At 36.2% G+C, this 119,573-nt stretch overlaps 1 protein-coding gene across 1 annotated transcript; it reads left to right on the plus strand.

Annotated features, from left to right (window-relative positions):
• The first annotated feature begins 2,621 nt into the window (after window positions 1-2,621).
• Window positions 2,622-114,074, plus strand: TTC27 (tetratricopeptide repeat domain 27). The gene is made up of 20 exons (XM_036381100.1): window positions 2,622-2,830; window positions 5,598-5,775; window positions 11,171-11,300; window positions 17,519-17,659; window positions 20,348-20,450; window positions 22,729-22,893; window positions 26,866-27,002; window positions 29,698-29,810; window positions 33,992-34,058; window positions 59,329-59,442; window positions 81,213-81,308; window positions 83,328-83,450; window positions 89,650-89,877; window positions 94,473-94,571; window positions 96,214-96,266; window positions 100,214-100,379; window positions 106,373-106,570; window positions 110,045-110,156; window positions 110,737-110,837; window positions 113,830-114,074. Exons 1-20 carry the CDS (start codon window positions 2,743-2,745, stop codon window positions 113,950-113,952), a joined length of 2,535 nt encoding a protein of 844 aa, XP_036236993.1. The 5' UTR covers window positions 2,622-2,742; the 3' UTR covers window positions 113,953-114,074.
• Window positions 114,075-119,573: the final 5,499 nt, after the last annotated feature.

Here is a 119,573-nt window from a genome sequence, read left to right on the forward strand (position 1 = left end):
GAAGAGCTGTCCAGGGTTATTTGCCATCGGCCATGCTCTTTATTTTACATTCCCAGAGTGGTTTGAATCACTCTTTCTTTTCCTGTGGTGCAGTGGCCTACACTAACTGATACTGCTTTATAAAGTTGTGAGGAAGAGAAGAATTCCCTAGCCTCTATTATTTTAGCACCTTTGAAATGTAGCTTTTTTTTACCTCCACTTCACTGACTGCCCAGTGATTTTGTTCTTTGGGGTTTGGTGAAGCAAGAGCATAAGTTGGCCAAGTGGTAGGAGAGACCTGAGGGATGCAGAGCTGCTGGTGAGAGCAGTGAAGCAACCACAGTGCACACCAGGCATCACGTCCATGCCTGTGCCCAGATACCTGCCAGGAGCATGTAATCATTGCTGTTCTTTTGCCCTTCTCACCTGGAGACTGCAAGTCTGTTTTTAAATTGTAAACTGGGAAAGCTGTAAATATGCTGGGAGCCTTCTGAGGGACACCCCTCCTGACAGTGAGGGTCTGTGCATTAACTCAGCAAAATCCAAGAACAGAGTTTGAACATTTAGCTGACATCTACTGGGGCCCCCCAAGCTTCCAAGGAGCTTGAAGTTTCTGATACTGTAACTAAGGTGATGTATCTCTAAATATGATGGATCACAGAGACCAGCTGGTTAGTGGGATATAACTTGGCTGAACTGACAGAGCCAAAGCAAGAAAAGCTGATAGAATTCACCAATATGAGCCTTGCATCTCCCCTCCTCTCACCAGGTGCATCAGATGTGCTCATTAGAATTGCAGAAGTTTGGTTGCACAGTCCTGCAAATTTTCATCCTGGTATACCAATGAGCTGGTTTGTCCTTGACAATTCCTCCCTTTTCCCCACTCCTCAAATAGCCAATCTACTCCTGCTCAAAAATGGCACACAACACAACTGCTTCTCTCCCCAGCAGTACCAGAGACCTGGCACACAGAATTCAAGATCAGTTTGTAATTCATGTAACAGCAGCTTTTACAAACAGCAGCTCATTGTTAAAAATGTCATTATAATAAATCTATGTTAAAATTAGTTGCTTGAAGCTTACAAAATCTTTTTTTTTTACAGTAAGCAGGTTTTTTTTGGTAGTCCACAAGATTATCTGTTTCAAAAGGCTTTAGGAAAAAAACCCCCGCAGCAGAAGATAAATACTGCATCAATACAGCAGCACAGGTATCTTGTAAGGTAATATTAAATGTGCTAGTTCAGATACCACAGTAGCACATTTCATATGGATACTTTTCTTACACTCTCTAACTTAACAAAAAGTTAAAGATGAAAGTTATTCTCTGAAAACTCTTGTATCAGAAACTTTGTTTATCTACTTCCTGCTTAGAAACAATAAGCAGCACTATGCTAAAATCTTGAATCTGCACTACACAGACCTGCAAAGACTTCTTGAGCCATATGGCAGAAGCTATCCTTAGATGCAAAGAAAGCGTATTGATTGTTCTTTGAGAAATAAATGTGTATTCTTCAAATAGTTTAGGGAAGCAAACTTAAGTGGCAGATTTCAGTCAACTGACAAACATCCCAAACCATCTTTTACATGAGCAGTAACAATCAGCCCAGTGCCAGGGAGGAGTGCCCTCATTTCTGCCGGGGTACTCCTGCCCACATACCTGCTGCAGCTTCCAGATGTTTCCAGATGCTCCCAGAACTGAACTGTAAGGGTGAAACCCCACACATGGGGGCAACTGGCAGAGGTGAGGAAGACAGCAAAATATTCCTTCTTTTTACTAAGGAATTATACTTAGCAACTATTTATTCGCAGAAAATGTTACTTTAGTGGTTTTTCCTGAAAATAAAAAGCAAAAATCTCACAATAGATTTTAATTTTAATATTAATATTATCAAGCTTGTGTTTGGACAGGTGTTGAAATTAACATGGGCATAGAACAAAGCGCGATCCTGACCTGCCTGCCCTGAGTGTAGTCCCGGGCACCTCAGGCTGCACCTGATTGTCATTTGGTTGTCATTTGGTGAGAGAAAGTCTCTCCAACGCACAGATTGGAGTAAAGTCTCTTGTTATTTCCATTCTCTGTGAGGGCGTGATGCCAGCACCACGCTGAAGGGAGGATGTCAAGAGAATGGAGCCAGGCTCTGCTCAGTGGGGTCAAGCAATGGGACAGGACGCAGAGGGCAGAAACACAGGAAGTTCCAGCGGAATGCGAGGAAGAACTTCTCTACTGTGTGACTGAGCACTGAAACAGATTGCCCAGAGAAGCTGTGATTTCTCCCCCACTGGAGATACTCCAGAACCGTCTGGATGCAATCCCGTGCCCTGTGCCCTGGGATGACCCTGCTTGAGCAGGGAGCTTGGACGATGGAGGCTGGACAAGCTGACCCACCGTGCTCCCTTCTAACCTGACCCCTTCGGTGATTCTCCTCGGGGAATCGCCCAGGCAGTCTCCATATGAATACGTATGCCTGGCCGCGCCCAGCCCCGCTCCCTCACAAGCTGCGCTCAGCGCCGGCCCCGAGGGCCGCAGGGCGCTCCCCGGCCATGGCGGTGCCCGCGCTCCCCTCACGCCGCCGGCTCGCGGCGGGGCGGGGCCAGCGCGCCCTCCCGGCGTGCCCCGCGCCGCTGTCATGGCGGCTCCCTGTGGCCGCTGCCCGCACATGGGCTGAGGGCTCGCACGGGCAGCGTGCGCCTCTGTGGGTGCCGGGGGTCGCGGCCCCGAGCGCAGCGGTGCCGGGGAGAAGGGCAGGCCTGGGCGGCGGGACCATGCTGGCCCTGGAGCGCGCCCTGCTGAGGGGCTTCCTCAGCGCCGAGGAGTCCCTGGAGTGGAAGCAGGGCGAAGTCGCGGCCGCAGGTGAGGGGAGGTCCCGGCCTGGTGTGGGGAAGGTGCCCGCTGCTTGTGCGTGTCCGGAGCCACCGGACTGAGCCGGGGCCGCGGCTGGCGGGTCCCTCCCGCGGGCGTTTTCATCTGCAGCGCCTGTCAGAGCCTCGCCGAGCTCCCGGGACTCCTGCCCGTGTTATAGGGTGGGGGAGGCCGTGGGCTTGTCAGGCTGGAGGAGCTCCGGGCACTGCGGACAGGGCGGAGGCGGCAGCAGCGGCCGGCCCTCCGCAGGCTTCCTTGGCCGCTCTCGGTGCCGCAGCAGTGCCGGTCCGGCAGACGCCTCGGCAGCCGCCTGATGCCGGCGCTCGGGAGGCTTGTAAGCACGGAGGGGCTCCCTCCGGTCGCCTCCCGAGGGAAAGGCTGCCCTGCCTGCCTGTTGGAGCTTGGCAGCGAGGTGGAACACGCTCTTGGAGCAAAACGTGGGAAGGAAGAGTCTGGCACGAGCTGCCTTTTCTATATTTATTAGTTATTCGGTCACAGTTGCTTGAGGGATCAATGGAAAATAGTCTCTTGAGGGGACTTGGTTTGACGCAGCTTTCCTGCAGGGGAGCGCAGCAGGTCTTAAAATGTAACCTTTGTTACGTAAAGGTGCTTCCATGTTTCAGGCAGAGTGAAGTACTCAAGTCATGTGCCATGTTGTAGCATATTGAAAATCTCATTTATCCTTACCTAAGTGTTTACTGATTTTTGGAAAAGAGCCATACAGAACTAATTTCCTTATGTGACTTTTCAATTGACCTTAATTATTGTGCTGTCCAGGAATGGTAGCTGATGTGACGGACATCTCTCACATCTATCTTTTCAACAATGTGGTTTGTGGTACGGAGTTTTTCTGATTACTTTTTTTTTTTGGTCGGTTTCTTTGTTAGCTTTGGTTTGTTTTGAGGAGCTTTAAGTAGTGTGCTGCTATAAGATATGGGGAAAACTTGTTGAAGAAAGTCATCTTGCAGTAGAGATAGAAAATGATGGGGTTTGTGATGATTCTTAGTCATCATTTACATGGACCTTTCCTATTGATGGTCCTGAAAATGAATTTAAAAGCTGTGACCTTGAGTTTGTATAGTGTCCTCTAAAAAGTTACACACAGAATCAAAAGCAGGTTTTACATGCTACAGTTATGTTGCTGGAAAGAGAAGAACTTCAGTATTCCTCAACACGTGTCCTCACAGCCCATAGTTATTCTACAAACTACAGCATTGCCTGTCTGGGCAACTATAATCCAATATAGAAAAGGTGTCATTTGGTGAGTCTCTCCAAAGCACAGATTGGAGAAAAGCCTCTTGTTATTTCCATTCTCTGTGAGGGCATGATGTCAGCAGCATCGTGGTACCACTGCTATTCTTTGTATATGTCCTTCCAGGTACAGCTTAAAGTGTTTTTTAAATAATACACAGCACACATTATCTCTTACATCATTCACTAGCTCATTGTGAAGAACTGAAGTAAACTTCAGTCAGCAGTGTGGTGCAGAGAATTTAGAATGAATGAGTCTCTGTCACCCATTCCTATAGAGTCATCCATTGCTGTTATTGAAGGTGGTTCTGCCCTCTGTGTTCCTGTATTTGTAAAATTTAAGGTACTTGTTTAGCTGGATGAGCTTGGGGTTGGTATTCAATTCAGTTCTTTGCACAGCTGCTGTGTTGTGTGGATCCACAGCTGTGCTAGTGTTAAATTGGTTACCTGGCTGCTGATGTTAGTGCAGCTCAGGGAGCTGCAATCCCCAGCTGGAATCAGATTGATAGTGAGGCACTTATCCTGTGCAGACCTCTGCATTTCCTCAGCTGAACCATCACCAGCACCTACATCATCTGGTCAGGAACCAGTTAGTGCATCTGCATGAGCTGTGGCCACAGCTGCAGGGTAGGCAGATAATGGTTTTGCTCAAGAATAGCAGGTTTTAACATGGCCAGGTTGTTCCAACAACTGCTGTATTGATTACACTGTAGCATATCTGAAGATAGCTTCTGTAAATAAAGTTGTAGCCTGGGTCAAGAACTTGATGGGTCTGAAGCTTCTTAGAAATATATAAGTTTCTTGACTTCTCTTTGTCTTGAAATCAGGCTTAAGAGACAGTCATGGGTCTAAATCCACCTTAGTAGTTACCCCTAAGGATCTGCTCCATGTGCAGGCTTTTCATTGAGGTGGTAGAGTTACCATAGGAGATAATTCTTTTGTAAAGATAAAATCTCATTGCCCATTGCTTGTCAGTATTCCAAGCTTGTAAATGAAGGACTGAGCAGTTTCTGTGGTTTTGCATAAGGCTTTATTCACTGAACTCTGCAAATATTGAATCATTTTTATTTGTTGCATTTCCCCTAAGTAGATTCTCTGGTCTGTGAAATTACTGTCTTATCTATAGCAGTTTACTGTTCATTTTAAATGTTTTGAAGGAAGAACATCCTGCTGTTATAATTGAAGTATTTTAAAAGGCCATCCATTTTTTTTTCCTGAAATTTCAGTGCAAGTTTTTGTTTTGCATTCATCTGGTCGTTTGTGTCTCACTGTAACTTTAATACAAATTATTTTGAATGAAGTGACACCTACTAGTGCTGCTCTTGAGTTTCTAGTGCTGCTCTTGAGTTTCAGTGCAACTGCACTTTCCCTGCAATGTAAATGAAGATACATTCTTTAGAAGGGGAGTGGTAGATATTTTCATTTGAATATGTTCAATAGGTCTTGAAAGACAAAATTGTTTGAACGTTTACACTGATTTCTGTGTTGTTTTTTGTTCCTCTTCCAGAAAGTGGATCATTATTGCAGTTGATGTTTGATGGGAAATATGAGGCAATATTTTCAAATTCAGCCGTTCAGAATGTTTTCAGTGCGTCTTCTGTGACAGAGGAGAACATTGACACTTACTTGGAGAAACAGATTCTGGCATACCTGGATTGTTCTGCAGAGGCTGATAACGTGGAAAGGTGGAAATTATTATTTATTGTATGGAAGTCTAATAGAGGCTATGTTTGATTTTTACAAAATGCATTTTAAAAATGTAGCATTTGTATAGGGCCTTCAAAATCCTTGTACTGACAAGAAAGCAGAAAACAAATTTCTTGTGTTATTCCCCCCTGCTCCCTTGGGCATCTCTTAATTTCTGTCAGTGAAAGAAACAATGATGTTGTGATACAGGGGTTTGTTGAAGACATTAGCTTTATTTACAGTGATTACCTCAGAAGGTTCTCGTATAAAGAAGTCACACATGTAAATTCATTTTGCCATATATCATCAAACAATTAACAATTTTCTCTCTGAAATGTTGTATTACATTTATTTGGCTGCTTGAAGTACTGTGTAATGTTACTGTGCAAGCAATGCCTGTATTTCTAAGTCTGACTTATATTGACGTTGTTCTACTCTTCTTAATGTAAAAACAAGTAAGGTGTTACTCATGGATGCTGTTCATCAATTAATTATTTTCTTCCCAAGACTTTCTCTGATACAGTCTCTCTTAATTGTACTCTATGTGCTAATTGTTGCTGTTAAAGACTTTGCATTTACTGTTCACATTTTGCTGTGTAAATAATGAACAGACTGAAATCTGACATGCTAGGGATAGTAGAAGCAGAGAGCTATACATGTGTTGTGTGTATATATATTATATACATATATACATATATATATACACATATATATATATATAATATTTTAAAAGGTAAAAAATCTCACCAAAAGATAAGAGAAGATAAAGATTAAAAAATAAAAGTAAGAGGAAGGTAATTGTAACCAGTTAGTGTTGGCAGAATCCAAATGTGTGTGTTTTGGTATGACACACATAAGCCTAAGAATTTTTGCTAAAATATCAGAGAAAAAAAAAAGAGCTGGCATGTTTGAGAAACTGAGCTGAGATTTGTTCGTGATCATAGTGTGTCAAAAACTCATCTTCTGGTGTGGTGCACAATACAATGCACTCCTGCTTTCTGAGTTAGTGTTCAGAGGTTTTTCCTGTGCATGGTTTTTGTTGAGTGTTTCTTTTTTTTACCTTACTTTGTTGTGCTGTTACTATTAAATATTAGCTGGATAAATTTTTTGATAATTCTAGATTCTGTTACCTTGTGGTAATTTGAATAATGTGATAAGGAGAGAAAAATCAGTGAGGACTTGAAGCAGACTCAATCCTGATCTTAATTATTGCTTCAAATACGTGTTGCTGCCTTTTTAAGCCATTCAGCTTCTTGAAGGTAATCACAATCTGTATCAGTGGAACTTTATATTTTTGCTGTTATAGTGCACTCCTACTGCAGACAGCAAAGGAATTTGTTGCTGCTTGCACTCCAGCTCTGTGGTCTTTGTGGTTTTTCTTTTTTGCTCTACAGCTCTGGGCTATATTAGAAGCCCCCTTGCCAGAATATATGGAGGCAGACCTGCAATATTTAGCATTTCAGAAGCAGACAGAGGGTTTTTTGCCCAAAATGATAGCCTGAAGTTTTATTCAAAATGAAAGCAAAACCTGTCAGTGTCTGCCAGAAACACTACAAACTTGTTTGTAGCACCCAAGTGATTCTTTCTAGCTCCATTAGTAGTAATTTAAGAAGTTTTGGGGGCTGAAGGAACTAAGTTGTGGCTTTCTCTTATAGAAAAACTTCTACTGAAGTTGCTTGTCTGAAAGACAGGTAATTTCTTAGTGTACTATCTTGGTCTCGGACGACTTTCCTGGAGTGTTTTACATAGTTATTTTTCCTACCTGCAGATCCAGTGTCCTGTGAAGGCCTTATAGGAACCAATGTAACCTTTGCATCCAGACTTTGCATTGCTTATGATGAAAATGGGGGGGGGGGGGGGTTCTATATTTTTTAATGCCTAAAATGTAATTTTCTTTTCTCCACCGAGTGATTCAAAGGAAGTGCAGCAAACCTCTTAAGTTCTAGCCCAGAAAATTCAGTAAAACACTGATTTTCTTGTGACTTTCTGTAGATGGGATAAGAAAAATTTTTTTTTTCTTGAATTGAAAGTTATAATTCTGTAGATTTAAAAACACAGTAGGAGTTGAATTCAATCAGAAAGAGAAAGTTGGATAATGTGAATCTTACCCTTTTTTGCACAATATAAACAGTGCAAAGTACAGTTTTGTAATAGTGTTAAAAGAACTCTTAAGGAGTTCTTTTCTGAAGTTAAAACTGAGCAGCTTGAGGGCAAAACAGCTCTAAATTTGTATCTAGATGGTAATCTCTTTGGACAAGTTCTCTGTAACTTTTTCCACTTTCAAAGCCATGGTTCTGTAACAAAAATTACTTAGCAGCATTTTAAAAATTGGTGCAACTTTTCTACCCTTTTAACTGATTGCCTTCTTTTCCCTGCCCCAGACACATTTTCACTATGGCACTTTAATCCTTTATGTCCTAAAAAATAAGCATTCCTTGTAATAAATGTGTTGAATAGGATATTTTTTGTTTTACTTTTTTCCTGCTATTGCTACTCACTTCACTGCTTAAAAGCTATTTTCTACAGAAAATGTAGCTTCATGGCTGTGTTTTAATCAGCAAAATTTGGAGGATGAAGCAATAGGATATGTGTTAACCATGCAGAGGGGGAATGCCTTTTTTGTTTTTTTCCTGAGCTCCATAGGAGGAAGGTGAATTCTTGCCTGGTGTACAGTTTGATTCAAAAGTCTGGAAGGAAATAGTGTGCAGGTTCCAAGATCTAAAGGAACAAGGAAATGAGCTCTAACACTGTTTTTTGTTGAGCCTGTATTTACTACTTCTACATATTCAACGTATAAATGAATACTTGGAAAAGAAGTCCATATGGTTTAATATGGTTTCCCAAATTGAACACTGAATGGTATTTCCGGTATTTCTCATCTGATGGTTGGTTAACTGGTGTGCTGTATAGAATGAAGACTGAAAATGAAGACATCCTTGCTGTTTTTGCAGCTTGCTTTGATGTTCATGAATTTAAAAAATAGCAAAGTTAGACACTGAGTAGTTTTGGCTACTGTTCTGCAATTTATGGCATCGCTAAAAAGAGCAGAAACCGGTAACTTCTTAAGCAGAACCTGGCTATTGAATATTTTTTTATTTTATTTTGTTTGTAAATTCTAGCATTATATGCACATCCATTTTTTTGGAAATACAAATGCACTATTGTTTTTATCTTTGAGCAGCATTTGATACAGCAATATGAATATTAAGCATGTGATTCTGTATCATGAAGAATGATTTGACTCAGTGTAAACAGTGTTAAAAAAACCCCATTCACACAGAAAAAGGAAAAATGAGATGGATACATATATCTAAGGATAAATGCAAAATAAATTATGTAGCTCACCCTAGCAAGAGGGACATTGGCAGCAGTCTCTGTGTTGCTTTTCAGGCAGCCTTTGGGAGGTGAGCATCTGCAGGTCTGCCTTGTGAGTGTGAAGGGCAGTCAGGGAGACAGAATGAATTTTCTTGGAAAAAAACCCAGGGGATAGGCAAGGGAGTTCAGCATTTGCAGGGATTACAGAAAACGATTGAAATTCGTTTTCTGATACAGGGTGACTGATAAGGAGACTGGGAGTTGGTCATGAATCTGAAATGGGGAAAAAAAAATTTGGTGATGACAAATTCAACAGTGGAAAAACAGTATCCCAGCCAAAGTAATGGATTTGGTTATCAGTTGTTCCAGAGACATTCTCCATGGATAAAACTCTGTCTCTTCAAGAAGTTTGTTTTCCAGATAGATATCAGTAATGTTTAAATGAATAAATAAATAAATTGTTACTAGTAGAAACAGTGTAAAAGATAAAATAATGAAAATGATCTTCAAAAGACTGGAGTATCAAATCACAGTGCGGGGATGGTTGATTGTTCTTTGTTACCTTTCAGAGGCTTTGAAGTATAATTTATCATGGGAGAAAAATGAGGAAATTTATACCAATGTTGATATTTCATGTGTAGTGGTAATAATTTAGTATACAATAATTGTTAGTGCTTTGTGTTCTTGAGTTATTTGGAAATTTAATGGTGATCTTGGTTATGTATTCCTATATTCATATTTCCTAGCAGATAGTTACTGGCTGAGTAACGACAGCCAGGAGATGTTACCTTGTCTTGTTCAACAAGAACTCTTTATGCTAGTCCTTGTTCTCTAACTCCCATGAGAGATGGTTTTATTTTGTTTTTTGTTTTGTTTTTTTTTAATTTTCAATTTAATGTTCTCCGCCCCTGCTTTCCTATTGTTCTGCATCTTTTGTTGCATTCTTGCCCACAAGCTGCTTGTTTGTGTGTGGCTTTTCTATATTACTTTAGTTTTTAAGGGGTTGTATAACACTTTATTTTTTTGTTTTGATTGGAGCGCTCTTACATCTCTAAGTTTCTGTTTTTACAAAAAGAAAGGACTTGGTTTTTCTGTTTCAGTTATGCTCCTTAACGTACCAGTGTTTATATCAAACCTGCACAATTAAAATGTAACTTTTTGTAGTTAGGAGACCCATTTTCTATGTGTTAGTTAATATAAGTCAATAAGGCTCTGAGTTATTAAGGTATCATAAAACAAACAAGAAGTTTGTGTATAAATCTCAAAAGTCTACACCTGTTAAATTAACCATTAAATTCTGAGAGATTGTGCCCTGCCTTCTGCAGACCACATAGATTATTTGCTGAAGAAATCATAGTAATGTAAAATGAGCTTAGTCTTGTAGATAAAGAAAATTCTGCAAAACCTAGTTTCAGAAATGAAACAGTCTCTTAATTTCATCTTTCAATAAATTACTCTTAATTAAAATAAAGGCCATGATGAATTAGATATTATTTACTGCCAAAGTGTCTGAACCAACTTGGAGGGAGTATTCTGAATTTTTGATTTAATAATTTTTTTATTAGAGCGAGTGAAAATAAACAGTTATGACAAACAAAAATAAACTTGCTCTTTTGGAACATATGCTAATGCAGTATTTTCTCTGTGAAAATGCTGAGAGTTAGATGTATAGTAAGAAACTATAACAACCATGCAATATGCAAATACTGCATGGTATTTGCAGATTATCTGCATCCTTTGCTAGTCTTCTGATCTCTGATAGTTATGTACAGCCTTAAATTGTGAAATATATAAACTCCACCTCCAAGATGTTTGGCATTAGTTACAACCTTTATAAACAAACATGTTTCAAGGACTTTTAGTTTCCTATGTGCATTCTTGAATATTCCATTCATTGAACCCTCCTCATAGGAGAGTGATTTTTATGGGGGGGGGGTTGTTTGTTTGTTTGGGGTTTTTTGTTTGTTTTGTTTTTTCGTAAAGCTGAGGGTTTTGAGCTAGCACAAGATTTAATTAGCTCTTGTAGCTTTAAGTGAAAATGTAATATGTTTCTAATTGCTGTTCTCTTCTATATTGCAGGCAGAGGCTGATGTTTCTGCTTGGTGTGGGGAGTTTGCAGCTCTTTGTTCAAAGCAATTGGACTGGGCCTCCTGTTCAGTTAAAGCTTCAGGATTTTTTGCCACCTGCATTGTTACAGAAATTCTGTGAGGTAGGTTTGGATTTTAATAAACTGTCCTTTTATTGTCTCTGCTTTTCACAAGTAACCATAGCACTGTGTCAGAGAAGGCACATCTGCAAGGTGGGGTGCTAGATGAATCGCCATAATCATCAATCCTACCGGCCAGTCTGGCCTTGAACACTTCCAGGGAAGGGGCATCCACAGCTTCTCTGGGCACTCTGTTCCAGTGCCACAGCACCCTCACAGCAAAGAATTTCCTTGCCTAAACCTACTCCCTGTCAGTTTTGAGCCACTCCCCCTTGTCCTGTCACTACATGCCCTTGTAAATAGTCTCACTCCCTCTTGTAGGTCCCCTTCGTCTTGTAGGTACTGGAAGGCCACAATTAGGTCACCCCAAATCCTTTTTTTTCCAGGCAATTTCATTTAATGTCTGGAAGAATGATATAGTAATTCCCTGTTGAGTAAGGAAATACATGATCTCCTGTTTGGTTTCTTTTATGTTTCTGCAGTGGCTGGGAGTGTGATGCTTTGAAATGCGTTTGCTTATGCAGGAGTGGTATTGCAGAAACTAAACTGGCAAGAGATTATAAGGGAAAACAGACTTTATTTCTAATGGGGGCTCCATCAGACTTCCATATTGCTTCAAGGTTTGGCTACTTATGCATTCAGGCAGAAGTTTACCTTTATTTCTATTACTGTTATCTGTATTGTCTTCTGACGTGTTGGTGTTGTTTTTTTTCCAAGAGCACTACGCACTTAAGTGCTAAAATATATTATCCAGTTCTCTTCTTTATTAAAGGTCTTAAGTCAAAAGGTTTTGAATTATGTTTTGAATTCTCTTCATGTACTTTTCATTCCAAGGATTCTTAGTATATGAGAACTCTGTAAAAATGAACATCTCAATAGTGCCTTTTTTGTGTTTCCTTTAATCCAGCCTTCCTCTCATGCATACACAGATATTCAGAAAATGTGGGTTAAAAATGGAACTCTTAATTTTCTCCGTCTGTTGTAACCTTCCATATTCTGTCACAAGGCTGATTACAGTCCTTTTTTAAACCGATCATCCGTTTTTTAGGTTTTCAGACTAAAATGATTCTTCCCACATCAAGGTTAAAGAATTACGTCTTCGTGTTTCTTTTAGCCTGCTCTAAGTAATGTCACTAAATTTCAGCTTTACAATGTTTCATTTATTTAATAAATAGTTTAAAAACTCTTAGTTTCAGAACACTTTATTGGATTAGTCCTTGTTTCCAGGGTATGTAACTGCTGCCGTTTCTATCCTTGGGAATTTTCACCTCTGGATCAGTGACCTAGCTTCATTTTTGCTCCCAGCTAACTTCTTTTCTTACAAGTGCAATAAGGCTGTGTGAGACTGTAATTATTTTAGTGAAGAATGAAATAAAATAGCCTCTTTAAGATGAGTTGCTAGTGGGGCCTCTTGGATGTCTTCAATGAGCAATATTCATAAGTATGTGTCAATTATTTCCCTTTCCTCCTTCAGTCTAGCCTTCTCTCTATACTATGGTTGCAGTCATATATTCTATTAAGATTTGCTTTTATGTCCTGCAGAACTCACTTGTGATTTTCAGAGTCCACACAAAAGTAGCATTTTATTTATTAGATGTATTTCAGTTTTCTAAAATAACTGTGAGACTTTATCACACCTCTTAATAGTCTGACTGATACCACGCTGCATTTTTAAATGAGTGAATGTGGTAAAAGAAGATTAAAAAATACTGAATTCTAGTGAAGGTGGATTAGCAGTTCTTGTTTTGATCTTGTTGGGGTTAGACTACACCATTATTAATGAGCTCAGTGCTTAAAATAAGTGGCTTATAGTAATGGGCTGCTTTTGTCTTAAAAGAGTTGTTGATGTCTCTGTGTGTAAGGGAATAAAAGATACAAAACGGTTGAAATTGAAGCATATTTATTCTGCCTTAGGTTTCAGAGTTTCTGTGTATTACCTCATACAGCTGAGCTCAGTATTTTTAGTGGATGAACTGGAAAATTATGTACAGTAGTACTAATGATGACCACTGATGATAAAGAATGTTGAGGGGACAAGCTGCTTGCTGCTTTATTTATTGTCTGATTTCATATTCACAAATAGAATATATCTGGTAACAGTGAGAAGCTCCATCTGGAAGATCTCAATCTGTTAATTGATAATACCTGTAAGCAACTGGTAGGAGTCCTCCAAATACGTCTATCAACAGTTCCTGTTCTTTTTTTTGTAGCTTCCAGGCTGATCCAAGGGATAAGTTTTGGAATACAGTTGAATAATTTTTTTTTTGTATGTTTTTATTATTCCTTTTTATGCATTATTTGATCCTTTTGCTGGAAGAGACTGAAATATTGCCATGCTTCTGTTGGAATCTATAGCCATGGTCATAATTAATGTGAAAAACACTAATGTACTATATGGCACTACTGTCTCAAATCCAGTATGATTCCTTGGTCTTGTTAATTCAGTCTGTTGTGAATTCCTTTTTCAGGCCCAGATGCTTGCCTTCTATTAGCATGCATTAGCTAGGAAGAAAAAACATCTGTGCTTGGCCAGCAAGATATAGGCTTTGAAAGTTATGCAGATTTCTCCCTCTTGTGGGGAATGTAAGGATGGATGATCAAGGCTAAATCCAGAGGCAGAGTCTTGTAAGCAAAGATAGTCTGCTAAAGTTGCCTACAGTTTTGCCCTGCATTCTCATGGTATGGATATAGAACAGAAGGGGGAATCTTAATGCAGTCAGTTCAAAAGTTTCCCCTTAATAGTGGAGCAAAGTCACCCTCATGAACAAGAGAGGGTTTATGAACAAGAGCTTTCATAACCCAAGTACTTCTTTAACATGTAGTGCTCTCAAGCAAGATTTGCTTGAAAGAGCTCACCATGATTATCTTTAATCTGGACTCAGCTTTCCATAGGTTACCTGTTAGTGATTCGGCTTGTAAAACCAGGGACAGCCTCCTGTGTAATCTTGCCTCCTTTTCAGAAAGTTGAAGAGAAAAGCATAAGCATAACAGAAAAAAAGTTAGATACTAAAGCAATATTTCCATTGCATTCGAGTGTAAAGAGTGAATTCTGTTTTCAAGGACCAAACCTTTGGCAGGTAACCTCAGTACATCCTCTGTTAATCTGAAATGTAGATCACCTTAGCTTTGCTAAATGACAAATTGTTGTGGAGTAGTCTTTGTATTTTTAAAAATATGAGAAGCCCAGTATATATGGCTTAGTAGCCGCAGGCAGTAGCTTCCTGATCCGATAATTTGTTTGACTACACCTCACCTCTGCTTCCATTTAATCAAGTCTTCCCAAGCCTTTAGCCTGGCTTTGTCTACTTCTTTATGACTGCACTTACCTTTTGATATACAGAGGAAGGATCCCCAAGACAGAAAGAGCTGATGAAATGTTACAAAGGCCGGAGTGGTTCTCAATATAGAAGTAAAAGCATACTGAATGCTCACTTTGCTTCTAATCACTATCATTAGCAAGAAAAGAACACTAATTCCCTAAACTAAAATTCTCATACACTCTATTTTTAGAGCTATTGAATGTGAATGGCAGGAGCTTTCTTCTGATTTTTATCATTACTCAGGTGGCTCCAGTTATGCTGGGAAATACTTTTGAAATACTGTGAAACTTGAAATACACAGGAGTACTGTCCAGCTTGCAGTTGATTCAGGGCTTTAGCAGTACCAACTAAAAAGTAGCCATTAAGTTACTGTTTGTAAGTAGAATATAGAAACAAATAATCTCTGTGCTTCAGAGATTAAAAAATATTGATCTAGAATTGAGCTTAATTTGTGTGTATTTTGTGTGTTGATTTGTGGTGGTCAAACGGAACCACTTGCAGGTCCAGCAGAAGCTAGATGACTACTCCAGTGATTTCTCTGCATATGTTATGAAATAATTATCTAGTATATGTTTCTGTTTTAAGAATTGTATGTATTCTGCTTTAAGAATTACTCCTGAATAAAATAATTATTCCTTGTGATAAGTTTGAAGAATAGAAAGACTCAAAAATCTAACCCAGGTTTACTAGGTAAGGAACATTATATTAGCAAGTCTTGGGTTGGCTATTTTGAGATACATGAAATTTTGGAGCTACAAGATAGGTTCAATGCATTTTATGTTTAGGTGTTTAAACACAAGAACACAAGCTCAGAATTTCCTTTTGCTCTTAGCCAATGTTTTTGAGGTTTTGGTGGACTTCTATTCTTAACTTTGTAGTCCTTGAAGCCATAACACCTTAAGCATCTTCCTACTTGCAGCTGTTCTCTCACCTTAAAGGCTACATCAGGGCAGTGAATTCTGCATGGATAATACAGTCTTAGAGCATAGGCTGGAAAAATGAATGTTGGTTTAAACTTTCTCAGGTAAAGGATGTCTGCATTTCTGGATGGGATTTATTTCATGAAAAAGGACATGGATTAGTTAAAATAGAAGATAGCATTTCTTTGGCTCTGGGACTTGTTGGCTTATTGTCAAGGCTGTAATATGTCATCTCAACTTTCCCTTCTTCCTCCTTCATTCTTTGTTAATGTTACATTAGCAGGACTGAGTCTTGCGGTGAAAGGACTTGAAATGTGAATTTGAGATTAATTTGTTACTACAGTGCTTAAACAAGTACAGATAACTCTAGTATTGCAAGGCTGTTTCTGAAAAAGGTTTTATAACAAATCTCCTTTGCTTTCCTGTTGGATATTTTAAATGTGGTCTACTCTGATTATAGAAAGAATCAAAAACATACAGGTAGGAAAAAGTTTATGTTAAACTGAAAACTGTATTGAGTGTCCCACTATGTGTGTGTGTGTGTGTGTATTTGAAAAATTAATCTTTAAAAGTCCTGATTGATGACTTTCCCCTCTCAAAATTACAGATGTTGATAAGGTTATTCCTTTCTGAATGGCCAGAGGTGCAACAGATCCAGTACATTTCCAGTTGGCAGTTTTTTTCCTTTATTCTCAAGTGGTTTGTCTGATTGTTGTGATCATCCACAGTGGGATTGAAATGACTGCAGTGATGTCATACAGGAATTCGTCTTTGTCCCAAATCATTGTCTGCAAAGTAAAAGTATTTTCAATGCTAATGCTAACTAAAAGACCCCACAGTAAATCAGTGTAAACTTAACAGAATAAACTTAAAGATTACTCTGTTATTAAAAAGTGATATTGGATGTTCATATAGCATAACCATTTTTGTCTTTGATAGAACCTGTTGATACAGGTATTGAAAAGAGTTTCAAATAACTCAGTAATTATATTATTTGTTTAGTTTAAAAAGCTGAAATATGATTCAAGTAACTTATACCTTGGTTGTGTAGATTGATTCAGAATCTTTCTCAGGCAAGTGACTTCAATGCAAGCTGTCATTTAACCTTCTGTTCTGCTTTCTCCTTTCCATTCCCCTTTGCTGCCCCTTTTATACCAACTGAAAACTAAAACCCTATTTTTTTGTTCATTAAGGAAATCTGTCGTATGAGAGCCAGGAATAGACTGATAAATGGACATCTCCCTGAGCCTGAAGATAAACTGCTCAAATGCTTTCATTGTGTTAAAAGGCAGGGGAGAATAGGTGACTGTCAGATGACAATTACCACTGAGAGAGTCCCTGGAGAGCCACCTCAGGGCCATTAACTGAAAGTGTTACTGTAGAGAACATCATACAGGAATGCATCCAAAGCAGAGAGAGTTTTTTATTTATCAGACAAAGGAAAAACGGCTCGGATATTGCTGCTCTGATGCCATTCCAACAGGAAGCTCCCTCTGGGGAAAGAAAATGACAACATATACTGACAACACTGCAGGAATATCTAGTGTGTTTCAGTGCTGTAGGTTAATTTAATTATAAAATTGTTTTGGTTCTGTGATTGCAAATTGAATGGCATGGATTTACCAAGCTTTTCTCCTTAGATCATGGGAATGAATATATTACTGGAATGTGTTTGGGGTTAGTTGACTGGATGACATGGCATTTCAGGTGGGAGGAAATCAGTGTCCTGCAGATTGCGTTGGTGTTGTGTATCAGGACAGCAAGAAACAGTGCAGCATTTACCATGATTTGGTAAAAGGTTGAGACTCCTAGAGACAAGAATTTTAGGTTTTGTTTTGGTTTTGCTTTTTGGGGTTTTTTAATGTTTTGAGCAGACATTTTCCCTAAATACTTTAATAGCCTTTTTTTCTATTCTATACTACATTATTTTTTAGTAAACTTAAGTTTCCTGAAACTTGTCTTTTTTTTCCCCTTCTTTTAGCCAAAAGTGCTGCATGCAACTATTCTGAAGATGCTGGTTCTAGATGGTGAATCAGTCTATACCTTGACTTCTCATCCTATTTTGCTGCTTATAGCCAGGATAATCCTTGTGAATTCAAGACACAAACTCACATCTCTCCAGGTAAGAAGTATGTGACTATGACTACCAGCTACTGCTTAATTGGTTCTCTCATTCTTTTCTTTGTACCTCATTGAATCATTCTGACTTCTATTTCTTTTCCTGTAGCTCTGAGGTTCTTCCCTCTAAGAAACAGTTACAACAAAGTGATTGCAATTAATCACAAGTATCTTCTTCTTAAAGATAAGCTATTTACTCACTGTCTTCCCTAAAAAAGAGGAAAGGTGTCTTCATTAGCTGGAAAAATTAGGAAATTTAATACAACCAGCTTTATCCAGACACATACTTTGTGATATTATTTGTCAGGGAGTTACTGGGAATGCCCATTAATGCAGCTTACATGCCCTATACCCTTTTTAACAAGCTTTTGGATACTGTTAACCATTACTGTATGAATTCTAACTCTAAATCTCTGTTGTGTATGTGTGTTAAAAACAAGCAGACATGATGAAGCACTCTTAGAGGCTCTGTACCTCCCTTGTAGTTCGGCAGCAGCCTGGTTGGTGGCAGGGCTCTCTGGAAGTGGGGGACTTTTAACAGCAGCAACTTCTCTTTATTGAATTTCAGTTGAACAGAATTTGGCTGGAGATCAAAATGCCACATGGCCTCTCTTTATGCTTGGCTGACAACATCCATTCCCAGCTGGGTCTTTGTATGAGTGATGAATTAAACTGTGTGGGAGATGTTGGCTGTACTGCATTTCTGGAAGCCATCGTTTTCCCTCTTATTCACAGATGAGTGCTGTCGAATTTCAGCAACTGGGTCAGTCAGAGAAATAGAAAATGTACCTGGTATAGAGAATTCCCCTGATGCCTCCCCTAAGAATAACATAATGGGGAGCTTTATTCTACAGGGTTGAGGTTCAGTTATTTTTGTCTCCATTAAGTTTGAATAGTAGCTCAAAGGCAATAGCTGATAGGAACTACTACTTTGATCAACAGGTTGGTGTAGCAATTAAAGGTTGCCCTTCTTGTTCTTTTCAGCTTGATTCAAAGGTGGCCTCTTAATACTTTTGCTGCTTTAATAGTAGCGCACACAAATTTAAAACAAGGTAAAATGCTTCAAAATGTATTATTTAAACCATTAATAAAGCTCTGTATGATACTTCACATGTAAGAGTAAATGCTTAAAAATAATCTGTAAGTTTTCAACTTGGCTCCCAAAAAACATTGCCTATAGAATATTGTATGCAGCTCGGCTGTTTTATCTGAAACGTTAAAAATATATTCTCACTGATTCTGTAATTTCTAAGTGGCAAGCATAAGGCCTCAGGACATTGTATCTTTAAACTGGATACTCCACTGTGTGGGAAAATTAATACTTCATTGTATAAAACTAAACTCAAGTAATTTGAAACTTGTTAATTAATTTGCCTTTAGGTTTCTAAATAAATGATGAAATGTTGGGGTCTGACCTCTTTCATGAAGCCTGTTTGTGTGCTTTACTCTGTCCAGCTTGATATCAAAAGTCATCTTTCATTACTCTTGGAAAGAGATGCTATTATTCTTTTTGATAGTTCCTTTCTAGGGACATTAGAATCAGCTCCCTGTAATTAGTTTAGATGTTTGTGCTTGAATACTGCACAACCCTTAGGTCAGTCTGAAGCATACCTGCATAAAAAGTTCTGAAGATGGGTGCCTCTAAAACAATCAAACATCTTTCATAGAAAATGATTGGTGTGCTGAAAGCACCAGAATAAATAGCAATCATTAAAGCCTCTGTAGAGATGTGCTCTACATTCACAGATTATAATCTTAAGTACAATTTTGAGACTAGGGTATTGAAATTAACTTTTCCATACATTTTCTCTTGTTGCAACTAGAGAAGAGTTTAAGAGACTGTAGGGAATTTATGTTTTGTGTACACAGCTTTCTAAAATCAGATATTTCCTGGGCTGTGGCTCAGCTCTACCTGCTGTGGAGTGATTGCTTAGTTCAGTAACATTTTTGCCCTTCTGAAGTTCAACATACAGACATTAGAACTATCAATTGTGATTGTAATGTGTTCTCAAGAGCAATTCTGCTCCTATTCTGCCTCTCTCAGGCTTGTTCATGCTCCCACGTGAAGAAATAAAAAAGGCCAAACAGAACAGGAAAAAATGCATAGAAGGATGACAGTGGATTATCAGAAATACTGAATGGCTTCTGTACAAGCAGTAATGAAATAGTTTAGGACTCTTCAGGAAGATTGCTGAAGAAGGAAATCATGGCTTTCTATTAAAATAATCTATGTGACACAAAGAAGATAAGTAGGAAACAGCTGGATTTGGGGTTTTGGTTTTATTTTGGTCCTTTTCTGTTATAAGAGTTAGGAGCTATGAAATAAAAGTAGCAAGTGACTCTTCCAAAATAAGTGTATGCAAGTATTCTTTTTTCTGCTGTTCACAGCATTTCTTACCAGATGGTGGTACTAAAGATTTGCAGGGTTCAAAGAGCAGTTAGAGAAATCAATAGAGGGAAAATCCATAAAACCTTTGGAGCACTGTAGAACTGTGTGGATATGTTCATCTTTATGCTAGATTATGGCTGTTTTATATAATAAAACAGCTGTTTTAGACAGGTTTGTATTTTTTAGAAACTAGAATTGAATAGACCACAAAATCTGTATTTTAAAACTACTTTCCTTTTTTTCTTTTATTTTCTTAAAGGTCTGTACTTGTTATGAACTTGATGTATCCATATTTTTTTTCAGACTTTACCTTGGTGGACTCTAAGATGTGTAAATATTCACCAGCAGTTGTTGGAGGAGAGATCACCTGAGCTATTTACTCTTGCCCAGGCCTGTATAAAACAAGGTATATTTCTGATTACTTGTTTAATTGACTTGCAGCATCTCTTTTAAGATATCACAGGGGAGGGGATGTTGTAGTCATAACTGTTGGTAACTGCAGTTACTCTAGGTAACTGCAATGACTAGAGAGGGAACAGAAATTCACTTAAGTTGATATGGACTTGTAAGGCACATGCTATTTTTCAGCCTCTAAGATGAAAATGTGTTCGTAGACAAAGGTTTTTTTAACAGTGACTTGTTTTGAGACTCTTGGATATGGTTCTCAGAGATACATGATGTAAAATACACCTGAATATTTAGTGAGTTTCTTCCTGGTAGTTGTTGCTGCCTAGTGCCTCTTACCCGTTTATTTTCTCACTGAATCCATCTGTTATTTCAATCAAGTACCTTCATAGTCCATGAAATATATACTTTTAGACCTTTTATTGTCTTTGAGTAGTGAGTGTCTTGAATCACCCACTTGCTTGTCTATATCAAGTTCTCAAGAAAACTTTGTGTTACTAGAGAAAAAGACCTTCAAATTCAGGAGAAATTACATTTTTCTCAAGTGTTAGGTCAGTATCATTACCTGAATAGAAGACAGCTGCAAGGATTCCCTGCTGTTCTGAAACAGCCATTATGCAAAACCAAGGGGACTTGGTGCAGTTTCCCATTCCTTTGGCCATGTGCCAAACATGGTATGGGTGCCAGAAGGATGTCATAAATTTGGGACATCAGTGCTTCTGGGCCACTGCATCAGTACTAGTAAAGATGTGAAGCTTTCCTCAAAGGTCCTTCAAGTCTCAAAGTGCCTAAGCCTATCAAGCACTGTGAGTAAATGGTATTTAAGCAGTGGTAAGACTGCTTCTCAATGTGCCACTTGAGCTCATCCTATGGCTTTAGCACAAGTAATCTTGTATTCACATCATGGAAACTTGCTAGCTGTGGAAAATCTAGTTGTAATGCATGATTAAATACTATAACCTGATTTTTTTTTTCCTTTGAAATTATTTTGTGTTGCTCCATTCAAAAGTTGCGGTTTTGTGTGGGTTCCACTTGTACTTGCATGTCCAGTATTTTGTAGGCTTGGAGTAATATTTTTAAACTACTACTTCGTGGGTTTTTAAAAAAAAATTTAAACCTCATCTTTGAAAAAGTTGTTACTAGGCAGGATTTATCTATGCAAATTTTTATTTAATGAATTAAAAAAGCTGTGTAAAAACTATATTCAGACTTAGCAGCTTTCTATATTAAGTGAAAGGTTTTAAGGATTAACAAGTACTAACAAAAAAAAAGCTCAGGAGTTTTAAACAATAAAATCTCTTCATGCTAGATTTGACTGCCAATCTCTAAATTTAAAAAAAAATCAAAAAATTCAGAGAAAATGTTTAAAAAATCCTTGATAATACTGTTTTTTATAGTAAGACTTTTTAACACCATTAATAAAGCTTATTTGAAAAATTAAGCATAAGAAGCCACCTCAGTGCTATAACTGGGTAACCAGTCCTTTTTAAGTACTGTGATGCTGTAAGATTTTTTGGAATTCTTATTATCTAAATATTTTTGCAAAATGCAGAAATAAAGCATGAAGCACAAAACCCTCTTCCATTTAAGACTAATCAGATGAATAATTTTCAACTTAATGTCTGTATTTGCAGGAATATTCTCTTGTAACTTACTGTATTTTGATAAACTTAAATATATAAGAAATACAAATGCTTTTATGCTGAATGAAAAAATTCAAGTCTTCTTTCTCAAAGACTTCAGATCTGTTCACAGAGGTATTTTTTCCAGTTCAGATGGAGAACATGATCTTTATCACTCAGGAAGTCGGTAATTATTTTAAAAACAAACAAAAATTCAACACACAAAAAACCAGCCAAACAGAAAATGTCTTACAAATCCTAAGCCACCATTCAGTGCTTGATCTGCTGTTGAAGCTTTAATTAGAAGCTTTGTACTTAAGGGGTGGGTATTAGCTCAATATTTTGTTCTTATGTTCTTAGAAGATCCAATACAATTAGAGTTGTCTATTTGCTGGAGAGGTGATATTTCCCATTTCAACTTTGCTGCTAAATATAAGCAAAGATTGGACTTTTCTTTTTTCTGGTAATAATCCTTAGATGTGAAACTTGAAAAATGCTTTAAATCACATATCTTTTATCCACTGTTAGTGAATTATTAAATGTGTGAAGTGTAAAGAGCAACAGACTTTCTCTCATGGTATATTGCTAAAATGTTATTTTTAAAATACCATTCTCCTGAACTGCATTCTCATCTCTTTTCTTTTTCTTAATTTGCAGTGACAGAAGCAGAAGCTTTGTTCACAGGTGGTGAAAGCTGGCACTTAGCAGTTCAGTTCCATCTTGAGTCTGCCTATACATTTTTGTTTTACTATGAATATAAAAAAGCTAAGCACTGTTTCAATATGGCTAAAGACATAACAAAACTGCAGATTAATCTTACAGGTAAGTTTTGCTTTTAAAGTCTAAGAGGGTGATTGGTTGGCCCAAACTAACCTATGGCTTGTTGGGGCTTTTTGTGACATATCCAAGGAATAAAAAACTGTACTTTGAAAAAGCTTGATGTTGAACAGGTCGGTCTTACTTGTCTTCGAAGAAATAGTGTTGCTTGGAAGAGAAATAGGACATCAAGTTAAAAAATCATTCCTGAATGGTTATTTGAGGAGTTGGGGTATTATAAGCATTCTTCCTAATGTTTCATGTCAAATTCTATGGCTAGTTGCATCTGCTGGTGTCATGATGAATATTTTTTGGTTTGTTTGTTTGGAGATACTTACATAGGTGTCTGCATGATGATTCGATGCAGTCTTTCACCCTTTGTGCCACTAGCCTAGATCTACTCTGTGTAAATAGCTTTTAGAAGTCACTCCCAGGACTGGTATCATCGTGGAAAATAAGTAGGGAAGTTAAATTTCTGATTAATAGAATTCACAAGGATTCAGTCACTATGGAGACTTTATAATTATCCTTTCAGAACCTATTCTTTGGTGTCAGGAAGATCAGAGTGCTGCACTTAAAACCTTCCATGTATAGATATTGATCTGTGGTCTACCTGGTCCTGCTAGGCAATCAAATTGGCATAAAATCACACCTTTTCTTTGTGAGAATGTATGATTATACCTGAGTAGAAATGCAAAAAATCTTTATCTGTTTTTTTCTTGTGGGAAGTGCTAAGGAGCTGAAACTTGCAGCTTTCCTTACTTATTATATCACTATATATCACAAGGCTCATGCTCCTTCATATCTAGGTTGGAGCTGCAGCTAATCCTATTTATATCATGAATCATTTTAATAATTTAATATAAAAAACCCCAAGCCATCAGCAGCAAAAAAAAAAAATCCTAAAGCACACAAAAAACCAAATAATAACTCAAACACAAACTCTCAGAAATTATGTGGAACTCCATGCTCATTTATTCAAAGGTTTTAAAAGCTTACTTTGAAGGATGTATAATGGAAATAAAACATAATAGTTTGTATCTGAAGGAAATCGATACATTTCAATTGATCCTATCTTCTTTTCCCTGTATGCAACAAATCTGTGCATGTGGTATATTCCAAGTATTTATTGCCAGCTTGGTATTATAAAGTACTTTTCTTTAAAACGAGTCAAAAATTTTCTTGGTTTTTTTTTTTTTATTGAAAACATCACTACCTATGATGGTACTCTAGCTATAAAAATGCAATTAACTGAGAATAAGTAAAATCAAAGAGACAGTCTTCGTGTTGGATTTTTTTTTCCCTTTAAAGGAGATCTTCAGATTTTGGATTAATTATTTCCTTAAACCTAACTTAGATAAAACCTTCTTGTTTGGAGCAGGAGAAAAAAGATTGGATGCAGTGGAATTATTTATATTTTTTATTACTTTACCAAGAGGTTATGATAGTCCCAGAGAAAGATTGTGGTGATACAGTATCTTGGAAAAATGTTGTGGAACTCCTAAATGTTCTGTGGTTTATCTCCATAAATCTATTAACATAGTTATGTCTAACCTGAAGGCAAATGAACTGAACATAACATGTGGGAATTGTTGGCATTCTAGACAAATTCATTTGACATGCATGTTTGGGCTAAATGGGAGGAATGTTGCATCATCGAAAAAGACTTTGGTTTAATGTAAAAATCCAAGCTCTAGCAAAGACATTTTTAAGGCTTTTGGGAGGGATTTCCTTTTTAGGAAAGGATTTGGAGAGGTTTATATGCATTAATGGTTGTAATCCTTACTAGCTGACTATTGTATTACAGCATGGAAACATATACTGTTCTTACAACAGAGTTTTTAGGGCCAATATTTTCCAAAGTTATTTCAGTAATATGTGAATAAATCGTACTTGGTTTGTGTAAGTTTTTTTAAGTCCCATTAATCCAAGTATGTATAGTGCTCATCTTTTATTGAAAACATCATTATGCTCCTCACAATGAGTCATAACCATCAATAATGCTACAAAACAATTTCCAATATCCTTCTTGCATATAAATTTAGTGAAATGAAGAGTAGTAATCCAAAATAAATTTAAAATCAACAGATCTAGAGGATTAATAATGCTGAACTCTGAGATCTGTTTATTCTTTTCATACCCACTAACACATCTCTGGGAATATGAACACATCACTTGTAATATGAAACAGAAAGTAAAGTTTCTGTGTAGGTTCCTTTTACTTTGGGAGGATATACCATAGAATGTTAAGGGTTGAAAGGGACCTTAAAGATCAAGGACAAGGGCACTTCTCAGTACAGCAGGTTTCTCAAGGTGTTATCCAGCTGGTCTTGAACACTGCTGTGGTGGTAGTGGTATAAACCAACCAAATTTTTTCTCAGCTTTAACACATGTGATACATATTTTTCAAGTAAAAACCAGTATTTTGTCCCTGTAATAGCAAGGAATTCTTAGGTTTAAAAAATGGGTTGGGAGGTGTGAGAGCATAAATCACAGTTCCTGAGTGGTAGTAAGCAATTTTATTGGTATCCAGAATAAGTTTGCAAGTGTTTCCTTCAGCTGTTTAGGCAGTAAGACATAACAGGAAGTGAATTACAGCATAGTGATTTTCAAGCAATATTAAAATAGAGGATTGGATGCCACTGCGTAAAATTAGTAGGATTCATTAGACAGTATTTTGCTCTGTGTGTCTCTCTGCTGTGTGATTTTCAAAGTGATATTTTTAGAACCTTTTTCATTTCTTCATAATCTCTTTAATACGGGGCTTTTCCACTAAAAGGGGTAATTGGCAGAAATGGAGAAATCAGTTTAATTTCTGGCTTCCCGACTCATCTCTTTCCACTTTCAGGAAGAAAAGTGTGTGACTGCTATTTCAGTCCCTCTGCTGGATGAGGCTTATGGACTGTGACCTCATCATCAGGCCTTTGTCACATGAGCAGTCAATCGTCTTTACCTCAGAGATTTTATATACTGAATTTTTTTCAAAGTTATCACAAAAATAAGGACTTTATTTCATCTTAATTGGTTCTGCAAAAGCAGCAGATGGATTGCTAGCAGTGGATTAGCTCTCATTCCTCCATTTTACACTGTCTGAGCATCGTATTACAGTAATAATGAACAAGCAAACCATCACATTTTATAGAGTAATTTTTAGCTCCATTTTTGGCTCTGGTTAGGAGCTAAAATTTTGTTATTTTAAGTTATTTTCCTGAAATTGCTCTTTTATTTGTCTGCATTTTACAAGCAAGTTGCTAACAGAAGAGGAACAGATGTTTTTCCTTACAATTTGGTATCGATGTCAATTACCACTTTAAAAACTAATAAAAATTGTCAGTGGGTCCAATAAGGAACTGAAGAAGCAACACTGAGTGGGGTCTCATGTTGTGCATTCTGAATATTGGTTAATTCATTTATAGAGCCTTCATTGGTTTGCTGTTTCACTCACTCCCAATATTACTTTTATGGTATCTTACATGCCATCTTCTGGTAGCATCATGTCTGTGATCATTCTTCAAAGGATCTAACTCTTTGGATGAAGATTTGAAATATTTAAAATGATGGTCTGTAAGATATTATTAAGATATTATGGGATTTTCATTTGCATAAATATCTCCATGTAGTCACTAACTTCTAGCAGGTGAATTGAACAATTGTTCCTGGTTTATTGCATGGAAATAAGCAGGGAAGTGATGAAACTTGATGAGTATGAGTTTTCAGAATGCTGGGTTTTGAGGAATTTAATTAAAAGCAGCTTTGCAAGACTTATATAGCTGTGTTTGTAATGTGTATTACTTTGTATGTTTGCTGGCAATGAGGACACTGCAAAGAGATCAAGCAGAGGCTAACCACTGCTAAATTTTATAGGTTAATTCTCCATGTATTTCTCTATTTTGTCTGGGGTTTTTTTGGTAGTAACTCTCTAGTATACTATTAGATACTGGTTTTTAGTGTTCATTATTATCAACATATTTTCTGTAGGTGCTTTGGGGAAGAGAACACGATTTCAGGAAAAATATGTTGCACAGCTTATTTTGGATGTCCAAAGAACAGATGGATTCTTCCTTCCTCACAGTGAGCTAAGTCCAGCTGCAACACCTCTAGAAAGCTTGACAATAGTATGTATCTAAGAAGAATTGTTTTAATTTCTTAAAATGAAAACGTTCTGAGGCTTTTGTTGGGTGTCTACTAGGGAAAAGTGTGTTGTGCCTAGAGAAACTTAGCTGGGGTTTTTGAAAGTTCATGAAAGAACTGTGGCTCAGTAGTTTGCGTAGTATTAAAGGACATGGGGTAAAGCAACATATGCATGTCTGCAAGACAGATGTGGCTACTCAACTCAGAGCATGTTTGCAAATATGATCTTCTACAGTTCATGCATTAATTTTTAGTGACTAAGAATGATGGAGCTAGGAAAACAGGTGAGAGGCAGATTTTCCATGTAGTCTGCAGGACATCACAGGATTTCAGAGATTCCTGTGGACTGACAGACGTATTCAGTTACAGTGCAAAGATAGGAAATTGCTCTATTTATTCCTGTGGCATGAATTATGTGAGTTGGTCCTACTGATGTTAAGGGTGTGCATGATGACTTCAATTATGAATTGCTTGAGAACCACAGTATTGATTTAGGATAACATTTTTCCCCATAAGGAGATTTAAATTTATTTGAACTTCTTAAAGAAGCCAGAGATGAATTGAGTCATTATGGTCCCAAGATTATACTTCAAGTAGGAAAGCCTTTATTAAAAAATACTGTGCCTTGGTAGACTTCCAGGTCAAGCAGGGATCTTAAGCAAAAAAAATTGTCAATATTTCTCTATTTCAAAATTGAATGCATTAATATCTTAGGAGACTAATCTAGATTTTTCTTGTTTGCCCATTACCACATCCTTGGTGTTGCATTTGATTTGATGAAACAAGGTTGACTACACATGTGACAACTTAGGCTTATGGTAGAGCTGCATATGGCAACCCCTTATAGGATAGTGAGAGCTCAGGGGAGGCTGCCTGGTGAATGTCACACTTAGTTATAGACTTCAATTACAACTTACCTAGAACTAAATGATGGGATGCATTGTTCTCAGAGTTCCTAACTGGGATATTGTTTGAGTGTTTTTTCCCAGTTACTCACAAATTTCTGAAGTATTTGCTCCCAGGTCAGTTGCTGTGAAAGGAAAGCCTCAGGCTTGAGGTGATGAATAAGGACTCTTGATATGAAGTGGTATGTTAAAATAGTTTGATCAGTTTTAAACAATTCAGAGCTGTTTTTATGTTTTAAGGAAGTTCTTTTTATATCTAGGAATGGAAATCATGCTTTAAAGCTCTGGCATACAGTTACAGTTGAGTTCAGTTGATCAATATTTGTAGTGAAACTAAAGTAATTAGTACCATTTATACAAGTTAGATTTTTAAAATTTTTCAGGCCTGAGGAGGAAATTGTAATTTATGTTACACCTGATGAAGTATCATTATACTAGTTCAAAAATAATTTTCCACTGGAAGTGGTAGATAATCCTTCTATAGTTTAATACAGTAAGAGAAGAAAATGATGGTAATAAATTTGACTTTAAAACTGTGAATATCTTACTTATCCTCTTAAAATGAAAACTTATTTTCTTCACATTCTCTGTAAAATCACAATTTCCTTCATTTATGTAGTGATAAAATACTGTTGATGAATGCATATAACTCACTTCAAAGCATTCCTGTTTGCTCTTTGTTCTCCTGTGGACCTTCATTTTGATCTTGCCAACAGAAGATATGAATGAGAAACAGCTTCTACTGGGACACTGAGGGAAATTAATAGGAAATTTGAAAAACTGTTAATATAAATCCATTATCTGTTTTTAGTAGTTTGTAAAAACTACTACTGGTAACTAAAAACCAGTAGTGTGATAATTGGTTTCAGGACCAGTTTTGGTTTGGGTTTGTTTTTCAAGGGGAGAAGGAAGAAGTAGTATTACAGCTACTTCCTCTTTGCTTGCAGCCAAGGAAATCTTTCATTGTTTTCAAAAAACACAGATTCTATGAACATGTTAATTTGCACTTTTCAGACATAGATTATATTATTTTCTTCTTCATGTTAAATAAATGATAGACAGTGAACTACAGGTAGCATTTTTTATTTTTGTAAAACTAAAGACTCTTTAAATAGAAAGTGTGTTCCAGAGGAAATTTTATGGAAAATCACAGGTAGTTGTCCAGAAGTAAAGGTTTTCAGAATGTGCTGGCTCAGTGAGGTCTTTTCAGTCTCTCCGTTTTGTTTTTTTTTTTGTTTTGTTTTGGTTTTTTTTTGTTTGTTTGTTTTGTTTTTTTTTTTATTTACCTTTATTGCCAGAAGTCATGGCTTATGTAGTTGGCTTTTACTGATACTTAAACAGAAATCTTTAAATTCTCAGATGTCCAAGGTGGCTAGCCTGAAAACCCACATTAATGACCATAACATCAATCTGTTTCAGTTGTCTGTAAATATATAATAGAGGATGAAATTGTTGATAATTCTATGAGCAACAGCTTGAAAAGGGAAGCTGCCTTCAGGCTTATTTAAATAGAAAATTGATATTAGCTAACCTTAGAGTTGTTCTGAATACTGTTCCTTGTGCATGAGAAACAGTATATTTGTAGGAGAAATGTTTTGGGTGATAATTCCTTGTACTGTCTTCATTACTTAGTTTTTCTATCATAATGGTAAATTACTTTCCATCGTGTCATTCTTTAATGGTAGTATTATCCTTTTTCAAACAAGTCTATATTTTTTCATATTTTGAAGGCATAATTCTGTGTATTTTAAAATATTCTTTTTTCTTCTGGCAGAATTATGATTTAAATGATGACACGGTGCTTAATGAGATCAAATTAGCAGATGCTGATCAGTACCAGGTACCTGATTTGTGTGCAGAAGAGCTTGCTGTAATCCTTGGAATATGGTAAGCTGGTTTATGGTTACTTTAAAAAACACCAAAAGAAACAACTGCATGAATCATTATTACAATGAAATAATGAAATGGTGTGTTGAGGGGACATTTTTTCCTTATTGTATAGTCTGGCTAAAAGGCTCAAGATTTGCATTTTAGATGGATAACATTTTCAGTTCTCTCACAGTGAGCTGTAGTGTTCAGTTGAGAACTTTAGCAATATTTCATTAATAACTATATTGTTGTTTTAGCTTTAAAAAACTTTATATTCTTTGTGCTTCAGGTTAGTTGCATTTCAGATTTCAGCTGGCATTAGTTACCATACAGCAATAGCACTTCAGTGAATTTTGAAAAAATATTTCAGATTCTGCAGTTGGCACCTTCCTGTGAGGATCAACCATCAAGCAAATGCCCTACTACTCACTGAAATGGGAAAACTTGTATAAATTCAGAGTCTTTTACTAGTTAAAAACTGTAGTATGAAGTCCTTGTGATTCTGCGCCTTGGTTTTTTTCACCTTTTAGAAATTATATGCTACATGGGTTTTGTAAATAGCATAGGAGAGCAAAAGGCAGGCTTGAGGTCTGAGGATCAGAAGTTAGGGCATGTAGAAGTATAATATAGTCAGTCAGTGACTTTGGTGCAGTGTTCACCATCACTGACTCTCAAAGTGCTTTTCTGATCTATGAGTTGCAAAATGACGGAATCTGTTAGATCTGGTTTGAGGACCATGTAGTGAACAGTGGGTTGATGTAAATTCTTAGCCCACTCGCTTTTAGTCTTCCACACTCTGACTCTAGCCAAGGCAAAGCTTTTCCCTTGCTGAGGACCATGTTAACGAGCACTGTATTTTTTAACACAGGATTGTTTTATGTTCAGGTTATATAACCCTTCCTGTTCCCTCCCTTCTGAAGGAACTTTTAATTTTCCTACTGCTCTTTTTTGTTTTATTTTCTTTTTTTTAGGGGTACAATTTGAGTTTTACGTTGTCTGGCTGCACAGTAGGTTTCTTGATCACAGTGTTTGAGTTTGAAACCATCACTGTCATGTTCTGAGCAGTGGCTAGGAACCATATTGCCTGCCAGTTGTGTTTGGCAAGACAAAACTAAAGACAACCACCCAAACCAGATTCAGTGTTGCTTCCCTGAAGGATTGGTAAATGCCATTTAGTGGGTGTGGTGACGTTAAATGACTGAAGCTGTCTCAGTCAGAGATGGAGACAAGATTTGAGATCCAGCCATGTTGCAGAAAGGGTGTTGTAATAGGATGCCAGCTTTGAGAATTCTTCTTGTAACAGAGTAGAGTTTAGGCTTGGATTGCTGGCTGTACCCTTGGTGTCCATACCAGCTATTGTATGTCAGTTTTGAGGAAGCATAGACATGTTAAAGCATTTAACAGCATTGGCTTTTAAGCAAAACATTCTTCTCAAGCCTTCTTCTATAGCATGTTCTGTGCTTTAATGCATGAGGACTGCAATTCTGGAGGGTAAATGCTTCATTTAATAATTAATAAGTTAGCTTTAGAATTCCTTTAAGCTATTTCGTTTTTAATAGCTTTAGCAATGTCCCTTAATGTTTTTCATCTTTCAAAATCGGTTTTTGAAACATGTAGTCATAATCCAGAAAGTGATGCTTTGATGACTATTAATTCCACTGTTTCAAGTATGGGTCATTAAGTCCCAAAGTTTGTAACTCATTAGTTAAGCTGGATACTTTATCCATTAGGCTGTCAAGGTAGACCTGATTAATCAGATTTAAGAATTGGTTGTAAGCTGCTGACAATTAACTTTTGCTGTTTTACTAGAAAATACCTTTTTCTGCTGCACAGTGCATCTTACTCCAAGGTTCTGTTTAATCTGTCTAAAGAATGTCTGTTTCTCATTGTTTTCTTTCTCTCTTTTATTTCAATAAACTCCTTAAGACAGGACTCAAGAGCGGTGAGAAAACAGCTTACAAAACTGAGTGATGTGATGATTAGTGACTTCTCTTCATATTGTTATGAAAAGATCCCTCATCTTACATATAACATAGTAGATCCTAAGTTCCACTAAGATTTCAACTCCTGAAATTCTCTGGAGTGAACTGGTTTATCTGTCCTTGAAACCAGAACAAATACAGGTCATAGAAATTAAATTTTTATAACGCAGTCTGACAAGAACTAACAGAGTCATTAGAAATGCTTAAAAGGTACAATTCTACTCTAGATTCAGATTCAAATTATAGCTTTAAATTTGATTTGACTCAGTACAGAAAAATAATTAAAACAATTTAGTTGTTCTTCTATCTTTGAAGACTTACATTTTTGCACTTACTTGTCTTCAGGCTTTGTAAATGGATGTGGCAGAAATGGAAATCAGAGATCTATTTAAGCACTGTTTTATGTGGAAGAGCTGCATCTATAATCTTCAAAAAGCAATGACAAAAATTGATCTAGAATAAGAAGAGGATTAATCCTTCCTGCTTGAAACAATTTATTTTTAGGATGATGAAAAATAAGTTCTACTTTTGTCGCAATTTAACTGTCCCTTGGTTTCCTGTGCTTTTCAAAGGCTGTGGTCATGTCATTTAACATTCTGGTTGCCTAACTGCTGTTGAGTTGCTATAATCCTTGAACTTTTCTTGCTGCCTTTTTTTCCTCTTTTTTTGGTTGTCTCCCTCCCCCCATGCATAGAGAAACTTGCTGTTGTTTACCTGAAGTCAGTTGACTTGAGTTGACTACGTCCAGCCAACTAGAAGTCTTGTCTGCTAGCACCTGACATTAGATATGATAAAAAGGTTTAACTGAAGCAGTGAAATTCTTTATGACTTTCCTGTTTGCATGAAATTTTGCACAAGGTGAGGAAAAACCAGTGAGATAGATATCTATATATAGTTATAGGTATTTATCAAAATTTCTTTCCTAGATGTTACCTAAAAATTTCAAAACAGTGCACCAACAGCATGTGCTTCTTTTTTTAATGTGGGGAGATGAGGGAAAATATACTGAAGCAATAGTTAATAAACTTTCCTTTATGTCCTTGTGGCCACAGTCAAATAGCTTGCTGAAGCTGATGGTATTGTGAAACATCAGCATAAATGGTATTAAGTGTGTGTGGAACCTCCATCATGGGAAGTCAGGGGAATAGACTAGGTAACAATATGTCTGGAGAGGTTGCAGGAAGAAGAGCTGGAAGAGCTCTCAAGCTCTTGTAGAAATTGTTCTAAGTAGTCTGTGTGCATTTAAGCAGAAGAAATCATGCCTGAATAACCAGGCAAAGTAATCTCCAAAGTAAGTTAAGTAATGTAGAGGACGTAATTTCAGTCTGTAACCTATTATCACAATAAGTATCTTCACAATTTTAGCCTAGAATGTGATGCCTGCTGCAGAATTTAATGTGATAAATTTGGGCTTATGTTTATAGCCATTATATGGGTTTGGTGATGATCCATCATCTGTGGTACAGCTTGGGATATATTTTCACTTGGTATCTTTGGTTTTAACAGGGATCTTGAATTATAGCTTTTGTTGGTTTTTGTGCAATTTGGTAATATCTCTTGTAGTATGTTTGTAAATGTTGGGGAGCTGTTGTATAAGGAAAACATTCACCCACAGAGAGTTGTAAGCCAGATTTCTTTATCATCTCTGTAAGAGAGATTTATTCAACTCTGAATAAAATAATTTTAATTCTCACCTCTGTGTTTTCTTCTGATTTCCCCACTGTGAATAGTTCAAGGTAATGGTAATGCTGGTTAATGAGAGATGGACTCCTGTGGTCGTGTATTTTGAGTGACTAGGAGGGTGTTTGTCTGAGATAACCCTTCAGCACTACTTTAGCTTCAGTACTTTCTTGATTTGTAGAATCTGCATTCAGTTAGTTATAAGATTTTTAACTCAAAACAGATCTCTGTAAAAGCAAGCCATAGATTTTAAACTTTTTTTTAGGATTAGTGAAATTGTTATTCCCATAAGCTTAAACCAAGGAAGACATTTCACTTGACGATGGTGTTGGGAAGGTACTTATAAAGTATCTTAGTCCCCTAAATGGTTCTTTATTTCTGTGTTCTAGGTCTAGGTCATTTTCTGCAGGTACCATATTCCCATTTTTCATTTCCAGAACGTCCTTCAGATTTCTGCAAGTTTGAAAAATGTGTTCTGAATAATGTTATTCTAAAGATGAAATCAGCATTGTTTGATTTTTTCTTTTCTCTTTTCAGTATAGACTTCCAAAAGAACAATCCAATACACAAATTGACTGAAGAGGAACTTCTGGCTTTTACTTCAGTAAGTACCTTACCTGGTACTTAATAAACATTTTTTTACTTAATATTTAAGTACCGAGCAATAATCTGTCAGTCACCCTAATCAGGAAACTGTTTGGAAACCAAATTTGTGTTAGTAGTCAGATGTTTCATTAATTTTTTCTTACTTCAAGAAATTAAACTATGCTGATTTTTAACATCATTCCAGCTATCATCATGCTGGAAAAACTTGACATCTAAAAATTTAATTTCACCTCAAAACACATACAAAACATTTTCATGTGTTTAAGTTTTATTCACTATATGAATTATAGCATAATATGTGACTAAATAATTTTACAACAAACTCTTCTTGTAACATTAGCGTTAAAGGTGCTTTTCTTTAAACACTGTTCAAGAAAAGTCCTAAAGCAATTTTGGCTTTATTCTGTCAGATTTATTCAGTCTGTATCCGATGTTCTGCTTAGACATTTTCTTCCCAATTCAGTGGCTGATTTGCTGCGGAACAAATCTGTAACTTCCAGTGAAGCTTTGAAAATTCTCAGTATTTTTTATATCATCCTTTTTTATTATTTTTTTACTTAAGGCACAATTTTGCTTCTGCCTTGATCTTTTCTGCTTTTGTGAGGTTTTCAACATTAGTTTAGATGGCAGATGTAGAGGGAAAAACTTGTCATTATGTTGTCTTTTTTGCCTACTTTCCATAATGTTAGACTTAAGTTAGGAGAGCAAGTCCTCTTTCCTGCATCCAACCTAAGCCTTGTAGTAAGAGACTGTATTGCTGTAGTAGTGTCATCTGAAAAAGTAAATTATGGGATCTCAGCAAAAACCCCTTGGATTTCACTTGAGCTAGAATCTTACAACTGACAGTTGTACTTATGTGAAAAGATCAAAAAAGACAGTAATCTAAGGTTAACTATGGTAATGTTTGGCTGAGGGTTTTTGTAAAAGGAGGTTGTGTCTGTGAGAAAAGATAATCCTAATCTTACTAGATACATGTAAAATAGGTTGGTTTAGAAGTACTGTTTGTTTAGGTCCCTCTGGTAGTGCAGTATGTGTAAGAGGGGATGCATGAGGGAATTCAGTGAATTGCTGTAAAACAGTTTGGGTTTTGTAGGTTTTCTCTTTGTTGGTACAATGATTGTAGTGCTATAATTCCTCATTATATAATTTCTGAAGTATTTTGTTTTCAACTACAGTTTTGTTCTGGGTTTAGTGTGCTTTGTTTTGGTGAGTTTTTTTTGTTCGGTTTTTTTTTTTTTTTTTTGCCCAAAAGGTAGGAACAGAGAGCAGGAAAAAGTTGAAATGTAGAAAAAATGAGACTGTCTGCTCTCCTCTTGTAGTAATTGAAGTATCCAATAAGAATATTCAAGAATGATGGCCATTAAAGGGGAACAAAAGATTACAGAAATAACAAACACATATAAAGTAAGGAAATGTACACACAAAAGAAGCCTGTAGGAGTGACACCAAACTGGTTGACTGAGTACTGTAAGCTTTTTTCAAAAATGGTGAAACTATTACAATACAGCTTTCCCCCCAAAAGTAATGTTAATACAAATGTATGAAGTTTTAAGACATGCATATAATTTCATTAAGACAAACCCTGCCATTCTTGTTGTTAAAATAATGTAAAAACAGTATATAAAACTATAGAAGTAGGGTTTTCTGTGAAAACTCAGGACCTTGCTTCTCATATTTTATTTCCTAACTCTGTGCACTATTTTTGTATACCCTTTGCTTCAGTCTCCTCACTACCACTATTGTTCACATCATTATTGCATGGAAAACCAGCCATTATATACCTGAATCTTGAAATAACTTCTCCATTTATTCTATCATTTTTATATTAAATGGAGTGATATTGTGATAATAGAATATCTTTAACTAAATTGACCCTACTCCTGTAGTGGTCTACTTCCAGAATACAGCAAGTATATACTTTAAATATTTTTAAGGTTCTACAGCAGAGTAGAAAGAGTCAAGGTAGGCTTTGCACTAGGGAAGAGATAATCAGCCTTCCTGTCATCCTTTATCTGACATTGCTTGACAAATAGCCTGTTAGAGCAGATGTAAGAAATCTGTTGGGTGAATTCTTCATCATGATGGGAAAATCAAACTGCATTTTTCTGCCATCTAGTGGCTGATCCCTCAAAAATCACAGGACAGCTGATTAAGTTACTCTTTAATTATTTTATCGCAATGATTATAGGGAGCTTATGTTTTCATTTATTTACTTATATTTTTTATAGAGCTGCTAAGTCAGCTATGGCTTGCTTCACACTTGTAAGATCAGCAGCCACTATCATGTTAGGTCTCCAGAGAAACAGCTGAGAGATCTGTGTAGGCTTCCCTATAACTTTGTACTCGGAGTAGCAAAAAAGAAGGATCTATGGCAGTAGATGAATAGGAATGTAGATCATACCAGTAATGCAAAATTCAGTCAACAGCAGTGACATAAAGAAGTAGCTGGTAGTCTAAATATTAGAGTAAATAGTGATTTACTGAGGAGTAATAATTCTTGGTATCAGAATAGTGTTCTTTTAAACTCTTACTACAATCTATTAATTGGATGTAGGGACACAACTGAATCTTAGAATTATTTTCTCTTTTCATCTTGACCTATGGTCTCAAGACACAAAAAGAACAAGTGTGAATTGTAGTAACCATCCCGGATCCTTCCTGGAAGCCAAAAGCAGGAATCAGATACTAGCCTATAATGGTTCTTTTCAGTAAATGTACCTTTTGAAACTCTTGCATCTGAGCCTGTAATTGTGAATAGTCACTGCAGAATTTTGTGATGAAATCTCTGAGCTCTTCTGTGTCTCAGATCTGTCATTGAGGCAAATCCATCCCTGTGTTCCCTGGCAGTAGGGATGTTCTGTGTCCATGTTAACACAGCCTTGGTTCCTACAGTGTCTGCAAGCTGAGTAAATTAAATGGCACCGTAGCTCTTAGCACTTGTATTTAAGGTATTTCCAAGCTTTGGTACTGCCAAAACAGGCAAATGAGCACTGTATCAATGCTGCTCTAGTAATTTCTTTAGCATCAAACTGCTCTGTGTGTGTGTGAGCAGGCATCTTCTCAGCCTACATGTGGATTCCTAAATCTGCAGGCTGGTTAGATGGTTGTCATGCATTCATCTGATATCTACTGAAATTCATGTTTCCTCAGAAAAGCAAGGCATTTCAAGTTATCTTAGGAAACTTGAAAAATTACAAGGCATTTAAAATTGATCAGTATATCATCAAAAGATCCTCTTGCTTTGGGCACTGAAAAACAAGTGCGTGTGACATGAAATTTCTCTCAAGCAGAGAGAATTAAGATCTAGGTAGTACAAGAGGGAAAGAATGATCAAATGGATCTCAAGTAGATGATATTATCCTGCCTTGTACTAGGTGCAGTTTGGAAAATTGTCATTCTAGACTCCCTTTTATATGTGTAAAAGTTGAAAATTACTGGATCTGGAAGAGATATCTATATCTGTATCTATTAAACAACATAACTTGTAATGCTAAAAATATCACTTTTAATTCACTGCTTGGCAACTGCAGTCAACTACAAAAGGATTGCTGCATTTAATTTACTGGAGTCACTTGGAAATAGTTGCTATTGTCCTAAAAGCACTGTCTTTTTTACAAAAGAATTGCTTTCAGTGTTGCTCATTTTTGAAGCAACTTGTGAGGGTGTATATAGTCTCATTGACTGGGATAGCAGCTCTCAGGACAAGAATTTGGACTTGAATTTTGAGATGTTCTAGTAAAATCTCAACCCATCAGTATAATACTTCAACTTTCAAGATGTTAATCCAGAAGTGAAATTAGATGCACTAGATTTTTTTTTAACTTATAGTTGAATTGTTGATACAGTATCTTTACATAAGAAGTAATGAAGCTTGCATTCTACATTTTAGCACAAGACTAAATACAAAATTAAGCATTGATTTTTGAGGGGGATTGAATATTATTCTTTTCACACTTCGGGTAACAACTATAAATTTTTTTAATTAAGTCTATTATGTTAAGCACTTGGCCTTCTAAGAAAGCTAAGATATATTTTAGCAATCAAACATCACACAAGCCACTTCAGAGACAGTTATGTAGCTGGTGAACTTTCTGATTACCTAACTGAATATTGCATTCAAAAGCCATTTTAAGAGAGGGATGGTGGGACAGTAAAGCAGTAGTGACACTCAGTGCTTCTTGGTTCCTACAGTGTCTGCTAGCTGACACTGTAAATTAAATTACATGTAAGTAAAGTAAATTAAATGGCACCATAGCTGTTATCATTTGTATTTAAGGTATTTACCCAGCTATTTACCATTTTAAGAGGGGGATAGTGGGACAGTCAAGCAGTAGTGACACTCAATGCTTCTCTGGTAGAATTACTGGTTTCTTCCTTTTAATAAAATTTTTGCTGGAGCTTTCAGTGTAGGATGTAGGAAGTAGACTATGCAAGAAACCAAAGAACTAAATCAGTGCTGCTTACATGCTTTTACATTGAGATTTTGTAGATTAGTTTACTCCCAGGTCCCCAAAACAGTTTTCCAATGCTTAAATGTGCTTAATTACCTTCTTTAATTTTAGTGGATTATTTTTAATGGGAAAATGCAATAGTGAAGTTCTGCTGCATTTTATATTGGTCAGCAGTTTTTCCCTAGAATTACACAAGTACATCCCTGAGCTGTAAATCAGTGACCAAAATACTTTTTTAGGGAAAAAAATCCTTTTAGGAAATGAGCAAAAGTAAGCCTTAAAATATTTCTTGTTTGCATTATTTCAAATAGGTAATGCAGGTCAGACAGTATACCAAAGAGGAGATGAAATGAACAACAGTGCTATGTAAGTGTGCATGATATTAAAAAAAAAAAAATCAAGATTATATTTAAGGCTTTATAGAAATCTTTTTGATGTGAACGTAAGTTTTGCAACCAGGGACTGCGAACTATTTCTGAAATGTAAAAAAGTTCCAGGAACATATGAAAAATATATTTAAGAACTGATAAATATTCCTTTGTTATAATTTTAGTATTATGCAATTCTTGCAGAGAAATAGAGAAAATATTAAGTACTGGATGGTGTTGCATTTTTCTTCTACAAAAGAGAAAAATGTTTTCTTTAAAAAAAAGGCTAATAAGATTGTACTCAACAATACAAGTTCTTGGAGCTTTATAGAAAGCTTCCACTATAGCTTATAGTTTACATATCAGGAAAACAATGTTTTGTAGTCCAATATGACAGTCCAACAAATATCCAAGATTAAGGAGCTGCAGCTGGTCCTTAAAATTACCCATTCCATCTGTTGAAGCCCTTGAACAGTCCAGGAGAAATGGTTTTTGTGGTAAATGTGATGAGCACTTAGCCCAGTGTGGGAGAATATTACTTTTTTCCCTTATTAGTGTATTATGATCAGGGGACATTGAGTGGCAGCAGTAGTATTAACCTGTAGGGGACTGAGAAGAGAAAGTAACCAGCAACTGTGAAGGAGAAGTCTTGCTTTGTGCATCCCATGTCTTAGACTTGTGTTTGTATCCTTTGGAACCCATGAAAGATGAGAAGGAAGAGAAATGGCACCACAAAAATTTAGTTGCTTTGGTTTCTTAAAATTCTGAGCTTTCTCAGGATTTATGGAGAGCTGAACAGTCTTTTTTTAATCAAGTGGTGAAAGAGGGAAAAGGAAGCTCTGGCAGTTCTTCTCTCTGTGGACATTTTGAACAGGTGAGGATAACTTTCTAAAGAGGGAAAAAAAACAGGGTAATAACTTGTATCTTGCTTGGACTACAGAATTGAAGTTGTTTACCACCTTCTAACAAAAACAATGTATCATGCTGAAATTGTTCCTGTAGTGCTGAGAGGGATACCAAGGTCCGATGGAGGATTTGGAGAATGTTACGAGTCTGTCTGAATGTTACGAATGGAACGAGTCTGCAAAATCTAAGGAATACTATGTATTCCAAAGATAGACCGGATGGGAATGTTTTTCCTCAGTGTTGAGCTACTGATTCCATAAGAGACTGTTTTTACTAAGGAATTTTAGAATGGTTGGATATTTTTTTTTCCAGAGGTGGGCATTTATTGAGTGTAATAGAAGCTCATGTTGTATGGTACCTTTGAAAAGCACAGTGAAGGATTACAGTGCACATTTTATTGAGTGTGTGTGTATGAATATGCATATATGAATACTTCTTCTGCATTTCACTGTAGAAGGGGGCATTGGGAGGAGGGAGTGGAAGGTGGAAATGGAAATGCTTTGTTTTTCTCATCTTTTTTATGGCATTTGCGATATTAATGTGGAACTAGGGAGCAATCAAGTCACAGCATACGATACTTTTAATGTTAAGCCTTCCTATCAAAACTCTTTAAAACTAACATGCCAATTTGGTTTCTAAAGAGAAGTTGTTTATATAGCTTAAATAAAAGCAGTGCATTTTTCTCTGCTGAGAAAATGGCTGCAGTTTTTTTATGTTTTATACGCAGCAAGAGTATTGAAAAGCTCATTAAGAGTGCCATGTGTCTCTACTGCTGTAACTTTTGTGGCTTTATAAAAAGTTTCTTTCACTTCTTTTCTAAGCTGTGTTGCCCATTTTGAATAGCCTCTGTTGGTTGAAAGATTATAACACTGCAAAGGCTTTCTCTCAACAAAGCCCTGCTAGTTAGCTAGTGACTCTTTAAGTAAATGAATTCAAAGCTAGTCCATTCTATTTTTTTCTTTCTTTTTTTTTCTTCAAAAGGCTTTATTCAAAAGTCTGAATCATTTTACAGGAATGTCAGGATCTAAACACTTGCTAGTTTAGTGCATGTATGCCTTCTGGCCCATCACACAGTACTGGGAAATCAGATTGAGTGTAGCAAAAGAGAAGCTGCCTCTTTCTGCTGCATGTGCAAAGACTCTACTGGATCTCTTGGAAGCTTGTTCACAAAGCATCTGGTACTTGTGTGTGCAGTGTTTTGTGGGTAGGAGACTGGCCTGCTATTGTCAGTTATGTCTACTGCATTTAGATGTTTCAGGGTAAAGTAACTGGGTGCTCTAGTACATGTGTTGCAGGGCAGGGGTGAAGCTTGCATTCCATTCCAAAACTGGGATTAAGTAACAGTCTGTCTGAAGTTGGTTTATTTTACAAAGTATCAGATTTCAGCATAATTGACACTTTTATCCCTTTCAACTTTGTTCTCCTCTGTGGTCTGCATTCTTCCCTCAGTCCATGGGATCCACAGCTCTGCTTGAATTATGTCTTGCAAGAGATGATTCCTGATTTATTGTGTGCCTTTCTGAGCAAGAAATTTGGGATAGCCTTTCCTTTCTAGCATGATGTGCTCTTTTGTATAACCCGTACAGAATTACTCAAGCAATAGATTTTAGTGGGCTCACTGTAACTGCACTGGTAAAAGAACACAGAAATAATGTTTAAATATTAATAGATTTTTTGCCTGTCTAAGGGTTTGAGAAGTTAAGCAGACAAATTTGATGACAATTATTAACATTTTTTCCCACAGCAGCCCTTTCTTTTCCCCCTCCTCCTTTATCTATCAGCAGCTCACTTATTTTTTCTAGCAGCCTCTCTGACAGCCAGTTGACATGTCCCAGGCTTCCCTTCCCCCTCTCATGTCCTTCACCAGTTGTAACTACTATAATTTACTTCAGCAAGAAAATTTTCATTGTGGCAAGAAGGTGAAATAAAACCCCCTATTCAACAGAATGCTGTCTGAGATATCATCTGAAGGAAATAAGACATTCTCACTGTTCTGTCTGATGCTTAGTAACCCCTTTTTGGTGATGTTATGATCATCATGTGTTATCAGTACTAGCAGTCGCTTTTGTTAGTGACTTATATTCTGTGTATAATTCATTATATTTAGTGACTGTTTTGCTGGAGAGGGCACAGATGAACTAAACAAGGTATAAATCCAATCCTCCCTTTGTTCAAAGTAAATTTTTTATTGTTTTACTACTGTATGAGGAAGAATTATTCTTGAAATTTATATTGCTATCATAATATCTTGCTCTCATCTTCTCTACCTACCTAAATATCATCCCTTCATTTTTTTTCTTCCTAACCCAATACTTCAATTATTACTCTAATGTTGCTTGTTCCATAGCATCTGAAAAAATAAAGGTGATTGAATTCTTGTTGCTGGTGTCTAAGCAACTTGAGTTTAATTTTCTCTGATGATATCATGTCTGTGTTTCAACTGGAAGTAGAGTATTTTTCATATCAGTTCACCAAACAATCTTTATGGTCTATGTTAAAGATGAAATATAGAACAAGTGACATTTTTTCTGACTTAATACACTTTAGGATAGGTTTGATTACAATGTCATAGTCTTTGATTGCAGTCATGAAATACTGCAGTAATGAAATATTGCAGTCCCGCCCAAGGTGTCTGAAATGTGCAAATCTGATACTCATTGATTCATTTGTCATCAGTAAAATGTCACTGTCCTGTTGTTCTTGGCTCTATTGGATGCAGTCAGTTTGAGCTATTCTAGTTCTAGCTACTTTGAGAAAAATATAATATGAACTTGATAAGTAATAAAATTACCTTACCCTATTTCTGCATGACTTTCTTTTTCTGTTCCTCCAAAATTGGGGAAGAAAAACTGAAATGGCTCCAGATTCTTCCTTTCTTTAATTCTTTTTTTCCTTTGGTCTTTTTTCATATTGAAGTCAGGTAGCCAAACTACTGGGAAGGATTTCTAATTGGTACTTTCTTTTGTACATTTATTGACAGACAGCTCAACATTTTTGAGGAAAAAAAAAGTTTAATCAAGTTCTAAGTCTATAAACCAATGGGCTTTTGAAAGGAGATGTAATGGAGAAAGATTTGGAGTAACTATTTTTTGAAAACTTTCCAAAGAAACACTTACACCTTTTATTCATGGAAATACTGGCTTTACTTGCTTAGCTGTCCTTGTTTGAGTAAATCCTGTTCTGTTCAGCAGTGATCTTGGTTATGGTTTTGTGCATTGTCCTGCCATTGTATGAGGAGTTTGTTGGCTTCTGTATGTTGAGAAAAACACAGTGCCCTCTGGGTTACAGAAGGACAAAGATTCTCTCGAAGGAGCTCTGATTCTGGTATTTCTACAGTATTTTCTTTGTTTTATCAGAAGCAGCACATTTAAATAAAAGAATGGAATTTTGAAGTGCTGTTGGCTAGAAAGTAAGGTGTTATGGTTAAATTAATTTGTGAAACATTTAAATACATTTATATAGAGGGTGTATGCGCATTTATTTTACACGTGTTTATAGAATGCTTGAATTCAAGTACTGATCACATTTTATGTGACTAAAGAGGGAAGCTTTTATTCTTTCCAGTAGAACCCCATTGCTCAGCTGGATTTTTTTTCTTACAGAAGTAGATTTTTACTGGTATAATTTACAGACCAATAAAGCAAAGTATTATTTTTAGGACTTATTTCTAACATCAAATATGCAGGAAAGCTTCATAAGGTAATTCACATGCAGTGTTTGTGAGCCTTATGAAAAGTACTTTCCAGTTATGCAAATACATGAATAAGAAAGGTTTATATTCTATTGATGAAGGTTAGCCCATTGCATCAGGAAATAGAACCGATGCCAGCTCATTTAGTGGACTGCTCAAGCAACGTCTATCATAAATTACATAAATGATGATTACTGTGAGAAATTTCAGACTTTTTTCTGGTATAACTTCTATGCCTAGAATATAGTATATATGATAATATGGTATAACATAAATACTTTTGACATGTTTGGATTGGCTGCATTAATTATAGCAACTAGAGCTGTTAGTTATGAAGACTATTCAAATAAAGGCCAATAAAATATTTAAAAGCATCATGTTCTGCATGTTTGAATTTGCAAAAATGTTTTAAAATATTTGCACTAATGCTTTTCTATCTGGGAAGCTAAGATTTGGGGCCTTTTCTGAACAGAAATAAAAATCATGACACTAGGTACTAGTTGATATATTTTGACATATTTGAGATTTTACTGTCTTGTCTATATTATCCTCATGTATGTCTTGCATTAATTAAATTGGAGCTTGGGCTTTTTTATTCTTCTTGAAGACTTCATGTCTTGTGTCAGCTAGATTTTTCTTAAGTATATATGTCAGAATTCATTGGGCAACACATTCTCCAATGAATTCTGTCTAGTCTAGGCAAAAGATGAAAGAGAAAATATTTTTACAGATTTCTATAAATAGACTGTGAAAGATTTTTCTGTGCTGTAAGATTAGTTGTTTGATTTCATAGTTGCAACACCAGGAGAGGGAAAGCCTATGTCTTGGATATTGTACCTAATTTGGTTTTTGTTTGCTAGAATGATGTTTTCTTTGGTTTTTAGTTTAATACCAAAGCATGTCAAAGCATTACTGTTTGGGAATAAAGGAACGAAATACGTTAAGAAATCTGTTTATGTTTTTATTTTGAACAGCTTGCATGGTCTGAAGCAGTTAGTAGCTTAGTAGTAAGCAGGACATTTAGAGGCTGGGGTAATGACACAGTTCTCATCTTACAGCTTATTGTGCAAGAACTGCAGTGTGTGTATATTGTGTGTCTTTTCCTGATCTATAATAGGCAAGTGTTCATTTCTGTGTGTTGTAGCTGTAATAAAGCAGGGAAGTTGCAAACCATAGGGGTATATAACTAAAAAGATTGCCTCTTTCATTTGTCCAAGTAGAATGTCTATGTAGCTTCTTCAGACTAGACATAAGGTGGACATTTTTTATGGAGATGGTGGTGAGGCACTGGAACAAGTTGCCCAGAGATGTGGTTTATGCCCCATCCCTGGAAACATTCAAGGTCAAATTGCATGAGGCTCTGACCAACCTGTTCTAGTTCAAGATGCCCCTGATCATTGCGGAGAGATTGGACTAGATGGCCTTTAAGGGTCGCTGCCAACCCAACCCAACTCATTCTGTGATTCCTTGTCCAATTTTTGTAGTGATTTTAATAACTGCTGTCGTTTCTGTGCATAATACACTGGTCAGACACTAGACTGTGTTTGAATCTTAATCCCTTATAGCTCATGCTTGTAGCTTCTTTCCAGTCAAAGCACAACCCAGACACTGCCGTTTGTCCCTGATAAATATATTCAGATTATAGCTTCTCTCTTCACAACTCTCTCAGATTTAGGAATGCTATTCACTTTGCCCACCAAGACAGGATTTTCTTTCATGCTCTCCAGCAGTCTCTCACTCTTTCCCCCACTAGTATTAGTTGCTTGTGCTTGTGTCAGCTTCCCTTTTTGTTTACTCATCCATGCCATGTTCCCCTCAGCCCTTCTTTGTCAGTGCTTGCCTTCTGTTTATCTTTCACTCTTGCTGTCTTCTTCCCTAATTTCTTTCTTGCTAATATATTGCTGACTACTTTTACTCTATTCCTTCCTCACTTTTGGTTGCTGCTAAAGGAGTTACTCTTCGTTCAGGACTACTGTTTCTTCAGGCTCTGAACGGAAGGTGGTGGGTTTTTTTTGCTCCTGGGAACTAAACTTTTGCACGTAAGGTTAAAAGCCAGGGTGCTGGTGGCCTCCAGCAGCTTGATGCTCTTGCATGTGAGAGCAGGAGCTCTTTTTAAGAGACAAAATATTTCTGCTGGTGAAGTCAGGAAGGAACTGAATGAAATTGAAATCAAGTATCTTCTAATGGACGGTGAGACTTGCTAATGTGCTCTTTCGGGGGAAACTGTCGAGGCCATCCTAGAAATCTCACTGAAATTGTCATCTCTAGCCATCTTCTGTCCCCTCAGCCCACCAAGCAGTAAGTGAGGCATGCTTCTTGCATTAACATGTCACATTACTTGTGAACACCAGGTATTGCAGTGTGTAGACTGCTGAGCCATAGAGACCATTGTAGGCAGAATTCCTGCGGTGGATGCTGGCATTCAAAACGGGGAAAAGCCAGGTAAACACATTCCCTGTGGAGTTCTGTCTGGCATTGTGTGGTTTTTCTTTTCCTGTGTCTCACTGTTATACAGATAGCTGTTCTTACAGACTGAAGGTTCGGAGGGTGTTTTATGGAACTTCTCTAATTTGTTCTGACATAGATGAATAATAAAGTCAGTGGCAGCCTTACTATAAATCACCGGTCTAGGCATGTAATTATTTCTGAATTTTTTTGGCTGTGCCTGTTACAGAAAAAAATGTGGTAGCTGATTTTTACTAGTTAACATCATTATTGGATTGGTTCACAAATGGGACATGTGTATTTTATAATGTAAAAGTTGTATGCAACTGTTATTCTTCTTGTGCCATTGACTGATGTTAAATATAAGAAATTATGAAAACATTGAAATTAGTTGTTTTCAAGAAGATAATTTAATGCCTTCTAGTGAGTCTGTGAAGGGGATTTTTAATGATTCATTGTTCTGTGTAATTTTTATGGTTGTGCTCCAAATCTGTCTGAGAACAAGTATTTTTGCTGCCCTATATTCTCTTCTTGCAGAAGATTCTCAGTTAAGATATTTTAAGGATAGTTATTGTAAATGGATATTTGTGCTGAAGTTACCATTGTAGAATTAAGATAAAAGTTGCTGTTAGAGTACAAATCTATGCAGCATCTGATAACATCAGTATATAAAGCAGCATTCTTCCAGAGGCTGTTGATAGGCCAAATAAACAGGAAGTATCACTGGCAGTCTGTGGAAAAAAACATAGTGGTGAGCTCATAAATGTGAGTAGGCAGGCAGAACAGACTAATCCCACCACCCTGGGTCAGTTGCATAAGGATGCAGGATCTGTCAGACCTAAAGAATTTTTCCAGTGATCTGGAGTTTTGAAAGCAGTGAGTTTGCCCTGAAAAGTTCAGGCAAATAAAGCAGAAAAATAGGAATAGGAACCTTAATGTGTAGGTTTACCCAGATTTTGCTGAGTAAGAAGTACTACTTTAAAAAAAATAAAAATTAGCAACCCAATGAAAGTATTGAGAAATGATGGGTTTTGTCTGTAGCTGCAGGCAGTAGTAACAAATTGAAAGATTAACAGTCATAACTGTCTCCCTGAAGAAGAAATTTCTATCAGCAGAGGATGAGTTAACCTGTAGCACTGTCTGTTCCAAAAATGCTCTTTGTCAGAGGAGAGGCAAGGCTGAAGGGGAGTAGAGCATGAAAGGCGTAGGATTTAGGAGCCTACTGTGGTAGTTTGCAAGGGGAGTAGGGATTTACTTCTTCTCCCACATGACCAATTCTAACAAGTTAGAAAATATCCTCCATTGACGCAGGTTTTCTAAATTTTAGCCTTTTTGTCAGTCATTTGCTTTGTTTGTCTTGGTACTAAATAGATCACAAGTCCGCAGATAGCGTGTACCATTGCATGCAGTCCTGAAATTATCTATTTTTAAGGTATGATATCTAGCCATTGTCAAACCAGTTCACTATTTTACTACCTGTGCAGAGGAAAAAAAATACTCTTCTGGTTTTCAGGTTATAACCTCAAGATCACATGATGTATTGAGAATCTTGGCACAGATGGTGAAATTACAGAGGCTGAGCAGTTAAAACAAGAAATTTGCTCTTGTTAAATAATTAGGGAAATCCTTATCATTGGTACCAAAGAGTTAAATTCTAGTCTTTTGTATGCAAAATTGTGATTTATTGCTGTTGAGATTGGGCCTTAGGAAATAAATGCAGTTCTGTGATGTGGTATGGAAGTCTGTACTTATGCTGTTTCAGGAGTAAGTCCAAACCACAGACCTGAAAAAAACAATGCTACTACCATCAAGTCTGGCTGAAGTTGTTTGCAGCATAACACAGAATAAGTGATGTATTTGGCACAATGGAACAAGTGTCAGTCATATGGCTGGACTCCATTCCAAGTGAAAATAGGAGCCATATCTTATGTGGTTTACCCTTCACTAATCATTGAAAGCTGATGCCTTTAAATAAAACAGTACCTTCTTTTTTTCATTACATATCCTTTTCTTCTCTAGTTTCTTTCTTCTAAAAAAATAAAAAAGTTGAGAACCTCCAAGGAAAGCTTACATCTGAACTTAAGTTGTCTCTTAAAATGAAAATAAAAATGCAAACTGAAATAGAACACAAAAACCAGATTAGACAATAGCATACAAAAAAAAATCTTCTTTTACATCTTAAATGAGGACACAAAATGTATACCACTTAGTATCAAAAGAGAGTGTCAAGCTCTTAAAAACCTGCTAAATATCAGCCCACCGATGCCTGTTAATCTGGAAGAAAACATACCTAATTCTGGACATCCAGGAGATATCTGCAGTTTGGTCGTATAAGTAGAACTGAACACCTAATTTGATTGATAATGTCTTTGGACTATTATTAGAAAGTAGGAAATCCTAAAGGGGAAAAGCATTGAAACATTTCCTTAGCCAATCCTGATCTGAGTTGATTATTTCATTGTGTCTAAAATTACTTTGAATTGTGGTACTTGTTTCTTCCATAACTTTCTCTGCAAGTTATGTACCTGCATGCATGCAAGTGAAGTCACAGACTGCGTTATATGGAAGCAAAGAATCATGTTTATAACTCACTATAAGTCTCCATACTTTTTATTATATTTTTGTTCCATGCTGGCTAATACGAGCTTGCTTTTTTGTGTTTCTGTTACATTTGAATGCATACAAAGCTTTCTTTGAGTCTTTTGTTTCCAATGAAAATTCTCCATTGAGCATAGATCTTTGTATTCCTTTCACACAGCTCTTTTTGTGGAACATAGGAGACTTCCTCTGAAAGGGAAGATTTCTCTAGTGCTCATTTTCTCTGACCTTTTTCCCTGTGAATTGTATCATGTAAGGGACACTGTGCTGTCATTTCACTCTTATCTGCAGAGCTACATTCAGGGCTAGCTGGAAAGACATTCATCATGTGCTTGTGTTTCTTCTATTTCTGACCAGAGATCTGTTTCCAGTACCCCCATGTTCATGTCAAAGAACATGTTTTATTTAATTTTTTAAATACACGCAATATTTAGGTGTTTCTGAGTTGCAGGGTTATGGCGTGAGACAGATTTTCCAAGAGAAAACATAGGAATATCCAGCTTAAAAGCTGAGGAAATTCTTGGTGTGTAGTCAGAAGATGTGAAGAGTATAACGGGGGAAGGAACAGCTATGGCATTTCATATGTTTGGTTATGAACCTTGTGCTGAGAGTGCTTAACCATTTCCCTTTAGACTTCTGAACGGTGTGGCTGCGGAGAAGGAGAGTGAGTTTTGACTGGTGTTCTGCATGTGAGGAACTGTACATGGAATCAGAAGGAGATAAAAATAACAGAACAACATATTTAGATCTGTTAGTAAAAGCAGCAGATCTAGACCTTTTCTATGATTCTTTTTGCTCTGTGTTCTTCAAAAAAATTCACTGAAGAGGCAAATAGGACTTGAGATTATTCAGGTTTCAGATGAGATGGTGATGGAGAATGGAAAGAGAAGTTGGATGTTCTCCTGACTAATTTATTTAGAAGAACCAAGACCAGGGTAAGGCAGCCTCACTTTACTTGAATATTGCGTATGTTTCCTTTGCTAATGAAAACAAATGGAACAAAGAAGCTGTAAAGTCTGAGGGTATTTTCTTTTGGAAAGTCATCCTTTATCCCAATCAAGACTGTCAGCTTACTATGCTGAGTCTGAGTATTGACTAACAAAGCAGAAGGTTGCTCGTGAATAATGTTGATCTGTTGCTGAGAAGAGGCTGTGTTGAGTTTTTCAACCACAGTTCTTTTAAGGCGAGGTAGAAGAGATGGCAATGACGTGTCTTGCTAGTTCTAATAAGGTTGGTAACAGTATCTTTGAGCAGATAGTAGAACTAACTTCCAATATTTCTTGCCTGATTGGTTTTTTTTGGTTTTTTTTATTCCTTGAAATTCTAGGTGCTACAGAAGTGGTACACAAGCCAGCACAGTTTCCAAGCTGATCTAGCATACATAGTTGCCTAGAAGCAAGAATTGTCCCTTTGCAAGGTAGATACCAGAAGGAGTAAGAGTTACTGCTTAAAATAAGTGCCATGGAGGGGAAATATGTTTAGAATGATAAGCAGGATAGAATCTGAGGCCACTGGTGGGTGGATATTTTCAAAACCTACCCATTTGCTACAGAACACTATTTAAATAGGGTAAAAAAAGCTGTGGAAAATGCAATTGAAGCTAAATTACATTAGCCTTCATGTATTTTTATATCTTCCGAGAAGAAAATTTATTCCAGAATTGTCTTATAACTTTTTAACTGATTGAGCAAGCTACGAAATAACTCTTATATTGTATTTAATGTACCTTCAGATGTGATAAATTCCAGATACAATAAATTTCAGAGAGAGAGTCAGTCACATGTGGACTAAAATTGAATGAGGCACTTGAGAACATTAAATTGCCTTTAGGTAAGTGCGATATAATTGCTGCTCTATTGAGTCTAACATTCATTTCTAGATCAGTCTAGTATAGTGTAAGTAACTGTTTACCTAATAGGTTTCTAACATTTTGCCTTATAAAGTGTGTATGGACAAAAAGAAAACTGAAAAAAGTGATCAGTATGTATGTGTACACGTTTCATTTTAAAACACTCATAATTTGTATTTTATTCCAAATCCATTAAATTATCCAAGCTTCTGAAATTATGTATATGAAAAAAATTTCATTCATTTTGCATTGCTGTATACACTGAAGTATATAGCAATGCAAAAAAAAAATCAGATAGTGTATTCTTGTTTTAGTGGTAGGAATCAACAAAAGGTAGTCTGTATTTACAATGACGTAATGTTATAATTTGAGTGCTGAGGCTACCAGACAAGACTAGACAAAGTGAATTTTAAAAATGCCATTCTAATTAAACTAGTCCCTTGATGCCGATCACTGATGGTGTTTTGGCCTCACTCTTGACTTTTTAACACCCAAGAGGTATTTCTAATGGCTGTGGTTAAGAGCTTTAAGCCCAGCTCTGCTAATGATCAGCTAACACCTGTTGTGGTGAAAAGCTATTTTCGTTCAACAGTCCCAGGATTAGTTTTATGGACCAAAATAAACCATTGTCATACAATTGAATGAATAGCTTTAGATTTTGGGGAAAAATATGCTGAATGTGTGGTCTAAACCTACTGAAATAGATGGAATATTAAAGCAGTACTGGAAAATGGCACTGTGCAAATGCTGATGTCTCAGCCACTGCAGGAGAGTAAATCTTCTCCTCTGTGACTTTAATACTTTCAGGATTTCTGCCTCTCATTTGCCTAACATACAGTCAGAGAATTTTTTTAATCATGGTAATTCAAGAGGCCTTAAAAAAACCACAGATGATCATGATTGACTCTGTAGCATGATGTAACAACTCACTGAAACACCAAGAGACCTAATAAACAAAAAATACAGAACTTCTGCTAATGCACTTCATACAGGCTCAAGCATTGCTTTATTTTTTGTTTTGTTATTACAGTGCAAAGGTCTTGGCATAATGCTCTAAAGGTGCCATGTAGAATTTATATTAGATGCTGTTAGGCAAGAAAGTATTTAAGACCTAACCAAGTAATAACACATTTTTCTCATGCAGCATTGAAAAAGAAACACTAACACAGGACTTGGAATAATGCCTGAAGTATTACTAATTAGAAGTGTATAATGCAAGTTGTCACATTTGCAAAGAAAAAAATGTAAATTATCCTTGTCTTGCTAGTTTTTTCCTAAGACTGTTAAATCAATTAGTAATCTGTAACTCCAAAGACTTTGCATATTGTTGGTTTTTAAGTTCTAGTTGTTAATGCCATGTGGAAAAAGATGCTTTTGGTTGCTACCTGAAATTGCAGTCCATTTCACAGAAAAAGACAGTTACTCACGTGTTGATGTGACTTCTAATTTGCAGGATTAGTTGATAATATTTTGATTTTTTGTGGCCCAAAACTGTTAGAATGACTGGAAGTGTAGGACAGATTTCCATGTTTAGTGAAAGTGTGAAATTAAAGAGATGTATCAAGGCGTATACAGCACAGGGTTTGATAACTGTTAAACATACCAGCAGGGCCTTTGATCTTTGTTTGATACCTGAGCAGAGCTTTTGACCTTGAGGAGGAAAGATGTAGTAGACTACAATACACACTGGTGTGAGTATTCCTTCTGTTTCAGTATTTTTTTAATAGGAAAAAAGCAACCAAAAACCAATCTGCAAAATCTCTTGGCTAGTCCATGCTAGGAATAATTTTCTGCGTAAATTTGACTATCTTTCTTCTCTTCCTTCCTGCTAGCCACTAAACATATCCACTCTCATAGTATTTATGGAAGCCTTGCATTCTCAAGGTATAAAAATATTACTGTCCTTGTTTGTGTCCCGTATCTTGTTTGTGTTGCTCTCCAAGGACATAATTTTGCCAAATAGGTTAGAATTTGTCCGTTTGAAACAAGAATCATCTGGAGTGAAGTCCTAATGTAATTTTTTTGTTGTTGGACCTTAGAAAATATGAAGGCGTTTATAGATAATAAAATGTGACTGGAGAATATACAGCTTGATTGTTCATGTCTAAAGCAATGTCAATGATTATGGATGACAGAAGCTGGAAAGAGCGGATGGTTTGAAATAATTTGCTTCATCATCCTATTTGTTTGTTCCCAAGTTAATCGCTGTTGTTTGTTTAGAACTGTCACATACTTAAGATGTTTTATATAAATTGGGGATTGTACTGTGGATTCCATGAGTAGTTGTTCTCCTGTAGAAGTAGTAAAGGCAATAGGCTTGAATTTGATGTGTTGTGTTTTGTTGCTACCTCTTCCAATTTACTGTCCAAGAGCAAATCTTTATTGGCTGTCAGGTTTTGTTTGAATTTTGAACCTAAAGTGAAGTTGTCATGTGTTAAGGTGATACCCTCAAAGAAATGAAAAGTATTTCATATATATATATTTAATATAGAAGAATGGAGTTGTTTCTGTCTGAACTTCAGATTATTCAATTTCAATAAAATGTTGATTTATGAAGACACACTGGAGGAGCTCTCCTGTTAGTACAAAAAAAATAACCTCTGAAATTATAGCATTAAGTCTTTGTCTGAGATGAATCAGATGGGCATTTACAGATACACATTTTAGTTTATGGCTCCATTTCAATTTTTACATAAAAATACATTTAGAGATTAACATGCAGTAATTATGTATCATTACACATAACAGAGAGGATTTGTGTATAACAACAATGGAAAATAAATAGGAAAAGTCTTGGGGTAGCATTGAACTAAGGGAAATGGTGTATCAAACACAAAAACTTTTTATTGTAATTGTTATTCAGTATTCTGCAATTCTAAATCCATTTTTATTAGAAATTTCATTTCTATGTATAAAGAGCATATGTACTATGATAATTGCAAAATAGAAACTTTAAATTTAAATATAGATAAAAGGAGAAATGTTCCTTAAGCTGGTTGCTAAGCAATTTTTTGCATTAAACTATTTATATACACCAGCACAACAGCATTCTGTGCTTAAAAGCAATCCTTTGTCACGCACATTAAATCAGCTTAAATATCAAATACTACTCCTTGACCATTTAAATATGCCTATTTAGAAAACAGTAATGAATTTTACTTGTTTATTGATTTGAGGGTTTGTGTATGTGTGCAGCTATTACAGTTTCCTCTTAATTTGTGGTCACTGAAGGAGGATTGGTGAACTGCTGAGTGTTGTGATAAGAATAAAAACGCTAGGAGGAATTGGAGCTCTGTGAAACCTCAGCATCATACTTTTGTTAGTGATGCCATATAGTCAAATCTTCTTTTGATTCCTCTTTATTTTGAAATCTTTGGGGTGGGCATGTACAGCAGAATAGGTATGTATACTTGATTTGAACATACTTGATCTGTTTGAGCCAACAGGCAATTTTTACATGTTCCTAACACTAAGCAGAAAAGCTAAAAGTGGTCATACTGACTGGCTTGTTCTGTTGCCAAGCCATGGTTCTGCTGCTTAATTGTAATTAGAAATTTAGTATTTTTCTTGCCCTCTTGATACTTGTGCTTTTCACTAAAACATAAGAAGTGCGCTGGTACTGGAAACCACTTAGTCACAAATGTGCTTTATTTTAACTTACAGGGTTCTAACAGAATTATTGTTTAAAGTTACAAATCTCATTTCATCCAGATGCTGCCAGTACTACTGCAGATCATTTGTGTTTGAGCTTGGTTAGTAAAGGAGTTAATATTTTAAGGACTTTTTTCAAAATTTCTATTATTTTTGCATCCCTCTGGACCTTGGATTGCCTTAATCTTTCTTAGACAATTAAAAATAGTTCCATAAAGTTCATTTAGCTACTTTCCAGGGCAGTGTTCTGTACATACTTTTTTCCAGAAATGCAAGGAGTACCTTTTATTAAACACTATTCTGTTGAAAAAATATGGATTTAATGAAAAGAAGTCTTTCCATAATAATGTGGCATCTTTCAGGTTTTTCTCCATGTTGATTTTTTTTTAATTTTATTTCATTTGCTTTTTCGGTCACCAGTTTAGTGCTAGGAGAAATTTCCAAAAAATATGATATTAAGTAAGTGTCAGTTGAACATGATTTTTCAGAAGAAAAACTTGCATTAGTTGTACAGAAACTTAAGTGTCAGATTATTTGGATGAGAATAACAGGTGCAAAGCAAATCACTTTTCTCCCTAATATCATGCTGTTTTTTTCCTCTTGATCTTAGTCATGAATTCCATAGAAGTTTTTCCCAATTCTTTGCTGTGTACATAAAAACAAATTAAACACTTTAAAGTTAGCTTTCAGTTATAAAGTCATTCAGCAGAGATTAACAGATACATATACAAGCAAATGCACATTTTCCCTGTTCATGCCTCAGTCGTATTAGTGGGTTTTTAATGTACTCACCTGATAATTGTGCAGGATATAGAATGTGGAAAAGAAGCCATAGTAGTGTCTCATTTTACAGCAAAGCACAGAATGAGTTAAAAGCTTGCCATTTTGCCTTGGGATGTGTTGAAGAAATAAGGGTTTCATGTTAATTATCTGAATTAATTACTGAAAGTCATTAAATAAGGGTATAATAGTTATATGAAACAAGACTATTGACTCTTGACTCTTGACAAGACTATTGGACTGTGGATGAAGTAATCCACATGAGTAATCTGAAAATCTTAATGTGTGGATTTTTTGAAAAGTGAACACCAAAGCTCCTGAAGTATGTTAATTGAAATGGATAATATAAGGAACTAAAAAGGAATATTTTTCATTTTTTTTTCCTCTAAATTGTCCCCAATGTTTTGTGCTTGTTTGTAACTTAAAATAAGTTAGTAAATAACCTGGGCTGAATCTGAATTAAGGGTCGTGTCTTTGGAGGCGTGACAGAGGACCAGAGCTATCCTCAGGGTGCCTCATGCCTGTGACTTCAGTGAAATAATTTCACCACATCCTGGCAATTTGGCCAATAAGCAGAATATTTTTGGTTCACTGATGGACTGATGTGCAAATTCTTAGGAATTCCACAAGTGGTTGCAATTAAAATTGCTTCGTTTACAAGTCCATTTTCAGATGATAGCTCCATCATAGCAATCACAGTACTTTGCTAGGCTACTGGTAGTTATCAGTGAGCAAGCTTCAGGAGTAAAACAATAACCTTACTGCATAGATTTATCATAAGGAAAAATTAGTAACCATTAAAATTAATTAGTGCTGCAGTTAATAACAATCATCTTTACTTGTTCCAGGTATTTTAGCATGTTTTATATGCCCAAGTAAGCTCTCCCTGACTTTGATGACAGGAAGAATTCCTATAGGAACTCCAGCTTTTTAAAATAGTAGATGCAGGAAGGCAAAAGAGTTGCTTTGACCAATCTTTACCTTCTCTAAGTTGTGACTGACTGATGCAGTTCTTTGTCTGTTTCTCTGACAGAAAGTTTTAAGAGTGATCAGGGAGTGCTTCACACCTAGGTTAAATTCTGAATACTGAGGCTGAAATGGTTTGTTCATGGTATCTGATTTTTGGGTTTGACAGAAATCTTTGGCTGGGTTTGATCTGGGTGTCATTACTAATGTCACCTATCTCACAATTCAGGTATTACTTGGAATCACGAAATGGTTTGGGTTGATAGGGACCTTCAAGGCCATCCTGTTCCAACTCCCCTGCCATGGGCAGGGACACCTTCCACTAGACCAGTTTGCTCAAAGCCTCTCCAACCTGGCCTTGAACAAATCCAGGGATAGGGCATCAATAACTTCCTTGAGCAATCTGGAACAGGTTGCCAGGAGAAGTTTATGTTCCAAGGACAAAACTTGCCTTTTGTTTTTACATATTTATAAGTGTTGTACAATAATGGACTACTTTGCTATTAAGACTTGCAGCATCTTGTTTCATTTCAATGTCATATAAGGAAGTTATATTGAATTAAATATTCTGGTCTGTGTAATACTTTGGTCATCTCCTTTTTTACATTCTGATATGATGGGAGAGGATGATATTGTTTGTAGGAAAAAAAATGTGTGAAAGAATTGGAAAATTACTTTTCCCATGTGAAAATATCCAATTCTTTGCAGAAAATGTTGCATGACCTTATTTCCTTTCATTTCTTCTCAGTCTGTCTAATCTTCCCATGTTTCTCTTTATTTTATTGTTCTTTCCCTAAAGTAAGAACAATGATAACTTGTGAATATTCTCAATAGTGGTTTTGCTTCAGAATTATTATTTTGTTAATTTTCTTAGCTGCCCTTGGTGCAGTATAATGAACTTCCAAGTATGTTGACAAAACCTGCATGTTCTTAGGTTGTCGTCCCCCCCCTGCCCCCCTCCGCCGCCGATGTTTTATTTTAACCTATAATCCTATTAGCAGAGCCTAGATTTAATTTCAGGTGAAAACATAAAGCTTTGGATCTTATGAGAAAGCATTTATTATCTGGAATACTTGGACATTTTGGGTATAAGATTAAAGCTTGCTTAATGGTTATGGTTAGATGTTCTGAAACTATTCTTTACAGTCTTTGAGTATAAACATTTGTGCCCTTTATGCATGTATTATTTTGATTTTTTGTGGTGCTTTAAACATTCCAATTAGGCAATGAAAAGGTGAACATTTGAATTCTGGCACAGGACTGTGAGCTCTGTATCAGTACAAAGTACAAGTGCTTCTTAAATGCAAACTAGGTCTGCTTCTCATTGTCTTGTGCAGTTGCAATATTTTTTTGTATCAGTAAAACTGTTGGAGAAATGAAATTTTTTTCTGTAATTTTACAGCAGATATACCTTTCATTTTATTTAATTAATACCTTTAAAAAGCAGGATTGCTATTCAAAATGCTACTTGTTATTGCTCCTGCAAAGGAACAAAATGTAATTATCTCTGCTTGTATTCCACCCTTTTTCTCTTCAGATTTCCTCCCTCCCTATTTGACTTTATGCACAGCTCATGCAGCATACTTGCTTAAATCACTGCTCAGGTGGTGGTGTGGGAGGTGCACACAGAGACAGGGGAGAGGCTCTCCTGGGCTGCTGGTTCTCCTACAGAGCCGGATGCTGTGGACAAGAAACTTTGTACTCTGCCCTTCGTGGGCCACTTGCTTGAAGCAGTGAGAGAACAAGGACTCTGCTGCTGGACAAGGGCAGTAATCAGACCTGAAAATATCTTTAGGAGCGTTATTAGCCAAGACTTTTAGTTGTCATTGTTCTTTTGCAAAGTTAATACTGATGTCTACCACCAGGTAGCACAGAAATAAATCCCTTGAAGTAAAAAATTAAATAGTATGACACAATACTAATAGTGGAGAAAATAGGGAAAAGGGTGACCTTCCCCACAAAATAAGCTTTTAAGCTAAAAGAAACATTGTTCCAGTGTTTGCCCAAGCAATTCCTTAAGGTGTTTGATTTAGCAGCTACCTGGTATGGCTGCTAAAAATAAACTCAGACACACCAATCTCCTGTGCTAGGAATGCCTTGCTTGTGTTTGTCTTAAGATGAAACTAAAATAGGTGTTTGAAGTTTGATGAAACAGAGGAGAGATAGCTCTCAGAACTAGGACATCCATCAGTTACCAGATTTGGTGATTATAGTTTGTAAAAGAGTACTTGACAATCTACAGAATAGAGAATGTTGTGATTGTGTTCCCTTAATTAATTCCAGATCCTCAGAACGTAGAGGATAATATAGAAGCCTTTGGGTGCCTCTTAATCTAAGACTGAGGAGAAGTCCTGAAAGAGTCAGTGCAGAGGTTCTTGCTCACAAAGGATAGGATTAGTTGAGTGTTTGGTTGTTGCACAACAACACTGCCTTCATTTTTGCTTTTGTTGTTGCCTCTCTTCCTATTGTAGTTTTGTTTGGAGGATATTTTTTAGATTGTTTCTTTCTGCCTCCTTTCTTTTGAAATCATTAGGGAAAACAAAACCAGATTACAACATGACAGAAATTTGTCAGGCATTAGACACAAACCATGAGCAAATTATGCTTTTTAATGCTTTGGGAGATCTCTGAGAGGAAAGAATAAAACCACTGGGGCTTTTTCTCCAGTCTTCAAATATCTATAGACAAATATATTTTCTCAGAGAAGATGGATCATATTTGCAGTGTCAATAAAATTAGCAAGGGAGCTTTCCTGCTGTCTCACTTTTCAGAAATGGTATATTCTTTCTAAAACCATACTGGAAAGAGTACAGGCAGTCTGTAAATTATTAAGAGGTACCAGAATTGTATTGGCTGAATGTCTTCTATTGGACTTTCCTGAAAATCGGTGGTTGGAGACTGGCACTAAGTTCCTGGCATCAGTGCAGCGTGTTCTAAGCAATAACTTAAAATTATTTTAGGAAAACTGCTTGCATAGATTATTCCATAGTCCCTATATATCTACTAAAGTCAAAAATTCTTGCTGTCATTCTCAAGTCATGGCGAGTTCTAGATTAATTAATGTTCTTCAGGTTCTTAGCAAATCTAACATTTTTCATGTGGAAATGCTGTTAACCTGGGTATCAGGGCACCTTGCATATGAGAAGAGGCCAAGAGAGAGTTGGATTTGTTCAGCCTTGAGAAATAGGATCCCTGCAACTGTCTACAGCTACCCAGTGTGCAGGTGTGGAAAAGGCTGAGCCAGTCAGCCCAGGATCAATTCTTCATTTTTCCTTTGATTCTAAGTAGCCATTTAAATTTGTGCAGTTTGGCCTATGCATCATATGGGTACATATAAAACAAAGTACAGCATAGCTGAGAATGAGGAAGCAGTTTTGAAGGCCACTTTTTACATTGAAAATAGATTAAGGTAATTCGTACAGCCCGCAGTTCATGAAGTAAGTCCTCCAGCCACATATTTGACTTTCAGAATAGGAAACAGCATTCATGCTTGAGACCACTTAAAAAAATTTTACTGTCTTCAATGTCTTTAAGTAATGACAAAACGTTCTTATTGTCTGCAGTGCTTGCTCTCCCAGCCAAAGTTCTGGGCCATTCAGACATCAGCCTTACTCCTTCGGACCAAACTGGAGAAAGGAAGCACTCGCAGGATGGAACGGGCAATGAAGCAGACTCAGGTAAGACTTCTGAGCTGCCTTATTGTAATATATGTATGTGTATAAATATAGAGTGTATATATATATATATATAATTAAATTCAAATAGGCAGGAGTTAAGAGATTTTGCAGTTCCTCCCTGCAAACTGTACGAGATAATTTTCTAATTATGTCTCTAAATTAGATGCATAAACCACAAATCCTTCTGTGTCTGCTAGTCTTGCGATAAGCTTATATGTACAAGTAATGAATCATCACTTTCAACAACATGACAAGTTTTGGAAGACTGAAATTAAAATCTATTTTTGTACTTGTATTTTCTGACTTAGGATCTGAGGAGTACATGTAGATGTTCTTGAACATCAAGCTGCTACTGCTATCAATTTTTTCAATATTTTTTTTCTCAAGTAGATCAGCTCTGTAAAACACTGAAACTTTTAAATAGTCATTGGTATTGTGAGAACAAGAAAACACATTCATGAATAAAGCAGCAATTTCAATTTACCATTTTGATGTGATAGTTGGTGATTAGTGTTTTTATTGCAAGATTGAGGCAGTGATTATTTAAATAATCTCAGTCCAAACAAAAAGATTTTTCTTCCAATACAAAAAAGAAATGTTAAAATTCTGAAACGTGTAATCTAGTAGATTTATTTAATTTTCTTTTCAAACGAAGGGTCTATAGGCTTTATCAAGATTCTTTTAGATTCTTTTTTTCCTTCATATTACAGTTTTGTTAGCCCTTTATCATATTTATATAGCTAAGTCTTGTTGTCACACGTGAACAGCAGGCACTTGTCTATGTCCATCACACTCCTGCTTGCTAAAACAGCCAGGAATGTAAAAAATTATCATTATGGTGCTATGTATTTGAATCCTGAAAAGCTGATGTTTCATTTTAAATCATTATGATGTATGAGTCTTTGAAGGAGGGCGTTTTGGATGTGCTGCTGCATTTTTCTTTTGCTGATGAAGACATGGAGTTGCTTTAGAGGAATTTCCTGTGGTCATTCATTAGGAGACTGTCAGGGAAGCCAGGATTCCAGATCTGGGAGATGTAGAATCTGACAGCACTTGGGAAGTGATCTCAGGATCCTTGATGCCCTAAGCCATAAAACATTTGGAGTGCCTCCAACATTTTTGTCTAGCTTGATTAAACCTGAGTACTGGAAATTCTTATGTTAGACAGTTTGACAGTCTCATGACAGAAGCCTTCATGAAGGGATTCTCTTAGCAAGTCCATTTATCTGACTTCTTGTGCTGCAACTGCAGTAATGCAAAGGATTTTATTAGCATGGGCTGTGACATTTTGGGAGATGACCACACAGTAGACAGAGAATCTGTGGTTTTAAATATTTCCTTTAATCTTAATGCATTTATGTTTTCTTCCATTAAGCATTCTAGTCATTTGGATATAATTGCGTATTTCTACCCATTTGTTCTTGATGGTAACAAGCTCAGTTTCCAAAAATAGTTAAAAGTTGTTAAATTATTTATATGTGCTAAATTAATCAAATGACTTGATTAACTTTCCAGCTACGGTTTTCATTCCTGAGTTCCATCAGGATCAGAATTTTTTTAATATCAGTGTTTCTAACAGTGCTAAGAAGGAATCAGAGAAGATACCACAAATGGTGTTGTTTTCATACACAGCATAAGCAATTTTTGATATATCATCTTCATGAAGATGCCGGTGTATAATTTTCATTAAGTTGCCAAAGAACGAGTGACTTCTACAGCTATTTATCAGTAGAAAATGGATTTCGAACCCACAGAATTTTCATACAAATGGATTTAATGGGTTCTTCTTTTACAAGTTCATTATTTACTAGTTCAGAGTGCTGTAGAAAGATTAGTTATGCTAGATCAAGGGAGGAGGTGTAAATGCGATTCTTTGCAATATCAGTCTTTTAAAGGGATTATAAAAATTCTTATAGAACAGCTTGAATAAGACATGGTAAACCTTCTGCATTCCTTTAGGGTTTCTGAAAAGTGCATGGGCCACTATAGGCTCTAGCTTAGTGATGCTGGGACTCTCCTGTCTTATTCTACTCCAATTTTTCTTCCTTTCCCCATTTCTACCCTCACCTGCTCCTGTGCTGGGTCTGCAGCTGATAAACATATTTTTAAATGAATATTGCTTAGTAGGCATATGCTGCTTTTCAGCCCTTAAACAAACCTGGCTACATTGTTGGTTTGTCAGAGAAAGCATTTTTCAACTACCTTTTAGATCCTATCTTTGTAGGACTGGCTATGTCTGTTTACATTATTTTAATTACTTGGAAATATTTGCAACTCTTTTTGAAATGAGGGCATATTGGTTAAAATTTACTACCAGACTCCAAATATTAAATATATCCCTACTTTATAACAAACAGTTTTCATGAATTTGTTTAGGTCTTTTTTTTCCTAATAGGAAAACTTCAAGAGGAATTGGAATGATCATTTTCAAATCCTTTTTCTGATTATTTTAGAAATCTGAGCAACTAATAATGCAGTCCTTGGAATTATTTTTGTAATGATCATTCTGGGTACTCTGGGATGTACTTCAGCTAGTAGCTAGTGAGGAGGAGATACTTTTTCTGGATACTGCGGATTGTCTCTGTCCAGTTTTTGCTTAAATGGGGTTTGGATCTGCAAAACTAAGGTTAAAGATTTCTAAAGCCAGTAATTCTTTTAACCATTTTTCTAAGAAAAGGAAACAGCATTTGAAAGCAAAACCAGTTATTTTACATTCCACTGGAATATTTAGTCATGACAGTATAACATACAGAGAAGTGCAGATCAAGGTACTGCCAACTAAAATGTGTCTCTGGATGCAGTATGATATTTTTAAGGTTATGTGATTGTTTTTCTTCCATTTGGGTGAAGGTTCAGGAAGGGTGAAAAGTACTAGGTTGGAAAGAAAAATGGAAGGGAAAAAACAGGAAAAAATTGGGGTAGGTTTTTGATAAAACCAGAAACCTGCTATTGCTCTATCAGTTTGGGAATCTTTACCTACCTTTTATTGTAAGAAAGTAAATCAGAAACTATTAGTAGTGGAAGATGTGTTGAACTAAGCTGTTAAGCCACAAATTACTGCTGAAAGTGCAGTCAGAGCTCAAGTAACAGAATGGGAGAGAAAAAAAAAATGAATTTTGAGTGATCTAGAAGCTATGAAAAAATGGGGAAAGTGAGGGATGATCTAAAAAAAACACAAAAAAAACCCACCCACAACCAAACCAGTTCAAAACACATAGAGTATCATCCCACTGTAGCTTCTTGATATATGGTTTACTCTTCCATTTCAGTGAATTTGAAAGTATGAAGCAAAATGAATTAAAATGGTGGGCTAGAAACAAGACCACCATTTATTTACTGCTGTATTATGCCAGCAGTGAAAGAGGTGAAGCTGCCATGTGCCTGGTACTCCAGCAGCCTGCTCAGGTTTACCCTACCTGGGATATCCCAGATGTATCCTACCCTAACCTGAGTGCCTACACTGGCTACCTCTACATTTGCAGCTTTTGTCAGCTTGTTATGGGCCCCTTTTCTGCCTGGGTTTTCTGCTGCTTGTTACACCTGGTGACAGCATGCCTGCAAGCTGATGGCTTTGCTTTCCTAGCACGTCGTACAGCGTACGCAGGATTTCATACACTTCCCTCCTGCTTGCTTTTCTTGGCAGTAAAGGAATATGCCTGTTGGGGCAGAGAAATGTGTCTTGAAAAGGGTGTTTTAATAAGACTTCAGGAGAGCTGGGAGCAGACTAGCAATATTATAGGCTAATCATTATGCCTAAGATTGAAAGGTCACATGAGATCTTGTTTTATATCCTTAGTCATACACAGATGTATGTGGTTGGGAATTCTGTCAACTGCCCTTTAATTTGCACTTAAATAATACTTCAGAGTGTCATTTTCACCAGCAACTAATGTTTTTCTGTGTGCATAAAAAAAGGGAATTTTTTTGTTTAAATTGTTCTTACTAAAGAAGCATGCTAGTTAGTGTTCAGTTCTTTCAAATCTGAAAAAAAAATTATGTGCCTATGTAAAATGGAAAAGCTGATGGAGATTGAACAGAAGGCTGATAGAGATTAACAGTACTGGTGTCTTGAGCTTTATGAGATTGAACACAACTTTGCTGTTTTGTTAATTTCACATTGATAGGCTTTAAATGGTTATGCAAGAAAGTTATGTAATTTATCATAGAAATATATCCTTTTTATTTTCAAAAGTAAACGGCCACTTCCTTGCCAAATTGCTTGCTCTGCCTTTTTTTTATTTGGTGGTGGTTCTACATTGGACAAATTCAACATTTAAGGGAAGAGTTCAAAAAGGAGACGGGAAGCAGTCTTCCTCCCAAAAGGCTCATCTAGACAGGTTTGAGGCAAACATATTTTTCCCTATTCTTTTGCTTCTCAAGTCATATATCTTCCTGATCAGACCTCTCAAACCACAGTACTAGAGAGAGACATGTAGCATAACCAGGAGAATGACAGCACCTGTATGTTCAGCAAAACTATTAGATCTCTGTACTAGCAGTTCCTGTTTCTGTTCTTTAACCCCTTCTTGAATTTTAGGGGTACATTAAATAAGATTTTGATACTTGCTTTTAGTTGTGGGTGATGGAGGAGGGGAGTAAGGAGGAGGAATATTCATTTTAATAAATTTGTTTCACATCAAGTTGAAAGTTTTAGTGGAAAGTTGTTGGGATCTGAGATGTACTGGAGAGCTGAGGGAGATATAAATCACTTCCTTCAGAAGGGTAATAAGTAGATCACAGCCCTCTTCTATCCTGTGGAGATCCTGCGCTGATATCCCAATACTTCTTAACTATTATGAATTGTATTTATTATTAGAACACATGTTTCAGAAGGTGTTTTAGAAGATGAGAAAAGCCAGGTGTCTTATAAAACCAATCCTTACTGAATTCTATACAAGATCACAAGGTCTCCAGAACACTAGAAATAAACCTTATTACCTCAGAAAGCAATCTCACAAGAGAGTGACCTCTTGGTGATGGTCATGATTTCAGTCTCAAGGCACACGTTTCCAGAACATATTTCATTTTGCTTAAACAGATGACATATTTGCCAGAAGATGTTATGTGACACAAGTGCATCTGGGGATACACCAAACTCATTAGCACACTTCAAAATAATTAATGTGGTGGTGCTTGACTCCTGTTTTTTTTCTCCTGCATTATTATGGGAGTTGGAAGGACAGGGAGGAGGGGGAATCAGAGATCCAGTCTGCCGAGAATTATCCAGGAATAACTGAAGTGGTTTTGTACCACTATCAAAAAAGAGAATATTGAGTAATTTCATTTTCTAGCTAATGATTTCTGCCTGGAAGTTTTCTACACCACTCTTGGTTTTGCCAGTTTTGGTCAGTGCTATTATTGGTGTGGGGGAAAGAATGAAAACATTCTTTCTGTGCTAAAGTTTCTTCATATTTTCTCAACTATTCTTGACAATTATGTTCAACACCTGAGCTGTTCCACTTCCAATGTCAATGCACTTTCTAAAATAAGCCAAAAATATGAAGCCTCCAGTTTTTTCCCAAATGTTTCCCACTGTGCTTTAGTTCTGAAGACTTTTCTCCCCTTAGATTCTCTTCACTTGGTGTTGTGACATTTTGAAAGGTGATGATAGGAGAATCTTAAGCCATATTGAACAGTGATACTGCATTTCTTTTATAAAGTGATGACAGGAAGTTGCAAAGAGAAATATGAGCACCAAGACACAAACCAAGACACATCGTTCGCCTAAGCTTTGCTTGGGAAGGCATAAACATTATAAGCTCCACTTCAACAAATTAAACAAGTAAAATAATTAGTTCCACAGACCAGATGACATGGAGGAGACGCTATTCCTGTCTATTGCTAAATTGAATAGATGAAGACATACAGCTGTTGCTACATTTGAATAGATGAATCTTTACAGTTTTATGTCATAAATGTCATTACAGAGCTGGAGATAGGTACCTCAAGGTGAGCTAACAAATCATATTTTGAAATAGCCCTGTGCTGCTAGACAGTCACACTGTCCAGCACACATGCCAGGTACTACAAACCAGACTCTGCCTAATCTCAAGGTAGTTGTTTGCTTCTCCTATATTGTAATTTAACTTGAATTTGACTGAGATAGTTGTTCTTTTCTTTCTTCATTCTTGTCCTTCCCCCTTTAGTGAAAAGCAGAAGACAGAGCTGATGCAAGAGGTCTTTGGATCTGTTTTTCAGCACTGACTGCTCTTCTGTCTTCTCCCAGATCAAATGATTTGGGAGCTTTTATAGTAGTGTAACCACAACAGCTTGGAACTTACCACAGGCGTACTATTTTGAATCATATGCAGTTCCTCTGTGGGTTTTGCAACCCTTTGCGAAGTGTTTTATACCTGCTGTTCACTAGGGCCAGTACAACAAGTGGTCTGGTTTTAAATCCACCCTTCATCAAGTAAACTTTTAAATCTAGCTTCTTCTACAGACTTCAGAGGAAATTCTGCTTACATCTTTTGCTAAATCATAAAAGTAACATAGTCGACAGGTGGAACAGCTTTTACTTTGGAAATAAAAGCATTCAAGAAGGTTCACTTGCTTGGTAAGGATAATGCAATAACTATAAAATGATATTTCATGTAAGTAACATAAATGAAAAATAAGTATAAATGGCATAAAGAAGATAAAATACACTTCGTACTTTTCTGAAGATTTTGTGCTGGAAGTGGAGGCTTAAGCCATTAATAGGTTTTAACATTGAAACCCATATCCTAAGCACTGGCACTCAGTAACTTTGTGTTCAATATTTATACAGAAATAACAGGAAGCTCACCATTTTGAAAGTCAGTAATGCTGCTGTGCTGTTGTAGACCTCACGTTTTGCCAGGCTTCTTTAGGTGGTAGTGTTGCCTACAGCAAAACATTGCAAAGGGCAGTTGCATTGGGATGCTCTAAATTGCCTGGTACGCTGCTTGGCTCTGTGTTTCAAACAGAAAGGAAATCTTACGTCAGATGGTCATGAACCCAGTTATCTCCTACTCATGACCTTGACCTCTTTTGTGCTAATTTTGATATCAAAATGCTTTGTATTTCATTTGGGATTGTTCGACTCATTTCCTCTTATGTGCTTTTCTTCCCCACCCACTGCAAGAGCCCTATTATAAAGAAATTGGAGCTTTTTTTAGTAAAATGTCTGTGAACAACTGAAGTGAATATTGTTTCTTAGTTGGCTAGTATTGTTTTCAAAGTGAAATGCACGTTTGCAGGACCTGATATAATGAACCAAAACATGCACATTAAGAATCTGCTATGTGACTCGCTTTAGAAAAAATCCTGATATGCATAGTTTCACATGCTAATTTACTCCTGCCCCAGCATGCTTCCTTAAAACTATCAACATCATTTTGCATCTTAGAAGTTCACCTTGAGTTAGGCAAAAGCTAAGTACCATTGGTTGTCCAGTGCCTGAAGTTCTTCTGTGTAGATCCCTTACAAATTTTTTGCCTTCTCTTTTTCCTGCCATTAAAGTGATTGTGTAGGTGAAATGGATACATTATGTTCAAGAGGTAGTCTCTTCCTCAATACTTTTTAAATTCTAAGTAATTGTGATATGAATAACTTCAGATGTTGAGGTTGCTTAAACATGTAGGGCATACTTAAGGAACAAGTGAAAGTGAAGAATGAATTTGTTTACCTGGAGACAAAGTAATCATGGGTGGGAAATAATGAGTTACCAGAATATCATAAAAAAACAATTGGGAAATGTTGTATAGGCAGTAGCTTTCCAGTCTTCCACCACATAAAATAGAAAAATTAAACAGTTTTAACTGGTATACCAAAGAATTAGACTGAAAGACCTCTTAGATAAAAGGTCCACTAGACATAGACAGTTAAACAAGTGTTATTTTTCTAAATGCTCACTCTTGGAAAGAAGATTAACAAGAAGTGATAAATTATTTTTTTCTTATAGACTAAGAAGTGTAGAATAATTGTTAAAAATTGGTAATTTAGTGGAATTGTTAAATGTTGAATGCTTAAATATGTTAATATCTTTATACATTCAATATCTCTATTGATTATACAGGCACCACCTGTAGAACAACAAAGTTTTAAAGTCCAAGTGATATTATGGTTATAACTGGGTTAAGAAACAGTGGTCTTTCAATTAATGTTTATATATTTCATTACTAAATGTTTTAAATTACACTTATAATCAGTAATCTCAACTAATATCCAGCAGAACATGTTGCCGATGCTGAGGTTAAAGGACAATCATATGTATGATCTGGTAAAAATCACTAACCAAGTATCTGGAATTGAGAGTGTGTTGAAAGGGCAAACCAGCCTTCAGAAGCTGCCAGGCAGGTGCAAAGGTGTGTTTTCTTTCATAGCTTAAGACCTAATTTTTTCAGAATTGAGAAACTCATTTGAAGCTTACAGGACAAAAAGGTATGTTTTTCATGTTTGTCCTATACAATTAGGACTGAAACCCTAATACATATTAATTTTAATGCACAATCAGAGCCTGTGCATTTCTAAGATATTTATAAGAAAAGAGAAAATTTGAAATGCAAATCTCATTTTGATAGTTGTCTTTTTATTACAAGGCAGGTAATTTTGTTTAATTTCCATTTAAGAGTTAAAAAAGTCTTAAAACAGGGGCAAGTTAACATCTTATTTAAGGGCATGAAAAATGCTATTAATCATACTCCAACATTTAAATTTAAAAAAAACAAACAGGAATTTTCTACTAAAAATAGAGTTGTCTTAAACATGTTTACATCATTGAAGGACAGTCTGATTCTGACTGCTGATGAAAATTCACCTTTTAAAGGAACAGAAGAAAAGATGCAAATTTAAAAAAAAAATTGGCAAAACCCAGATAAATGAAACAAACAAAACCCCAGCATAATTATTTGCTGACCATAATAGTATTGACGTTTATTAATTCAAAATGCATAAATTTGTGATAGTTCTCTCTGGCTCAGTCATTCTTCACTTCAATGACACAAATCTGTAGGCTTATTTTGTTTGATTAGGGTAGTAGTCTATTAAAAATATGGAAGCTATTGCATGAAATGGCTTTTAAAAATCAAATTAAGACAGAATTAATTTTGCATTCTTTTCAGTTTTTAATCATTTTCCAGAGCAATAAAAATATAAGCAGTCAAGATATATAATGCCCTCATTATGATAGTTTTGGAGTTTCAATTCAGTAATGGTAATCAGCTTATTACAGGGAAGAAGTTAAATCAGGTAAATAAATTAAAGCAGTTCTCTTTGTCCTCTCTGTTTTCTGTGCGGAATCTTGCTGTGCAAAGCCTGCCAAATGCATGAGTTTTTCAATGCAATGAAAGGCGCTAAATGCACTGGGTATTGTAGTTCCAGAAGTTCCAGGACCATGGTGAACAGTACTGAAAGACAGAGAATGAATTCAGTCTTTAATTCAGAGTTATGCATATAGTAGATAGTGCCTTCCTCTTTAATGAAATGAAGATGTACAAAAACAGTTGCTGGGAAATAACATGATAACATTGGGGTAAATGTTATTGATAGAAGTGCTTGTGTCTGTGTCTTTTAATATTTTGAAAGTGATCCAGCATTGTTCTGAAAAATTCTTTCATCAGAAGGTATTTTAGTGCTGCTTTACCCTTTGCAAGAAATGAGACTGAAGACTGCTTTTAGCTGTAGAAGTATCAATAGTGAATGAATATGGAAATACTGGTTCTCTAATATTTGCCAAAGTTGGAATAGGTAGTAAGTCAAAGACAACTTAATAAGTCCCAATAACTAGTGGTCCTTGGTCTTGGCATATATATTCACTCAGAAAAAAAAAAAACCCTGAGTGGTCTGTTAGTAGGGCTTTTCTTTTCTCCTGATACAAAATAAATATTTTACTTCCTCAGGTCAGCATACAAGTGGTGATTTTGAGGGAAGCCAATGCATTTATTGCCAAAGGAGATTTTCAGTGGGAAATCTGATAAAAACTGAAAAGAATTACTCTCAGGTGTTTAGGGGCAAGAAAGTGTTTGTAGAGCCAAATAGGGGTAGAGTTTCAGCACAGTACATTGGAAATATTTTACTTTTATTATGGAGGTCAACACCAAGGATAATCAAGGAGAATTCTTTGGAAAATTTGTTTCTTGTACAGTATTAAGAGTAAGATTTCAGCAGATCAGTTTTCTGCAGCAAAACTTTGAAGTATAAGCTGTAGAGATTTGTAATCTTTGACCTAGAGAATATGAATTCACAGAAAGTGGGAAGAAGGGATTTGTAAAAAAGGCCATTACATTTGTGACAAATCCCTGTGAGATAAGTACAGAAATAGGGATGGAAAATAATGCTTGAGGAAAAGATAAAATAGAAAAGAATGAACTATTGTGTAATTAACAAGGGGAAATGTTATTTTTCGTAGGTTTTTAGATTAAATGTGTGTTCCATTTACAGAAATAACTAGTTTTATGTGAAATGAAAATGCTGATGCATTTAAATTAATTTGTAACTGTGATGGAGTAGTAGAGATTGAGCACTGCTTTTTCTAAAAGATGTTTCCATTGAAAGAATTTCCATCATGCCCAGGGCTTCACTTTCTGGTAAGTTTCAAGGAGGGTTGGGTTATTAAAAAATCCTACTTGATGTGGTGACTGCTGTGGTTTCTAAATGTTTGGAGATAGACAGTTTGGAGAATCTAGTATGTAAAGAATCAATTGATTGGAGAGATAAACTTTGCAATAGTGTATGTTTGATGTAGCTTCTAACCAGAGAACTGATTTTTCTGGCCTAATTCAACTCATTTAGTTCCTCTTACGGCTTTAGTTATGAATTGAGGAATATATTTGGATTCTCAGCTTTCCAAACTGATTTCATGACAATCAGTTCAAATAATCACTGGGACTGGTGTATGGAGAGTTTTATAATCACAGAATCATGAATATGCTGAGTTGGAAGGGACCGACAAGGATCATCAAGTCCCACTCCTGGCCATGCACAGGACAATCCCCAAGAGTCACACCATGTGCCTAACAGCATTGTGCAAATGCTTCTTGAACTCTGCCAGGTTTGGTGCTGAGACCACTTCCCTGGAGGGCCCCGTCTGGTGTGCAGAGTATGATATGATAATGATTCTTTTCAATATTTCCATTTACTTTTGCAGTTAGCCAGTTCTTTCATAGTATTGGTTTCTGACTGAATATTGTAAATGATGGCACTGTGGTTTTGTGATAAGACTTTGGCATTTTGACAAATGTGGAGATGTTTTTGTAAGCAATATGACCTTCCATGTCAGAACTAGATTTTTAAATGACATAAATATTTTTGTTTGTAGCTGTTATGCACATTGCTGTGCTATACCTGCCCATTTTTCCAGAGACAGATCTGGGAAAACATTGAAGTTGCCTAGAAATAGAAACATGTAGTAAATGATTCTACCACAGAACACTTCTGCTTTCTTTCAGTTTTCCCCTGTGTGAAATGCGCACGAGCCAAGGTCATTAATAATGTTGCAGGTTCGGATACTTAAAAGGTCAAAAATGCCAAATTATAGTGCCATCTTTAACTATTTCAGGAGCTCCTAAGCTCCACTTTGCCTTTTCTCTGGTGTGAAATCTGCCTTAATTTCCTCTGGCTCTCAATTAAGGGTGCAGGCTGAGGGTTGAATGAATGACCAGAAGCCCAGCAGACTCCTGGGCTGATGTTCTTGTCTCCCCTAGAAAAAAATGGTAGCAGGAAATAGGTGGTGGTGGCAGCTGCTGGTGAAAGAGTTCATTTGTCCTTCAGTACTTTCCCTCTGGCTCAGGGAGAGTATCTTAGTATACTTAGAGTATCTCAAGTAAAACAGGGTTAGCTGAAAGCAAAGTGCCAAAGTGTTGCTTTGGCAGCAGCTGATACCCCTTCCTGCAGATCTGTAAGAAAATTGCCTCCAGTGCAAGAGTGGTACCATTAGGACTTGCAGCTGATGGTCCTCAAGCAATTGAAGGCTGTTAACAGAGTTAAAGGATGTACATGTTATCCTGGCTGTCCCTTAGTGTCTATAGTACATGGTTTTGTTGGGCAAGGTTTTTGGTATGGTGATCCAGTGAAGTAGCAGAAGATTCTCTATTGTCTTGTCTCTGTCCATCAACCAGTTTGGTGTGAGTGACCAGCTCAGATCATAAAACTTTGTCCAGCTGACTGAAAATTTTTCATTTGGTCTGTTTTTTTGATTGGTTGTGTGCCAAACTGGCTATATGATTGTGGAAAGAACTGTGGTTTTGTGGATTCCTCCTTCTTTAATAAAGAGCTGAGTCTTCAGGGGAGCTTGATACACTTTTATTTGAATATGTCATACAATCAGGCATGGAACATTTAATGCATTTAGAATGTTTTTATTTTCACTGGAAATTGAACTGATTTCAAACCTGTTGTTACTGAAGATGTTTATTTTTCCTCTTTGGTGAGTAGATCAATGACTAACAGAGATTGATAGGGGGTTTGTTTGTTTTTCCCTGATGTATGGAGAGCTTTCCAGGAACATGTGAAGAACTGGATTGGATGTCTTTCAAGAAAATACATATATTGAAAACAGATTTCTTTACATGTGACTGCTTTCTTTTGGTATAGCTAAAGTTTAAATGCTTTGCCCGTGTGTCATATTTCTAATGTACTTACCATCATACACTGTATGGTTTCTGGGTCAGGCTCAGCTACTGGAAGAATGTTTATTTGCTGCCAAGTAATTTTTCAACAGAAACTACTGGGTATCAGTCAAGGTTTCATTGTATAGGGCAGTTATTCTTAGCAAAAATTTCTTCTTGTAAGGAGTGAAAACAATGGGTGTCCCAAGATGTTATCTGAGATATTGTGGCTGGATTCAGGAAAAAAGAGACTGAACTTGTTTATCTTTTCCCTTTATACTCCTGTCCCCTTCACCAAATGAGTAAAGAAGTTCTTGAAGTTTTCAAATGAATGAAAATAGTTGAAAAACAGGTAACAGCAAAAGAGCACTTTGCGGTTGAAAAACCCCCATGAGAAACTGACTCTTTCTATTACTGAAAAAAGAGCTTCTGGCAATTAAAGGAGCAGAATTTTTGTGATTTCAGGTTATGGGTATCTAGATAAGACTAGACATGATTTTCTTTCCTTTTCCCAGGTATCTTAGTAACATGAGAGAATTATGCTTGATGTGACTGCACCAAAACCAAATGTGCTTGCACCAAAACAGTTACATGAATACATGGCATTTTGTTTTGTGCTATGTTTTTTTCTTTGATATTTCTTTTGTATAACAGAATACTATCCAATCTCTGCCCTAGGTAGGAAGCTGTAAATGTTTGCATGCTTGCAATTAGTGACAAGTCTTAAGTACTTTTTCTCTGGAATTCTTTTTTTATTTAAAGTATTTGTTGTTTCAGAAATGACTATCTAATTCTGAAATTTTTTTTGCCATGCATAAAGGTTTCTTTTGAATATTTATTCCTATTATGTTTACTTATGCTTTATATTAAAGCCTGAGTGAGGCTTTTTTTGCTATTTACAGATATTTTGACTTTTTTTTAATTGCTTGTGTATATATACATTATGGCATAAGTTCCTATCAGCAAAATGCAAATGTGTGCTCTATGGTAGGTAAACCCAAGTCTACCAGCAACAGAAAAAGTACAGGATATTTCTGATAGATTAGTCTATGTGAGCAGGGTGTTCCAGTTGGAATACAGGATAGATCAAATGGGTCATAGTTATGAAAGTTGATGACTATATCCAAACTAACAATTATATAAGGCATAGAAAAATTATTAAAGGGTTTAGATTGACTATCCCCTTCCTTTCTTGGCTTTTCTGAGGAAGAACTGGATCTCTCAAAGAATGTCTGTTATATATTACAAAACACAAATGTTTGATGTAACTTACTCTCTATAACAATTTATTGTAATGCCTGATGGGGCTGGGGAGGAAAGATTGCACAAAACAGAGGTGTCTGGTGCAAGAACAGTCAGATCTTTATTAAAGGCTATAAGCAAGATCCTTGCCGCAAAATTGACACAACCTTTGTTTTAAAAAAATAATTTATTTGCTTATGCTTTTAAAGGGAATAACAACTTGAAATGCACCAAACTTGAACCATGTTAGGAAATTACCTAGTTGTAATCTGTCTTGGAGAGAATACTGCATTATTCTCAGGTTCAAGTTAAGGGCTGACAGTGAAATCAAACCTGTGTGCAGATGCCACAGAGAAAGCTGTCCTGAGAAAGCCTCTATTAGTCCTCTCAGCCTAGAAACTTAGGTTTTTCAGTATTTGGTGAGGAATTGTTGATGCCAAGAAGTTTCTTTAACTGTTTAGTGGGGAGAAGAAAAAAGGAGATAGCAGAGAAGAATCCATGTTCCTTATGCGTACTCGGTACTATTGCTACTTCTAGCCTTGAGAACGAAAGCATCTTTACTGAAGAATTCATCAAAGTCAGCTACTAGAACATTGCTATGGGGTGGATGGTGCTGAATCCAATACCAGTAGACCTCCTGTTTTTAGAGATCAGAGAGATTTCTCCATTGACTCTATGGTGGGAGGAAAAAATAAGCAAAGTATTAGTTGGGGATTAGTCTGCTGTTTAACAAAGGATTACCCTAATTTGAGAGAATATGCATAGAAAATTTGTTTTCATTTCAGTTTAAGGAAATCATCATTTTTACCTTCTGTGTGTAAAGCTGCTAGAAACTAGGTCCATTTTCCCTTCGTGGACCCAGGAGTAACCTGGGTCAGTGAACATTGTGCTTTCTGTCACAGTAATGACTACATACTATCAAGAAGTTTTTACCCAAGCATTGAACAAAGTAGGTAAAATACTGCTTTCAATGCAAACAGACTTAGGTTTGGAAATGTGCATCCTAAAGTCTTCTACTTGAATGTTTCACTTAGTTTTGTTTCAAGTTGCATTAGCTTGTTAGTAGTTCTTCTCTGTGAAGCATCCTGAAATCTTGTCAGTTTCTGTGTTCCAGACACCTTGTACACTTTTATTTGCCATAAAAGTAGGCAGTCAGTACTATACAAAATGGTAAAGTTAGTTTTCATAAATTTTAGAGCAGTTTTTAGTTCCTGGGGAGCAATGTGATACGCAGTCCTAGTTGGTTTAAATAAACACACCAATTGAGGTCAATCCTAACAAGCAGTAATTTGATTGGAAAAATGACTGAGAGATGAATTTGCAAAATGAGCAAAAACACGAGTCTTCAAGGCTGCAAGATTTTAATGAAACTTGGACTTGTATTTTAATGAGGTGTAAAAAAGAGGCAATATTTTTGTGCTTTTAGGCATTTAACTTTTGCAGAGTTCTCACAGAATGTTTTTATCCTCCTGAGAATGTGAATAATGTAAAATCTCCAGTAAGTAGTAGTCTTCGGCTTGGCATCTTTGCACAGAGTAAGAAATGGTCTGTTTAAGCTTCAATGAGTTACAAATTACAATTTATAATAGTGATCATTGTCATAAATTTTCCTCTAGTATTTAGTGTCATAATTCCACTTTGAAAATTAGATAAATGAGTGGAAGGATTCTTCTTGATGTTGAAATGCATTCTTGCTTAATGGTTTTTTCTGTGTGTTTTGATGCCTTAGTTCTTAACTGTTCAGAGATGGTTTCATTGTTTAACAGAAATATGTACTTGTGAGCTCTGTAAGCTTTTAAAAGGATAGCTTGTTATTTCCTTCAAGTCATTTTAGTTTCCAAGCAACAAAGTTCTGTCTGAACTGTCAAAATGCTGTTTTGAATAATGATTGAATGTAAAACCCAATGAACTGGTTTTGAATCTATTTCTCTAGTGATAAAATTGGCAATCAATCAAGTAATCACTGTTTTGTCATGATCTCTGTAATGAAGTTTGGACCAGGCCAGAAATTACTATCTCCCATTTAGCAAAACTTTACTGCATTGTTATATGAAAACATTTAATAGTTTTATAATTTCTGGCATTGCTTCTCTGGTAGTTTACATTTGACCATTGGATTTTAGAAGTCTGCATATGTCTCAGTTTGTCCTGGTGGTCTTGGTTTCAGGTGCTCTTGGGTTGACAAAGAGCTGTTGAAGTAAGTGTGTTGTTTGAAATGTAAATGTGGGGTTTAATGTTTTTTTAAAGTAAGATTATCAAAGGAGTGTAACTCAAGATCTAATTACATATCCACAAGGTACTAAAAAATTATAGTACTAGAAAAGATTGGAATACCCAATACATATTTCAGAGGAAAGAAATGTAAATGTTCTGCATATTTAATTATCTCTATTTATCACCTGTTTTCTAATAGGCATACAGTTTCTGACTTTTAGACACTGATGATGTATATGTTCTTCAGGAAGAATGAAGGTTTTGTTAGTACTTTTCTGTGTTTATGCATTATTTTGTACACTGCTGTGGAACAAGGTTGCAACAGTTACTGTTGTAATGCATCCCAAATTAACTTGGACTTTAGTTCTTCCTTCTGCAGCATTTTTCAGACTTTATTGTTGGAAAATGTAACTTGGCAGAAGACAACTTGAAAAATAATAAAGCAAATTAATGTTTTGAAACTTCAAGTATTATGTAGATTTTTCTATTAAAGAAGTATTTTAATATCACTGCCTCAAAAAAATATTTTATAGCACTTAGAATTAAGTCTTAAAAAGTGTGAAAGTTTGAATTAGTTTATCAAAGTTTTATAGAAGTCTGTATGTATTACAGGATCCACAAGAACTTAATGTTCCATAAGCTTAAAAAAATGCCCACTTAATAGAAACTGTCTGTGAGACAAACTTCTGTGGAAGGAAATCAAAGGAGCTTTTTGATGATGAATTTTCCTGTTCATTCATAATTTTTGAAGTAAGCTTATGAATAAAATAAAAACTATGTAATTCCACAACCAGAGTTACACATGTAGTTGCTGTGATTTTTACAAAGGTTTCCTCTACTTTGTTTTTGAGTAAATAACGTAGGTGATCTCAGTTCAGTTTGAACTGTACACTTGCTAAGTTCTCAGGAACCATAGTATGGGTGAGATAGCAGGTTTGTTTTCCCTACAAATGTATTTTTATCTCTTCCCCCCCTTTGTCTCCAGACACCTTTCTTGCAAGCAGCTGAACAATTCCAGCTATGTCTTGGTGCCCTGAGGCACCTCTGTGCCTGACACAAAGCCATGACCCACCAAGCAGTCCCACAGCTGGTATCCATACTTTGATACTCTAATAGGTGTATAAATTGTGTAAATAGCTATGGGAACAGCTAGAATACAAGAGCAGGAGAGTCGTGACACCAGCTTGCTGCTTATACGTCATCCAGAGGTAATGTAGAGAAATGGAAGAAGCACAAGGAAAATGGAAGTGGTTTTATAGGCAGAGCGTGGAAAGGTCGGGGTGATTTGTGGGATTTTCAGGAGTCTTCAGGCTTGGGAGAAATTGAAGAAAAAGAACCCTGGAATTACAAGAATTTAATGAAAAGTGTGTCTGGAGTTTCTGTGTTAGAAAAGACTGAAAGGCATTTTCCATTCATTGAATCAAGCTAAATCTGTGTCAAATATGGTAAAAACATGTGAGAAGCAGACAGCTTTGACGTGCTAGAGAAGGGTAAAAGCAGGACAAGATAATGCCACAGACACCATGTCAGCTGGGATTAGGTGATGGATTAACACAGTGGTTTATGGCTGGTGTGAGCATTCATGTAGAGAGGACTTCATGGCTGGACCATCACCACTGGAGTCCCAGAGGTATTAACTAGGGATTGATTCTGGTGGCCTGACTAGATTTCTAGACTGAGAAGCAGAAAAAAGTCTAGGAAAAAACTTATCTAATCTTTCTGTTTATAAAATCATAAATAAAGAGGAATATCAAGGCTACCAGGATAAATCAAAGGGTATGAGGAAATAAAAGAAGGGTGGAGATAGCAGTACTGGTAAATGCATAGCACAGAGTCAGGTAATAATGTGGTAAAGACTAGCGTTTTAAAATAGGGTGTGGTTGGTGGAAAACAGCTGGATGCCTGCTTAGCAGTAGGACAAGGCAGGAAAACAGAATAAACAAGCTATGATGATTAACAGTGTCTGTGAAGCAAGCTCTTGCATGGGGGAAGGAAATCGAGTGGTACAATTGTGACTGGAACACTAAAACTGGAAAATGCTTGTTGGAAAAGATAGGTAAAGGAAAAAGTGGTGCAGTCACACTGTCTGTTACTGATATGAAAACTTGGGAAGAAGTGAGATCAAATTGCATGGATAAAATGGAGGTTTTATTTGGGCCAGCAATGTTAAATTTGGATAGGAGTAGTTGTATCTTCAGTGTTTTTGAGATGGGAGATCCAGATGGAATTAGATAGTTGCTGCACAAGCAAGGTGTTATGCTGTTTCCAGTAAGTTTTTGGCAAGTATTAAATATCCTGCTCTTTTCAAAAGATAGGAATTTGGGGCTTTTTTGTTTGGCTGTGGGGGGATTTTTCCCCTAAGTAAGCTTGCATCAGGACATCCTTCAGGTGAAATGGATGGGAAAAAATGTTTACATATAGTTAGTATTACATGTAAGGGGCATTTTTAAAAGCAGGTAAACTATTTAATCTGGAATAAAGAGAGTAAGAATAGAAAGAAACATGTGAAATTGCCATTTGTTTACCTTAGATGCAAAAAGCAATCTAAGGATTATATTTTAACTAAAGGAACAAATCTCTGGGGGAGGGATTTCAGACGAGTTGGATGACTAACAAATTAAAAAACTGTACTGTAATAGGTTGAGAAATCAAACAGCATAATGTTATGGGAAAATGTCAACTCAGAAACTGTAAGGGTGTAATAGTATTTCCAGAGATTAAGCACAGAGATAAGGTCTGGCTAAAAAGAAAAAAAAAAAGGTCTAACTCAGTCAGCTGGTGAAGATAAGGATGGTAAAACATGTGGAGTGGATGAAGAGATTAAAAGTTGGTCAAGCTCAAAGATCAAAGCTGATATTTTATCTTGAAGACCTTAGTGGTGTTACACATATGTTGAACATATAAGCAAAGCAAGAATATACAATGGGAATGAACATACAAAAATTATGTCTGAGGGGGGAAGTCTTTTACAAGCTTCATATACTTCATTTGTGGACAATTACCAGCTGAGATTGATTGGAAAGGTGATTAGACTGAGATTGATAAGTAATTAAAGCCCTACTGTGATCATTTCAAATTAGCATGGTATGCTTATCCCAAACAGGCTGCCTGTTGTACTGCTTCATCTCAGAGCAGACACTGGAGTGTGAGGTGGGGAAAACACATTGTAGTTTCTAGAGCTGTCTTTTCCTGCGGTTATGTGGCAATGGTGTAGTCTTTGCTCATGATATAAAATTCCATCAAAACTATCTGGTTTTGTTGTGTCCAGACTGGATTAATGTGTCTCTGTATTGTGGTTTTTGACTTTAGAACTCATTGCTGTGACAGTTTAAGCCTTGAGAAGAGGGTGTGTTACATGGTGGGAGAGTAACCTGTTAATGTTTTTAAATGTTGCCTGTGGAAGAACTCATATACTTTAGAATTGTGAGTTTTAATTGGTTTCTGCTCTATTTCTATGTAAAAACTTGCAAGGCAGGAATCTGAGTCTCAAGTTAAACTAAGTCACAAAATCTTATATCTGACTGTGTTGCAAGTATTCTGTATTTACATACTTTTTTATTACAGTGTATTTATGTTGAAGGTTATTAATGAAAAAGTCTGCTCACTTGATAGTGCTCACTTGTTGAATTTATTGATTTATTGTTCTATGATCTCATATCTGTTAGATATTAGCTGTGCAATAATGGTAGAATTCTCATTTTCTTGCCATTAAACAGCCCAAATTTTATTTCTTCAAGCATTATTCAGAAACACAGAATTCAAAATTTGAGTAACTTATTTTCTATACTTCAATAGTAGGCAGAATTGTCAAAGCTTATTTTTTCAATGTATTAAAGAGTGCATTAGCCACAGATTTTTAGGACTTTTAAATTCATCGCTCTTTACTCTTCTTAAGGAGTGTATAATATTCAGAAGTCCTGCCTTCATTTTCAGTTTTGTTAGAACTCCAAACAGAGTATAGTACTGGTTTTGGGAAGGGAGAGAATTCTGCTTGTTGACAATCATACTCTCTTCTAACACATCACTTACATTTGGTTTTTCTGCTTGAGAAGTATAGAAAAGAAAATATGTTCTTCTGAAAAAATGTTTTTCTTTGTATTTCTTTTTTTATTTGTATTTCTGTTGGAACAGTAGAAATTAGAAAAGAGGAAGACAAAAACTTAAAAATACCCCAAAACTGTTTTGATTCACTTAGAATATTTCTTGCCTTTCATTTCCTGTACTCCTCAAAAATTATTTTGCAGGACATATTTAGGAGTTTCCTGCTTTTCTAAGGCCTAGAGCAATTGTTTGTTTTAAATTTTTCAACTGAATTTTACTACATTGTTTGGTCTCATAAAATGGGTACCCAAGGAATTGGACAATTTTTTGGTTTAACTTTTGTTGCAACAGAGTATAGAAAAATGTGCTTCTGCATTGCATTAGAATGCTTCAGCAGAACTAAAACAGAGAAATGTAATGTATTATATAGCTTGTATTCAAATAACTTCTAAAATTAAATGATATTACTTTAAAAGTTTTATTTTGATCTAACTCTTTTGGTTTGCCTGAAACTGTGTAAAGGAATGCAATTTTATTATTATGTCATTTTTCTTACTGCAAATACAGCTCAGCCATTTGCTTGGCATAGGTTTCTGGATAATCTGTAGGAACAGGCCTCTGGAGATAATTTTATGAAAAAGAATGTGAATAAGATGAAATACGTGAAATATTAGTATTTAAAATTAGGAGGTTGAGCATCAATTTAGAGCCTAAATTATTGCTCCAAGTTGTGATTTCTTTTCTTATTAAAAGAATGAAGCCACTTAATAAATCCCATTAACATCAATAACAGTTACAAGATGCTTAGCAGTTTGAATCACAGAATTGATTTTATGCAGCTGTCAGTTGCATTATTGATATCAACAGTTGGGTTTAGAAAGAGAGGGAAAGAAGTGATCCTATTGATTTTTTCCTTTAGCTTGGGAATCTTTGCATTCATTTTCAGAAAACTGAGAAAATTCTGACCTATGTAGCACCATGTGTAAGTCTTTGAGTTATTAAAGAGAGTTTGATAGGTGAATCATGTGAACACAAGTAACTTAATATTCCCTTATTTATACACTGTCCTTGAATTTGCTACTTTGGCAAATTTGAAGAGATTTTCTCCCTTACCTTAAAATTTCTAATCACCTTTCTGGCTATAGCCTCTATTATTGGGGGGTTTTTTGCTATTGAATTTTGATATAAATAACTTTGTAGTGGATTTTCAGAGAAAAAAAGAGTGGTGCAGTTTTTCTCTGTGAAAGTTGCCATTCTCTTTCAAAGGGCTTCAGAAGAAAATATTTCAACAATCCAAAACTCCACCAAAAGAAAGAAAATAGCCTGAATTTAATTGTATGCCAAGTCACAATAATTTATTCTGTATTAGAACTGTTTCCAAAACCATGGTCCACTCTAATATGTTTGTCTTTCTTTTTTAAACAAGAAATGTCATGCCTAAAGCACATCAATTCTGTCTTAGGGGAAAACTAGCTTAAGAACTGAAATGCATTAGGCAGAGTCACTACAGTAGTTGATGCAGTTTGACTCTATAAGTATTTACTTGGGATTTTAAATTTGATTCTTATTCCTGGTATTGATTATAGTTGATTACAATTTCTCCAATATGTCAAAAATGCCTAGAATTCTGAATACTTTGAATTTATGGGGGTTTAGGTTGATTAAATCTGAGTAAATTCTAAATCAGGATGTACTTTGCATTTACAGGCACTTGCAGACCAGTTTGAAAATACAAATACATCGGTGTCTGAACGCATGAAGATTTTCTACTGTTGTCAGGTGCCTCCACATTGGGCCATACAGGTGTGAAATAATCCCATTTCAATCTTTACTTAAAAGTCAGTGGTGGTTATCTTTGTTGCTGCATCACTCCAAAGTCAAGTGAGCGTGATGTGAATTTTGAGTTGAAACTCTGTAGAAATAAAGACATAACCGAACATACACCAGGTGTTTCTGGAGAGACGTCAAGTTCTACAGTGCTCTGCTTTCAGATGTCTTCTTCTGACATGCGCAGGAGTAATTGCTTTTTAGTGCAATTCTTCTTTACTTTCCTTTCTCCTCCAGTACAAAGTAGACTAAAACTTGCAAACTTCAAACATATTTCCTGTTAAAATAAACTTGCCACTGTCTTACCTTTTATCACTGATTTATTTATGCTACTGTTACTGCATCTTTCTTGTCTTTTAAGGTTCACTTTGGGAAGTTATCATGGTGAAATCAGACGGGTTGGGAACAATAGTACACTGAAGAACTTGAGCTGAGAAAGCTTTTCTTTTGAGATAGTCCCCTCTTTTACTAGTACTGATAGGATTTTTTTATACCCATAACTACACTGTTCATCTTCATTTTCTAGAACAGAAATCTACACACTAAAGTCTTATCTGATGATGCTGTATTTAAAAAACTCAAGAAAATTGTTAACATTGCATACCTCCAAAGGTATTCATGTTGGTTTATTTTTAATGGTGTTTTATTCCTTTTTGAATTCTAATCTCACTGCATGTTGTTTTAACCAATCATTCTCAAGATTTTCTACATGTACTTGCAATATAACCATCAAATATGGTTTTCATTTCCAGTTGTCAGAGTGGCATTTTCAATCCAAGCCAGTTTTCTAAGCCAAAGATAGAAATGCTAAAATAAGGATTTATAATGAAAGATGACTCAATCTTCTAGTCATACTAATGAAGACACATTGCATATATAAATTTTACCAAATATAACTGAGCAAATTTAATTAAACATTAATGAGAATTAGCTTTAGACAATGACAAAACTTTTTTCCTAAGTGATTAATATCAAGCTAACAAAGACGTTTTCAGAGTTTGTTACATATTTATATCAAAGAATTGTAGCCAGATGTAATTTTTTTTTTACTACTGGTCTGTTCCCCTCTAATAACTCCTTGGATTTGCAACAGATACTGAACCCAAACCAGTAAAGATAGGTTCATAACATATGTGGAGAATTTCACGGAGTCCATTCAGGATCACCAAGTCCACTGCAGAGGTTAACTGTGTCGTGCATAAGTAGCTGACCATACACAGAATGCTCCCATTTATTTTTCAAACCTATTTGTCTGTCACACATTGTGCATGGTACCCTTATTTCAAAGTTTAAGACCTATTTGCAATTTTAATCTTCTCTTAAAAAATTAAGATCAAAGATGACTTTTCAAAGTCATGGAAGCATGCTATGTTTGTTTTTGAATTGAAGACATTACTCATTTATTTTCATTTGTACACTGAAATAATAGCTGAATTTGAAATAACAAAGAGGCTGACTGAACTGTGAGGAAAACTCAGCTAGGGAGTTGAACCTAAACGCAAATTCAGTATTGGTTTGTGTAAAAACCAACACCCTTTGGCAGTGGCTGTTTGGGACAGTATCAGAGCCTTTCTCTCCATCTTTGTTTCTCCACAGGTGCAGATTGCAGTGACAAAGCATTGCTAGAAGGGGCTTTAATTCCCTTCTTTGGCCTCTGTTTCCCACTCGGCATTCCCAACTTCCTGCTGCAGCTGCTCTCCAGCCACGTGGGCCTCATTTAAGGGCTGGAAATTCATCTCTGTCAATTCATTCTTGCCATGTCCATTTCTATTTTTGCATTATATTGTTAAATTGTTCAAAGCACAACAATTTTTTTTCAGTTGGTGGGGGTTTTTCAGGTATATACACTGTTCAAGGGTCCAACCTGAAGTTTCAGGAGAATAATTCTGTATTATCTATCTTTTTCTTGTTGATATCAGAAATGCCTCTAAGATCTTTTTAAATTGTCAGCATTATTTGCTACTTTCAGTTACCTGGAATTTCTTATCTTTGCAGCGCCAGCTTGCAAACTTACTCTTTGAGCTGGGATGCACCAGCTCTGCCTTACAAATATTCGAGGAGCTGGAAATGTGGGAAGATGCAGTAATCTGCTATGAAAGAGCAGGACAACATGGAAAGGTAAGAAAAATATTTCATGTAGCTGAGATCCCATCTTGAAATAGCATCTGAAAGGTGAAGGACTGTCTGGCTTTAGCTGGCAAAACACTAATGACACTCATTTCTACAGGGGGGAGTCATCAAAGGAAAATCTGCCTAGGAAAAATAGACACTTAAGAGCTTGTCATAACTTGTGAATGCTTAAAGAATTGACTTGGAGTAATAGCCACATGAAATAGAAGTTGGTAAATAAGAAGCAACTTGAGATGCAAAGAAGATTGTGATAGCAATACTTGAAAATATTCAAGGATAATTCAATCAACTACTTTGGATAAACAGCAGTGTGGGCATTTCAGGAAAGCTGTAGCAGTCATTCATGATGGAGTCTTGAAACTTTGTCTGGAGGAGATATTAATTTTCTTTCACACTTGATTTCAAACTATTAGCTGTAGTTTTTAAAAACACTTTAAATAGAGTAACATCAGTGTTTGATATATGTAATTGCTTAATGTTAACATATTGAAATTACAGAAGCAAACACTTAAGACAAGAAGTGGTATAAGATTAAAAGACTTTACTTGTTAAGTCTGTGTTGATGTTTTCCTGAACTTCTCCATCACTTCTTTAGCACGGTTACTACTGTGTGTGATCAGCTCCAAAGACAATTAAAAGCCATCACCTATCTCTGTATATCAGTGACATAACTCTTTAAAATTGCTGGTAACAGGCTATATTAGCCTTCCTATTGTTGATGATTTTGCTTTTACTATTAGAGCGATGGTAGGAAGATTTTAGAAAATCATACCTGGAAGCAATGCCTACTTGTATGTAACTTTAACTGTGTTCTCTTTTGGGTGCAAACTCTCACACAGGCTGTATCAGGAACTTACGCTATCAAGCAGTGTTTTCAGAATTTATATAGATATTCAGAAATATCCAATTTCAGACAAAAAGAGGGTTTTTTCTTTTTTTCCCTTCCTTTCCCTCTGTTTGGTGTATGGTAGCATTAAATGTATGGATGTACGTGTGCCTTTACGATACGACAAGCACAAAGACTATGCTCCGATATAATTTAGGCTTAATGGAGATAGATAATTTCAATTGATAGAAAAAAAACCCAGAATGCCTTATACTTACATGTTTTTTTCCTAATAGTCATGCACCAAAGCCTAGATTTTGTTCATTATAAACTGACAGATATGTCTTGCTGGCAAATTCTGTGCCACATTATGGATGCCTTGGGGATAGCATGCTAATATCACAATCTTCTCGGTACAGTGGAGAAATAGAGGTCAGTATTTTCCATTTCCTGGAAATGCATTCTGTCCTAGTTACATTCACAAACTGCCCTTAGGGAGTTATGAAAATGGCACTCAGAGAATAGGACAGGATATCTGACACAGGAAACTGCTTAGAAATGCTTTCAGAATGAGGGATTGTGCTGTGCTTTGAAAAAGAGAAAATGCTGTGTAAGTATGAAATAACAGAATTGCTGGAAGAAAGCTAGTTTGGACCAAAAATGACAGAGAATTAGAAACATGTAGCTGTGCACCGAGGGGAATGAATATCTGTGTTCTTTATTGCAAAGTGTTCAGAGTGTGAACTGCTCATATTTACCAAAAGTGTTTTGATGTTTTTAAACCTGGTAGCTGTTTTTGTAGAAATGCACAAAAATCTACTAGAGTAGTATGTTGGCCACTAGATGTTCAAATGATTAATGGGCTTAGCATATATTTGTGCAAAAGAAAAAAATCTTTTTAATAAACTTCTGAATGTTTTTCATTCCAAAATGCTTTTATATAGAAAACTTGAATTTAAATCCTGAAAAATTAATAAAACTGCTAAATATCATCAATACCAATGTGATGAGTACTTACACATGGAAGTAAGTTTCCTCCTGTTTTGTAATTACCTGCTGATAAAGAAACAGAGCATGTAGGTAAGGCCATATGAAGCTCCACATTATGCTGTTAGGAAATATGTAATTCATTTGGTTATAACAGGGCCATCATGTAGCAGTACAAATTTTGCACAGTAAGATGTCACTAACATTTAGCAAACTTTGTTGAGGATTTGTTACTGTTACTAGATATGGCTCTATATTCATTTGTTTTATAACCTGAACAAAAGTAGGAGGAACTAATATTATTACATGAGTCAACAGAAAAGTAAGAGTGCCAAGCAATGAGCAAAATGGCACATAACAAGGAGAAAAAACTAATATAAAACCTGTACGCACAGTATTTTGATAGTTGCTGTGGCTTTCTCGCTGAAGTATTTTTATTGTATCCCTTTCATTTTATTCCTTTAACAGACTTGTTGCAAAAGGCGACATCTCTGTGTGTAGTGAGAACTGGTGTTGAAAAGTGCCCCTCTCCCTTCTTTTAACTGTGAGAAGTACCCAGAGGTCTCAAGAGTATTATTAACATTGGACAACTCTGTCTGAGGTGTAACAGGTCTCTTCCACCTAACAATGGTACTATTTCCCTGCTAAAAGAAAAAGAAAGTGTGAACCAGAGATGTGACTTTTCAGTTCTTCCACTTGAAGTAAGGCCTTTCTCCCTTGCAAGAGCTCTGTAATGTGGTAGCTGCTGACCTTTGATGGATAGAGACCTGCCATTTGGCATCAGATGGATATTCCATCTTACAACTGCCTGTTTTCAACCCTATCTCCAATCCATCACCTCATGAGAGTATACAGCATGATACAGAGTCTGGTTTTAGACCAACATGTCCCAGCAAACCATGTGTTACAGGGTTATTTTTCTTGTCTTGCATGACACAGATACCTCAAAACATTTGAGTGAGGAAACACAATTATGGCAAGATCTCAAATGCTCACCTTTAAAGTCAGGTATGGCTTCCCAGATGTGTAGCAGTACTACACTGATTAGTGTATGAGCTCATTCAAGAACTTGATTAATTTCACTATATATAGTAACAGTCACAGAAGGCAGGTAAGCATTCCTATATGTGGTTACAAAGCTAGGAAAGAGGAGTCAATGTGTCGCCCAGGATCTTGCATGAAATTACAGGGAAGATGAAATGAAAACCAGAGAGCTTTCCTTTTGTCTCACTGCCTTTTTCCATGCTCCTCTGTGCTGCTTCTTCATGCTACTTCTCTGTTAGCCAAGCACATTATGTGCAAGCAGAAAAATGACTTTTTAGGAAATACTTTGAACTAGCAAAGGAATTACTTGTAAAACAGTAGAACTGCTAGATCAATGAAAAGTGAGGCTAATAGGGTCTTTTAGGAAATATATAACATTAAAATATGGGAACGCATGGATGGGATGGCAAGTGGAGGTTTAGGGTTGGGAAGCCAGATGCAGAATTAATCGTGAACTTGGTGTGCAGGAGTCTGCATAGTGAGTAATGAAAAGGCACCACCTCTTGTTTAAACTAGGCCCCTCTTTACTGATTGGACATTTTTGTGAAGTGTTGCCTGTTGAATTCTCATACCTCTCATAGTAGTTTAGAAGACAAGATAAGAACCTAAATCTTTCTTGTGTTTAAATCAACTGAGGTGATTTTTGAGATTAGTATTCAATCCCATCCACTCTGGTGCAGACTGTCCTGTGAAAAACCAGTGTTGTTATAAATGCACCTGATTCAGTCTGTGAGGATTATGCGGCTTCTTTTTTTTTTAGTTATATTTTAATTGATAATTTTCATATTATATCTTTCTAAATTTAGTTATAACTTTTAGTTATAAACACACTTATTCATAATTAGTATCCCTTTAATGAGTAAGAATAAATGTCTAGTGGTTGCATTTCTTTTACTTATATTACATGCACTGTTGAAAGATATTTTTGATAATATTTGTTATTAAGGAAAGATTTGTTTTTGCAGAAGCAGGGTTCCTAGCAAAGATTTTGTGATTTTTTTGAAAACATTTTACCACAAGGTTAGGAGAAAGGATTTTTCTCTTTGCTTTTTCCACCCCCACAAAATCCTAGGCAAAATGAGAAATCCAGTTTTAGAGTTTTATCTGGTTTTGTAGAAGGCAAATATTTTGATAACACAGGGGTTTTCTTTTAGTTTGATCTTTGTACTAGTCTTTAAATATTTAAGTAATAAAAATGTTTGCAACATGGCAGAGAGGTGATCAGATAGCTAATCAGATGAAGAAAAAGTCAGACTTCTGCTTATTTAATTCTCTGTTTTATCTATGTGCTGAAGTATTTATGTTGGCGCTGAATTCTTGTAAGCTTAGACCAAAACATGATGGTTTTATGCTCTTAAATGTGAAACGCCATTAGTGAGTGGTTGTCTTTCCAATCTAGGCATTGCCACATGATAGCAGTCTGAGCCTGGGAGTGCCCTGCAGAGAGGAAGTGGTGAAGATGCATCTTGCAGTTCACTTTTCACCTCGTATCTTCTTATACAGCAACATTTCAATCTTGTTTCTCAATGTGAATGGGAAAAAAACCCACCTTATCTAATGTCTAATGTGGTTACTGCAAAAAAATCAGCTCTCTCTGCTCTAGAAGAGAAAAATCCTCTGTGATGTCTGTTATTAGTATGTTATAGCAACTAATGGAGGCAGTTAAGAGGAAGTAAACTGCACTTTACCAAATCCCTGGAAGCCAGGCTGAATGGGGCTTTGATTAACCTGGTCTCGTGGAAAGTGTCCCTGCTCATGGCAAGGGGGCTGGAATTAGATGATACACAAATTCCCTTCCAAACTAAACCACTCTAGGATTCTGTAAGTACAGTCTTCTAGTTAGGCAAGATTTTTCTACTGCTTTGGCTGGGCTAATTCTAAATGTTAAATAATAGCTTCTTTGGCTTTTTTTAGAGAGCTGCTTCACAGGCACTTAAAAACACTTGCCATCAAGTTATTTTCCTAAGTAATTTGCCACCAATTTTCTTCCTAATGGGATTCTATTTTTGCTAATTTTTAGTATTCTTCTAGGAATCTGAACTTTTCTTCACACTTGTGCTCTTCAAATACTTGTAGGACTTTACTGTTACTTTACAAAAATAATAGAAAGAATTAGATGCTGAAATTGCTATGCATTAAATATTTCAAAACAAGGTAAACCAAGCATTTTTCTAAAGATGATTTTCATATAGGTTTGATGAATTCTACTGATTGGAGTAAAAAACTTGGCTTCTCTAAAGATCATCTGAAGCTCAAAGATAGCAATTCTTATGCAGGAAAAGTAATCATAATTTAGATGCAGAGATGATAGCAGGTTTCCTTTTAGGTAAAGGAGCTATGATAGAAGAATGACTGGAGTTACAATGTTGAACTTTAATTCTGTGGCAGGCAGTGTTGGATCTTTCTTGGTTTAGATGGTTCAAGTAGATCTTTTCTAAGAGAAAAATTACACTGATCTGAATTGTGTATGTTGCATTTTTGCAGTGGGGGACTGAGGTAACGGTTCCATCTGAACAACAGATCATCTGTCCAGTGTATTTGTCTTTTCAAAAAGCCACAGAAAGCAGACTGTCTCTTGTTTAAAAGTGAAACAATAATTTTATTGTTAGAGCAAAGATAGTGGCCCTGAGAAAAATAGCTGTTGAAAGTTTCTTACAGCCCTTAATAGATGTCTGGAAGACACAGCCTGTGCCTTCTTTTTCATAAAGCTGTATATATTTCAAATATATTTTATTTCAAAGATTTAGATAAATATAGAATTTATGCATCTTACATAAAAACATGGCATTTCTACAACCAACAGTATGAATGTCAACATGAGACACAATAGAATGGAAATCATTATTTTCAGAAAAGAGCAATTAGAGAAAAGGGAAGGAGAGTCATTGTGGGAGTACTTACTAGGACATGTAAAAATTTATAAACTTCTAGAATTGCATATACCTTGATGGTGCTGATACTGCATTGTTGGGAATTAGGTGTAGGTTTGATGTCCAGGACTGATATTTTTTCTTGGGACAGAATGCATACCTAAGAAGTAAAGAAAGGAGTAAGCTCTTTCTTGGTTTTATGGTTTAATTTTCCTTGGTGTGTTAAACCAAAAGCCACCATATTATGCTGAAGTATTTTTTAAACATCAGTTTGGAACCAGATTCTTTCTGGTCTTTTTCTTTGGTGCTGTGTTGGATGAAGATACCGTTTCCTCACTAGCCCTAGTTCTTAATCTCCAGCTGATGATGGCAAGGTGCTAAAGCAGTATTTGTTCAGGTAGGTAATTAACTGAAAATAAATGGTCTCATCATGTGTTGATTTTTCTTTGCTCTTTAACAGGCGGAAGAAATACTCAGGCGGGAGTTGGAGAAGAAGGAGACACCAGGATTATATTGTTTGCTTGGTGATGTTCTTAAAGACCACCAGTATTACGACAAGGCCTGGGAGCTTTCCAGGCACCGCAGCGCCCGCGCCCAGCGCTCCAAAGGCCTCCTGCATCTCCGCAACCGGGAATTCAGGGAGTGTGTGGAGTGCTTTGAACGTTCAGTGCAGATCAACCCTATGCAGGTTGGGAAATTATGCACATATGGCTTTGGTTTTAATTTATATGTTCAGTTTTGAATGATGACACTTCTTTAAAAGACAGTTCTGGGCATAGTTACCAAAATTAGAGTTTATTACTATTCTTAGCAAAATTTTCACTGTGTACTTGGAAGACTGGCTAAAAATGGTAGTATGAAATGAAGACATCCTTTTACATCCAGGTCTTTGCATGCAGGTAAATCTTTGCCTGTAGAGCTCTTTCAAAGAAATTTCAAAGAGATGAAGCTACTGCAAATTAATAATTACCATGAAATAAATTATGAACAAGTTATAAAGCAAAGCAGTTATAAGAGGAATGCAGATTTTAATGAAAGTTTCCCTTCACCCTCTCTGAGTTTTCCCTGGCTTTGAGTTGCAAATTCTCATCTCTGTATTTCACAGAAATGTTTTTTGAGTGTTCCAAAACATTGGTCTGTCTTGTTCTGGAGTCACTGAGAAGCACTGTGTTATGCTTGAGATGACAGTAGCTTTTAGTAAAACAATGCATCAAAATTGAAACCACAGTGGAAGGAGTTCTCTTGATGAGGCTGGTTTCTCTTGATGATCTTTGCAAGCTATTCTGCAGACAGCTTTTGTAATCTTGTTTCAGTTTCTCAGCCACTAGATCCCAACCCAATAAGGTTACCCTGTGGAAGGTCTTCAGAAGTTAAAAAAGCTTTGTGGTTGTTTATGTATATAAATTGTGCTCCTTGTAGCCATTTCTAGGTCCATGCAAAAGCAGGGTATTTCTCCTTCTGCTCTTTGCCCCTGAAAGAGCACTGCTGAAGCTGCTATTTTAAGTTCCATGTGACTAACTGGACATTTGCTTTAGAAAAAATTTTAAATGCCTCCAGCCTTTCAAGTAATTTTCATGAAGCTTTTTTTGTATTTCACTGACATATTTTATTCCAATAAATCAGAGTCTTATTCAGATGAACTCCAGATAACTTATAAACATCTTTAGAATGGAAAGTAAAATGAACAAAAATGTCAGCAAAATATATATTACTCAGATAGTAATTTTATTTAGATCAAGAGGACTTCCAGATAATAAAGGGCTTCAGCAGATGCCCTACAGGGCTCAAAACTGAGAAATATTCTGCTGAAATGCTTTTTTATTTTGTATCCTTTCCAAAGGAAGTTTAGAATAAAAGGAAATCCAAGAAAAATAGGCCAGTCCATATAGGAAAGTGAACATTTCCTCCTCTTGTTGCTTAGGGAAGCTCTTTTTAAGATTCAGTTGAATTGTTTCAAACAAACAGATTGAGCAGCTAGATAGTGCAGATTGACATAACCGTCTCCTAAATTCTGTCTGTATTCTGTGACTGCAGAAATTGTTTCCTATTCTAGAGCTTCTTGTGGGTCAAAAGCAGAGTGGATTGTAAATTGATTCTAAATGCAAGGACTTTACCAAGGAAAATAATAATTAATTATTCACTTGTTCCCAGAATTGGAATAATTTATCAGGTAAACAAAGACTCCCTGTTACAAAGAAATTCTAATTTTTTGTGTTTATTAGAAACCTTTCTGAAGGAAGAGGTTTTTAGACTGCATCGAGTGATTCCCCAAAATATGTAATGAATAAAATCATTCTCTCTCAACCATCCTTTAATCTTGTGTATTTTTTAGCCAGCCACTCAAGTGTGGTTGAGATCTTTGAGGTAGGTGTTTGCTATATAAGCCAATCACTCTATCAGTCTTTGGGGAATCCACAAAGAAGTGAAAGCCTTGCAGTTCAAATATACCTAAAACTTGTGTTCATTAGCACTGCTGCTCACAGAATTGCTTGTTCTAGTACACAGACACATTTCTGTTAATGACAGACACATTTCTCTTGTACTTTCACTGTCAGCATCTTGCAAGGCTTGACAAACAATTCCAGAGGTCAAAGAGCTCACACAGTCAGTTCTCCAGTGGTGAAAGCCTGCACAGTTCAGAAGTGAGGCTGTGCTGCTGTTGCTCATTGGATTTATAAGACACGTAGTGACTGTTTTTCCTCTCAGGCTTTACAGAAGCACTGTTTAATTTGTATCGTGAGCTGTAAAGATGGAACTAACCTTCAATTTCATACTTGATCGCTCCAGTCTCTGCCCCCACTTTTCCTGTCCAGAAGTTACTGACCTAAAAAGAATATAAGGAGAGTTAATGAGATGGCAGCCATGTGGGAGTGCTGGTGGACAAAAGAGCTTAAAAAATTAGATTGACTATATGGTTATTTACTATTAGGATTGTCCTCTGAAATTTGAGAAACATAGTTTTCTCTTCATATGGAATTTCTTCCTTGATTGATGAGTTTATGAATCATGAAAGTGACAGGTTGACAATGCTGAGAAGTAGGTTTTCATGTTTGCCCATCCCAGATGTAGTTGCTAATTCTATCTTCACCTATTTATCCACATGCTCCAGGAATGGGCCATCCACTTACACCCCTCATAAGCAAAAGGATATCTTTATTGTCAAGTTTATTCCGTTCTTTTCTCAGTGTCATGAAGATTAGAATGCCCACCAGGGTACCGTGTCTGACAAAGATCAATGTCATGTGTTTGTATGCTGGGATCTAAGCTTTGAAGCAGATTAACTATAAATTTCATAGCAGTTAAGTCAGATAAAAGCAGATATAAGTTGAGTTTTAGAGACAGGAAAATGAGTTTGAAGTGGAGAGAACTGTAAGAATGTTTGCTACAGTTTGCAATTAGTCTGTAGAGGTAAAAGCTGCTTGTGTATGAGCCAACAGCGTTATCCTCAACCCTGTAAAATCCCTGATTTAAAAAAATTAAGGTAATGTTTTTGTGTTTAAATATTTTTTACAATTTCCTAAGGAGAACCTGAGTTATCAGAGTTAGTTGCTTCAGAAAAAGTACCCAAAATGCAAGAGAATATAAAAATTAAACAGACACCTCAAGAAGTAATATGTTGTTGTGCGATATGGAGTTAATGTAACCTGTTTTTCCATCTTCCTCTTCCCCACCTCTTTCCTTCTCAAAAAACTTCCCGAGAAAAACTTGGGGTTTTTTTTGACCTTGGCATATAGAATGGAGAAATGGCTGAATTCATTGCAGTGGAGTAGTAGTACCTGGACTGATTTTGCAACACCTTATAAAATGTCCTGTTTTGTTTTGACTGCATGCATTTAAAAAGCATAATGCTGTCAGAAAATGTTCTGTTAATGTACCTAGGGTTTAATCATTTTCTGAATTATGAAACTTTTATAAAAGGTAATACTGGTTAGCTTGCAGCTCTTTGAGAATTAACCATGTGGCAAATCAGGAACTTGCTGTTAAAGAGCTATGAAAATGTATTTTGCTGTAATTTATCCATTATCTGATACTATTTAGAGTAGAACAGACTATTTCAGTTGGAAGGGACCTACAATGATCACCTGGTTCAACTGCTGACCAATTCAGGGCTGACCAAGTTAAAGCACATTTTTAGGGGCATTGACCACATGCCTGTTAAACACTTAACAGCCTTGGGGCATCAGCCGCCTCTAGGAAGATTTGTTCCAGGGTCTAACTGCCCTCTAGGTCAAGAAATGTTTCCTAATGTCCAGACTAAACCTCCCCTGGTGCAGCTTTGTACCATTCCCATGCATCATACCACTGATAGCAGTTCTGTGTGAGCCAGCAGTGAGCCCTGGCAGCCAAGAAGGCAGTGAATCCTGGGATGCATCAAACACAGCACAACCAGCAGGTCAAAAGGAGGGATTATCCTGCTGTCTGCCGTTCTCACCTTGAGCACTGTGTGCAGTTCTGGGCCCCACAATTTCAGAAAGATGTGAAGGTCCTTGAAAGCATCCAGAGGAGGTCTACAAAGCTGGAAAAAGGGCTGACTGGAAGGAACATCCTAAGACAAGCAGGCTTGTCTAATTTGGAGAAAAGGAAGTTGAGACGTGACCTCATTGCTCTCTACAGCTCCCTGAGAAGGGGGAATGGAGAAGGAGGTGCTGAGCTCTCCTCTCTGGTTGAATCTTTATTGATGAGAGGTATTTGGTTGTAACAACTAAAGACTTTAAATGCAAGATTACTGAACTGGTGAAGTTCTGTTCTTTGGGCAAGGCATTATTGTAGTCCATTTCTATCTCTAAACATTGCAATAGAAACTTGAGATGCTCAATGTTCTGACAAGTAGAAAGAACTGTAATTTTGAACTGTTCCTGTTTGGTCATTTGAGATGTCTCTTGTAAAATGTGATTACCTTGAAAAATGTTTCCTAGTGTATCATTTGACATAATTATAATAGTATATAGTGAATGTGGATTTTTCACAAATGAAAGTAAAATATGCGAGCCCCTACATAACTATCCCTTTGTTCTGTAAATGCAAATGGACTGTTAAAGAGCACTTCACAAATGTTCAAGTGGTCTTCATGCAGTCTACACCTTTGTTTATCCATATTATTAAAACTTCAAACCTAAAGTTTTTCTCTAATCAGCGTACAGGATACTATTTTTTCTAGTACAATACTATCATAGCTGAAGATGGATATAAATCAACAAGAATTGTGTGTTCTCCCAGGGCAAATTATTTCTCTTGTGCTGAAATATCCATGTATGTAGGTAATCATTAATTTTTTCTCTCCAGCTAGGTGTATGGTTTTCCTTGGGCTGTGCATACATTGCTTTAGAAGGCTACGAAGGTGCTGCCAAAGCATTTCAGCGCTGTGTCACATTGGAACCAGATGTATGTACTTTTGAACAAACTATTCAGATGGCTTATCTAAAAGCAGCAAGGATGTTTTCATTATAAACAAGCAAAGCAATAATGAAAAGCTTTTTTAAACCTTAGCCCTTAGAATAAATTAATCTTCTTCATGAAGGTTATATTTTTGTAGTAAGGCATCATAAAAATAATTAGCCAGTACTTAACTTTGTCCAAGTATGAGAGTGTGAATGTTAAAATATATTTGAAAAATTCCTTTATGCTTGCACACATGGCTAAAACAGACACAGGAGTGACTAAATTGTGAGGAGAGCTAAAAAGAGATAAAGCAAAAATTATATTAAAATATTTAGTCATCTAAGTAATCAAATTCTCCTGAAAAAAAAAGTCAAGTTTACGTATGACAAGTGAATTTGTAGCTCCTGTATATTTCAGGAGCACAGGGAGAATGGAGCTCAGCCATTTTTTCAGGATGCAGGGCATGCGTGTGTACAATGCTGTCGTTTGAATGTGCACTGAGAAAGTGAAGATGCCAGCTGAATTACCTGAGAAATACACTGACAATACTTTTGCCAGAAGGCCTGACTGTCAGCTTGTTGCTTGCTTAGAGTTAATGCCATCTACTCAACAGAAACTTTTCTCTTGGAGAAAAGAATGAGAAAGCAATGAGAGGTGACAGAGTATTCTTTTTTCTTTATTATAAAATGCAACAACTTCTTTAGGGGAAAAAATGTACATACAGACATCAATGGAATTCTTACTTTATATATTGTTTTTTTGTTGTTGTTCAGTGCAGTAAATTTACTTCCAAGTAGATATTAAAACTGGGTTCACTTATCTCTAGGGCTTGTATTTAATTGTATTCATATGACTAAGCCAGCTGACTTCTCAATGGGTTAGGTGGCGGGGTTTTTATGAGTAAGAGGTGCTGCCCTGGCTCTCAGTTGGAGGCAAAACCTGTCTTTATACATCTGCAGCTATAGCAATGTAGTGACCATTTTCATGAATTAAGTCTCAGAAAGGTTTCCCAGCATGGGTAAAATGCCCCTTAAGCCTCAGGATAGCCTTCAGTACAGAGTACATTTCATTGCAGTGCTCAGAGTCTATTCTTCAAATGATTTCTAGTTGTTGCTTTACTGAATTTGTGGTGGGGTTTCACAGTTACAGCAGTGTCAGGCAAAGGGCAGGAATCATCTCTGCTCATCTCTGCTGGTTTTACCTGAGGTGTGTTAGGGGACATCAGATCGCTTCTGTCCAGTAGCAGAGAGTGGTGCAGTTGAAGTAGCTTCCAGCTAGTGAGAAGTGAGGAGCTGCTGGGAGCACTGACCTTTCCAGCCATCCCAGCTAGATTCCAGAAGAGCATGCCTGTTTACAGCTGAGACTGAAGACAAGAGCTGACTTAGTGTATTGCAACCCCAAGGCAGTTAATTGATATTTATATACCTGATTGTTGCTGATGTAGTCAAATATTTATGTATTTCAATTTTAATATAATAATTTATACTTCAATGCAGTATTTTAACTGCCATGTAGAAGGTATGTGTCGATATGTGTGATTAGCAAAATCAATGATGTTTGGCAGTAGTTTCGCTTATGTATTTTTACAAAGTAAGCACAATGTAAGTGAATAAATTTTTTGGTACTTCTCCTTTTATCATTCCAGAATGCTGAGGCCTGGAACAATTTATCAACTGCTTATATCAGATTAAAACAGAAGTAAGTACTTCAAAAGAATTAGAAGATATTGCTTTCAAAACAAATAACTGTAGTTTCCTTTTTTTGACATGGAGTTTTTTTATTATTATAAGGTGCTTAACTCATATTTTGCAATTCTTAGCCCTTCAGTTCTCTCTCTCAAGCTGGATCACTGGTAACTATTTTATTTTAGAGGAAATAATTTTGTAACTTTTATACAAGTAGCAGCCTCTCTCTACACTTTTTTCTTGTTAGAGGTATTTATGATATAGGAAGTACAACCAGTGCAAAATATTCATAATAAAGATGAATAATAAAAACGACTTGGAGCATGAAGTTAAGGAGATAGGCCCATTTCAAGCAAACAATATCTTCAGACCTATGTTGTTTCATAGGATATTTTCGTCAGTAGATTTAAGGGAAATCCAGATAGTTTGGTTTTTATATACAAAAGAAGATGGTATTCTGCACACATGCTAGCTGGCTTATTCTTCTCCCTCAAAACTAATGATTCATACAAGAAGCTTTGGCCTAAGTGGACTGCCACTCTTATTTTGTATTTTTTATTTCAATGCAATGTAATAAAAGTTTACATGGAAGAATTTGATATTTAAGAATTTTCACATTATAACTTGTTACCAAAGAATGAAACAAAAGAATAAGCTAACTTATTTTTAAAAACGTTACTTGAAACCTGATATCAACCTGGTTACATAGTCAGGAGGCAAAGTAACAAAAGAGAGAAAGAATAGTAAGCTTGCATTAAAGTGTAAATTTATAAATATACATAGGAAAAGTGAGAAGTAATATGGACTTAGGAGATAGATATGTCAATGGGAGCAGGAGGGAGGAGAAAATGAAGTGTTAGAATAACTACACAAGGCTAAAAAGTAATAGAAAGCACGAGCTTGTTTTAACTTTTCAGTAGTTCCTTTTGCCTTCAGCAGTGCCTTGAGTATGTGTAATTAATGTGGTACTTGCTCCTTCTTTTTCACACAATTCAAAATGTCAGATGCTCAGTGTACTGACTTATGCTTGTTTCATAAAAGTATTTTTAATCAAAATAATTTCCTGTCTGTTCATCTGCTGCAAGGCTAAGAAACTACTGAGTGATTAATTTCAGCTTACTGGTTTAATTTTATAATTCTTAATCTATTCTTGTGATCTAATATGCTAAGCACATACAAAACTTGTAACCTATTTGATATAGTAGCAAAATTAATAAATGGGGGCATGTTACTGAGCTTTTTTCCCACAGAATCATGTGAGATAGGACTCAATGTACAGTAAATTTTGAATATTATTGATAGCTGAGTGTGGCCTGTACTTGCTGTGGAATAGAAACTTCTTTGATTATTTGTGTAGTCACTTACAGGTCAAGACTGTGTGTGAGCTATTTTAACTCTCTCTCAAAACAGAGAATATCTATAGTAGTACACTTAAATAATTTGTATGGGGATACATAAATTCTTATTTTTCAAGCCTGCCAGAAGAAAAAAAACCAAACTGGAGTGAGGATTTAAAAAGAAGAAAAACAAAACTAAGATATTTAAGTTAATAGCTTTCTTTCACTCCCTCAAAACAAATCTGGCTTTACTCCAAACAGGCTTTTAATTCAGGCCCACTCATAGGGCCTGAACTAATTGTGAATTTGGCCAAGGCTCGGCAGAGTCTTACAGAACAGGCAAATATAACATAAGTACATTTTTTTGAAAAGTGTATGCAAGCAACTTGCTAACACCCAAAGGACAGGGGTCTTGTTGATTTTTGGGGTTGTTTGCTTTTTAAGACTCCACAAGTTTTGTGTATTCTGAATTTCCTCCAGAAAAATTAATTGTGATGAAAACAGACTCCATGCTTTGGTTTACCAGAAAAACTACTCTGTGTGCCAGGAGGTCTTTGAAATCTAGGTCTCACATTTCTCAGAATAAACTGGGACCGGCCCTCTGTCCTTTGTATGAAAAATTGCTGATTTCCAAGACCAGATAATGCATTTGTACTGCCTACTGTTTCCTGTCTGGGTATGAATTTACTTAACTGGTTAAGGATACTCCATCATTATGTGATTGGTTAAATACACAAGGGATTTGTTTTGAGAATCTAGAGGATTTTATTACATAGCAAGCATGATGATTTGTGGAATACTATTTCCATCCCATCCCTTCAGTATCTTGACTACATTTCCATCTTACTGGCGTCTGCCCTCCTGATAGTTTATTAATTTTCAGGAAGGTAGGGGAGATGATACAGACTAACCCTACAGATGGTGGAGAGCAGTTGCAGAAACAATATATCAGAGAGCTGTGGCAGATCCCAACTTCCATTGTAGCAAAATCCACCGAAGGAACAGGACTGTGTTCTTTTCTAATTTAATCTAGTAAAATCAGGGTCTGAAATCCCTTAGTGAGATTGTTAACAGGAGAAAACTCAACTCTTTGCACATTTATTCATCAGCATCACATCTATCAATATATGAGAAGAGAGAGAAAAGGGGAGCGGATATGGGAAGATCCTGCATGTGGACTGTTCTGCTCTAACTATGCCAAATGACCTGTTCTCCTTAAATAATTTTGGTCTATCAGTCCACTCTCTTTGTGTGTATTTGATAACTCTTAATATCATGACATTAGATTTGCAGTTATTTACATTTTTCCCTGACCAAGCTATTTCAAACTTCTAATGAATGGCCTGATCAGCTACTTAGATATTACATTGTCTTGGCTTGTGTTTACACTCTCTTGACCCTCTTTTTGAAACTCAACCAACAGTTTCTTTGGGCTGTCTGTCCTTAGAGAAAACACTTTCAACAATTTAGTCAAGCAATATAGAGCAAGTGAACTGCATATTTTGATAACAGGCCATCTTTATATGGTATTTATTAAAAAGATATATATTGTTATGCCTTACCAAAGAAGCTTAGGAAAGCTCCATTTCAAGTCTTAATTTAAAGGAACGCATTCCTTTGTGTTTTTTTACGTATCGTGACTGTCAAACTGAGAGTGTGACTGTCCAACTTCAGTCTCATGGAAAGAAATGTATCATTCCAGTTCTCTAGCAGGGTTATTTTAAAGTTTCAAATTTATTGCAACTTTTTGTAGTATGTTTAAGGCTTTAAACAGTAAACTTGCAAACCTCACCAACACATGCTTCAGATGGCATGTTGGTATCTGAGGATGGCATTACTGCTCTCCTAAGGAAATGGTCAAGAGTTGACTGCAGCGGATGCATATGAAAAACTAAAGATTCTTTGTAAGTTGATGATGATTTTATAGGTACTGTGCTGTCCAGCTTTATTCCATAACACTTTCTCCTGTCAGTATGAGATGGGTTAGATTGGAGAAGGACCCTAGTAGTGTTTGGGGCCATTCTGACACATTTGTACTGAGCAGCACAGCATCAGGGATCAGAAGGTGTAAGTAAACCTTTCAGCTGACCTAAGGATAAAAATGTTTCAAAATGATGGGCTTCTGTGTAATGAATATGCATGTTTACCATGGGCAAATGTTTAAAATAAATGTGATTAAATAAGTCAATACCATTCTGCATCTATCATGAACTCAGTGATTTTTAACTTTTTAATGTGGGTTAAAACTGCAGCATGAATAAGATTGTTTTCTCATGGTTCCAGTTAAAAATTTGGAAAGGAGAATATTGACATAGATGGCAAAATTATGATACATTTTTGTAAAAAAAATTTAAAAGTTTTTTGAACAAGAGCTAAGAGATGTTACCTAGTTCAAATTACAGAGTGTACTGTTGTGTATGAACTAATATAAAATAGTTTGCAAGGGAGATTAAGGAATTATCAGTATTGTAAATTACAAGCAATAGCTTTTGCATGGCACTGTGTTCTAAATGGGATTTTTTTAAATGAGCAGTTTTTTAGTTAGACACAGTTAGCTGTGCCAACTGATTTTAGTGTAGAAATCTTCTGTAATAATTTATATTATTCTTTTATTTTTGATTAGGATCAAAGCATTTCGAACCCTCCAAGAAGCTCTCAAGTGCAACTATGAGCACTGGCAAATATGGGAGAACTACCTTCTCACCAGTACAGACATTGGAGAGTTTTCAGAAGCAATTAAAGCTTATCACCGGCTCATGGACTTAAAAGAAAAGTACAAGGATACACAGGTGGGGAAATTTTCATATTTAGTCATCCTATATGTTCACTAATTTTTGTTCAGAGACAGAGAGATTGATGATAGCTGGTGATAGCTGTGCTCTCAGTAATGATCGTGCACGTGCCAATGAAGTTATGTAGGCAAGTGATTTAAGTTTTGGAGAGTTGGACTCTAAGAATAAATATTTCAAATTAAACTGGACAAAACTGAAAACCTTTGCATCCAGATTGCGTCAACTTTGTGAAAGCACATGTGTGAGCCTTGCAGTTTCAAGACCTATTTTTATATAAAATGCAGTGCATAATCCCTTCTTTCCATATTGTTCCTGCATATCTCTGTGTCAGAAATAATATCAATTGTTTAGTTGAAAGAAAGGGAAGCTTTTCCCATGTATTGGAAAATGCTACAAATGAGCCTTTGAAAGTGAACTGAATGCATTACAGTCATAATATTGATTCTTAATAACCAGAACAAAGAAAAATAGAAGAGGTATTTTGCTCATCTTTCACTGTAGTTCAGTTAAATTTTGTGTTTGTAAATGTATGCTCTGGACAAAATCCAGAAAACCTACCTTAACAGCTTCAGCTGGTATGCTGCCTTGCCTGAAACCAAGTCCTGAACCTAGCAGGGTTTTGCACACTCAGTGAAAATAGCAAGGTGAAGCTGAAAGGCAAGCCAAAGAATCTCTCGAGGAGTATAATAAAACACCTTCAAGAGCCTTTGTAAAATTAGCAGATCTGGTTGAAGAGCTTATGAGCTCTTAGTGAGATTATGTAGTACCAGGATAAGAGGAACCAGCTGCTCCTGCTCATGGATCCAAAGAATGTTTTGTTTCTTGTCCCATAAAAAGAGAAAAAGTAGCTTTCCTGGGAATTTGAGTCCAGTGATTAGGAGAGAGAGCAGATAGAATTGGTTAAAATTGTGGAAACATTTCATTTGGTCATGAGTACAGGGCTGTTAAATACTTTTTTCACGTTACTTTTTAATAACAAATTGTACGTGAGTACAATGCTTATTACTAGTAAAGCCAGTCATGCCCAGGATAACATTCTGTATTAATAAAATCTTTCAGGTTTGGTATAGCTAAACATTAAACATTAGCACTGAAGAGTGTCAATGGAAAACTGTGTTATATGTGGTAAAGATTAGTGTGTTTGGCAGCTAGAGTAGTACCATAGTACTGGTGGGGCCTGTCATGGAGCATCTTGTAGATGATTGGCTTTTTTCAACTAATTTTTTTCTTAATTGCTACTTAAAATAGCATTTTTAGGAGTGGTCTACTGTATTATTTAAAACAGACTGACAGCTGACTAGGAGTAGAGGTTTCTACATCTCTTTGCCCATTTGAGATATTTTGAGATTATACAGATGCCTATTACTGTTATTTGTCAAATTTTATGCAATATATTTTATTAAAGGATTTGAAGATACTGCTTGTATTAAATTTCTATTTTTGTTGCATAACTTTTTTAATCTTGTTCTCATACAACTTTTATAACTTTTAAAGAAGTATATATGGTATCTTTCCTAAATTATTTTTGAATCTTAAAATTAACTTTGGCTTCTCATATGTGAAGTGTTTTATGGGTTTCATTGTAACTTCTAATACAGTTGCCTAAATTAGGAGGATTTTACTAGTTGCCAAGAAAAACCTCAGGGCCTGATTAGAGAATTTCAGGCTTGAAACAATTATCTTACAAGAGGAGAGTATTTCTGTAGCAAAACAAAAAAGCAGATAAAAATAAAAGATTCTGCTGAAATTGTTTACAAAGTTCACCATTAATTGGTGAGCCTCTCCTTTTTTCCAACTGGACTGTTTGGAATAGGGATGATCTATAACCATCTTGTGCAATTGTATTTTGACAATCTGAAATAATGAACATGAGTAAACGAAAATATACACCATTGTTTCCATTCAACATAGTATGATCTTCTCTCAAGTTATATTTACTATTTGTAGTCATCATAGATTTTAATTGATAGACTACTAAGCTACATGGCATAATGGTGAGAAACAAGGTAGGAATTCCTAAAAAAATAAATATGCACAGGACTGGAAGAAACAAGTTGAGTCATGGATTCCAGTTCTTTGTGAAAACCAACTGCTTTTAGCATAATCATTGCTGCAGAATACCCCTTGTGAGACTGAATGTATTATGAGTGTGCAATTGAATATACAATTTGAAATGCCCATGATTTCTGTAGCTACATCAGACTTTAATTTTATTTCAGAATAGCATGAAGTCATCTTTTTATATCACTGATTTCTTCTAATAATAGTAAAGCATTCAGATTCCCTGTTGATGATTTCTGTTAGGCCATTGTTGTCCTTTGTGCCAGTCTTCTGAGTGCAGCACACAGATTTGGGAAATTTTTCTTCCGTGCTGTTCTAGTTATTTAACAATGCCATCCTTGTGGCAGAGGTTCTGAGATCATGATATCATGGAGCTTGAAGATATGTATGCACAGATTCTACAGATCGAATTGGACAAGGAAGAGGTAAAGGGCTCTTTATAAGTGAGCAACAATGCAGTAAAAGATTGCAGCAAATGACAGTTTCAAAAGTCTCAGTTTGCTAGCATTGTGTATAAATGTTAAAAGCACACTTTCTTACCTTCCCTCCTTACTGGTTCTTAAAATTCTTCACATTTCCATGTATCTTTTCATGTTCACAAAGCTGAGAAATATACCTGAAAAACCTTCAATATATGTGTTATGTAATAAAGCAGAAAGGCTAACTGAATTATCCATATTTTCCATTAGTAAATCAGTCACTATAAAGTACACAAGGAGAAAGCCTTACCTATTATAATCATCAATTTGGTCTCTGAGTTATTGATATGAGCTAGTAAATGTACCTGGAAGGTTTCTGCAATTCCTGATTATACTAATTTCCATCACGTGTGCTTATGGAGGCAATCAACCTTTTTTACTTGGAGTGTTGCAGTCTTCTGAATGACAGAGTTAATTTGTGGTTGGAAAAACTGTTTCAATACAGTATTTCAGAAACCATATCTTCATTATATGCTGTCAAAGATTATGAATACAGAAGTATGGACAAAGGATTCCACTTTGCTATTCTGTGCTATTGAGATTCTAGCACAGTTTTTCTGGTACCCTTTCCATCAAGTACCATCCTCATTTCAGCAGTTCACGTTGCCAAACCATTTCTAGCTAAAGGCCACAAGAGCATGTTCCAAGGGGATCTTGAAAAGCGAGGGTAGGAATTAATAATTTCTGGAGCTCTACTTCATTTAAGTAGCTCACTAATAACAATTGTCTCTATTATCAAATCCTTAGTTTGGAACGCAATAGGGAGAGATCACAGACTGCAAATTTGTCATTTTGGATCTGTTATCTGAGGGTTCTCATCTTTCTTGGGCACTGTCAAGTTTGATTAGTATTAGTGAAGCATCTGAAAATGTTTGACCAAGAGAATTTTTATATGAAAGGAGTTGTTTGGAGAACAATTGTGAAATGAGAGTAACTGATGAAAATCACTGCATTTATAAATTACTTGGTTTATTTCTAAGGTTTTGTCTCACAGTATCTTTTGTTCAGTTTGTAGTAAACACATTATTCACAAAAGCAAAGGAGAAGGAGGCATGCAGTTGGTGTGATGTCATACTAAACGTGAACTCTCTGGTCATATGGAGCCCAGTTCATTAAAAGAGGCATGAAGAAAACCAACCAACCAAAAAAATCCTCTACTGCATGTTTGGGATCTTGGCCCAACAGAGCATTGCTGTAGTAGTTTAGTGTGTATGGCAGTTTAAAATCTCTCAAAGATACAAATTTTAACTTTTTTGGCAACCTAAATTGCAAAACTCTGCTACACTGCTAATACAGATCTGGATGATTAGTACAATTCACTTGCAGTTTGAAATAACTTTATTTAACAAGTGTGGACAACCAAGCATTAATGATTTATTACTGTTTAATGGACCTTTTAATCTGGGTCTTGACACTAGTTTCATTTTAACTGCTGTAGTGCCAAAGCTTACGTGATGGATTACAAAAAAAGGAAATGGATTATTGTGATAGAAGTGTAAGTAAAATCAAGACTCTATCAGAATAGGGCTAATTTTACAGTTGCTACATCCTACTGATTAAGGAAACTCTTTTTTCTTTTAATGTACAAACAAAATAAAACTTTTTTAAAAAAGCTTTAAAACTTTTGATGATTATATATGATATTCACATGAACTAACATTTGGACTTTGATTAACAGTTTTGTTAAACTGAGACATTGATTGAGAATTCATATCTCTGTGTGTGAATCCTCAGGACCAGTTCTGGTTCCTTGTCAAAAGAGAACATAGTTTAGTGTTTTCTTGCACCGATGTTTTTTTATTACAGTGCTTTAGTAATGGAAATATCAGCACTTGCTGATGTTTTTCTAGCAACTCATTATAGAGGACCTGGTTAATGGTGGGATTTGGTGCCTTATATTCCAAATTATGAATATAAATTGGACTATTAATAGTTCATTGTATTTTCTGTTATCTTAAGTGAATTTTAAGAGATCTTGAAGGAACTGCCAGTTTGTCATATCATTTTATAAGGAATATGAGTGACTGTTGTGGTTTTGGGGGGACAGGAGGGGAGCTGTTTAACTCATGTTCAGTTGTTACTGTGATGCCATTAGTTCTGAAAAGATACCAGGTAGATGTTTATTTAATATAGTTATCAGCCATTTTGATTGATTTGGGTTGTTCTGCCAGAGAATCTTCTGTATCTGATAAAACTCGTTATTTTTTGGGATGCATTGTAATTGAGTCATTCTACAGAAGAAAAGTTATTTTAGGAAAATGACATATCACAGGTGCTAAACTGGGTGTGTTTTTATTCTGAGTGTCATATACTTTGATACTGTCATAATTTTTGCATTACTTTCTGCCAGTGAACTGCATCTTGATTTGTGAGGTGTTTTTGTAAGGTTTGCAGCTATTCACAGGTCATCTTTGAAGTTAGTTTTATTACTGTCTTGATATTAATACTGCTGTATGAGATTTCATGTTGTTAGTATCACATGGACAAAAATGTTGAAGCATTAAAGTTGCCAAATTACAGCTCACAAGTCAGGAAGTACCAGCATGAAGGTGTTTGTGCAGCTTTTACTGGCCTAGCTTGAATGTAAGCCTGATGAAACTTCCATTCTGTTTTCATCCTTATTTCTTCCCCAGTCGCTGTCTCCTGCACTGCACAGGATGGGTACTACTCACTTGATAAACCACAGCTTTTCTGGGGTTTATTCTCTTCTAATTCATCATATGATCTACTGCTTTGATTTACATTTGCTGTTTCCTATTTTGCTGAGGAGAAACTGAGGCAAAGTGACTCTGTTTTCTAGTTTTCTGTGTCCAGTTTGGGACAAAAAGACTGGTATCATGTTGCATTTTTACATGCAAAATCAATCTCCCACCAGCAGCTGCACGTGCTCAGCATTTCTGCAGGTCAGATCTCACATTCTCAAGCCAGTGATTCAAAAAGTATGGCCACTAATTAGTGTTTGTAGAAGAGTTTGTTGGAACTGATTTGTCTAGTAAATCACCAGGAGTGCATTAAAAACAGATTCCCAAGGTGGTATTCCATTGCCTTCCAGTTTCCATCTTATCCACTGTACATCTTTCACTTTCTGCAGGTTGTTAAATAGAGGTCCTGTAAAAAAGTGTCTTCCATTACCTGAATTAATTTGGCTCAGCCTATTTACTGATCTTTTTATAACTGTATTAGAAGGTGAAAATACCTATAATTTTCTGCCTCAGTTTCCTTTACCCAAATTTCTGTCTTATATTTTTGACCTCTTCACTCTTCACAGATTCAACGTAGAATCTTATAGATGAGGCTTAAATCAGTTGAATTACTCCATGTATTTCTTAGTAAATTCTGTACTTGCCATATGGCACAATCATTAATAGAGACCAAACATTACAGATAACATTATATATACTGATGTTGATTTGAGTTGAAATAACAACTATCTCCTGCTGCTTTTTTAAGGTGCTGGCTATTCTGGTCAGAGCAGTAGTGAATGGTCTGGCAGATCGTGCTGGAGAGCTATCAAGTGGATTGAAGGGGAAACTGCAAGAGCTCTTGGGCAGAGTCACTTCACGAGTGACAAATGATGGGGCAATCTGGAGACTTTATGCCCAGCTTTATGGAAATGGAGAGAATGATAGTAGTGAAGATATTGAAAAGGTAAGAACTATAGTGCTATAGTAGAACATGCTCTTGTTCCAGACCTATTTTGCTTTAGTGTTTTATAGGCACATTGTCTTTTCTTCGTGTTCCTACAGCACACATTTTTGTTACAAAGGAGCAAGATGTTTTACATCCGTTTTCTTGGACTTGAAAAAAAAAAATCTCTTTTTTACCAGTGTTTCATTTCAAAACATCCTATCACATCCTTCACAGCATTATGTGTATGGTCCTGAATTAGTATTCTGAAACTTTTCTTGGCAACAGTCTAACATCTATAAAAGTGGTATGAGTTTTGGCTTTTTTTAAATTGAAATATTTGATTCAGAAGATAGGCTATTACAGCTACTGAAAAAAAAAAAGGATCGTAAAGGCATGATCCAGTAGCAGTATAAGCCATCTGTGTTCTTTGTAATCACTAAGGGAAAATGCACGTAAAATAATCTACGCCACAGAGTACCCAGAGTAGAAATTTTTTGTCCTTAATTAGCTTAAAATGGACTTAAATAATAATACTTAATCCTTAGTCTGTTGAACCATTGGTTTCTCTTTACCCATCACTGATTTTGCTATGTTAGCTTCCATTTCTTGTCCTTATCACTTCCCAAGGAATTAAGTTGAGTCCTTATCACTTCCCAAGGAACTAAGTTGATTGCATTTCCAGAATAACCACTCTGCACTGCTAGAAGTGTTTACTTTGTTGTATGCTGGAGCATGCTTTGCATTTGATATTAAATTTCAAAAAGTTCAAATAGCCTTGCACAGTTCAAAAATAATTAGGGTCATCAGATCTTCACTGAAGTTGAAAATACACGACGTCAGCATTCAGTATATGTTCACCAATGGGGGTACGCCTTTGGCCTGGGCAAAAAATGCCTCTCTGGAGGATTGCTTAATATCAAGCAGGGAAGATGGTTAGGCCTATGAATTGTATTCCTGTGGGCTTAAATTTATAATCATTTGTGCCTTGCTCATTGTCTCTTTGTGCTCTGCCCTGTGAAGAGCCTTGTTTAGTCATTGTTGGTGTCTATTATACCTCCAATTCCTCCCTTTTGTCTTCTCTATTTTTCTTTACAGCCGAAGAGTAAGAGGGATTTGGCGTATTTAGAATGCAGAAATACAGATACTGCAATATCCTGTAATATATCCTCAAATTCTTACTCAGACATGCAAAGCAGCAGAGGCCCTATCTATACTATGAATGTAATCATTTCAGAATCTGGTCACATCATGGTATTTTTAACTAACCCAGTTAAAAACATGGTTTCAATTTGTAGAGTATAGACTGTACTTTAACTATGTTTCCTAATCAGGCTGGTTGTGGAACACACAGTGTAGCTTGCCTGTGAGATGGAATGATGTTTATAAATACTTAAGGTATGCTTACATGTGTATGCAAATATCCTGGTATGACAGTACCACAGATCCAGATCATAAAAGAAAAAAACTGCCTAAAGCCACAGCATGTATAATTTACAGTGTAAAAATTAATTTGCTATGCAGCAAATAATCACTGATTTCTGATATCATGTTATGAAGTAAAAATGATAAAACCCGTATTTATTGGCTTTACTGCCACAAGCAGCATCATGGGTCAGTCAGATATTCAGTGAATATAACCATATCTGTAGAAAAATTCTAGATATATAGTTCGGTTTGCCACCCGCATTTATTAGGCAAAAGGTCAATGAATTCTAAAAGGGCATTATTTACTATACTGTGGCATCAAAGGACAAAAAAAGATGGGAACAAACCTTTAAATGTGTCATGCACCTCCTTACAAATATAGGGTTTGACCTTTATACCTTCCCATTCTGCACCTTATTTAGTGCAGGTTTAATTACCTTTAACCAGTTTTGTTCCTAACATTGAATTTGAAAGAACAATTTTGTATATGTGGCTTTTTTCAAAGAGTGTCTTGGTTGCTGGGGGTTTTTACTTTTCTGTTCTGCTGATACATCTGGTGCCACATTAATCACTAGGGTCTACAGTTAAAATTCACAGCAGTGCTTTGTAAATTGAATCAAAGTCAGTCAAGGTTTGCAAGTTAGGAGTGTAAAATTACTGAAGTGTTTGGTTTGTGGTTCTGTTTTGGGGTTTTTTCTTTAGCTTAGCATATATTTACTCTCACACTTCAGTGTATCTGAACTGCCACCTCATTCAGTACTTCTTTCTTCCCTACACTGGATGCAGTCCAGTCCACACCTTTCCCACTGAGGAATCTTTCCAGCCTTCGAGTTTCCTGCTGATCCATCCCAGGCTATGAATCCCTTCTGTTCCTTGAACTTTCCCCAGCTCATAACTGTTTCCTTTCAGGATAAATCCAGGTTCCAGAAGTGCAAATAAACAGTCCACAAGACTTTGAATTCTTTCCCCTCCTTGACATCTGTCAGCAACCCCCCCCCTCCCACCCCCCCGAATTTGCTGCTCTGACTCAGACACATGTAGACTGAAATAAGACTGCTGCAAAAACTGTTGTTCCTTCTCTTGGAAATTCTTGCCTCTGCTTGCCAGAACTACTACCAGTTATAACCTAGGTTATTATGAAAAAAAAAGTAATTCACTCTGATTTGACTTACTATCCCTTTATTGTCATTTACAGCAGCATGAGCAGTTCAGTCATCTGTGCCATTCTGAGAGAAGGTGGAAGCTTCTGGAGTGACAACCCTCACAATCAGAAGTCTTTACTGTGCTCATGTATATGCCCCACGCTGAAACTTTTTTATTCTTTTATATTAAAATTAAAACTTTTATTCTCTTATATTAAAATAAACAATTTTATTCTTTTATATTAAAATTAAAAACTCTTAAAAAAGGTTACTGGAGAGTTGTCACTGGACTAAGCCATGTAACTTCTGGCATGTATTTGTTTCATGTTTTTGATGCTGTAGCAAGAAAACAAAATTCAAAAGCAAAAATCAATTTCTTCTGCTAAAATTATTTTATTCACCTTAATGGGATCCTCCTTCCATATTGTTTACATTTTTTTATCCTGTTCACACTGAGAACCAGAGCAGTCTGGCAACTAATAGCTACATCTATAAATGCATCTTTCCCAAGATTACATATACAGGAAGAAAGCTTTGATGTATTCACTTAACATTTTTTAGATATGAATTTGCTGTTTGAAGTGTGAATGCAAGTATTTTTCTGTTTTTCATGTGCATTTAATTATGATGACTTGGCAAACATGGGTCACATCCATCAGTCTAGACAGATTTTTAAAAGATAAAAATTAGACAGATGTTACTTTATATGCTTCTCATACTTGAGCTGCAGTACTGGTGAAGCACATCTGTGTTACAGCTGGCGCTTACTGCTGCAGAGGAGGCCACTACTCCAACTCACAGGAAATCAAGTATAGTAAAGATAGATTCATTTTCTGGATTCACCACTAATTTTGTAGATACTTAAAACTATTTACTTTCCTAGTTAATTTTCTGACATTCTAATAATTTTTTTTCCTCCTTGCAGTCACTGCAGTATCTCACTAAGGCACATAAATGTGAAATTCAATCAAGTGATTGGGAGAAAGATGTTTCTTCTTTTAAGGAAGTGGTGAAAGGAGCCATAGAGATTGCACATGGTATGTTCTCCCTTTTATTTTTCATGAAGATTGTAACAAATATTTATTAAGCTTAGTAGCAAAATAATACTCTACCTATATTGTATTTATTCCTACTACTAGGAGTGCTGTAACAGAGATTATCATCCTGATACTGCATACAAAATATACTTGGAATGAGGCAGAAATTGTGTAGGGTGAGTCAGTAAACATGACTGGTAAATATGGAATCAATTAATTTCATGATCTAGCAACTTCATAAAGCAAGTGAAAATGCATCTGCAGTTCACCTCAGTCCTCAGATCATCAGATAAATTGTTTGATTGAATATGCTAGTCAGGAAATGAATGAAACTTACTAAGATTATTCCCTGCTCTTTGGTACTTAGGTTTAAGAAGGATACACATACCTGTTGTGTTTAGAGTTATCGTCTCAAAATTACTTGGCTTTTTTTTTACTTTTTGGTTTTTTGGGGGGGATATGACATTTAAAAATGTCTGTGGAGGGTGTCAAGATCTTTAATTAAATGTTTTTTTTTAAAGATTATTGCTAGAGTGGTAATGCTTTTTCATTTTCGGGTCTTTCTCTGTTTGGATTCTAGTGGCTATAAAATGCAGCAAGAGCAAATCTAATCATCAGGAAGCTTTGCAGATACTTTCTTCAGCTCGGCTCAACTTACGTGGCTTGTCATCCAAGGCAAAGGTAGGAATGTTTGAAAGGTAGGAATTTTTGTTTGAAAGCTAGAAATCTTTGTTCTGTTGCCAGAATTTCTCTGTTTTGAATCAATTATAGATCAAATAATACCTGCCTGTTGCAGTGCATCATCAGGTGATGTTCATTTCCATGCTGTTGAGGTTTCCAGTTTTAAGTAAACTTTTATTTCCCTTCTTCCTGCTAGGCTTTGTTGCAATACTAGTCTAAGAGACAGCACTGACATTTTAGAGTAAGGTAGAACTTGATTTAAAATGTTGGACAAACTGAATTGTACAGATTTGCATGTTTGAAAGCAATCAGTCATTTCCAAGACCTGTTTTTAATGTAAGTAGTCATGGGATAAACTGGGCAGTCTCAGAAAAAAATGGATCTAAACCTGCAGAAAGGACCCAGATGTATCAAGATTCCTTTGCATCACTTGGGGTGTTTTAAAAAGAGTTATTTATTAAAAGACAGAACTAATTTTTAATCTGGTTTTTGTGGATACCCTACCAATTCAGATGTCAATTACTTGAAAAAGTCATCATATTTGAATCATACATTTTCTGTTAAAATACACATCTTGTCTTAAAGAGGGATTCCTCCTGCCTGTAAAGTTAGTAACTGTGAATCACAGAGCTGAAGTTTTATAATGTGTGCTTGTGCTACAAAGTGTTGATTTGTCATCAGTGTGCTAAACTTGGCTCATTTTCTTTTAAGTTCTTTAATTTTAAGGATAAAAGCCTAGGAAAGTTGCATAAGCAAACACAAGCTGGATCTATAACTCAGCTTTTAGATACAGGTATTGGTAAGACTTTCAAATGTGTTGAAAAAAGAGACAACATATTTTTGCTCTTACTCACAAAATATGATTGTGTTTTCTTTAAAAAAGGTGCATAGACTGAGTATTACTGTAGAGAAAGCACTAAATGATGTACATTATATGAATGCAAGTCCAGGTGGTTTATATTATGAAAGATCATGTCTTATCTGAAAGATTAATAATATATGACTCTAGTAACTCTATTTCAAGTTCCAAAGGCACTAATTAAATGAACCTCTATATTATTGGCAGCTAATGATTTTCTGTTACTTCTGAGAAAACTGTCATATTAGAAATGAAGCATTTTATGTGAACTCACTGGTTTTGCATCCCATCAAGATGTCATCCTACTTTGAATTTGAAGTAATATTGAATGTTCAAAGTATGTTGTAATTTAAAAACTCAGTCATCTTCTGTCAGATCCTATGCACAAACAGTTTAGCACTGTTTATGTCTGTCCAAGCTTGATTGCATCTCATTTTACTGCCCTGGGAGTCATTATTAGTGTGAGGATTTTTTTTAAATTTTTAAATTCAGCTGAATAAAGCACTTTAAAAATGGGCTAAGAACATACTCACTAGTTAATATTTCAGGAGGAATAAAAGAACAGTGAAAATAACTGATAAAAGATAAAATTCCAAAATTTTGTAGTCAGGATATGCAATTGGAACAAATAAGTAGAACAGGTGAAACAATGTCACTGCTTCCAGGATCTCCATCTCTTGATGTTTGAGCTCCTGTGTGTGTCAGACTCATGAAGCACCCACAATCTGTGAAAGGCTGCAGATGTGCTGCTTCTGGGCTCTTTTCTGCACAGGGCCTGCTAGGCAGTCACATGCTGTGGCAAATAGCACAGTGGGCACTCTTCTGGTTCTTGTCCCAATGAACCCTTTGGATCTGACATCATTTGTAAATGCATGAAAGGTGGGCACTGTTTTGGGGAGACATGGGGCACAAAGCCCAAAGAATGATGGTGCTTGAAACATCCCCAGGCTGTCTCTAGCTGAATAGATTTCTCTAACTGTATAGAAAATAATTTAAAAAGAGAAAATAATTATATCATTCTGATTTATTTACCTATCTTACCAGAAATAGCCACATTTTTCTGTCACACTCCTGGTGTGAAGTTTCTGTACTTGTAGCATGAATATGTTCCTATTGTTATGTAAGATGTTCATTATTTCAGTGACAACATTGTTTTGAGGCACAGTGAATACCTTAGTTCAAGCCTTTTAAGTACATTTTTGTTTATATACATATCTGTATTATCCTTTTATGTTTTGATGTACTGATTGTATACTGATGTACAGATGTACTCCAGAGCAACTTTTGTTTTCTTGGTTTATTTTTGTCTCTAAATGTAGGTTTTGTGATTGTGTCAAATGAAGTGTGAATCACTCTCCCTTTACATAATGAAGGGAAGAAATATGTTTGGGTGTCCCCCCCTTCCCCATATTTCTGTGTAGCAGTACCTCACATAGCCTCAGTATTAAATAGATGAAGATTATGATTGCTCATGAGTTAGCTGCTTTTTTTTTTTTTTTGTTTCTAATAATGTCTTAAGATCTTAAAGAAAATTTTTATTACTCTGTAGTGTTTTGTTTTCTCTGGTATAACTAGTTTCACACAGGTGAATGCCTCCACCTATGCATGTCTTGACATCAAATGTGAAAAAATATTTATTTGAAGTTTTGGAGAAAATGAAGCAACAGAATATGAAACTGGGGAAAGTGGTCATTAAAATTCACAACCAATTTGTCAGTAGGTGGGCTTATAAACTTCAGTGACAAAATGTGAGATGCTCTTCTAATTTAAGTTTCATGAAAAAGTCCTTTACTTTCAATGGAGTCAGGAGTCAGCGTAGGCAGTCAAGTCAGAGCAGAAACCCCACGTCCACAGGAGGATTTGACCCTTTTGGCACAATATCAGGTGTGTGGCTCAGATTTCAGGTCTATATGCAGGATATGTGTCTGTATGTGTGTATAACTTCTGTTTATTAGCCACAAAATGGCCTTTTCTTTGAGAGAGATACCATCATCGTTTCCAAAATTATGAAAAGCAGTATAGAGATCATGAGCTTCCTGTATTTTGTCTCTCCCCTGAAGGAGAGAAACTGTATATATTTTTTAAAGGTATTTATTTATAAAGTGCTTACAAGTATTTCTTTTTGTTGTGCAGCAACTTTTCATAGATGTAACAAGTAATGAAGTTCACAGTGAGATAGCTGATGAGGTGACAGCTATGGACAACATGATTGCTGAACTTCAGGAGCTGAGCAACCAGCTGAGAGACCAGTGCTGACATATGGACCAAATTTTGGGACAGGATAATGATAATGATATGTTTCTTTTGCCACCACTTTTGCTGATGAAATGGTAACAATTCTAAGGCAACAACACCCTCAATAAACACTTTTCTGTACAGTGCTGTTCTTGTGGTCAGCTTTTTTCAAAGTTCCTGCTGCCTTTTAAGATTCTTTCTTACCTGGTCCCACTGTCTTACGAAGTTGCATGTTTTGGTTCTTCAGCCCCAGATTTCCTAGAAGAGAGCTGCTGATGTTTGTAAGGTGATTATGGAGGATTAGTTCTGCCTGCTTCATCCACCTTGGTGCTGGGATGCTGGAGGATGCCCCACCCAGGGAAGGAGCAGGGGAGGTGCTGGTCTGGAGGAGATGAAGAAGCAAGAAGCAGAGGTGGGAGCTGAGCCCAGCCAATTTCCCATTTTAATTCAGTGTTAATTGCTTAGAGGGTGGGAGTGGGGTCCTGAGAGCAAGAATTTAGTCTTTTTTGTTCTTCAGGTAATACTGTTAAAGTAGAAGGCTGTTTGTTGCATTAGGATTTGCAAACCATTATTACTTAAAGCAGTATTGGTTTGTTCAATATACATAACTTGTATCCTGTGGGCAGTATACTGGTACTTCATTTGGGCCTTTATAGGCAGGGGAATTTTCCCCCCCTGAGGGAGCAATAAAACTGCAGTCTAAAATACTTAGATCTGACTAGACCCAAGTGTCTTATTTTCATCTGGACTATTTTGCATGGTTTCATTTTTCAGCATCTTTGCTACTGCTCTTCCTAAAATAATATTTTTTTCAGGGTTTTCCAGAAACCTGTGTGAAATAATTCCCTCACATATATGGTTTTGGCTTGCTCCTCCATATCAGAATGGTGTGGTTATCTGTCTTCTGGCTTTTTAGAGTCTGTGGTAAGAATCTTCTCCCTGAAGAGAAAGCCAGAAGGTACAAGTAAACCAAATAATTATTTTGATTTGAAGCAGCAGTACATGCATGTTATTTTGGTGCATGAAGGGGTAAACCATCTTGACACAATTGTAAAGCTGCACATCTTTGTAAGGCTCTTAGAATGGAGAATAAATTATTTGTTGACAGTATTTAAACTGTGAGGTTCCCACAGAAATTGCTGTCTTAGTAATAGGCTTACCTGCTAGTGAAGGACAGCTGGCTCCAAAACACCTTTGTTGAAATTGCCCAGAAAGAGAGGAGACTTTATAAGTTTTTACAGAGGGAATTTGCCTTAGCTGCTTCCATTTTGCTCATACATATAATGAGAAGTCCACCTGACAGAAAAAAAAAAGGCTGAGAGTTTTGTGACAGACTGGCACCACTGCCATCTTTTTGATATGTCATGTTTTGATGTGACTTAACCTTACTCACTAAGGAAAAGAGAGTATATTTAAAACTATTATTTTGTTCCCAGCACTAAGTTTTTTAGGAAGAAGGGGTTTAGTGGAATAGCTCAGTGGCAGAAAAATCTTCAATTTTTTGTAGTAATCTTATGGCAAATTTTAAACTGGAATTATATACCATGATTAGCTTGAAAACATGAGATTTGAATTCTGTTATCTTGATTTAAAAGACAATAATTCTATTGAGTCTACCTGGGACATTTTATAGCTGCAGTTTAGCATTGCAGAACATGAAGCCAGATTCTTTTTTGTGTAGTGGTTTCTGCCTACCATTTAAAAAAGATGGATGGGAAGTTAATACTTCATGTGGAATATTAGAAGAGTCTGTGGAAAAGCCTTCAAGTCCTTCTCCATTTGATTTTGTTCTTTTGAAGATTCTTCCTGTTTCTTTGCCTTAAAGTGGTCAAGTGAAAAAGTCATTCTGCTCTTTCTGGTAGTTTCTGCTCTTACAGTACTTCACATGTTTTCTCAACACAGATCTTATCCCCATTTGTGCCTCCCTGTCTTAGTAGATGCATGGAATGTAAGCAGCTTTGTCTTTCACCTAATTCAGGGAAAACCAGGTGACAGCAGACAGGGTGTTCCTGTCTGTAGAGGGGGATGACTAGTGTTAATGACAGCACATCAGTTTTCCTGTCACAATTAATGTAGTAAAGGGGACATGTCTGCAGAGACTTATAAATACACAACTGAAATATGTACAGACAATATACATGGTGTGAAAGATGGCAAGGCAGGAGCTGACTCATCATTAAGGAGTCTGGCTTTTCAGGGCAGATGATGCCAGAAGACCTCAGCCACTTCATCCATGAGACTGAACACCTGATGTAAATAAATCTCTTTACCAGGTATGTACTTGCTACCTCTTCCTATGAATTTGGGATGTTTTCATCTTCCTCAGGTACAAGGTGAGCCCATACTTTGAGTTTCTTTGGAGATCATCACAGGCCTTTTTAAACTTTGCAGACACAAAAAGCCATGTCAGTTTTGTGTGGCACTGATTTTCTGTGTTCCTGCCAGCAGTATTTGGTTCAGAATAGCTTTAGGAGACCATTGTCATGAAGACAATGTTTCTATAAAAGCTCTGGCTGTCAAGAAAAATCTGGCTAGTACTGAAAGAGGAAGATTCATTTCCTAAACAGACTTCAGACTTTTCAGCTTTCCATCTTATGGGAAGTGTCTGTCTTCTTACTTGGATCACTTTCATGACAGCTGCAGAATCCTTGAGAGTTTAGGAAAACTGTACAGTCCTTTCCTAATACAGTTGTCACATTTGCAAATACCTCTATAACCCCTCTGTTATTTTCAAAGCTCTATGTACAGAACATGCTACCTATTATTAATTAGTGTGGCATGGACTTGATTAAGAAGTAAGTTGCAGGAATGGCCTACAGTTCACTTTGGGTAGAACTTTGGGTACTTTTCCCTTCTTTTTTGTCTTTCTGACTTTAGAAGTATTGGGGTTTCCCCCCTTTTGATGTTTGTCTGCCATTAATGTGATGTGACATGGAGGTAAAACAGATGAGTATAGATCTTTCAGCTTCTACTAACCCAGACAGGGAAAGCAACTGTCTCCAAGTTTGGAAGATGAGTATAAGCCAGGAAGTATGATGTATGAAAAAGAATTAATTTTTGTGGTCTAGAAGGGTTTGTTATTATGTCTTTGACCTAATATGGTTCAACACATGATGTATTTTCAGCCCCTGGTGGTTAGAACCTAGGGAAGATCTTCTGATTCACCCACAGGGCTGTGTCAGGCTGGGTGTGGTAGTAGAAGTTTTGTTGGGTTTGGGACATTACTCATGGGCTGAAGTGTATGTTCTTAGGGTTGGTGGGGCCACACTGACTCAGGCAGGTCATCCCAAGTACAGGCCAGTAAATGTGTTCCATGTCACATTGTCCTCAGTGTTCTTCCACCACGCTGACCGGTACATTCAGAAAGGCAGGCAGCTCTCATCCCATCATTTATGCAGAGCTCTGTACTAAAACTATGGAAAGGAATAAAGCTTTAAATAATTTTTCAGTTCTAAAAATGGTGCACAACATCAGCTTTTGCATGTGTACATACATTGGTTAAAACTATGCCCCTTCAAAATAAATAAGACAGAAAAAAAAGCCAGGTATTAATTTTACCATACTTTGGAGAAGCTGTAAAGTCTCTTAAAAATTATTTTGACTTAGCTCTTCTGTTCAGTATTTCTGTCTCAATATCAGTGACTGACAGTACAGATGGACATAATGTATTTCAGGAGATAAAAGGAAGCTAAACAAACTCATTCTATTTCCAGAGGAATACAAATTAAAATAATATACAAGTACCTAATTTTTTCTTCATCTGCATTCATGCAGAGCTCTATACCATAAGTGCATCCAAAATATGGAAAAGGTAACAGCTGATAGGGTACAACTTGGGTTCTCTGAGCTTAAAAATAAACTGGAATTTGATAGGAAATACATTACTGTAAAGAAGAAAAGATTGCCATCAACTGTATGAAGTTGGTTATGGTGTGATTACTGAAACTAAATGCTTTGTGTTTCAAAAATTATTTTTAAAAAATATTTTAATTTTTTGTTTATATTTTGTCTATATATTTGCAAGCTTATATGTGTACATGTATAAACAAGCACATACCCACATGTGTACAATCTTCTGTCTGTTACAGAAACAGTTACTAATTCTGAAGAGGTAAGAGGTACATTTACAGAAAGGTACATCTAGTGAAAGCTGTATGCGTTACAGAGACTGGAAATCAGACCAGATGTAATAAAGTCATTCCTGTACATTTTACATGATATGTTTCAGGCATAAGACTTGCAGATAAGGTGAATTTCACAAGTTGCTGGCAATTAAATCTTTACATTTATACAAAACTCAATGTAATACTGCAGTAGGACAAGTTTTTGCAGCATTCAGAAGTACTTAAAAATAGATAGGTTTCAATCAACCAGTAGCTTATTCAGGCATGTGCTCAAATATAGTAGCTGCATTCATTAGATGAACATTTCTGCTAACCCTTCAGCTACACTAATAAAATAGTTATCCTTTATGGTGAGTGTAGTAGCACAGGGTTCTCTTTTTAGCTATTAACATCCTTCAAAGACCAAGGTCTAATCATTATTAGTGATAGTATTTGGTTTTCAGCAAAGGAGTTGAAAGTTGGTAACTTAACAGCATGTTGTTAGAATTCCTTACTGAAAATGGGGACAACTTTGCTTTTGGGAGCAGCTTATATGCTGTAGCGGAAGTGAATTTGCTTCTGCTCTTTGAACAAAGAAAGCTGCTGTCAGACAGCAGCAGCTATCTTGATGGACATTGTGGTTTGGTTTGTTTTACTGTTTTTGTAGCATTTATCCTTTCACTCACGCTTTTTCCTTTGCACTTGGTTCCCTTGTTAAGGTAAGAAAAGTGAGTTTGTGGATTCAGGCTCTCTTCACTGAGCAAGACAAGGATGCCGAGTCAAGTAATTGCTGCTCTCCTCTGCTGAGTTAGACGAAAGACAAATTTAATCCACTAATACTGATATAAAGCTAAAATGATCCTCTGCAACAACAGAGTGGTTTAGGATTAAAAATCTATGTTAAATAACTGCTTTCTTTATAGAACTGTTTTCCAAGTTAACCTAAGTATGAATGTCCTTTTTTCTGCTTCCAGTTTACTCTGACCTGAATGTTTTCTTAGAACACACCAAGAACCTTTTTATCACCAGTGATGTCATATGTCCCTTCTCAATCTTTTTCCTATTTACTTTACACCTCAGTAACCTGTGAGTCAACTACAAGAGTTCTTGGCCAAAAATCAGTGTAACAAACCAGGCAAAGAAGTACCAGCCAAGAGCCATGCAATGGAAAACTGGGATTAACAGCATGAAGATCTTCAAAACTGCAAGTTAGCCTATTAATGACATCACTGCTGAAGTGAAGCAGCTACATTTTTCAAGTTGCTTTTAGAAGTTAACCCCTACAATTCATCTTTTTTCCACTGTCATCTCTAGGTGAGCGTTGTATTCTTTCTGTCTTAAGTGCAATCATTACATCCACTTCCAAGGATTCTTCCTGCTTAGGATCTACTTTTCAGTTTCTGCTCACTGGAATGGTGATCCTTTGTGTTTCTTTCTCCACCCTCTCTGGCACAGACTTGACTTGCCCATCTTTGTGATCTCTTAACCCTCTGCCAGTTTTGTGTCTTTTGGTCCCTGGAAAAGCACTCCTGATTTTAT

The sequence above is a fragment of the Molothrus ater genome, chromosome 3 (assembly GCF_012460135.2).
Source record: "Molothrus ater isolate BHLD 08-10-18 breed brown headed cowbird chromosome 3, BPBGC_Mater_1.1, whole genome shotgun sequence".
In the NCBI taxonomy this organism is placed as follows: domain Eukaryota; kingdom Metazoa; phylum Chordata; class Aves; order Passeriformes; family Icteridae; genus Molothrus; species Molothrus ater.

Coding starts and splice junctions, on each gene's coding strand:
- TTC27 (XM_036381100.1), top strand. CDS start 2,743: ATGCTGGCCCTGGAGCGCGCCCTGCTGAGGGGCTTCCTCAGCGCCGAG. Junction 27,003..29,697: donor CTCTAGAAAGCTTGACAATA/GTATGTATCTAA, acceptor TTCTTCTGGCAG/AATTATGATTTAAATGATGA. Junction 34,059..59,328: donor AACTTCTGGCTTTTACTTCA/GTAAGTACCTTA, acceptor TATTGTCTGCAG/TGCTTGCTCTCCCAGCCAAA.